This window comes from Pinus tabuliformis, chromosome 1_1 (genome assembly GCF_031772625.1).
Source record: "Pinus tabuliformis cultivar Carrire ecotype Pingquan chromosome 1_1, CPIR1, whole genome shotgun sequence".
Taxonomy (NCBI): Eukaryota; Viridiplantae; Streptophyta; class Pinopsida; order Pinales; family Pinaceae; genus Pinus; species Pinus tabuliformis.
Window position 1 is genome coordinate 690,786,579 of NC_142297.1, and position 144,179 is coordinate 690,930,757.

Here is a 144,179-nt window from a genome sequence, read left to right on the forward strand (position 1 = left end):
ATTGCATTGAGACCTTGACATTTTTCTCACCATGTAGTTATCATGCATTAAGCCTAATGTTATTTCATGGAGCGTTATTATTACAGGTTATGCCCAAAGCAGTGATTAGGACAAATTCCCAAGCACTTTTGTGAAATGGAGTTGGTAGGCATTGTTAATTTGGCAGCTCAAGGAAAAATTCCCTCCTTTAGATAGCCTTCCTCATCCAGAGAAGACCCTCTTTGCAGAAGAATTTTATTTGGTCAAGGAAGACCCACATGTGCATTAAAAGTATAGGTCGGCTTTAAAGATAAATTGGGTTTCCTAAAGCCCGTATAAATACACCTCAAGGCACATCACCTTGGATCATCATCAACACATTCATTTCTTCTCTTCTATGGTTCGTATAGCTTTGGAAATTGCAAGTTCTTTCCACACGTGTGAGGAAGAGGTCGTCTCTTTCTATTGACCAAAGTTTGACTTCTTTTTGGGATGGTTTGACCAACTTTGAGCATGGAAAGTTTGACTTGCTTTGACCACATTTGGACTTGTTCTAGAAGGCCGCGTTGACTGGCACAAAGATTGATATTTTTTTAGCAATTTGACCTCTGTTGATCGTTTACTTTGACCTCTATAATTTGAAGTTGATTACTTTTGTTTGGGATGGTTTGCCCAACTTTGAGCATGGAAAGTTTGACTTGCTTTGACCAGATTTGGACCTATTATAGAAGGCCAAGTTGACTGGCACAAAGATTGATATTTTTTTAGCAATTTGACCTCAATTGATCGTTGACTTTGACCTCTAAAATCTGAAGTTGATCACAGTTTTTTTCTCTCTCCTTTGTCTGCATTTGACCAAGTTGTTTGGGAATATTTTACCTGAAGTTTGACTAGCAAGGAAGGCCGAGTATTTTGACTGTTGACCGAGCTCCTTTGAGGCAGTTTGACCATTGACTTATAGACTGGTTAGGGCATTTTTTATTGTTGTTGATTGTGGCAAAATTGCAGACTTTGACATGCTGACCAAATTTGACTTTGAGGCTCATCTATTGGATATTGGTTGGTTGATCTCTTAGATAGTCAAAGAATTGACTTTGACTCTTTTGTTGATGAATTGAATCATTATATCTCTCTACTGAACATTTAATGACAATATAATAGCAGAAGAATTTGGAAGGTTTTTCCCCCTTGTGGGGTTTTTCCCTGGGCTTTGACCAAATCTTGTGTCTCTAGTCATTGATCTTGATTGTCTTACATTGCATCTTGGATATACAGTTTTGTCGACAATTGCCCATTGTTATTGGAAGATTAATTTTGTTTAAAAGTGATTGCTAATTGAACAAAGAATTGGGCTAAGTGATTGTAATAACATAGAACAGTGGAAAATTAATATGGTATCAGAGCCAAGTTGAAGACAAGCCCAAGGAGACGAGACTAAAGCAATCACCTTTGAAGCAATCATCACTGGAAGAAGTTGAAGGAGCCTATTTGACTTGGTCGAGATGTCCACCTCTTACTTTAAGGATTCTGAGAAGCTAGGTGACTCATCAAATTTTTTTGCTTGGAAAATTGGGTTGGAAGTGGTATTGGATGAAAATGACGTCTTGAAATATGTGGAAGGAAAAGTAATTGGGCCACCGGAAAATGCTCCCACTGTTGCCGAGTCCAAGTATAAGAACGTTGAGATCAAAGCCAAGAAAATTCTTATTGATTCCTTGAAAAATCCTTTGCTTACTTATGTTGGAAAATTGAAGAAATCTAAATCCAAGTATAAGAAAGGCGAGATCAAAGCCAAGAAAGTTATTATTGATTCCTTGAAAGATCATTTGCTTACTTATTTTGAAAAATTGAGGAAGTCTAAGGACATCTATGATAAGTTGGTTGAGATGTATGAGGTCAACAATTTGAATTGTATCCTCTCATTGAAGAATCAACTCAAGGATTTGAAGATGAACAAGGGGGAATATGTGCAATCCTATGTTATGAGAGTATTCCAAATAAGGGATCAATTGCAAATTGTTGGAGAGCCTATATCTAAAAAAGAGTTGGTGCTTGTTACTCTTCAAGGTCTTCCTCCTATTTGGGAAACCTTCATTACTACTATAAGAAACAATGACAAGTTCCCGTCATTTGATGAGCTTATTGGCAAGTGCACTCAAGAATAATCCACCATGATCTCGAGAGGGAGGATTCAAAAGCATGAAGAAGGAGAGCCTTTTGCATTTACTGTGCAAGACAAGAAGAGGAAGAACATCTAACTCTTGAAAGCTTGCTCTGAATTCCATGGATGCCAATAGAAGATTCATAAAGGAATTTTCAAAGTTGAATGCCACAACTACCACAAGTATGGTCACTATGCATGAGACTGCCCGGAAAAGAGAGATGCTCCAAGGTCCAACCGTGGCTTCAACAACAACAGGTCTAATGATAGCAGAAGAGGTGATGATAGAAGAAGGGGTAATGATAGAAGGAGAGATGATGATAGAAGAAGAGATGTTCTTGAAGATCGTGAAGAAAGCTATCGTCTACAAAAGAGATCAAGGAACTCAGGATAAGAAAATAATGCAACTGCTACTCAACTTGAATATATTCTTATTTTTGCTCTTTCTAGTTCTTCTCCTCCAGATTCATATGATAGTTGGTTGGCAGATAGTGGGGCTTCTAGACAATTCTCTGGGTACAAGGAATTTGGTGACAAATGTAAATATCATCCTTGGAGACAACTCTACTCATCCTATATGGGGATTTGGTTTTGTCAAATTTCATTTGGACTCTAGGGAATTTGTTCTTCTTCACGATGTTATGTATGTTCTGGGACTAAAGAAGAACCTAGTATATATATTTGCCTTGGAAGAAAAAGGGGTGAGAATAGCCTTCATAAGAGGAAAGGTCCTCACCTAGCCTATGGAATCTCCCCTGAGGGATGCTTTCACTTTGGGATTTAGAATTAAAGGACTCTATAGAGTCAATGGAAGACCACTGTGAGTTATGGTCCACAATATCAATCATCAAAGTGAGCTATCGCACCAAAGGTTGGCACATCTACATTATGAAGCCTTGCCTAAAGTAAGAGAGTTGGTTTCTAGGATGCCTGATGTTCAAGCTAGTTATGATGGAGTATGTTCGGGATGTGCCAATGGAAAGAAGTCAAGGGGACCATTCCACTCCAGCAAAAGCAGGACCAGTGATATTCTACAACTCATTCATTCCAACTTATCTGGACCCATGCCAGTGTACTCCCTTGGCAGCCATCTCTAATACATAATCTTTATTGATGACTTCTCTAGAAAGACATGGATATTCTATTTGAAGCACAAGGATGAAGCATTTGACATGTTCAAAGACTTAAAGGAACTAATAAAGAATCAATCACAGAAGAGAATCAAATTTTTCAGATCCAATAATGGTGGAGAATATACCACAAATGAGTTTGTTGACTTTTTGGAAGGAGGCTGGAACCAAGAAAGAGAATATTGTACCATATAATCTTGACTAGAATGGTGTGGCTAAAAAAAAGAACAATTCTATCATGGAAGCTGCCCAAGCCATGTTACAAGATCAAAAGCTGCCAAAGTTTCTTTCGAGAGAAGCCACAAATACAACGGTTTATGTTCAAAACAGGGTTCCTCATCAAGCCCTGGGTAACAAAACTCCCAAAGAAGTGTTTGCATGTGTGAAGCTTGCTATTGGTCATCTAAGAATATTTGGTTGCCCCGTGTACTTTCATGTGGTGAAGAACAAGAGGAACAAACTAGAAGGCACCAGAAAGAAAGGTACATTTGTTGGGTATTGTGATAATTCTAAAGGTTTTAGAATACATGCGCAACGTCAAAGGAAAATCAACTTTAGCAAGGATGTAAATTTTGATGAAGATGCTACCCTTAGAAAAGCAAGGGACCTTCCTCTGCCTCCCCCTGTTGAAAAGAAGGATGATAACATCAACCCACTAGAAGGTCCTTCTTGTTGATTTGTGTAGCATCGTTTGTGTTCTAGCCACGAAATTTGGTGGAGAGACTAGAATACACGTATTCTCCAAAACCCAAAAATCATTTCTGGAAATTCCACCTAGAGACGACTTAATTAAAATAATTAACCTTTTTTTAATGGTTCCTAAGTCTAAACTTAGGAAATTTGGTTAATTAAAGTATATTAATTAAGTCATGGTGAAATCTTCTAGAGGAAGACATGGATTGAGTTCTAGTTAATCTTAGCCATAAATTATGTTTTAATCTTGGTTGTTGAAGCCTCAACGAGAGATTATAAGAAGAACTTCGATGGGGGTTGTAGAACACACTTAGAGCCACCAGGAATTCGATATTGTTGGGAAATCGAATTCCAGAATAGTAGTTGTGAGTTGCTTGAGGTGATTCAGTAGTTTCGAAGCAGTGAGAGAGGGGCAGGGATATTAGGGTTAGAAGGAAGTTTTTCCAGTCCGGTGAGTGCATAGAAGGGAGACATCGTACTCCACATAAAGGCTGACGTAGTGCAAAGATGCATTACAGAGCTTCAGAGGGAGATTCATATTTGATGAGGAGAAGTCGAGTTTCAGAGGTAGGAGTCAGAGTGGGAGCCCGGAGAGCCAGAAGATCGAGTTTCCAAAGCAGCAATTGATCAGCAAAGTGAGAGAGATGCTGGTCTTCGCAAGCTGACGCAGAGGCAATGCAAAGGCAGTTAGGGGTAGCTCATCTTGAACTAAGGTAAGTGTCAGATAACCAGTGGAAGTAACAACGATGTATTTGTGTGTGTGTGTTTATTTCTCTCCAGTGCAGTATTTAGTTTCCGTAGTATTTTATTTTGTGTACGCTGTAGTGTATGTATTTCAATATTTGTCGTAGAAAACTGCAAGTAATTTGTTCAAAGTAATTTAACAAATAGGAGAAATATCATCAGTTCGCTGCAGTAGGAATCAGGTCAGTTAGGGGAAGCTCATCTTGAGCTAAGGTCAATGTCGGATCACCAATGGAAGTAAGATTTTTCTCACTAGATGTTTGTCAGTTATTTTCTCTGTATGGAAAGCTAGGTTTGAGCTTCCATAGATCTGTACTCATATTTACTATTGATAATAATCAAACACTCAGTTGTTGCACCGGTTTTCCCGAGTTGGTTTTTTCCGAGGACATTGGTCCAAAAACAACAGTGTAATTGTGTGTGTGTTTATTTCTCTTCAGTGCACTATTTAGTTTCCACAATATTTTATTTTGTGTAGGTTGCAATGTATGTATTTTGATATTTGCTGTAGAAAACTGCAAGTAATTTGTTCAAAGTAATTCAACAAATAGTTGAAATATCATCAGTTTGTTGCAGTAGGAATCAGGTCACTAATTTTTCACATCGTATCAGAGCACAGATCATAAGTCAGAGAGCTCTGCATAGCCAACAATTCGAAACCCAAGGGGCAACGTATTTCCTTGGCTAGAAGATTCATTTTTTGGTGGAAAGTTTACTTCTCTGAGTGAGTCGACAGAGAATAAAATTTTCTAGATTGAAGAGTACCAGAGGCAGAGGGAGTAGCAGTAGTTTCCTTGCAAAGCAGATCTCTAGCTGGGATGCAGATTTTGCAACAGTGTGTTAATGCAAATAGCGTCAGGAGGAAGGAAGAGCACACACTCAGGGAATTCCTTTCTCAGGGAACTTCTAGCCCATAAGGAGTGTGAAAATCCGGTCAGCCGCTATGCAGAGGAGAAGAGGAGGAAATTGACATTTTTGCAGAGATGGCTACAGATGGGTAGGATCCATGGAAGAGAAATAGATTAGATCCAGTTGTTGCAAATTTCTCACATGGATCAATATCCTTGCTACAGGAGCCCAACAAAATTAGTAGCAAGAGGATCACACTGTCAGCAGACGTAGCTAGTCATTCAAATGATAGTTGCATAGCTAGTTGCAGTCAGTTTCTGTAAGACAGTTGCAGAACTAGTTGCAATGACAGAGGCAGTGTGAATTGCCGAGTTGCGGTATGTAGGTGCAATTCTAGCCAAGGGATCCCCAACACTCAGCTTTTTAGTCCAGTTTCCAGTACAGGAGGATTGTGTGAGTTTGCAGGAGGGATTAGAGAGATTTCCCTTAGGGAGATCGAGACTCAAAGGGAGTCTAATTTCAAAGGGAGTAGCCCTATGGAAGCTAGTACTTTTGGATCTAGGGAGATCAAACTCATTATTGCAGTAGTTGCAGAAGCATCAACAGAGCAGTAGTAGCCGCAGTATGAGTAGATCATATTTCACCATGTTGGCAGCCATACCTCTAAGAGTGAGGTGGGGCGATTTGGTTTTGTAGCCCCAAAGAGCTACAGATCGACAGGATTCTTGAGGATATCCACCTCCTGAATCAATAACTTGCTACAGGAGCCCATAACATGCAGCAGCAGGATGGATCAGCGGCAGTTGGTGCAGTCAGGTGCCAAAGTGACAGATAAAGTAGCTAGTAGCAGGTCAGATTCTAAGCAACACACAACAAAGTTGGCAGCAGTGTAGTCGACATAGTGTAGAGTCAACAACAACGTAGAGGCTTCAATGACAGCGCAGAGTCTAGCAGCAGTCAAGACTCGGGTAACAGATGCATCATATTGACCACAGTTGGTTTAGTATTTTGGATGCTTTTCTGTTGTAGTTGTTGCAGTTGTAGCAAGAATAGTTGGAGAGGGTTGTAATGCAGATGCAGTGTTGGCAACAATTCAACAGGCCCAGCAATAGCATGGATGGAGAAATCAGAGTTGCGCAATAATTGGTGGGTTGTAGATCCAGACATCAGCAATGTAACAAGAGGTGTTATAGAGACAGGGTGTTGCTTCAGTGGGTTGCAACACTAGAATGCATTCCTCGCTAAGAGGGATCGCTAATTTGTGTAGCGTCGATTGTGTGCTAGCCACGAAATTTGGTGGAGAGGCTAGAATACATGTATTCTCCAAATCCCAGAAATCGTTTCTAGAAATTCCACCTAGAGACGACTTAATTAAAATAATTAACTCTTTTTTAATGGTTCCTAAGTCTAAACTTGGGAAATCTGGTTAATTAAAGGGTATTAATTAAGCCATGGTGAAATCTTCTAGAAGAAGTCATGGATCAAGTTCTAGTTAATCTTAGTCATCGATTATGTTTTAATCTTGGTCGCTGAAGCCTCAACGAGAGATTATAAGAAGAACTTCGATGGGGGTTGGAGAACACACTTGGAGCTACTAGGAATTCAATATTGTTGGGAAATCGAACTCCAGAGTGGCAATTGTGAGTTGTCGGAGGTGATTTAGTAGTTTCGAGCAGTGAGAGAGGGGCAGGGATACTAATGCTGGAAGGAAGTTTTTCCAATCCAGTGAGTGCATAGCAAAGAAATTGTGTACTCCACAGAGAGGCTGACGCAGTGCAGGGAGGCAGCGCAGAGCTTCAGAGGGAGATCTATATTTGCTGAGGAGAGGTTGAGTTTCAGAGGCAGGAGCTAGGAGTGGGAGCCCAGAGAGCCAGAAGGTCGCGTTTCCAGAGCAACATCTGATCTGTAGAGTGAGAGAGACGCTAGTTCGAGTAGGCTGATGCAGAGGTAGCTAGGGGCAACTCATATTGAGCTAAGGCCAATGTCAGATCACCAGTGGAAGTGAGATTTTTATCACTAGACGTTTGCTAGTTATTTTCTCTATATGGAAAGCTAGATTTGAGCTTCCATAGATTTGTACTCTGATTTACTACTGCATAATAATCAAACCCTCGACTGCTCCACCGATTTTCCCAAATTGGGTTTTGTTGATTTGGGGTAGCATTGGATGTGCTCTAGCCATGAAAATTGGTGGAGAGGCTAAAGCACATGAGATCTCCAAGACCCAGAAATGGTTTGGGCAAATTCTAACCGTTTGGGAGATATTAAAATAATTAATATTATTAATCTAATCTTAGCCATTGATTAGAGATGTAATCTCGGTCGTTGAAGGACCAACGGGAAAAGTATAAGAGGAGGCTTGAGGGTCAGTTGGAGAACACATCAGAGTGATCAGTCATTTGATTTACTAGAGCAAGGTTTGCTAAGTAAAGTTGAATCAGTAATCAATAGCAAGGGTAGTGAGTAATGGACAAAGAGGCAAAGATAGTGCCGAGAGACCAACGCAGAGGCAGAGAGTCAGACGTAGAAGCCAGAGCATGCCACGGAGAGCCTAGCAGAGACAATGCAGAGGCTAGAGGGCCTGTGTCATCCACGCAGAGGGCAACAAGAGTGATGTAGAGGGTCCTAGAGGCTGTGCAGTGCCTTAGAGGGCTGACGCAGAGGGTTCTGAGGTTGACGTAGAGAAGCAGAAGGTTGACATTGTGCTTCAGAGTTGCTGGAGAGGGTTTCGTGGGACAAGTTTTCTAAATACCTATTTCTGAATAGAGAGGTATTACTGCCGGTTGTTTTTCTCTGTCAGGTGAGCCAGTTTGGCACCCAGTTGTACTCAAGGATATACTACATAATAATAAACCCTCAGAATTGTTGCACCAGTTTTCCCGCATTGGTTTTTCCGGGGACGAGTTGTCCAAAAATAACGGTGTCATTTGTGTGTTTTTTTTCTTTCAGTTGTTGATCTATAGATGTTGAGACTGTATTGTGTTTATTTCGTTATTTATATGTTTTAAATAACTTGTTCGAAATTAACAAGTAGAAGAAATAAACCAGAAGAATATAGATTAAATTTCTAACGGATAGACTTATAAATTCAACAGCTTTTTCCAAGGATATTGGTCCAAAAACAACGGTGTAATTGTATGTGTGTTTATTTCTCTCCCGTGTGTTTATTTCCCTGGCTTCAAGATACTTTATAGGATTCCCTAATCTCATATAGGTCCACGAGAATACCCCTCTAGCTTCGTGAATGGTCTTGGAGAATACCCTAATCTCATGTAGGTATCAAGAAGAATGAAACCCTATCAAGGGTTCTCTTTAATGAGAACTTTGGGTTTTGTGAAGGAAATCAAAATTTTGAAGCAGATTGCATAGCTTAGGAGGCTCTTGATTCGATCAAGAAGAAGATACCAACCATGGTCATTAAACTAGACTTATCAAAATCCTATGATAAAGTAGACTTGGTTGCTGTAACTCCACATACAAGTTTCGAGCCTCTTAACTAACATCCTGATAGAGCAATGCTACTCTACAACCAATTGTGTAGCATTGATAAATGGCTCTCCCACACATTTCTCCAAACCTAGAAAAGGATTAAGACAAGGTTGCCCTTTGTCATGTCCCTTCCTAATAATTTTCCCAAGGTGAGGAGAAAATCAATTTTGGCAATTTTGATATGATTGGCTTTAGGAAAATATGTGGGGAAAACTTAGAAAAAGGGGGTCGATGTGCTTTTAGTGGATTGTGGGGGCCACTAAACCACCCAAAAATATGCACCCCATGAAGGCAATTCGAATTTCCTAAGTGGGGTTCGAAATATTTGATGGGGACCCACGTGGGGCCCAAGGGAGCAAGCATAAATAAGATGAAGTGAGCAACATTTGGGGTTTTTGATCATTTGAAGAATTTCATTGTTTCCTTGGTTGTTTAGCTAAGCTACGAAGTTTTGTTCAGCACAAGAGCTTCCCAAGGAGTGAAGCTCAACTCTCTCTTCAGTGGACTTCGAGTGCCACCCTAGGAGGGCTTCCATTGCCCATATCAAATTGTCATCTTCTAGAGGAGAATTTGTTGTAGTAGACCCAGCCATACACCCAATTCAAATTGTAGGTTGGAGGGACTGCGTCATCCCCACTCTAGAATGCGTAGTCACTAGAGAGGGACATTTTGGTTGGAGGTTTAGCAGGAGGATTTGGGAGCTGGGTTGCGGAGAGATTATTGGGAGTCTGATTTGGGATGGTTTGAAGCCTTACAACAGCAAGTTACAACAGTTCTAGCTACAGGCAGTGAGCACCAGCATTGGAGAAGGGCCAATCCCCAAGGGGTCGAAATTGGCAATTCAAAACCAGGCAAAACCCTTCTTGGGTTTTTATGGATTTTTGGAGAGGAGTACATCCCCAAAGTTACAGAAATTTCTGGGTTGTTTTGAGAGGGTAAATCAGAGCCAGAAGTCAGCCATAAGAGGAGTTTTGAGGGGACAACGCAGCATTTTGGAGACAACAAAGATTACAACATCTAGTCACTATTTTATCATCCACCTGAGCCTTGTAGCTTGCCTTGTGAAGGCCCAAGTGCACTCCTTCCATCTCATATTGTACTCCAGTAGTTATGATTAATAAAAATTGGACAATTTGGTGTTCCGGGCAAATTTTTTTTAACATGTGTGTTTACTCAGAAATTTCTATCACACCTGTCAGCCTCCACACACCCCACAACATGGGAAAGTTGACTGCCCCACGATGCCTCATTTCATGGAGGAGGCTGAGCCAGAGAGAGAGTCGAACACAGTTGCGGATTTGGTGCATTATGTCACATCAAGCATTGATGAGTACGAGGGGTTGGATGGCTGGATCAAGAGGATGATGTCTTTTGGAGAGTAAATTCACCTCAAGGAGAGGCGCGCTACTGGGGCTGGAGGCCACTATAGAGGAGAAGCAACAAATATGTGCAGAAGCTATCGGGGAAGATCACACTCCCAAATTTCGATGGGTCAGCAAAGAGCTCAGCTAGGGCATGGATCCAAAAAATCAATACATACGTTCACCTGAATCCCACGAGGGAAGCTAATGCCATATGCTTTTCCACCCTTCACTTGGAGGGTGATTCCCAAGAGTGGTGGTATCATGGGTTGATCACGTTGGGGCACCTTCACATCACCACTTATATGGAGTTCACCAGGAGATCATTGGAAAAGTTTGAAAGAAAGGACCCGAAGCTACACCTCCGGGAGCTCGCCCACTTGAGACAGACTGGCAGCACAAAGGTCTACATTACATAGTTCCAAAGACTTGCAGTGATGGTGACAGATATTTTGGAGGCACGACTGTTCATGTTGTTTGTGGCGGGGCTTGCTGAGCCTCTACGTTGCTAGGTGAGAGCTTACAAGACCACATCACTACAAGATGCCATTTCTAGGACCCAGCACATGATTGACGTAGTGCCCAAGAACCAGGCTTTTGCCCCCATAATACCCACAACTCCGTCGGGGAACAGAGATGCGAGGCCACCACAGAGAGATGGAGGACATAGCCATCTGGACAATGACACCTGGAGGGACCTCAAGAGGAGGAGGTTGTGCTTCACGTGCCAGGAGCCTTGTGCACCAGAGCACAAGTGTACCAAGGGAAAATCCCATTTCATCAAGGTGTTTTCGGATAGTGAGCCTGAGGAGGAGGAGGCCGAGGCAGGAGAGGAGCCGAGAAATGGGCGGGTGGGCCATCAGCAAGAGGGCCACCACCACCACCACCTAGAGGAGGGTCGTTTGCCCCAATGGGAGGAGTCCTCGTTTCACTTCAGGGTGTGTTGAAGTATTTGACACTCTGGATTAGGGGGACCATACAGGGGCAACATGTGTTAGTCCTAGTTGATAGTGGGGCCACCCACAATTTTATTGATGCCCAGATGGTGGAGCATAGGAGCATCCAGACAACTACATTTGAGGGGTTCTCAGTTCTGGTACCCGGAGACCAAACCATGCAGTCTAGCAAGTATGTGCTTGGGTTGACCTTGAAGATGGGGAACTACTCACTCACTGACCATTTCTTTATGGTTGATGTCCCAGACACCAATGTGGTGTTGGGTGTCCAGTGGTTGTATGCATTGGGGAAGGTCACGACTGATTGGTAGAAACTCGAGATGGAGTTCCAGGGTCCGAATGGGAAGCTGGTAATACTGAGGGGCACACACTCTTATCCCCCTCAGACAGTTTTAGCCCACAGGATGGAGGCAAATATGCACCATGGAGATGTGGAGTGGGTAGTTGAGCTATGGATTTCGAAGTTGGGGACAAAGACACAGGTCACACATCCAGATATACTAGCCCTGATAGAGAAGCACCAGGGGGTTTTTGGGGATGTCCCAAAAGGTAGACTTCTAGACCAAGGTTTTGAGCACACCATTGAGCTAGAGGAGGGGGTGAACACAGTCGTCACCACCCCTTATAAGCACCCAAAGGACTATAAGGATGAGATAGAGCGGGCCATTCAGGAGTTGTTGAGGTTGGGACACATCAGGGCTAGCTCGAGTCCATTTGCTTCTTCTGTGGTGCTGGTGAAGAAGAAATATGGGACGTTGCTCATGTGCATAGACTACCGGGCTCTCAATAAAAAGACCTTGAAGAACAGGTACCCCATTCTGTGGATAGATGAGCTGATGGACGAGCTTAGGTGAGCTAAATACTTCTCTAAGATAGATCTACGATCAGGGTACCACCAGATTCGCATGAGGGAGTAGAATATCCCAAAGACTGCCTTTCACTGCCATTATAGACACTTTGAGTTCTTGATGATGCCCTTTGGGCTAACCAATGCCCCGACCACATTCCAGTCCTGTATGAATCACGTGTTCCATAAACAGTTGAGATGTTTTGTTCTAGTCTTCTTCGACGACATACTCATTTATAGCAAAACATGGGAGGAGCATCTTCAACATTTGGAGGAGGTGCTCTGCATACTTGAGGAGCAGTAGTTGTATGTGAAGTTGTCCAAATGTGAGTTCGGGCTAACAAAGATGTTGCACTTGTACTTAGGGCATGTGATTGGGGAGGATGGAGTAAAGGTGAATCAGGAGAAGATTCGGGCAATTCTAGATTGGCCCATGCCCAGGAACGTGACGGAGATGAGGGGTTTCCTGGGCATTTGTACGTACTACCAGAGATTTGTGAGAGTGTTCTCACAACATGCGACACCTCTTACGGATTTGACAAAGAGGGGAGATTTTGGGTGGATGCAGGCAGTAGAGGAGGCATTCACACACCTCAAGAGGGTCATGAGAAGTTGTTCGATCTTAGCCTTGTTGGATTTCACACAGCCATTGTGTTGGAGTGCGATGCGTCTGATGAAGGGATTGTGGTCATTCTGACACATGGGGGCCATCCTATTGCGTTTGAGAGCAGGAATTTGTAGCCTCACGAGCGGTTGTACTCTGTGTACGACAAGGAGATGTTTGCAGTGATGTATGCGCTAGCCAAATTTAGACAATATTTGGTGGGCAGCTGATTCAAAGTGAAGATAGATCACAATAGTCTTTGCTTCCTTCTTGAGCAGCAGTCCTTAGAGGAGAGGCAGTAGAAATGGGTGAGTAAGATCCAGGCTTACGATTTTGAGATAGAGTACGTGAAGGGAAAGCACAACGTGGTAGTTGATGCCCTCTCCAAGCGACCCACAACTCTATCTTTGATGGATGTCACACATGATTGGAAGGCTCAACTATTGGTTGAGTACTCCAAGGATAGGCAGGCCAATGACATTTTGGATGGAATGCACTAAGATGACCGATTCTGGGTGATGGACGATGTGATCTATTACAGGGGCCGGATTTATTTAGTGTTAGGATCTTAGCTGAAGGAGAGGATCGTGCAGACAACCCATGATTCTCCACTAGCAGGGCACCCAGGTTTCCTCAAGACATATCGTACCATCAGGGAAAGGTTCTCCTAGTAGGGTCTTAAAGGGGATGTGCTGAAACATGTGAGACAGTGTGTGGATTGCTAGAGGAACAAAGTGGAACTGATTCACCCAGCTGGTTTGCTACAGTCGCTCCCATTCCAGAGAGGAACTGGGAGAGCATATCCATGGATTTTATCACGGGGCTTCCAACAACACAGGGGCGAGACTACATCTATGTTGTGGTCAACAGGCTAACCAAGTTCGCCCACTTCTTTTCTATTCCCACGAGATCTTCAGCTTCCCAAGTGGCCGAGTTGTTATTTTGAGAGGTTTTCCGGTTGCACGGTCTCTCCAAGACCATTGTGAATGACAGGGACAGGAAGTTTATGCGGGCCTTTTGGCCGGAGTTATTCCAGTTAGTGGGTTCGGAACTTACACCCAACACTAGCTATCATCCACAAATTGACGAGAAGACAGAGATCGTGAACAAGTGGCTGGAAGGGTACCTACGCAACTACGTGACTGGACAACAAAGAGCATGGGTCAAGTGGCTACACCTCGGGGAGTTCTGCTACAACACTACGTATCACATGTCCATTGGTATGACCCCTTTCCGAGCACTTTATGGGTATGATGCACTTTCTTTTTCTGACATGGTGTTTGGAGATAGCAGGGACCCAGGGGCAAAGGATTGGGTTCAAGAGAGCTAGGAGATTCTCCGAGCTCTCAAGAACAACCTGCAGGTGGCCCAAAATCAGCAAAAAGTCTATGCGGATAAACACAGGGTGGAAAGACACTTTGAGGTAGGGGACATGGTCTTCTTACGCCTACAGCCATATAGGCAATCTATGCTCAAGCAGAAAGGGGCAGAGAAGCTTTGCCCACGGTTTTATGGGCCGTATAAGGTGGTCCAGAAGGTGGGAGAGGTGGCCTACGAGTTAGAGTTACCTAAGGAGAGCTGGATTCACAACGTGTTCGACGTTTCATGCCTGAAAAAGGCATTGGGACAACATATCACAGCAGCAGTTGAGTTGCCTCCTTTGGATGATGAGGGGCACTTGGTTTCTACACCAGAGATCATCTTGGAGACCAGGGAGAAGAAGTTGAGGAACAGGGTGATCCGGGAGTACCTGGTCAAATGGAAGGACTTGCTAGAATAGGATGCCACGTGGGAAAATGAACAGACCTTGCAGCATCCAGTTTTGTAGTTGCTTGGGGACAAGCAACATCTGGGAGGGCAGGACTGTCATGTCCCTTCCTAATAATTTCCCAAGGTGAGAACAAAATCAATTTTGGCAATTTTGATATTTTTGGCTTTAGGAAAATATGTGGGGAAAACATAGGAAAAGGGTGACGATGTGTTTTTAGTGGATTGTGGGGGCCACTCACCCACCCAAAAATACGCACCGCATGAAGGAAATTCGAAATTCCTAAGTGGGGTTCGAAATATTTGATGGAGACCCACATGGGGCCCAAGGGAGCAAGCATAAATAAGATGAAGTGAGCAACATTTGGGTCTTTTTACCATTTGAATAATTTAATTGTTACTTTGGCTATTTAGCTAAGCTACAGAGTGTTGTTCATCACAAGAGCTTCCCTAGGAGTGAAGCTCACCCCTCTCTTCAATGGACTTCAAGTGTCACCCTAGGAGGGCTTCCATTGCCCATATCGAATTGTCATATTCTGGAGGAGAATTTGCAACAATAGAGTCTGCCATACACAAGTTCGAATTGCAGGTTGGAGGGACGGCGTCATCCCCACTCTGGACTGTGCAGTCACTAGAGAGAGACATCTTGGTTAGAGGTTTAGTAGGAGGATTTGGGAGCTGAGTTGCAGAGGGATTATTGGGCATTTGATTTGGGATGGTTTTCAGTCTTATAGTAGCCTTTCCTCTAGCCCTACTCCAAATTTGAAGGCATTCCAACAGTGGAGTTGGGAGAAAATCCAAACCCTAGCTCTGAGTCCAAAACATGCCCTGCACTTCCCCAGTTCAAACCAACATCTTGAGCAATTATATTTTCTTTGATCCTCTCCTGACCTTGTTTAGGGTAAGAATATCATTGGTTGCTACATTCCTTCCTCATACCCTAGACCGGGTCCACTTGGCCCTGTGTGGTTCCACTCCTCTGAAAGACCATCCTTCAAGAACCATCCGAGATACCAATTCTAACAAGGATTTTATGGATTGCAAAACTCCTTCACAAGTCCTATCCCATAAACCTAACCCTCAAATCCTCTCCTCCTTTCCCTAGATTACCTAATACCTTGCTTACAAACCAAGCAATCTTTATCTTTCAATTTCAAGGAAAGGGGTATCCAGGTCACTCATATCCATTGACTTATCCTTCATTAGTCACCCCACACATACCGAGTCCTCCCATAGGAGTAATTCCATAAATAGAAGGGAGTCTTAGCTCAAGTGAGAGTGTACTAGGACTCCATTTGTTGCCCTTGGACTAGCATTTGCCCTTTAGGGATTCCCTTTAGGTCCCCTGCTAGTTTGAGCGGTAACAATACACAATCCAACCATGATCCTACATGGGCTCAATGCCCCCTCCTCTAAGATGATGCACTCTCCAACACATTGCTAGACCAACACCACTCCCTCTCCCATGGTGTTTCACTCTCCAAGTGTCCTCATTTAAAGCATTCCTCCTCTAGTTATGTATTGCATGCCCTTTTCTGCCCAACACGCCTATACATGTGTGTCAAGGTGGTTATTATGTGCCAATGCTTCTCAACATATGTGTCTAGGTCCAAGCTCAACCTCTATGAAGTATTCTCCTCGACCCAAGAAAATGACCTCCCCATTGTGTGCACCCAATGGGCTAGTCATATTGTTGATTAGGATAACAACTTCCTAGGTAAATGCATCATGCTAGCACTCTAAACAAGGTCAATCATCCACCCAAACTAAGCCATCCATATATCCATCAAGCATCTCGTATGGACTAGGAGACCTAGCACTCTCCTAGCTTTGTGAAAACACTTTTGGAATAACCCCAAAAGCTAACAAAGCACCAATGAAAGAATTTAGAAGGTCAAGAGATAGGCAAGGATAAGAAATCTCCCATGAAATAAAGAGAAAAGAGGCAAGAAGGGGTTTTCCCAAGGAAGAGTAATTCCAATTCACTAACAATGGCTTCAACCCAAAAGGAGTCATTAAAAGGATGAACTAACTTGACACTCATCATAGAGAAATGACATAGTCACCAAAATTATAACAAAATAATGTGTGACCTAGTCTACATTCCACTCTTCAAGGGATATCTTGGCTAAAGAGATAACTTAAATCACTCAGGGTCCAATGAAATATGAAGAAAAGGAAAATTTTGGCCAAAAAGAGAGGTTGACAAGGTTGTATTTGTTCTTGTTTTAGAGGATCTAGCTCCATGCTTCACATTTTTGCATATGTGATTCAAAAAGAACATAAAATAGTTCACTTACTCAATTCCATTCATGTAAGCCTTATTACACTATTCTAGCGCTTAAAATAAAAATAGGGGAGAGATGTTACCCACCAAAATGGGTAACCCTAGCAAAAAAAATGTTCTCCTATTTTGGATATCCGACCAGCCAACATCCCTACACATTAGCTTGACGAAAATGATATGTCAGCTCCTCCACAATCTGCACCAATAACTATACTTGTCACTATCCAACACTCCTCTTGAATGATGGGATACCACTCAACAAGTAATTTGATCATTTTGCAATTTGGTGCTTTTACTTAGTGTTTTGGGCATTTAGTATGGAAAAAGCGGTGATCTAGATGATTGACCGATATCGGCTATAAATTTGTTTTCTCACTTTACCAAGGGGGTTAATTTTTATCCCTAGTCCAATGGGACTTCTCCTAAGGACTTAGGGTTCTAGGAGGGGCACTACTTGGAAGACCTAGATTTGAAATAGCGTGTCAATTCTCCCTTTACCATACATAACACCTTCCACAACACATTATAAGCCCTTGATACTATCTCTATTATTCGGGTTCAACTGCCACTGGTTCATTGGGATTTGGTTCTCTCTTATCTACATATTTGAGTAGGGCCAAAAAACATTGCCCTGGAGGTTGATGCAGCTAAAAATATGGAAATGCATAATATGGCCACAATGAAAGAAAATAAGATCAAAATGAAAAATATTGTCGAGACATAATTTAGCGCGTGGGCAAAAGCCAAGCATGATCTCTACCCTACTCATTAGCCATCACCTAGTTCCAAAGTACTTGATGCTCCATCTCATCAAAAGGAACCCTTGCATGTCCCAACCCTAATTAGTGACAAACCACCACATCTTAAGGGGTAACTTAAATGCTATATTAAAAAAATCAAGCTTTGACCCTTGAGCTATGCACCAAAACACAAATCAGTATAAAAAAAGTAAAAGGTGCATCAATGGGGTGGGAAAAGCAGGACAACAAGCTAACTCGCGCATCCATGATTGCTCCCTCCATTACATCTATAAACTCAAGATGTGGACTCTCATTAGTTGGTCTCGTGATCATGGCACTTGGCCATGAATGTTCTTCCTTTCCATTGTCACTTATTTACACCAATGCCTATTGATTGAATGGATAACCTTAGAAATGCCACCTCCCAGTTTGAATTACTAATATTCCCTAAACGCTTCATTATGGTCCACTTAGATACATTTATGATCTTAGTCTCTAATGAGTGGTTGCTTTCACTTGACTTTAAGTTGATTTTGACAAGTTATCCAAAGCATTAGAGGTCTTGAGGGCACCCCACCCCACATAATTCCCAGGCCGTATCCTACATTCTAGAGAGCATGCTGACATAACAGATGCAATGTTTCCCACTTTTGGTTGAGTGTTAGGCCTTTTGATGACCTGGGCAACTAATTTGCATCTCAAGGCAGCCCAAGGAGCTAGAACATTAGGTTTCTCTTGCCTAGCATGGAGGGTCTTTGATGATGTACCAATCGAAAAAACATGCCCCCAAGTTGGCCTTCACTCTACTTGATGGGCATGCCACGATCCAAGGCTCAAAGGAGGATGGTTATTCTTGATATGATTGAGGAGGTCTTGTTGCACCCAATGGAGCCCTAACGCTAGAGATACGAGGCACCACATTTCTCACTTGAAACCCATGGAGATGATGTCTAGCATGCACAGTTGGATTTTCAAACCTTATAGCTACTTTGATGTGTGATTTGGGGATTTCCCTTAGATGGAGGATGATCATGATGCTTGAAGACATTTTTGAACCTTCTCTTTGCCTTGATGGAGCATTTTGATCCCTAAAACAATATGAAGTCTCACCTTTTTAGGTCTACGTCACACACTTTTATGCTTATCTTGGAATATTATGTTATAAAGCTAGTGGGTTAGCTTGTAAGCCAATTTTACTTTTGTCCACTGAAAAATCAAACTTGTGTAGCGGCTTTTAATTAGAAATTAGAAGAAGTAGACCTCATATAAATAGAGAATCACCTTTCTCATTTTGTTTTTATTTGATTTCTAAGGATAAATAATTAAATTATTTAAGTGACTTAGAATATAATCTCAATTGAGGATTAGGATTTAATTCTAGCCATTGATCACTTAGAAGATTAGGGTTAGTGATTTTGTCTTAACGAAATTATAAAATAAGCCTAAGGGAAAGGTGAAGACGCAACAATTGTTGGGGAAACAATTTTATTAAGAGCAAGAGGCTAATTTAGACTGAAGAGAAGTAAGAAGAATTGCAACAGGGAATTTAAGAAGGAATTTCAGGGGAATCCAAGTTGAAGGTAGAGAGAGGCTAGGTCAGATGAATAAGAGGGCCAAAATATACAGAGGCCAAATTTCTTAAGTGCGCAAGGGTCATACGAGGGAAAAGAGGGGCCAAATTGTTGGTGAGGGAGGCTTAATTTTCTTGAGGTTGACTTCTTCAGTGGTGCAAATTTCCACTGCCCCATTTTTCACTTTTCCCAATAATTGTAATTTTTTATGTATTCTTTATGGGCCTAAGCCCAAATTTTGGGGATGAAATTAATATGAAGGAAGATTGTGTTGGGAACAAATTTATTGTTGTAGTGTGATTGATTTCCCTAGTTTACTTCCGTTGCATTTTATTTTCTAGGTTAGTATACCATCATGTTTATTTTATCAACAATTTCAAAAATATTTGACATAAATATTTTCTGGATTTTTAATAAATTTTTAAAGTAAAGTAAATCAGATCTGGGATAGAATAATTTAGCACCCTTCCCTTTATATAAAACAGGCAAGGGAGGAAAACATAAAACATGAACTAAGTCCATACAAGTAACCAACAAGGCAAACCCACATTGAGCACTATAGTATACACAATACAAGGGTAACAAATATCATACTTGGGTTCTACAAAAACCCAATGTGGTACATGTTACCCACCATTTTGTGGGTAATATCCCTATGAGAAATTTTTTCTCCAGGATGGTCCTCATCCGACAGCAAGCATCCCCTTGCAGAAATCAGCGAGCTCATTGCGCCATGTCTCCGCCACCTGAGTCAGCCATGTGGTCCCTTGACCATCTGCCATGATCGTATGTTTGAAGGTGGGCCTCCCGAATCTAAAGGTATGCCTTGTCATTTTGAAATAGAGTATTGTAGTTTGCTTGTCACGGACACTTCTAGGCATGGATTAATGGGGGGATTTGGCAAAATGTATGGGCTAGGTCTGTGCTTCTGTACCCTAAACCCCTTTTAGGAATTAACCTTGGATTCTAGTCCCGTGGGACCTCTTCTACTAACCATTTGGTTTCAGGGATGGTATTTCACGGGAAACCCAGATTTTGGTTGTGGGGTCCCGCTCCCTTATCCGCTTATATTACCCTCTTTCCATTCATTATCACCCCATCCGTCTTTTCTCCCACCTGGATTGACAGCCCTCCATCGAGTCCACATAGGGTTAGCTCACCCCTTCCCCTTGCCCACACGTTGGGTCATGGCTTGGAATGAGACCTAGAGGTTGATGCAACTGAAAAGAAAGTTAAAAGCATATATGGCCACATTCAACAGGAAAATTACCACAAAACGCAAAAGATGGTCGAGACAAAAGCATTTAGCATATGGGCAAGAGCCAATACATGAGCTCTACACCAATATCATGGTCATTAGCCTGGTTCCTACAGGTTCTATGAGCATCTCTCATCATATAGGAACCCATGATTGTCCCGACCCCCGGTGGGCAATGAACCACCCCACCTTAAAAGGGGGAATTCACTGCTATATCTTATACATCATGTTGTAACCCCTTTAGCCCCAAGCAGTTAATCAAAGAAAATCACAAAAAGGAAAAAAGCATTAAAGGAGGGTGGAAAAATCAAGGTCGGAGCACCTCATGTACCATGATTGCTCCCTCCTACACATTATAAACCCAAGTGTGGGCTTCCCTCTTATTAGCTACCCTTGTACCCCAACATGTGACCTAGGGCTGCCCCTTCTCATTCCCTAGTTCATTCACCTGTCTGTCACATGCCACCACCTCTTGAAGGATGTACCTTGACCATATTATCCCCTTTAGAAGTAGAAACCACCTAATAGGATTATTGGTTAACCCCATTTGGAATTAGGAGGCATTGACACATCTCAAAGACCATTATGGAAGGGCAGGCCATTATGAAGTCCCCACCTGTGGTCCATGATTAGTTAGGCTCATTTACTCGATTTATATAATGACTTGTACTGGAAGGCTAGGGGGCACATTGGATCTTATGCAGGATTACAGATGGTTTCCATCTTGGGTTTGGTCTCCCTATACAGGGTCCTAATCCTCCAGAGGGCTACATTGGCACATGTAGAGCGAACGTTGAGAGCCATGGGCCTCCATGATCCGGATTTAAATAGGAATGCAACAAATTATAGATATAACCATAAACACAAAGATGCAGTAGAAATAACACTTCATTTCATTAATATCAAATACTAAAATATGCTTACAAACAGAATGGAAATAAGACTAGCTCGAGCGATGGTAGCTTATCTTTGAGAAGAAATGTGGCGGCTACTGCCTCTAAATTGTGTTACAATGAGGCTCGAAGGCCTATTTATTGTTGAAAAACAATGGAAAAACCTAAACATCCAAAAACCTAACCCTAGGAGATGAAGCGCCAAACTATTGGCCCCGTTTGGGTAAATTGGTACATCAACTTCTCGAGTTCTTAACTTTGGCATACGATCTCCATTTGACGTGCACAATACCTCGTTTGAAAGATCTATCCAAAGAATAGAAATTTTAAGTGAGAAACTTCATTCTATTACCCATGTTGCTCCCGCTTTTCCCAAAAACCATCGTTTAGGGCCTCAAAACGGTCCGGAAGTTCAGGACCTAAAAAACTGCAAAAAATAGTAAATTATGCTACAAATAAGGAAACTGAAAAACTAAAAGAAACAATGGTGGGGTCCAAGTGGAATAGGTAGGTGGCCACCAATATCCACCTGGATCATTCTTCCCCCCTTAGGAAGCAATGGTCCCCATTGTGTTGAGTTCCACCATGACATGAGGAAAATTCTGTTGAACTTGGTCCTTGGTGAGCCACTTTCCCTAGTGAAGGAGTTGGCATTCTTTCACAACTCGATATAGTTGGATCCTTCGTGTTGGTTACTTTAATTGCTTATTAGTTCAAACAACGAAGTGCTACATAAATTGTCAACCCAGGGAAGTCTGTTTATTTCAAAGGCAACTACACACTGTATGTGCTCAATCTCAAAAGCAGTAAAAGTTGTAGTAATAAATATACTAATCACACCTTGCCCTAAGCAAACTGAAGTTCTACTCTGAGTTACAGCAAAAACGATCTATTGCAGACAATTATCAAAGAATTCTTGATTACATTAAAAAGAACAATCTAGTAAAAGAAATCAATCTGCAAAGGAAGGGACTAGCTATGTTGTAATAGAGAACAGGACCCTATTCCCCAAGCAGGAATCTTCAACACCTGTTTCTGATTACTATGCTCACCAACTCACTCTGTAAACTCAATTACCAATAAAGCACTCACTGATTAACTATGAATGAATTCAAGAAAGTGATGCAGCAATCAATTGGAAAACAGAGTTTCAGCAATAACGCATAAGCAATATTCAGTAAACATAACTTAACAAGGTATGGATAGAAAACACGCTTAACACACTACATGAATGTAATGGGTGAATCTTGTGATGAAGGTGGGCCCTGTCCTTTTCACAAGATTCCCCAAAAAAAGGAACTAGAAAGGAATGTTCAGAACAATATTTTATTCATCCGTCAATGTATCATATTACAAAAGATTCCAGTTCTTTTCCTTCAGCTAGACCTTCCCGTAATCTGTCCGTAGTCCCTCTAATGTAGATGTCTCCTCTTTTTAAAGAGGAGACATCTATTACAATTGATTACATTATAAATCCTATCTTTAACCCAATATGCCAAAATAGGGTAATCAATGCTTCCATTAACAAAATGTTGTTACAATGGTTATGGTAATGCTGGCTTTGGAATGTAGTTGTTACAGCCAGTGTAGCAGCTCCTTCGATGATCTCCTTTTGTTGTTGCCGAATCTAAAATGCAAATCATGGGCTGTCTCAGCAATGAGATTTGCGCACTGTTCTAACTGTTTCAACAACATAAACTGTAATGATAACCCTGCAGTCTGCACGATGTTTCAACAACATAGACTGCAATGATAAACTCTTTCAGCAACTATCTGATTCATTGATTAACTATGAAGATAATGTAATTATATGTAAAATAAATTAAATGTATAGTAATGAAAAAAAATATTGTATACCTTCAGAAAAATGGATTAAAGTAATAACATGGACTTTAAATATGGGTTGGAAAAGGATGACATAATAGCAAAATATATTGTCAAAAAGGGACAATGTAGGGTCCTAACACCCCCCCCCAACTGAAAGGGTTGTATGTCCTCATGCAACTTTACTCTGAATCGGAGTCTGGGTACTGGGCCTTGGAGTGTAAATTACTTAGGCAGTAAGTACAAAAGGTACCATCAGCCAGATCTCTGAAGCCGTGAACATTCTGTAACCTCTGCCATGCTGCTGCTTCCTCCTTTTTGGACAGCCTGTAATGAGCCCTATACTCTCATGCTGGCATCCACAGAAGAGGGAAATGAAAATGATATCCTACCCATTTTTCAGCACACCGCTGAACACATTTGACACAGTTAGGTACCCGTGAAATCGCTGCTTCAACATTAGAAGGACTGAAGGGATGATACTCCTGCCTCTCCTTAGAAGATTGTTGCCAAAATAAGTTGTTTGCTTTTAAGGCAAGAGCTCCCTTAGCTTTAACATAATGTTGGGAGTCTTCTAACACTGCTGCTTGTAGTTGTCTGATGTGTTCACCCATTCCTGGTTCCTTCAAAAACTGACGATATTCAGCAACAAAAATGGAAGAATTTTGTGGCTCAGATTGAATCCACATAAGATGATTTTCCTCATTATGCCTTGTTGAAAGAAAGGCATTCTGTCACGTGAGCTGATTAGCAAGGAAAGAGACAAAGGCCCTGATCTGAACATCACCAACCAAAGGGTTCAGATTGAGCTTCCTATCCTCAGGGATGGCTTCATTATGGAGGTATAATTCACAGAGTAAATTTTGTTCACTGGTAGATGCTTCTGTGAAAGTTTTCACAAACTGTTCAGGTCCAGATACCTCATGAGGTCTCCCATCTCTAATTTCCTTTATTTGAAAGAACGCTAAGCGTTCTGCAAGAAAAAGAGAGTAATTGAAGGATGGTTTCCAGGTGGCTAATAATATTTGAACCAAATCAAAGATGAGGAGCAATCTAGTTTTTAGCTGTTTATTCTCCTTCTTCTGGGCACGAGAGTGTTGGAGTACCTGTTCCAAAACTTCCCAGTTTGAATATATATGATTTTTCCATAATGATTTATGCTCCTGCAAGATCCTATCTTGCGACATAACAAATTCTTTCTTCCATTTATCCATTTGTGCTTGAGTGTTGCTGGTCTGAGTAAAATCAGTCTTTGTAGGCCGAGGTTCAGTCTGAGTAAACACAGTTTTTGTAGACTGAGGTACAGGACTTTCAGTTTTAACAGTCACAGTAGGCCGAGGTATTTGTGGTTTAACCTCTTTTTCAAAAAATTTTGAAGGCCCTGCTGGTTCTTGTGTGACAGCAGGGCGTTCCTCTTTAATTGCAGCAGAAGTGGATGTAGGGGTGGCTCCAGGCAGTGGAATTTCAACTATTTTATAACTGGCTTGATGATAAATGTTACAACATTGGCTGCACATATATTCGTTATACCGGTCTTTCTGTGTACTCTTCTCAGTTGTGGATGCTGCATGAGCTAAAGTGTACAAATTAAGTTCTTTGTCATAGGCTTCCCTTGCCATTATTACTTCTTTCTTATAAGCTTCGAGTTCTATTACCTAGAGCGGGGTTTGGTAAGAGAGATAGAATCAGTGATCAGAGTTGCAGCTGAGGGGCATTGATTACAGAGAGACAGAGAGGCAGAGATAGTGCCGAGAGATCAATGCAAGAACCAGAAAGAGTGACATAGTAGCATCCAGGGCTCATGCAGGGCCACGTGGAGGTAGCCAAGAGCTGCACAGTTCTTCAGAGAGGCCAGCATTGCTGACGTAGAGGGCCAGAAGGCTGATGCAAGGCCTCCTGAGGCTAACGTAGACCCATTCAGGGTGACGCAAGGCCAACGTTGGGCAGAGAGAGGGTGACGTTGGGGTTTCTGGGGTAGATTGGAGTTGAGGAATTGCCGGAGGGTTTATCCGGGGTTTAAGGCGATACATTTCTCTAAGGCTGAGAGGTACTACTGCCAAGGGAATTCTCTATTGGGTAAGACAGATTTGGCACCGATATTGTACTTTGAAATTGCTTAATAAGAAAACCCTCAGATAGCTGCACCGATTTTCTCGCATAGGGTTTTTCCGCGGACATTGGTCCAAAAATAACAATGTCATTTTGTGTGCTTGTTTCTGTATCCTTCAGTTGATGATCTGTAATATGTTGAGCATGCACTAGTGTTTATTTTCAGTATTTACATTGTAAATAACTTGTTAAGTAACGTAACAAGTAGGTAGGAATAAATCAGTAAAGTGCATGGAGGGTTTCTAATTGGTAGACTTAGAAACTTCAACATATAATACTCAAGACCTAAAGTAACATAACTTTAAACGAGCGTGATCAAGCGAGTATGACAAGTAAGAATGTCAAAGGAAAAATAGGTAAAGGTAGATTACATCTGCTAAATGTCTCTCAGAAATTAAATATTTGCAAGAGTGCAACCATGAAATAAAATTAAAGTAATTTAGTGGAAATTGCAACAAAATCCAAACCATAATTAAACAAATGGCTAACATGCTAGCAACTGTAGAAGATCTTGAAAGACAAATAGATTTGAAGGATCAATTGCTTGATTCTCTTCAAACTAAATGAAGCAAAAAACAAGATTAGATTGATGATATGATTAATGTAGCTTCTACAATGAAGGTGGATGCAATTTGTGATACAAAAGGTCTAATAGAAAAGGTCAATATATCTTGTGATACACATCAATACATCTAGACAACTGATGCAAGTTGTGACACAAAAGAGCTCATAAAAAAAGTGATGCAACTGTGATACATAGGACCTTATTCAAAAGCTTGATGCAACATGCGATATAGTTGAAATAATGGCAAAAGTTGATGTAACTTTTGATACCAGGTGATTGATGCACAAAGTGATACAAATGACTTAATTGAATCAATGAATCAGACAAAGGGTATTAACAATAGTAGCAATTGTAAAGAAGAAAAATAACAATAAAATGGTCTTTCCAGGATGGTTATCAAACGTTGGGAAGAAATCCCATTAAAAAAAATGATATGAATTGGGCTACACTAAAGATGGTAGCTTTTATATTCCAGATTACTCCAAACCAATTCAATTTATGAGTTCAGGATTTCTAGATGAAATTGAAAGTATTGATAGAAAGTGCCAACATTGTCAGTGTTAATTTGGTAGTCCAGGGACAAATTCCCTCCTTTGGAAAACCTTTCTCATCAAGAAAGACCCCTCCCATCCCTTGGAAGAATTTAATTTGGTTAAGGGAAAATACATTTTTAATGTGGAATCCCATATGTGCACAAAAGGACAGGTCAACCCTAAAGAGAAATTGGACACCCTTAGAATCTTATAAATACAAGTCACGTGACCCTCATTTGGACATTATCATCAAGCATATTCTTCTTCTCTCTTCTTTGGTTTGGCTTACACATATCTGAAGTGGTCAGCGGAAATTGGTTCGTATAGGTCTGAAATTGCAGGGTCTGAGATCACATGTGTGGTTCAGGGTTTTTGGTCTGTAGCCACAACGTTGGAACAAAAAAATTCAGCCATAGAAACATGCATACAAGGTGCTCCCCGTAGTTGGAGCATTTCAGTCGCACACATGTTTTCTCTCTCCATGCGGCTAGGACCTAGGGTTTCTTTTGAGAGTTGATTGTAGGATGGGAATGTTAACTCTAATTAGTATTGTTGCTAGGCTCATATCTTGGATATTGTTTGGTTGATTTTGTTGGATATATTTGTGATTGAAGAATTGAAATATTGTACTCTTTGTTGAACATTTTATGACAGTGTAATAAGAAGAAGAATTCAAAATGGTTTCCCCCTTACGGGTTTTTTCCTTGGTCTTTGATCAAACCTGGTGTCTCTTATTTGTCTCTTATTGTTCATTGCATTTGTTGTTCTATATACAATTGCTATTGATCATTGGAATATTAAATTGTTTTTGAAAGATTGCTAATTAAAGATAAGAAATGGGCTAAAGTGATTGTAACAACATAGAATGGTGGTAAAATTAACAGTAAGAGAAACTATCACATGAAGAGTCATTGTTTTTCTCTCCATCCTCGTCTTCATTGTGGGAAGACAAATCAACTATCAAAAAGATGTAAAAATCAAAAGAAGGCTAAAAAGACAACCAATTATGGATGGATAAATTCTTGGAGATGGAATAAAGAAGTGAAGAAATTGCATTAGTCTTATAGTATAGGCAAGATAAAGGTAAATAAAAAGCTTCATGAAGAAATGAACAAAGCAAAAGTTTTCAACCAATTATTCCAAAAAAAATTACGGTACTCTCCACATTTAAGGGGGGGCGATGATAAAATAAACTCTCTTGCACCTTTAAAGGGGGGAGTAAACTGATGAAGTAAAATTGGTTAGCAGTCATCCAAAAACCACCACATTATTGAAAGCAAGATTAGTAGTCATCCAAAAACCACCACTTTATTCAAAATATTTTAGTTAGTGGTAAACCATAAACCATCAATTTCCATGGAAGATGGTTAGTGTTGAACCAAAAAAACCACCACCGAAACAATCCAAAGCCCTAGCTTGGATCCTTTCAAGAATCAACTATTGGAAAACTTCTCTCATTGCACTTGATAAGGGGAAACATCAATTATCAGGCTTCAAGTTTTGAAGTCTGATTAGTAAAATAGATTAACACCCAATCAACAACGAGGAATTCTAGCATAAAAATTGGTTTGTTCAACAATCATTTCAACGTATATGTTCAGACATAATAGCTGGTCCCTTTTAGGTATTCAAATATTGGAATTTTTAAAGCATATCTTCATTAAAACTCAATCCAATAGTTTTGTATTGAAGATGACAAAATTTATTGGTGCATGCGTTTTTCAATTATTCAAACTTGTGATTGAGGGGGGAATCTTAGACTGTGAGCTCCTGGACAATCACAAAGTTCGATAACACACTTTTAATTCTTATCTTGATGAGGTGCCATGATGATCCATTGATGAGTTGTCAATGTCATCTAGATTTAGAATGGTTATTGATGTATTATAAATTTTCACATTGAGACCAATAAAGTATAACATAAGGACTCTACATTATTTTCACTAGTTCACTTGTTTTGTCTCGCCCATGTTAATTCTTAATAGAAAGATCTTAAAACTAATGTCCAAAATTTTGTTACCGAATGTTTGATTTTCCCACAAAATAAGGGAAAGACAATTGAAACCTCAAGTCATCTACAACCATTAGCTATACCAAGAGGTCTTAATGGATTTTATTACAAGTATACGAAACTTTGAAGGAAAGAATGTCATCATGGTAGTAGTGGATTAACTCAGAGACTATGCCCATTTTTTCTCCCTTTCTCATCCCTTTTAAAGAAATTACAATAGCTACAACATTCATGAAAACAATTCAGAAGCTACATGGAAATCCCAAGAAAGTATACATATCAAAATTTCACTATTGATATTTTTATTGAATTATTTTCTTGTTTTGCTACTCAATTGGCTTGTAGCTCCTCTTACCATCCTCAATCCAGTGGACAAACTAAGATTGTAAATAAATGTCTAAAAAGATATCTCCCTATCTTTGCATATGATAAAATAATGGGTGAAGTGGTTACCTTTGACATAATGGTGGTACAAGACATCGTTCCACACTTCATAAAAAAATGTCCCCATTTATGTCACGTTATGGCTATCATTCTCTATCCATCACATCACCCTTGAGAGAGAGAAATATAAGTTTCAAATAGTGGAAGATCACAAAGAGTATCAACAAGAGGTTCTCCAACTATTGAAGGTCAACTTGGATAAAACATAAAATATGATGAAGCAACATACAAAATGTCACAATGAAAGAGAATTTGAAGTGGGAAACTAGGTAGTTTTGTGGCTGTAACCATATAAATAGATGTCCCTCAAGCAACAAAAGACATTAAATTAACATCCAAGTATTATGGTCCCTACGATGTGTTGTAGAGGATTGGAAGTATGGCCTACAAATTGGAGTTGTCTCCATCTTCACATGTACATCTAGTCTTCCTTGTTTCTTTCTTAAAGGTAGTTGGTGACCAGATCCCAATTTATACTATTTTACTAAAGATTAACGAAGAGGAGCAAATCATAATAGACCTAGAAACAATACTTAAAACAAGAATAAAAGCATTTGCAAAATTGAGCAATCACTAGGCACCTTATCAAATAGAAGAACCTTCCAGTAGAAGAGACAACATGGGAAGATGAGTTCATGCAAAAATATCCACAACTAATCAAGTGTTGACGGAAACACTTGTTTAAAATAGATGAGCGTCTTAAGCCCTTGATATTGGATTACTACATTTCTATTGTTATATTAGTGTTGTCCTTATTCATCGGCTGGGCCCTTTAATAGTTGGCTAGACCCTTAATTGTAATTGTACCTTTTATCTCTTATATATACAAACAAAGTTAGCTTTAAAGATCATATCATCTTATGCATTGTTTGTATTATAAAAGAAGGTTGGCCTCTCAAAGAGGTATATCATTCATTATTATATCTCCTTCTCTAGGTGTAGAGTTAGTTATCTTTCTATTTATATGCTATTTAAGTGTTTGGGGCATGGCATAAACTCTCCACTCGTGTCAAGATATAAATCATACCTCTTGTTTCATATGATAAGTTTATTAGACCAATTTCGTTTGAGCCTCATAATTAAAGTTGACTACTATAATAACTTTCATATATTGATGATAAGGAAAAGCAAGGGCAGTTAAAGGCATTCTAAGGCCCCTATCTAACAAACAAATTCTAGCCTTCACGCCAAGAAATGCTTCAACAAGAGTAGTTAGTTATTTGGGACACATATTGAGTCATCCAAGGTGAAGGGCTAAATGTTAAAACACTTTCTAGTCTTGCAAGGGTGTAAATGTCTATCCTAGATGAAGTGACAAGGTTCCTCCCCCAATAGCAAGTTAGCTTTTCTGGCCTAGTATTATAGCCAATGGGCTAGCATGGTATGATTAAATATATTGGGATGGATTATGAAAGAGCCTACATATTGACATAAGCCCTTGTTATCTCATAGCTTGGTGCAGACAAACAAACACAATTGACATAGAAATATGTATTTATTAATAATGAATATAAATGGAAAGTTTACAGGATGAGAGGCCCCAACATGATCTCTTATCAAGCCTGGTTCCCTAATTAACTAAATCGTTTACAAAACACAAATTTTTTATATAACATTGACTTCCTCCCAAAAAAATGCTTTTTACTCAAAGCATACGTAACGACGGACGTTGTTGACGAAATGCTTCAGTTTCCCAAGAAGCTTTTTCTTCTGGTAAGTCCTTCCACTTGATCAAGTACTCTTTGATTACTTGTGATTAGAGTTTCTTTTCCCTGGTGGATATGATACCTTCTGGCTCTAAAATGACCCTTCCTTCATCATTGAAGGATGGAAGTGTTGTTTGTCTGATTGATGGTCACCAAGTGCCCTTTTAAGGCTGGATACATGGAAGACATTGTGAACACGACTTTTATCCAGAAGGCTTAAACTATATGCAACTTGGCTGATCTTTTTGTTGATCTGGCATGGTCCATAGAACTTTGGTGCCAATTTATTTTTTCCTTTTTGTTTCAAAGACAATTGTTTGTATGGTTGGAGCTTGACAAATACCCATTCTCCAACTTCAAATTCTCTCTTGATTCTGTTTCAGTCAGCTTGTTGCTTCATAAGATTTCTTGCATTATTTAAATTTTCTTTTAGGGTTTGGACGATTTTTTGGATTTCTTCTAGTTGGTTTTTAATAGCTGGTAGATTTGTTTGGATGGTAGCTAGATCCTTCCATTTCGGAGGTTCATACCCATACCAAGCTTGGAATGGAGTCATTTTTGCTGACGTATGGTAAGTAGAATTATACCACCATTCAACGAGATGCAACCACTAAACCCACTTATTTTGTTTTATTGTGGCGTAACAATGTAGATAGGCTTCCAAACATTTATTGAAAACCTTTGTTCGTCCATCTGTTTGAGGGTGGTAAGTGGAACTCATATTTAGGTAGGTTCCTATATGGTTGAACAATTCCTTCCAGAAATTGCCCTTAAATTTGGTATCTCTATCACTCAATGACTTTTGGAAAACCATGTAATTTATAAATATTCTTGCAAAATATCTCAGCGATTTGTTTAGCTGATTCTGATTTCTTCATTGCAATAAAGTGAGCATATTTGATGAGTTTGTCGATAACTATGAAAATCTTATCCTTGCCATTGGATACAGGTAATCCATCAATAAAGTCCATTGATATTTCTTCCCATTTCTGATTCAAAATGTTTAGGGGGTGAAGTAATCTAAGTGTCATAATATTTTCACTTTTATTTCTTTGACATTTGTCACATTCTGCTACATATTTCTGAATATCGTAATTCATCCCCTTCCAAAAGAATGATTAACGTGCATTGTAGTAAGTTTTAAAGAATCCTACATGTCCGATTGATAGCAAATCATGTGACTCCTTGAGTATATTGGATTTAAACTTGGAGTTTGAATTCAGATAGATTCTTCCTTTGTACCATAGAATATTGTTCTTCCATTCAAAATTTGAGTTGTCTGGAAGGTTATTAATTATCGTAGTTATTCTTGGATCCTTGGCATACTCACTTTGAATCTCATTAAGACATTCAAGAACAAAAACTAAGACTGCAAGTAATGTTGGTTCTTCGCCCTTCTTGGACAGGGCATCTGCTACTACATTGTCCTTTCCCTTTTAATGTAATATCTCCATGTCAAAGGAAACAAAATTTTCAATCCATTTTTGTTGTTCTTCGGAAAGTGTTTTTTATTGGAGGAGGTGTTGGAGACTGTTATGGTCTATTCAAATGGAGAACTTACTTCCCAAAAGATATTGTCTCCACTTTGCCAGTGCGTGCATAATAGCAGGCATTTCCTTGTTGTAGGTGGATTTAAGATGTTCTTGTTTATTGAGCTTCCTGCCTTGAAAAGCGATTGGATGCCCCTCTTGCATCAATATTGCACCTATACCGAACTCGGAAGCATCACACTCAATGATAAATGGTTTAGAGAAATCTAGAGTTGCCAATATCGAGGCATTAGACGTAACTTCCTTCAATTCTTCAAAAGACCTTCCCACTTCCTCATTCCATTGAAATGAATTCTTCTTTAAAAGGTTTATTAGAGGTACAGTGATATGTGCATAGTTTTTAATAAATCTTTGGTAATATCTTGTCAATCCTACAAACCCTCTTAGCTTGGATATAGTAACTGGTTTGGTCCATTCCTTTATAGCCTTAATTTTATTAAGGTCCACTTTTACTCCTTCATGGGATATTATGAGTCTGTGATATTCTACTTCTTCCTTCCCAAAGGTGCATTTGGATTTCTTGGAGTAAAATTGATGCTCTTCCAGTAGTGTAAGCACTTTATCCAGATGTTATAGGTGCTCCTTCCAAGTTTTACTGTAAATTAAGTATCATCAAAGAATACTAATACAAACTTCATAAGATATGGACAGAATAACTCATTCGTAGTGGCTTGGAAAGTTGTTGAAGCATTGGTTAATCCAAAGGGCATTACTTTAAATTCGTAGTGACCTTCGTGTGTTTGGAACGCAGTTTTTGGTATGTCTTCCAACTTGATTCTGATTTGGTAATAGCCTGACCTTAAATCCAATTTTGAGAAGTCTTTTGCCCCATGTAGTTCATCCAACATTTCATCTATAAAGGGAATTGGGAATTTGTTTTTAATCATTATTTTGTTTAATCCTCTATAACCAATGCATAGCCTGAATGATCCATCCTTCTTCCTTACCAATATAACTAGAGCAACATACAAACTCTTACTTTTTGAGATGATCCCACATTTTAAAAGGTTTTGGATTAATCTCTCAATTTCAGCCTTTTGGTGATGCAGATATCGATATGCTTTGATGTTGACGGGGTTTGATCCTGCTTTGACTTCTATTGTATGCTTAATTTCCCTGTTAGGAGTCATTTTCATGGGTAGGTCTTGGAATATTTTTTCATGCTTTTGTATTAGCTCTTGCACTTCTGGTGACTCTTTGATGAAAGGAGATTTTGGGGGTATACCAATTTCCTCTTTCTTTATAAATTTGTGATCGTGAGGCCTATGGGTTATCGCCCACAAACCTATCGGAAGAGTTTATTTGAGGCCTTAAGCCTTTAAACCCGGAACCGCACTTCATATCGGAACCACACGAATACACACAGAAACATGGAAACTCGACCCGAAACACATAAGACCAGACTTCAAATATTTTACACCTGCGTTCATAAATATCGGCGGGTTCGCTCTCGGTTCATCTCCTTTCCGCGGCACTGTCCTTCACATTCCTTGATCGCCGATCACCGATCAATCAGGACCGTTGATATTTCGCTTGATCCGACGGTTGTCGCTTAGCTTGATCAATCAATTTGCGTGACAATCTTCCACTGTCGATCAACTCCTTTCGATCCGATGACTGTTAGGGATTTCGAGTGGACAAGTAGCATGAGGATTAACTGCGTGAAAAGTGGTTTCCTTTCTCCACCTCGCTGCTATGTGTCACTTGATGAGTGGAATCAGGTGCTCACCTTTCAATACCACTTACCACTTTTCGCTTGCCTGAAATACCACTTCCACTGTTGCGAAACCACTTTCCTCGCGAATTAACTTCTGCGCTCTTCCACCATGCGATGACCGTTGATTTCTTCCATCAGACAGTTTTGATGGTTCCTTCAGGTTCCTCTGTATTTTGATCTGGACCGTTGATCTTTGAGATCCAACGGATCCTGTGCATTATCTCATTCGTTCGCCATTTGATGGATTCTCTGCTTAAATCCAGTTCCTCTGCCATATACCATTTCACACACGACATAACAATTAATTCGTTTATCTTTAGATCGCCATTGATCCTCGTAGTGATTGATGGTCGATCAATACTACAACACGCATACTCAAACTGTTCAAGAAATACAACACACATGCATACAACATCAACACTAAACACACTTTTCTATTATATACAAAGGATTACAAGCTAAGGCATTTCAGCCTTAGAACAAATTCCCTCTCGAATACTTTGTATCTATCTCTGTTACACAATTTCTACTATTCACTCTCTATCCCTCTCACACACAAAGACTCTCTTTTTATAAGAGATTACAACAGTCGTGGATCATTTAAGATGCACGATTTCTTCTCACAATCACTCAACAAACCCCTAAACTCTCTATACACATACATGCATATGGCAGATTACATTTAATTAAGTCTTCGAGAGACTTTATCCATTCCATCATTTACTCTGTTTTAAACAGAATTTGTCCCCTGTTTTGCTTCGATGGTCCATGTCCTCCTTGCTCCGCTTTGGATTCCTCTTTTAATTAAGAGTGCTCGGATGCTCCTGCATCAGACTCCCGAGGCACAAAAATTTATGACCTCCTGGTCATATGCTTCTCCTTATCCTTATCAATTCTACCCACTTCTCAGTGGAACTGCCTTCATGATCTTCTGTGAGCTGCAACCACCCTCTGCAGTAACAGTCTTCTCTGGTACATGATACCTCACCAAGCTTTCTCCTCTGAGCTTAGTCTTTTGGCATCCTTCTAGTTCTCTTCTCTAGAACCAATTGACCACTCCTTGCTGTAGGTTGTTGCAAGTCTTCTCACCTTCCGTTGCCGCTATCTGCACGACAGTAAAGACCATAAATTTACCATACTTCAACAACTGTACCTCTTCTCTTTCTACTTGCAAACTCTTCCTCCTCACAGGAAATCTTCTTCCCTTTCCCTGCTCTGATACTAAATGATGAAAGGAGATTTTGGGGGTATACCAATTTCCCCTTTCTTTATAAATTTTTGATCCTAAGGCTTATGGGTTATGGCCCACAAACCTATCGAAAGCGTTTATTTTAGGCCTTAAGCCTTTAAACTCGGAACCCCACTTCATATCAGAACCACAGTAGTACACACGGAAACATGAAACCCGACCCGAAACACATAAGGCCGGACTTCAAATGTTTTACACCCGCGTTCATAAATATCGGCGGGTCCGCTCTCGGTCCATTTTCTTTCCACTGCACCGTCCTTTGCATTCCCTGATCGCCGATCGCCGATCAAATCAGAACCATTGATCTATCGCTCGATCCAACGGTTGTCGCTTACCCTGATCAATCAACTTGCGCAACAATCTTCCACCGTCGATCAACTCCTTTCGATCCGACCACTGTTAGGGATTTCGGGTGGACAAGTAGCACGGGGATTAACCACCCGAAAAGCAGTTTCCTCTCTCCTCCTCGCTGCTACGTGTCGCTTGATGAGTGGAATTGGGTGCTCACCCTTCAATACCACTTACCACTTTTTCTTGCCCTAAATACCACTTCCACTGTTGCGAAACCACTTTCCTTGCAAATTAACTTCTGCGCTATTCCACCATGCGATGACTGTTGATTTCTTCCATCAGATAGTTCTTATGGTTCCTTTAGGTTCCTCTATATTTTGATCTGGGCTGTTGATCTCTGAGATCCAACAAATCCTGTGCATTATCTCATTCGTCCGCCATTTGATGGATTCTGTGCTTAAATCCAGTTCCTCTGCCATATACCATTTCACACACGACATAACAATTAATTCATTTATCTTTAGATCGGCATCGATCCTCGTAGTGATCGATGGTCGATCAATACTACAACATGCATACTCAGACTGTTCAAGAAATACAACACACAGGCATACAATATCAACACTGAACACACTTTTCTATTTTATACAGACGATTACAAGCTAGAATAAACTCCCTCTCGACTACATTGTATCTATCTCTGTTACACAATTTATATTATTTGCTCTCTATCCCTCTCACACACATAGACTCTCCTTTTATAAGAGATTACAACAGTCGTGGATCATTTAAGATGCACGATTTCTTCCCACAATCACTCAACAAACCCCTAAACTCTCTATACGCATACATGCATATGGCAGATTACATTTAATTAAGTCTTCGAGAGACTATCCATTCCATCATTTACTCTATTTTAAATAGAATTTGTCCCCTGTTTTGCTCCGATGGTCCACGTCCTCCTTGCTCTGCTTTGGTTTCCTCTTTTGATTAAGAGTGTTCGGATACTCCTGCATCACTCTTCGCTAATCACTTTTGTAGGTGACATTGTACTACATAGGCTGGTGCTTCTTTTTGAATCATTTTCATCATCTGGGATGATGACACAATTTGATTTTCTGGTGCTTGGAATCCGTATAACTTGTGCCTCTGCCCTTCCTATTTAAAGCTTATAAACTGCTTTTGATGGTTGGTAGAGTAAGTGCCTAGGGTTTGTAGCCATTGGATACCTGAGACCACATCTACTCCTCCTAATACAGTGTAGAACGAAGATTCTAAATTAAAGTCTTGAATCTGCAATTTGACCTTACGATGTTTCCCTACCTTTTCAATCTTCTTACCGTCGGTTACCATCACCTTCATGTTGGACATGGGAAATGTGAAGATGTTGAGTCTCTTTGCCATGGTTGAGTCTAAAAAATTGTGGGTGCCACTGGTGTTGATGAGAACCATTGCATTGTTTTTCTTGATATGCCCTTTTAATTTTAAAGTTTGGGGTTGTGATATACTTGTCATAGCCGATAATGACACTTGTGGAATGCTTTCGTCATCTAGATATGGAGATAATTATAGGGCATCTTCGATTCCTTCTATGTCTGATTCATCATTGTTCGAATCATTAGTTGCTTCACAGTTATATAGGTTCTTTGTCTCTTTCCCTTTAGCACACCTATGTTTAGGGTCCCACTTTTTGCCACAGTGTTTGCACTTACCCTCTTTCATCCTTTATATTTCCACGTTGGATTTTTCTCCTTCACGAAGATGTGGTGGAACATATTTTGTATTATCCGTATTTGCAAATTGGGGAAATCTTTGTCTCAAGTATACTTTTTCCGACTTTGACCATAGTATCTTTTAAAAAAAATCAACGGTTTTTGCTTTTTGTCTTGCTACTTCTATCGACGTAATATCATGAAGCTCAAGTTCTACTAGTAGATAGGTTTTAAGTCTAGAGATGTACGATTGGATTAGACAAGATCCTGATAACCCCAGTACTCATGTTGCTAAGGTCTCCCATTCTCGAGTGTATTCATCCACATCTCCTTTTTGTCGCAATTTGATGAGTGTTGAAAATAACTCTTCTTTCTTGACACCTTGGAACCTTTTAAAGAACGCATCTTTAAGTTTTCTCCAACTGATAGCGAGTGTCGTCTTCTTCCACCACATATACCAATTATATGCCTCGCCTTCCATTTTCATGGAAGTGTGCCTAATATTTTCGTCAACATTGTCAATATCATAAATCTCAAAATATTCTCTTGCTTTATTGAGCCACGCAATGCTGCATTTTTCGTTACCGTCGAACTTGGGTAGCTTGATTTTTGCTCTTCATTGATACATTGCTAACAGTGGAATGAAAAGAGGGTATTGATTGGTAAATGCATTCCACAGCTGCTTATTTTGAAAATTCACGTTACTGTTTTCTTGATGGTGCGTGGATGATTTTTTTGGACACTTAGTTTTTTCATGAGAATTTGCTGAATGTGATGAATTGTGCTGTTGATTACCTTCAACATCTTGGAATATTTGTTCAGGTGTAATCTTCGTCTTGTCACAAATAGCGGTTAGTATTGTCATTGTCTGATTATGATTTATTTTGGATTCGGTATCGTTCTGTCCGAGCTATTTTTCAATCTGATTTGTAGTATCCTGAAGCTTCTTGATATTGTTGAAATGTCTGGTAACCTTACTCTTGAGATTGATAAATTTTTGGTTAAAATTATCAGAATGGCTAGTAATCATATTCTCAAGATCAATCAATTTTTCGCTGAAATCGGTCATTGTCATTGACGACATCGAACGGGTTTGTGGGGGGTATATTTTTCCACTGGTTTAAGCTTTCTTCCTTAAGTTTTTTTTTTTTTTTTTTTTTTTTTTTTTTTTTTTTTTTTATAATAATAATATATTTTTTAAAATATTAATAAATTATATAGTTTTTTTTTTCTAAGTTATACTAAATCTATTAATGTAAAAAGAGTATCATACACTGAGGCCGAAGCCTGTACTTATCTATGCCAGAGAAAAGGCATCAACCAGCAAAAAATTTAGAATTGAACTGCCTAGAAGGGAAACTAGTTCGTTACCAAAGTGTTTCAAAAAAATAGCTTGCTGCCCACGCAGGGGAAACCAACAAATTATCCAGTTTTGTATCATTGTGTCTGAGGAGATTAAAAAAAGTAAACCCCACTAAAGAGCCTAAAATTTTAAGATTTTCCCCTAAAACCCATTGAAAACAGAAAACTAAGAAACAAAGTCCCAAAGAACTTGAGACACGGGGCATGCTAAGTGGCAGTCTACGAGGCAAGCGCGTGGCACGTTGAGTGGCAGCAAGGTGGCAGACTAGGCGGCTAACACACGGCATAGAGGTGGCGGGCTAGGTACGTGGTGGCGACGGAGGGTGCTCCTCCACGATGAAGCATCTGTACTCGTCCATGTCGCCACTTTCCAGCAACGAAGTCTCCGTGTTGCCAGCCTGTAACTCCGGTTGTTCTTCCTCGATGAGGCAGCAGTATTTGTCTATTACCCAGTTCATTTTCGAAGGCTCGTTCACCTCCTTTCCTGCGCGTCTGGTCTGCTGCTCCTGGCTCCACTCCTCTGCACCCTGAAGACTCGTCTAAGCCAGTTCTGGTTTGGCTGCTCCCTGCTGTGGTGCGCCTGCCACCAATAGTGTTCGAGGGCTCCATTGCTTTGGTTCGACCACCTCCCATTGTTCCTTGCTCCTCAGCTACCATGAGTCGTCCTCCAACCTCGGAGTCTTGTGCCTCAGAGCTTTGCTTTTCCTCTTGAAATCTAATGGTTATGATGGTCGTGATGAGGGGCTTGTTTAGGGCGGAGCGGAAGGTGAATTGGGCATTCTAGGAATGCAGTTGAGGAGTGGGCGGAGTGCTTCGGGGAGATGGGCCAGAAGTGGAGGGGAAGCTGTTAGGAGGCGTTGTAGAGGCCACTGAGTGGAAGCGACCTCTGCCACTGTGCGTATTTGGGTAGCGACCAGTGTTCTGCTCAGCCAGAGAGGAAGTGGTCTTCAAAGCAAAAGAGCGTTGGGAGCGACTCAGGCTCCCTCGGTTCCCACCCCTTCGGCTTCGCATCCTGTGTCGCACCATGCTATCTGCAATTGGAGGCGAGTTTTGTTCAGAATTGGGCACAATGGGAGGCAGCGTCACAGTGGAGCTAGCAGGCAATTCAGCAGAGGGATGAGCAACCAGGGCGGAAGGGATGATAAATTGATAATTCAGGTTGTGGGTGAAGTGAATGCCTGAACCAAAATCTATACAACAATAAATATTACAACGTCTCCCAGGGGTTGTGCGGGAGCTGGGTGCTATCACTGCATGAGGGCAGAGGCATTGCGGGGGAGGATTGGCAGGAGCAGAGGTGGTATTTTCCCGAGAGTTCATGTTTGCCGTGAGCCGAGGTTGATGGCAGTTAACTGAATGGTGGCAACGCTCACTTGAGGTGCATTTATGGTGATGGTTAATGCCATTTTTGGACCATTGTGCCGCCCTGCGGGAGGCCATGTGGTCTCGCCACACGCCAACCCAGTTGGCAGCCACCTCACCGTCCTCCATTGTCACCCGCATCTGGGATAATAAATTATATAGTTATAAACTATATAATAATTAATTAAAGTTAATTTATGTATAGTCATAAACTATATATTAATCAATTAAAATTTAATTAATTGAACTATAGATATAAACTATATATTTCGTACGGACATTAAGTGGAGAGGGACAGGGTTCTGGTCGGAAGGAAGTCGAAGAAACCTGGAAGGCTTGACAACGGAGGGAAAAAACGGGGAGGTAAAAACAACGAACAAGTATGTGAATGGGTTGGAAAATCGGAGGGGTCAACAGGGTCATGGTAGCACAACAACGAAGAATGTAGGAACAACGATCAACGTGAACCCATTGTTGACGGCAGAAGGCATGATGGATGCGCATGACAGGGGATGCTGTCAATGAAGCAGGAATGAATGCAGTTGAGCGGAGAAATAGCAAGCATAGGTGTTTGTGAAATCTAAAGAATCCGTGACTGCACAACAATGAGCCGAGGAGCTACTTGCTTTGATACCAGATGGTGTAGACATACCAGATGGTGTAGACAAACCAATGCAATTGACATAAAAATATGTATTTATTAATAATGAATATAAATTGACCGTTTACGTTTACAGGGTGAGAGGCCCGGGCGTGATCTCTGATCATGCTGTGTGACCTAATTAGCTAAATCGTTTACAAAATATTAAATTTTTATATAACATAGCCTCAACTCAACATGGCATTCAAACAAGACTATTTGTAGTTAAGTGGTGAATGCTCCATTGGCCAGTAATTACCAATATATAGATTTTGCTATGATGAGTATTTCATATTATATTTATGTTACTTTCATTTGATGAGATCATGTGTTTTAATTTTAATTTTTAAAATTTATCCACACGTGTTGAGGATTAGCATGTCAATTGTGCTTAGCATGAGTGGTTAAAAGAAATATTGTTATCCTCTCCACTTGAGTTCAATTCCTATATGAGACAAGTTGAGCTCATAATGAATATTACTTGTATTTCTCATATAGAATATAAAGATATTTCTCATGGAATCTATATATATATATATATATATATATGTTGGGTGGTTGGAATGAACAACTGTTATCTTCCCCATATAGGTTTTATTTCCACAAGTGACATGTTGAACCCATGTCTTTGAAACTTGTTGTACATTCACGAACCCTATGAAATATCCCACCCTTGCTTATCAGCTGGAGGGTGAGGTGTTTCGTTACACGAAAAAAAGTGTTAAGGAATAGTATACTATAGTTATGTGTGATGACATAAAAATTGCTTTGTAATGTTTTCAGCTCTAGAAATTCGGGGAAACCTTATACAACACAGAGGCCTAGTAGCAAAGAAAATAAAATCCTAAGCTCGTAAAAAGAACCCAATTATTAAAAAAAACAAGCCAAATACATCACAAAACATATATTGAAGCTTGATGTCTTAATCATGTTAGAAACTTATCATATCTACTAATAATTGGCCTACAACCAAGAACAATAGATAGCACGAATTCTTGATGCCCATGCTCTATTAGATCTCGATTAGAAAATGACATATGAATTAGCATTTTATCAAAGTTATTTTGTAACTTTTGAAGTACTTGTGAACAATCTTGTTATAAAGCAATCTTGTGAAAGCCTTTTTCTTCACATTATATCCTCAGAAGATGTGTTATGTTGATACATCTTGATTTCCAATGCAAATAATGTGAAATATTGTGCAGTTCACTAAAAGCATCCTTAACTTATTTTCCATTTACTGTGATAAAAAGCAATTTAATGTCACATCCATCCAAAACTAATGGTTATTGGCTGCCATTGTTTCCAGGATGGTCAATTATTCTTGGCAGTCTGCAGTTCACTAAAAACATCCTTAACTTCGCTTCCAGGATGATCAATTATTCTTGGTAGTGTGCAGTTCACTAAAAACATCCTTAACTTCTTTTCCATTTACTCTGATAGAAGCAATTTAATGTCACATCCATCCAAAACTAAAGGTTATTATTGGCTGTCATTGCTTCCAGGATGATCAATTATTCTTGGCAGTAAGAAAGTTTTCTGATTATGGGCCACAGAAATTTCAGATCTATTTTATCAAGGAGAAAAATCAGGTTTTAGGTAGAATATAAGACCTCCAGGTGGGGTTCCATGTTTGCTTCCTCCACTTGAGTTGAGGAACATTGGGTTGCAATGGTATTGGCCACCTTCCCAAGACAGAAAAAGTGTTTAAAAGGTGCAAAATGACATTCCTCTACAACAGTTCCTTGGGGCTAACTACGGTTTCCATTTGTATAAGTACCTTGGATAAGGAAAAGAAGCACCAGAGCATAAAATAGCCCCTTAGATAGCCGCAAAGTTTAGCTCCATCAACGCAACCATCCACCCAATGCATGTTGCAGATGGAAAGGCCATTAGTCACATAGTCAAATCCAATAAAGTCCCTCACAATACCACCTGTTATTGCAGCTAGCAGTTTGGTCGACCTCCATCCAGATATCTTTGAGGACACCTTATAATAGTAGACATGTGATCACTAAAGCATGCGCAGTACATGAGGCCATTTTTCTGCAAGTGAGCATTTTGCTGATTGCAAAGAAAACCATTTTAATAATTGTACACCGATAGTGTATATATAAAATTGTTTAGCCATGTAAATTTTCAAAACATTTTCCATTTAAAGAGCTAAGATTTTTGAAAAAGAATGATCTTGTACCAGAGACTTCCTCCCATTGTATTATCCTTGCCTCGTGAATATAAATCATCGTCATTCTGTTGGATTGTCTTCAGGTTGTAAGCAATCTGTAACTATACAGGATGGAACTCTCCATAGCCAAAGCTACAATAACTTACAATATCACTCTTGGAAGCAAAGATATCTTGTGGGCCTCAGTCATTAATTTCGAAAGCCATGATAGAAACCACAATCTTCTGTCACATAAGCTACCTTATCTACATTAGACTCACATAGTGAATCATGAATATGGGAATTAACGTCGACATTCTAACAGTAATACTCTCCTCTATAGAAACCTTGAGCTCCAAAAACCACCTTCTTTGATCTTCTTAATATAGCTGAACAAATTCTAAAATGCTTATATTTCAAAAGATTATTTATTATAAGATTCCAATAAGCTTGCACATTAATCAATGAGGGCTAACAGAGGCTCCACCGCTCCTTTGTAACTTTTCTGCATCTACAGAAGTCTGTCATGCCTGTCATCACTGGTGTTCCTCCCACGAGACCAAGAAAGTGGATTTGATACCACTGTCATGAGTCCAAATCGTCATAGATGGTAAGACTATAGGAGCAACTGATAAATAGCACTACAACAGAAGGCGTAGTTAGGCCAAGTTTAACAGTGATATACAAACAGCAGTAGATTAAACTGTGATGAAAGTAGATTCCACAACAACAGTAACTTCATTGATTACAACAGTAAATTAAACAAACAGATTAGAGAATACTTGTCAGCAATTAGTTCAGCACCCAAAACAACTAAATGCTAGTTATTCCGCATAGAGAACCTCCAAAATTGAACACGTATAGAAGAACATACATAAATATTGGCCAAAAAACAGTTTGTAGTCTGATATCATATAACTAAAATAATCAACGCAGGACAAAGACTTCCCAAAGAAGGCATAATGGCAACAGACACCCATAATATCCAAGGGCAGCTTAGACGTGCAGTCAACCACAGTTTAGTCTCCCACCAGCTACCTCCAATAACCAAAATCCCCGCATAACTCCTATAAAACAAGAGGTCCTATTTAGAACTCATTGACTCCTTATGGATTCATCTCTTGCATGTGAAATAAATGGTTTCCAGATTAAATTCACCTAGTGGCCTTATTTATAACCTTAAGATTTATGTTTAACCCATTGCTTCCTCCAGATGGGATATATATTATAACGGGGATTTTGGTTATTGGAGGTCCTATTTAGAACTCATTGATTCCTTATGAATTCATCTCTTGCATGTGAAATAAATGGTTTCCAGATTAAATTCACCTAGTCGCCTTATTTATAACCTTAAGATTTATGTTTAACCCATTGCTTCCACCAAATGGGATATATATTATAACTTATTCTATAACTGTGGTTTAATATCCTTAGAGATATTCTACTCTAAGGCTACCGTATAGCCCATTCAACACAAAATTGGGCCGTCATAATTTATTTTATTTATCACAACGCACGGGCATTTGCATTTTATTTCGACTAGAAAACATTACATGGTCTTTTGGTGTCATAAGAGATTAGATATTGTTGAAGATGCAAGTTACTTCGTTTTACTACTTATTAAGCATTCCTAATTACCAAAAACAAAACACAAAAGATTTCTTAAACAATTACATTTTACTAAACGCAAAAACATGAGACCTCCCATGGTGTTTCTGCGTCCAAAATAGACTAAACTAAAAGGAGGGAGTTGTTCAAAAATCAAACATACCTTGTGATAAAAAGAAACAGTATTCTTAATTGGTAGGCACAGTTTTATAATTCATGGTGGTTGTCATATGTAGGTTAAGGTCAAACGCTGGCAGGTGTATCATACATTGAACTTAAAAGTAATGCATGATAAATCATACACCTCTTTATCAGCTATTACAGGTCTGTAGTCTAAAATATCACCCTTGACCTCAAGTCAGAAAAAGTGCTGACAATAAGGTCGTTGCATTATTATTTACTACATTTTCGTAACTCTTATAATAAAAATGATAGTGCTACATCCTTCTCCAGAAAAGCCTGTTGCTGTGAAATTTTTGGAATAAGACAGAAATTATGTTAACCTCCACTAGAGAGAACCCAAGAGTATGTCAAGTATTCATAGTATTCCAGCAGAAATGGGAATTATGAAAATTTTGCATACCTTCAAATTTGACCCTAACATACACAGATTTGATAAACAACATGAAGAGAAGAGTTTCATTTTTTAAGGTGCCGTGGCTTCAATTTTCAGTGGGATTTTGACCTTCCAAAAAATAACTGCTTTCCTGGAAATAATTTTTTTTCCTAGTTACATTTATCCTATTCACAGAAGTGGTCACAATGGATGATGCTCTAACTCAAGTTATCCTACATGATCATGCTGATGCCAAATGCACAATTTCCTGGCAATATAGGCATTCTCCACAAATTATAAGCCCTTCAGTCACACAGCCAATGTGAAACCTATGGATGCATGGAAGGCATATAATTTGTTCCCCAGGCAAAAGCTGTTCCAAACAAACAGTGCAACCCTCCAGATCTGATTCTACATTTTCATTTCCAGAATCTTTGACTTTGGTTGACCTTGCAATAAAGCTTCTCTCTGCAAGCTGCAAATGGCCATCTTTGTAAGCGCTGGTGGCTCTGAGCCACTCCGCAATGAAAAGTCCTATTCCATGAATTCCTCAGACGCACTAATCCTGGAAGCCAGCAAGTTTCTTACATCAGCTGGCCGGCTTTCTGCATCAGTAAAATAGATCTGTTCATCAATTGCAGCATAGTTATCAACTCTTGTTTCAGCTGAGGGAATGCTTCTCATCCTGCTGACCTGCATAGTCATTATTTCCAATGTTAATAAAAAATTGTTACATTGATGAAATAGGCACTGCGCTGTATTGCCAGCACAAACAAGATAACTACATTCTATCAAACGGTTTAGCTGACCTGTTGCTCAAAAGTGATGATGCTCTAAATTTCAAATTAAGACGATCTCTGGCATGCATAATCTCTCCTGGTAAAATTTTGTATTTGATTGCTTACTCCGAAAATGTACTCAGAAGTCTGTGTGAGACACCATTTTTATGACTGGAAGCTTCTATGCTGGACTCATTATAAATCCTAGATTTGCTTGACCGTCCCTCACAAAGTGGCACTTAATGATCCTGCATATGAATTCAATTTAAATTCGAATCATCTATAAAAAATGGTCATGGTTAATGTCATGTTCAATTCTATTAGTTACGAATAGAATCATCAAGCTCCTCTGCTTGTTCATCAATTAAGAGATGGTTAAGTAAACAGGCACACTGTAATCATAAACACAAACATAGCATGTCATTAAACAGTACTGGATGGCTGTCTTCAGAAACATCATGGCAGGTGGAATTTGTGCTATGAATTAGCTGGATCACTTCTTTATTTGTTGGCAATAGAAAGCATCATAACAATTCAAGTTATATTTGTGTGTGCTTTTTCTTTACTTTTGAGGTACACTCACTGAATGCAGTTAGCTTACATATTGAGTTTTGGCCACTCTCTGAGGAGCAGGGAAAAATATAGCCAGGATGTAATCACAAGTTTTTAAGAATTAAAGCAGTAAAGCAAACTCAATCACGCATTTCAAACCATTAAGTATATACCATAATAACCATCTTCGCAAAGATAGAAAAATGATAGAACCAAAACAAGGTAACAAACCAACAGATAGAAATCTGGCCCAAGGGCTATGGCTGATAATCATTAAGAAAGAAGAAAAAAATGCCAAGGCACCAAATATCAACATCATAATGCTAAACGAAATGTAAATCGGTAATCCACTGAGCTAACTTGAAAAAGGAGAAACTGCGAGTCGACTAATTGAAGTCTGAAAGAGCCATCTCATTGCTACAGTTCTGCTGACTACGGCCAAAAAAATTGTTCAAACGGCATTTTCTGGGCCAGTTACTCTCATTGGCTACCATAATATATATGTTGTACCTTGCATCTGTTTATGACTCCATTGGAGGTACATTTTTAAATCTATCTTTGCAAAAGGATGCTATTCAATATCTGGATGTTGCACGTAAATGGAATCAAAATGGTATGAGCGAACCAAATCTCTACATATTGTCATGGATTGCATTAATCTCAATGAGCATCTTCCCTCATCTATGTATGTAGAACATAAATTTTGAAATACCCTTTTTCTTCTTGTGCTCAGAATAGACTACATATTTATAACCTGGAAGCATGGGGAGGCACCTAGCTTCCAATTAGTGACCAGGGTAAAATTCAATCCATCCCATCCCCACCTGCATATTCCTAGACATCTCATCAGATTCCACTAATTTTAATGAGCATCTTCTCTTAACTTTCATCTTGTGCTCAGAAAAGAGTACGTATCTAGAACCTGGAAGCATGCAGAAAACGTACCTTCGACTTAGTGACCAGATTGTAATTCAATCCTTCCCATTCTCGCCTGCATATTCCTATAAGTCTCATCTGGTTCCACTAATTTTAGAGACCATCTTCCCTTAAATTTCATGTTGTGCTTAGGAAAATGTACATATTTAAAACATGGAAGCATACTGAAGACCTAATGTCCACTCCGTGACCAAATTGTACTTTAATCCAACCCATTTTAGTTCTCAAGAATAAGTGCTATTGGCTTCATTTTATAAAAAAATGGCACCAGAAATGCTGTTGTTCAGGTCAATGTGAAATTTAAATGCAGCATCTCTATATATCGATCATAAATTTGTGAACCAAGTGTACCGCCTTCAAATGAGGAATATTCTGAAATATTGACAATTACAATAGTCCAGATTGTTCATTACAAGTAGAAAGTCCCTACGATAGTTGTACAGAAGATGTTTTAACTTTAGAGTTAATCCTCTGCATATTGAGACTGTCTTCAAGATTATTTTATGTCTGATAAGATTCAGATACATAGAGGCAATCACATACAACTGAGATCTAGTTCTTCAATCTGCACTGAGACTAGACTTACAGGACATGAAGAAAGATAACAATGAGAATACGATAGGAGTGAAGTTTAAATGACAAAACCAAAACAAAGAGATAGAGGCAAAGAGGTATTAGGATTGTAGTAAGTCTTGTGAAAAAATCGGTGACCTGATTCCTACTGCAGCAAACTGATGATATTTCTCCTATTTGTTGAATTCCTTAAACAAATTACTTGCAGTTTTCTACAGCAAATATCGAAATACATACTCTGCAGCCTACACAAAATAAATACTGTGGAAACTAAATACAACACTGGAGAGAAATAAACACATACACATTTACACAGTTGTTTTTGGACAATGTCCCTAGAAAAGCCCAATGTGGGAAAAATGGTGCAGCAGCTGAGGATTTTATTATTAAACAATAGTTTTTGAGTACAAATCGTTGGATGCCCAAACTGGCTATCCGATACAGAGAAAAAATGGCAAAGAGTTAGTGAGAAAAATATCACACTGATTCAGGAGATCTGACATTGATCAAGGGCTGGTAGTGGGCTCCACGCTCCCTCTGCATAGTGTTTGCATCAATCCTACGCAGATCTGTGTCACATTGGTTGGGCTTTGTGTCACCTTCTCTGCTGATCTCCTGCTATCTGAAAATTCGACCTTCTAGCCCTCCGGTGTCACACCCTAGCTTCTAGCACTGGATCTCGACTCTCCCAGTTGGATTTCGAACTCCCTCTAAAGCTCTGGTTTGCCTCTGCGTGGCACTACGCTGCCTCACTGAACTGGTCTATGCCCTCTCTTCTTTGCACTCTTCGGATGTGGAAAACTCTCCTCTGGACTACTATTCATGCCCCTCACTGCAAGAAGATCACTCGATCTCACTCCGGCAACTCAGCACTGCTACTCTTGAGAAATTCGATCTCTGATCTCTCATTCGATGTGTTCTAGAAATGCCCATCAAGCTCCTTCTTATAATCTTTCGTTGGAGCACCAATGGCCAAGATTAGAACATAATCAAAGTATAATATTAACTAGGAGTTGATCCTTCTCTTCTTCTAGAAGATACACACCAGATTTAATTAATACCCTTTAATTTACTAGATTTCCTAAGTTTACACTTAGGGAACCATTTAAAAAAAGTTAATTATTTTAATTAAACCATCTCTAGGTGGAATTTTCCCGAACGATTTCTTGGTATTAGAGAATGCACATGTCTTAGCATCTCTACAAAATCTCGAGGCAAGAGCACATTTGATGCTACAAAAATCAACACTCCCTCTTAGCAAGGAATGTGCTTTAGTGTTGCAACCTACTGAAGCATCACTCTATCTCTGCACCATCTCCTATTGCACTGCTGATGTATGACTCTACTGCCCACCAACTACTGCGCAACTCTAATATGAGTTACATTTGCGTTGTTGTTGGCCCTATTGAGCTGCTTCTGACACTGTATCTGCATTGCAACCCTCTCTAACTGCTGCTGCTGTAACTGCAACAATTGCAATGGAAAAGCAGCCAAAATACTAAGCCAACTGTGTTAAGTATGATGCATCCATCATCTGAGTTCTGACTGCTACTAGCCTCTACGCTGCTGTTGACTCTGCTCTGTGCCAACTGCATAACTTCCAACTCTGCGCCGTGCTCTTCAGAATCTGACCGCTACTAGCTACTATATTTGTCACTCTGGCACCTGACTATACCAACTGTCACTGTTCCATCCTGCTACTGCTGACTATGGGCTCCCATAGCAAGGTCTTGATCCAAGGGTGGACTCCTCAAGGATCTTGCCCATCCTGTAGCTCTTTGGGGCTACAACTCCAGATCGCCCCACCTCACCCATGGAGGCATCTTGACAATCATGGCAAACTCTTACTCCAATCTAGAGTACAACCTGTCGATCTCAATGGATGCAGCTTGCTGATCCTGCTTCTCCTCTTTTTCCTTCTTTCCGAGAGGACACTGAGTGTTGTAATGGCCCAACTCACCACACCTGAAGCACTTGATCTTCGAAATGTCCTTCTTTATTTAACACTTCTCTTGCTGCCCCTTTGACGCAAGGGCCACATCCTCCACTTCCTTCACTTCTTTTGTCCAACTGCTACTACTACCACTGACTGTGGCCTTCACTAGATCACGCCTCATCTCCTCCTGGTGTAGATCAGTCCACACACGTTCCCAATCTGGCAGTTGTTCTCTACCCAGTATGCTTTGGACGACAACTTGCCAATCTTTTGAAATGTTATTTAGTGCTAATCATACAAACTTTGAGAGCCGGGGCGTTGTCCCTACCGGTGCAAGTTGGTCCTGGACATCCTAAAGCCTCGTAAGGAAGGGATTGATCCTCATCTTCTTCTAAAAGATACACACCAAATTTAATTAATACCCTTTAATTAACCAGATTAGGTTTAGACTTAGGGAACCATTTAAAAAAAGTTAATTATTTTAATTAAATCATCTCTAGGTGGAATTTTCCCAAACAATTTCTTGGTATTGGAGAATGCACATGTCTTAGCATCTCTACAAAATCTCGAGGTAAGAGCACATCCGATGCTACAAAAATCAACACTCCCCCTTAGCGAGGAATGTGCTCTAGTGTTGCAACCCACAGAAGCATCACTCTGTCTCTGCACCATCTCTTGTTGTGCTCCCGATGTATGGATCTACTGCCTACCAACTACTGCGCAACTTTGATATTTTGCGTTGTTATTTGCCCTGCTGAACTGCTTCCAACACTGCATTTGCATTGCAACCCTCTCTAATTGCTGTTGCTGCAACTGCAACAACTGCAACGGAAAAGCATCCAAAATACTGAACCAACTGTGTTCAGTATGATGCATCCGTTGTCCGAGTTCTGGCCATTACTAGCCTTTGCGCTGTCATTGAAGCCTCTGCATTGCTGCTAACTCTTATTTGTGCCAACTGCACAGCTGCCAACTCTGCTATGCGCTGTTCAGAATCCGACCGCTACTAGCTACTGCATTTGTCACTCTGGCACCTCACTGCACCAACTATCACTGGTCCATCCTGCTACTGCTGACTATGGGCTCCTGTAGCAAGGTCTTGATCCAAGATTATTATATGTGAGAGTTGTTTATTTCAGTAGCATAGGATGTGCTCTTGCCTCGATATTTTGCTAGAACAACCATGGCAAACTCTTCCTCCAGTCTGGAGGATAACCTATCAATCTCAGCGAATGCATCTTGCTGATCCTGCTTCTCCTCTTTGTCCTTCTTTTTGAGAGGACACTGAGCGCTGTAGTGGCCCAGCTAGCCACACCTGAAGCACTTAATCTTCAAAATGTCCTTTATTCTGCGCTGCTCCTGCTGCCCCTTTGACGCAAGGGACACGTCTTCCTCTTCCTTCATTGCTTTCATCCCATTGTCACTGATTGTGGCCTTCAGCAGATCACGCCTCATCTCCTCCTGTTGCAGATCAACCTACACACATTCCCAATCTGGCAGTTTTTCTTTGCCTAAGATGCTCTAGATGAAAACTTGCCAATCCATTGAAATGCTATCCAGTGCTAATCGTACAAACTCTGAGGGCTGGGGCGTTGTACCTACTAAAGCAAGCTGGTCTCGGACATCCTGAAGCCTCGTAAGGAAGGGATCCACACACTCCCCTTTTTGCATCCTCGTGCAGCCTTCATCACTGTGGAAAATTTGGCAAAGACAACAATTCCCCTAGCGATAGTTGTCCTTCTTTGATCCAGAAACTGTTCTCACTGCTGTTGCCAACATTGTTGCAGTTGGTACTCCCAATTTTGCTCCTCCTGATGTTATTCTGCCAGCAACTGCTACAAAATAACTGTGTCCCAACTGAAGATATGCTCTGCAAGGAAAAATACGCTGCTCCCTTCTGCCTCTGGAAAGTTTCGATCTAGAGAATTGAATTTCTCTGTCGACTCACTTAGAGAAATCGATCTCACTCAAAGCTTTGACCTTCTTGGCCCAAGGACTGCGCTGCCTTTGGGATTTCGAATTTCTGCCTTTGTAGTAATTTCGAACTCCCTCTTTCTTTCTGCAACTGAGCTCTTCTACTCACGATCTATGCTCTGATACCATGTGAAAAATCTGTGACCCGATTCCTTCTGCAACAAACTGATGATATTTCTCCTATTTGTTAAATTCCTTAAGCAAATTACTTGTAGTTTTCTACAACAAATATCGAAATACATACATTGCAGCCTACACAAAATAAATACTGCAGAAACTAAATATAGCACTAGAGAGAAATAAACACACACATTTACACAGTTGTTTTTGGACAATGTCCCCGAAAATCCCAATTTGGGAAAATCGGTACAACTGCCGAGGGTTTTATTATTAAGCAATAGTTTCTGAGTACAAATCATTGGATGCCCAAACTGGCTATCCGATATAGATAAAAACTAGCAAAGAGTTAGTGATTAAAATTACACATTGATGTGACAGATCTGACCCTGATGATGGGTTGGTTGGCGGGCCCCACGTTGCCTCTGCGCAACTTCTATGTTAGTCCTATGCAAATCTGCGCCACACTAGCTAGGCTCTGCGTCACCTTCTCTGCTGATCTCTTGCTATCTGGAAATTCGACCTACTGGCACTCAGGTCTCACACCCAGGCTTCTGGCACAGGATCTCGACTCTCCCATCTGGATTTCAAACTCCCTCTGAAGCTCTGCGCGGCCTTTGTGTAGTACTGCATTGTCTCACTGAACTGCTCTATGCCCTCTCTGCTTTGCATTATCCGGATCTGGAAAAATCTCCTCCGGACTACTATCCCTGCCCCTCACTACAAGAAAATCATTGGATCTCACTCCGACAACTTAATGCTACTACTCTTGAGAAATTCGACTTTGTTCTCTCATTCGATGTGTTCTCCAAGTGCCCATCAAGCTCCTTCTTATAATATCCATGCTGATGTATGGCTGCTCTGCCCATCACAATTGCACAACTTTGATATGAGGTGCTCTGCCCAAACTAGCTATCCGATACAGAGAAAAAATGGCAAAGAGTTAGTGAGAAAAATATCACACTGATTTAGGAGATCTGACATTGATCAAGGGCTGGTAGTGGGCTCCACGTTGCCTCTGCACAGCATTTGCATCAATCCTACGCAGATCTGTGTCACATTGGTTGGGCTTTGTGTCACCTTCTCTGCTGATCTCCTGCTATCTGAAAATTCGACCTTCTAGCCCTCCGGTGTCACACCCTAGCTTCTAGCACTGGATCTCGACTCTCCCAGTTGGATTTCGAACTCCCTCTAAAGCTCTGGTTTGCCTCTGCGTGGCACTATGCTGCCTCACTGAACTAGTCTATGCCCTCTCTTCTTTGCACTCTTCGGATGTGGAAAACTCTCCTCTGGACTACTATTCATGCCCCTCACTGCAAGAAGATCACTCGATCTCACTCCGACAACTCAACACTGCTACTCTTGAGAAATTCGATCTCTGATCTCTCATTCGATGTGTTCTAGAAATGCCCATCAAGCTCCTTCTTATAATCTTTCGTTGGAGCACAGAACATAATCAAAGTATAATATTAACTAGGAGTTGATCCTTCTCTTCTTCTAGAAGATACACACCAGATTTAATTAATACCCTTTAATTAACTAGATTTCCTAAGTTTACGCTTAGGGAACCATTTAAAAAAAGTTAATTATTTTAATTAAACCATCTCTAGGTGGAATTTTCCCAAACGATTTCTTGGTATTGGAGAATGCACATGTCTTAGCATCTCTACAAAATCTCGAGGCAAGAGCACATCCGATGCTACAAAAATCAACACTCCCTCTTAGCAAGGAATGTGCTTTAGTGTTGCAACCTACTGAAGCATCACTCTGTCTCTACACCATCTCCTATTGCATTGCTGATGTATGATTCTACTACCCACCAACTACTGCGCAACTCTAATATGAGTTACATTTGCGTTGTTGTTGGTCCTGTTGAACTGCTTCCGACACCGTATCTGCATTGCAACCCTCTCTAACTGCTGCTGCTACAACTGCAACAATTGCAATGGAAAAGCAGCCAAAATACTAAACCAACTGTGTTCAGTATGATGCATCCGTCGTCTGAGTTCTGGCTGCTGCTAGCCTCTGCGCTGTTGTTGACTCTGCTCTGTGCCAACTGCATAACTTCCAACTCTGCGCCGTGCTCTTCATAATCTGACCGCTACTAGCTACTGTATTTGTCACTCTGGCACCTGACTGCACCAACTGTCATTGTTCCATCCTGCTACTGCTGACTATGGGCTCCCATAGCAAGGTCTTGATCCAAGGGTGGACTCCTCAAGGATCTTGCCCATCATGTAGCTCTTTGGGGCTACAACTCCAGATCGCCCCACCTCACCCATGGAGGCATCTTGACAATCATGGCAAACTCTTACTCCAATCTAGAGTACAACCTGTCGATCTCAATGGATGCAGCTTGTTGATCCTGCTTCTCCTCTTTTTCCTTCTTTCCGAGAGGACACTGAGTGTTGTAATGGCCCAACTCACCACACCTGAAGCACTTGATCTTCGAAATGTCCTTCTTTATTCTGCACTGCTCTTGCTGCCCCTTTGACGCAAGGACCACATCCTCCTCTTCCTTCACTTCTTTTATCCAACTGCTACTACTGCCACTGACTGTGGCCTTCACTAGATCACGCCTCATCTCCTCCTAGTGCAGATCAGTCCACACACATTCCCAATCTGGCAGTTGTTCTCTGCCCAGTATGCTTTGGACGAAAACTTGCCAATATTTTGAAATGTTATTTAGCGCTAATCATACAAACTCTGAGAGCTGGGGCGTTGTCCCTACCGATGCAAGTTGGTCCTGGACATCCTAAAGCCTCGTAAGGAAGGGATTGATCCTCGTCTTCTTCAAAAAGATACACACTAGATTTAATTAATACCCTTTAGTTAACCAGATTAGGTTTAGACTTAGGGAACCATTTAAAAAAAGTTAATTATTTTAATTAAATCATCTCTACGTGGAATTTTCCCAAACAATTTCTTGGTATTGGAGAATGCACATGTCTTAGCATCTCTACAAAATCTCGCGGCAAGAGCACATCCAATGCTACAAAAATCAACACTCCCCCTTAGCGAGGAATGTGCTCTAGTGTTGCAACCCACAGAAGCATCACTCTGTCTCTGCACCATCTCTTGTTGTGCTCCTGATGTATGGATCTACTGCCCACCAACTACTGCGCAACTTTGATATGAGTTACATTTGCGTTGTTGTTCGCCCTGCTGAACTACTTCCAACACTGCATCTGCATTACAACCCTCTCTAACTGCTGCTGCTGCAACTGCAACAACTGCAACGAAAAAGCATCCAAAATACTGAAGCAACTGTGTTCAGTATGATGCATCCGTTGTCCGAGTTCTGGCCATTACTAGCCTTTGCGCTGTCATTGAAGCCTCTGCATTGATGCTAACTCTGATTTGTGCCAACTGCACAGCTGCCAACTCTGCTCTGCGCTGTTCAGAATCCGACCACTACTAGCTATTGCATTAGTCACTCTGGCACCTCACTGCACCAACTATCACTGGTCCATCCTGCTACTGTTGACTATGGGCTCCTGTAGCAAGGTCTTGATCCAAGATTATTATATGTGAGAGTTGTTGATTTCAGTAGCATAGGATGTGCTCTTGCCTCGATATTTTGCTAGGACAACCATGGCAAACTCTTCCTCTAGTCTGGAGGATAACATTTCAATCTCAGCGAATGCATCTTGCTGATCCTACTTCTCCTCTTTGTCCTTCTTTCTGAGAGGACACTGAGCGCTGTAGTGGCCCAGCTAGCCACACCTGAATCACTTGATCTTCAAAATGTCCTTTATTCTGCGCTGCTCCTGCTGCCCCTTTAACGCAAGGGACACGTCTTCCTCTTCCTTCATTGCTTTCATCCCACTGCCACTGATTGTGGCCTTCAGCAGATCACGCCTCATCTCCTCCTGTTGCAGATCAACCTACACACATTCCCAATCTGGCAGTTTTTCTTTGCCTAAGATGCTCTAGATGAAAAATTGCCAATCCATTGAAATGTTATCCAATGCTAATCGTACAAACTCTGAGGGCTGGAGCGTTGTACCTACTAAAGCAAGCTGGTCTCGGACATCCTGAAGCCTCGTAAGGAAGGGATCCACACACTCCCCTTTTTGCATCCTCGTGCAGCCTTCATCACTGCGGAAAATTTGGCAAAGACAACAATTCCCCTAGCAATAGCTTTCCTTCTTTGATCCAGAAACTGTTGTCACTGCTGTTGCCGACATTGCTGCAGTTGTTGCTCCCAATTTTGCTCCTCCTGATGTTATTCTGCCAGCAATTGCTGCAAAATAACTGTGTCCCAACTGAAGATATGCTCTGCAAGGAAAAATATGTTGCTCCCTTCTGCCTCTGGAAAGCTTCGATCTAGAGAATCGAATTTCTATGTCGACTCACTCAGAGAAATCGATCTCACTCAAAGCTTTGACCTTCTTGGCCCAAGGACTGCGCCGCCTCTGGGATTTCGAATTTCTGCCTTTGTAGTAATTTCGAACTCCCTCTTTCTTTCTGCAACTGAGCTCTTCTACTCACGATCTATGCTCTGATACCATGTGAAAAATCGGTGACCCAATTCCTTCTGCAACAAACTGATGATATTTCTCCTATCTGTTAAATTCCTTAAGCAAATTACTTGTAGTTTTCTACAACAAATATCGAAATACATACACTGCAGCCTACACAAAATAAATACTGCAGAAACTAAATATAGCACTCGAGAGAAATAAACACACACATTTACACAGTTGTTTTTGGACAATGTCCCCGAAAAACCCAATGTGGGAAAATCGGTACAACTGCCGAGGGTTTTATTATTAAGCAGTAGTTTCTAAGTACAAATCATTGGATGCCCAAACTGGCTATCCGATATAGAGAAAAACTAGCAAAGAGTTAGTGATTAAAATTACACACTGATGCGACAGATCTGACCTTGATGAGGGGTTGGTTGGCGGGCCCCACGTTGCCTCTGCGCAACTTCTATGTTAGTCCTACGCAAATCTGCGCCACACTAGCTAGGCTCTGCGTCACCTTCTCTGCTGATCTCTTGCTATCTGGAAATTCGACCTTTTGGCACTCCGGTCTCACACCCAGGCTTCTGGCACTGGATCTCGACTCTCCCATATGGATTTCAAACTCCCTCTGAAGCTCTGCGCGGCCTTTGTGTAGTACTGCATTGTCTCACTGAACTGCTCTATGCCCTCTCTGCTTTGCATTATCCGGATCTGGAAAAATCTCCTCCGGACTACTATCCCTGCCCCTCACTACAAGAAAATCACTGGATCTCACTCCGGCAACTCAATGCTGCTACTCTTGAGAAATTCGATCTTTGATCTCTCATTTGATGTGTTCTCAAAGTGCCCTTCAAGCTCCTTCTTATAATATCTCGTTCGAGCACCAATGGCCAAGATTAAAACATAATCAAAGGCTAAGATTAACTGGGAGTTGATCCTTGTCTTATTCTAGAAGATACACACCAAATTTAATTAATACCCTTTAATTAACCATATTTCCTAATTTTAGACTTAGGGAACCATTTAAAAAAAGTTAATTATTTTAATTAAATCATCTCTAGGTGGAATTTTCCCAAACAATTTCTGGGTATTGGAGAATGCATGTGTCTTAGCCTCACTACAAAATATCGAGGCAAGAGCACATCCGATGCTACTGAAATCAACAACTCTCACATATAATAATCAAGAGTAAACCCATAACACTATAAATGTAGGTGCCATTGCACCCTAACATTCATCATTTCAAAGTAACCTAGGAAATTACATTAGGTGGACAAATGATTACATGACATGGTGACTTTATGATCAAAATGGTTTCCAGACACCTCATATACATCGATGTTAAGAGCGGGAAATAATCATACATGACATGATGACTTTATGATCAAAATTGTTTCTAGACACTTCATATACATCAATGTTACGAGTGGGAAATAATCATAGGTTGGCTTCGCCATAAATGCTAACCTACATAGGAAGAAGCTTGACCCTAACACTAAAGAAACACTAACATGTAGAATAAGTCACTACATTCGCCGAATTTAATCCATGATGTTCAAAATTAGAAAAAATTCAAGGGTAGCCGAATAAGTTCATTTAAATATAGTGATTAAATTCATTTGAGTTTGAAATTCAATGATCAAACTCATTTAAATTCAAATTTAGAATTATATTTCGTCAAACTTACAGCTGGACTTTGTCCCAAATTTTATCACATCATTTGGCATTAACAATTTTCTTCCTAACTTCATGGCCATCAAACATGAACACAATCATGAACTATGTGACTTAGTCAATGCAACCACATGTCAATGACTAGAGGATCATTAACATGGCACCAAGTCAAGATTACCATCATGACACTAGCGCATCCCCTTAAAGAAAGGGGGCATGATAAGACAACTTTTGATACCACAAGTCAACCACTAAAGGAATTAACAAATGACCACTTATATATTTGACCAAGTAAATATTACATCCTAAAATTCTTGTTATTAATATTCATATGGGAAATATGTTGTCAACATGGCCAAATAAATCAATGTTCCACCAAGTTTCCAAGATGGAGGGGTGTGGGAATGGGGAGACAAGTAAGGGGATGTTTCCCTAGACGCCCAAATTTTAGGGAAGTTTAGGTGAATGAACAAGATTCAAATTCAAATTCAATAATGAAATACATTGATTCATACATCATAAATGTTTAATGCAATAGAAATAGTAAAATATTGCATACATTGATTTAAATTCATCATTCATTATTCTAGAATCAGATTAGTACTAAGGAAATAACTAGATATGAAAGTCCAAAGACTTGAACAATAAATTGAAATTTTGTTGCAATACCCCACACCTGTACATGATGTTAATATAAGTACTTGTTATTAGGCTAGTGAATTGGATGTATACTACAGGGATGCGTGCCTATGTGTTTATGATATGCGGCCTGAGTGCCCATATGGATATGTTATATATTGTGGGGCCAATGTGCCAAGCATAGGTGTCAATCTTGGTTAAGTGGCCAGAGGGCCTGGATTGTAATAAAATGTATTTTTAACTATTTTAATAATAATAAAAGAATGTAATATTCCTAATTAGCCATGGCTAATTGGAATATTCAATTTTGTTCAATATTTTCCTTCTATAGTTATCTGTAAATAAAAAAGTGAGGATGGGGGACATAACTCACTTTTTGAATAAAAAGTCACTTCTTAGTAGCACAACGTTGTGACTTAAAGGGGAAGCCAAGGGGGCCAAAGGGGGACGCAGAAATGGAGCCCACACAGACACATGGAGAGACTGCGCAGGAGGGAAGGAACACATGGCAAGAGGGGAACCACGCAGGAAGAGGTGAGCCTTGGGATTGAGAGAGGCAAAGGCTATAAAAGAGAGAGGGGCCCCCTCATTTTGATCATTCAGTTATGTGCATATTGAGCTAGTTGTTTTGACTTCTGAGCACGCTGGATGTTTAGCTGGTCTGCAACACTGTTTAGTGCATTGAGTGTCTCCGTTCGGAGATCTCACCTTTAGCCCCGGGGGACTTCGAGTGCCTGCTCGGGCAAGGTATTTCCATTGGCATTTCAGCAGTAGTTTTATTAGCATTTAATCAACAATTTCATCAGCGTTTTGGAGGACTGCGCAGCACTGAGAGAGGGACGCAGTTCTTTCTGGCAGTAGTGTTGGATTAGGGTCTTTGCAGGAGGATTTATGCTCGGTGATTGAGCAGGGGACTAGCCCTTGCATATTGGAGGATTTTCGGCAGAGTTTCAGGTAGAGTTTTGGAGGGGTTTCTTCAGTGGCAGCACAGATCATTGAGGAACTGCGTAGATCCCCAAGGGGGTGATTTTCGGGGGTCGACTATTCCAGGAAAGCTTTCTGGGTTTCTTGAGTAGAGCCCAATTCCAGAGTTTAAACATTTTCCGAGGAGGGGAGCAGCCCCAAATCATCATTTGTTTTCTAGCAGCAGCAGCAGCACGGCAGTTCTCCAGCAGCGTCCACGTACAGAGGCCATTCTTTGTTATTCTGAGAGTATTTTTTCGCTTTCCTTGTGCAAGTCGAGGTGCCATCTTTCTGATCACCTCCTATACTCATTTTATTGCTCAGTATAATAAAATGGCTTAGCATTTCACGCTGCAGTTCTTGAGAATCTGCTTATATTTCCTGTTTACATTATTATATGTTGTACCACTATTATTCTGTCATTTTTGGGTTATTATACCATTTGCACGTATTTGGTTGGAGTTTCGCTGGGGTTTGAGGAATATTCCGGGTTAGGGATATTATAGTGGTATCAGAGCATAGATTTGGCTCAGCTTGTGGAGCTAGCAGTCTATGACACTGAGGGAGAAACCCTACATCTGTTACAGAGGTAGGAAATACATAGACAGTGAGAGTAGGTTGGAGAACACCTACAGAGAGGGAGACTGTGTTCCAGTGGTGGACGCAGAACAGGAGGAGCCCGTGGTGGACACAGAGCAGAGGGATCCGATGGCAGACGAGGATGGGAAGAGATTTATAGATATGCTCCTCAAATCAGTATAGGATCTGTCAAGGCAGATTGAGGTGATGGGGCAGAGATTCACGACAGTAGAGGCCAGACAACGTGAGAGCCCATGGGTTTTTCAGATTGGTGAGGGATCAGGTGCATCCCATCATTTGCCAAAGCAGCATGATACTGCACAACAGGTGGCCTCGCATGCCCCTACACGCTCTACCATGCCCACGTTCTTAGGAGCAGACACGGGATTCGGAGCCCAGCAGGAGGCAAAGCCCGGCCATATGGGAAATTATTTTGCAGAGTGCCATGCCTATGGGCAGGAGTTCAGGGATGCCCTTTCATGTAGAGACTTTGTTCAGCTCCAGCGAGGTAGTAGACCCCACAACCATCACAGAGGAAACCGGCATTACCATGATGGTGACACCCACCGTGCAACGAGTAGATTCCACTTTCCTATGTTTGATGGTTCATCAAACAGTTCGGCGAAGTTTGGGTGGAGAAGTTGGACATTTATTTCCAGCTTAACCAGATGCCGGAGGCAGAGGCCATCAAGGTGGCAATGTTGCATTTGGATGGTGAGGCCCAGGATTTGTGGTTTCATGGGATGGTTACACTCGGGCACTCCACAGTGACGACATATGTGGAGTTTACCAGGAGATTGATGGAGCATTTGATCAGAGGGATCCAGAGCAGCATTTTGTTGAGCTGACAAGGCTCAAACAGACAGGGAGCCCAGAGACCTACATTGCAGATTTCTTGAGGGTCTCTGTGATGGTGCCAGACCTATCCACGACACGGAGGGTCTATATGTATATTGAGGGGTTTGCAGAGCCACTTCGGGGTCTAGTCCGATCCACTAGACCAGCCACACTCGAGGACGCTATCAGCAGGACCCGAGACTTATAGGATGTCTTACCCAAGACCCGGACACCTTACCCCCAAAGACAACCCTTTCAGTCTAAGGGGAAGGATGTGAGGATTCCACCTCCAAAGGGGAATCGAGGATGAGTACAGATTGAGGATGATGTCAAGAGGGAGCTAAAGAAGAAGCGGTTATGCTTCACATGTCAGGAGCCATGGGCACCGGGACATAGATGTGCTGTTGGCAAAGCACATTTTATTGAGGTCTTCTCCGAGAGCAGTGGAGAAGAGGATGACGAGGATGATGTGAAGGCACGACATAGCCATGCCATACAGGGACCTTTGCCACCTCCACCGCCAGCAGCAGGTGGTGCATCTTTTGCACCTACAGGAGGGGGCCTTGCAGCATTGCGAGGAGTTCCCAAGTATCTGATGCTACGCGTACGAGGGATAGTACGTGGCCAGCGAGTATCAGTTTTGGTTTACAGTGGGGCGACCCACAACTTCATCGATGCACAGATGGTTGAGCGGAGAGGTATTCAGACAGAGAGCTTTGATGGGTTTTCAGTCTTGGTCCCAGGAGATCAAACCATGACGTGTGCTCGTTATGTTCCAAAGCTTTCAATGGCGATGGGAACTTACACATTGACTAACCACTTTTTCGTGGTCGATATCCTGGACACCAACATGATACTGGGTGTTCAGTGGCTTATCACTCTAAGGAAGGTCAGGACGGATTGGAAGACCCTAGAGATGGAGTGGGATGATGAGAAGATAGGGAGGCATGAGAAGATACAGGGACAGCACACATATCCGCCTCAGATTGTGTCCGCTCATCGGATGGAGGCAGTCTTCCGAAAGAGAGACATAGAGTGGGTAGTGGAGCTGCGTGCATCAGAGGCGAGGACTACAGGGCATACGGTACATCTAGAGATACAGTCCATTCTTGATTAGTATGCCATAGTGTTTGGGGATATTCCACCACGACAGCCATCGGATCGAGGGTTTGAGCACACCATCGAGCTTGAGCAGGGCATACAGGCAATGATCACCACCCTCTATAGGCACCCCAAGGCCTATTGGGATGAGATCGAGCGGGCTATTCAAAGGCATAAGACCTCCTCCGATCAAATAATTCTGATAAATAGGGCAATGATCCTTATCATGTCCCTTATCTTTACATTTTATGCACCAAACTTCAGCGCGCACCTCAATATGAGAATCCTTTCTGGTCTTCAAGCTCTACAATTCCATGTGTAGACTTGCCAGCTGCGACTGAATCTGTTGTAATCTGACGTTCATATCCTACACTAGAGAGGCTTCCAACCTCATCGCGATCTCCACAACCTTTGTTTGCGTTCCTATCTTTCGCTGTGATAATGGTAATCTCAGATTAGGCAACAAAGAAGCAATGTACCAGTCTCTGTTTTGATCATTCATGATCTTCATATTAGCCTGCTGGATCAGGAATTTTATCCTCCGATCAAAATCCCATGAGGACTCATTTACCCTCTGTTGTATTTCCTTAAACTTGGCTACGGACTATGCCTGAGACTTAGGATTTTTAAATTCATTGTTTAGAGCTTGTTGAGTCTCTGCCATCGTCGCTCCAGGTCTATCAATACAGAACTTAATGTACCAAGTCAATGCTCTATCCTACAACGTTGTACCAATTGCGCTTTCTTCATATTATCATTTGTAATATGTTGCGCTCTCCATACAACATCCCTGACAAACCAGAACTGTTCAGGGTCTTTGCTTCCTACCCCTTTAAAGATCGACATCTTCATTGTGTTCGCCATGTTGAATGGTTGATTCGGAGGTGGAGGTGGAGGTAGAGGTGTAGGTGTATGTGGCAGAGGTGGGGGTGGTGGTGGAGTGGATGGACGGGGTATTCCTAGGATACCCTAGCTTACTAACTGTAGCACACTTCATAGTGTACTCAAAATAGTTCCTTCGTTGTCACTGCAAGAGGATCCTAACAATAAACTATATTCATAGCCTGATTCTTCATTTCTTCTGAAGGGTTTTCTACTTCGCGTAGTACTAAACATCAAGGTAATGGCATAACCAATTTTTCACACAACAAAATCTTAATCCAAGTTTTTATGGATTTTAAATACTTACCTCGTGGTCCCTTGAAGAACCTGCGCTCTACTTCACTGTAGCTGATAGTTGTATCGATCGCGAGCTTAGTGACATATCCTCCTAAGATATGATCAATCCAGTGATCAACAACCCACATGATTTTATTTTCTGAATCTTCCAAGCTCTTCTCCTATTCTGGAGTCCACACAATAGGATCGTCAAGCCTCCACATACATTGACTATTCGATAATCTGGACAGCCACTCGTGCAATTCACAAGGAAATAAACAAAAAAAGGCTTTTGTCTCGTTTGTGTATAGGTATTTATTCAATCACTATTCCTTTGATGTTCTCCTAAGCTGCAACTAAGTGCAACTTTTGATCGATCCACTTCTTGATTTCCTTCTTAGTAGAAAACCACTTATTTGACATCACACATTCCTTAGATAGATCCTGGTCCCAACAACAAACATTTGTTGGCTTGATGGGGCCTAACCCATGGTCAGCGTTATCTGCACCAACCAACAAAAGCCTAACTATTGGCCCTTTCAGCAACAACCCGCGTAGTGCAGGCTACAGTCTCACCCAAAGCAGTATTGGGGGATGCTAGAACTAGGTTTCTGCATTCAGAGGCCTGTGTGATGTGTTCCTCCAGTCCTTATGGCTTAGATCTACCTTCGTGCACCTTTAACCCTTTCGAATAGATAACTACTGCAAATATATCTAAATAGCTTCCAGATCTTCACGAAGGTTCCTAATTATACTTATCATGCATAAAGATTACAGATCTAATACTTTCGCGTAGTAAACAAACATTAATTCATGTAAATCATAACATGAAGTGAAGATACATAAACTTTGCAAAAGTAAATAATAAGACACAGATGCATCCAAATCAGCTCAAAACAATCTTTATTAAGTATAATTGTTTAATATAGACTTCTCTTCCCTGCGTACTCAGCTGCAGGGGCCCACGCACTCAGCCTGCGGACTTACCAAAGTCTTTTCGCACTCAGTTGCAGGAGCCTTCCCCTTTCGCCTAAGTACAAGAAACATACCTTTCCTGTCTTAGCACCTTTCCCTTAAACAATTCTTCACAAAAAGTTACCTTCTAAGACTCGCTATGACTCATCTATATATAGCATTTGATTTACAATACCATGGTTCACGGACCATGGGCGAGTCTCAGAACCACTCTATCACCTACCCACCTAAGGGACTAAATTCCCTTTGAATCATACTAGCTTCGTGCTCTGCTTCCATATTTCGCAGAGACTTTACATTTGTTACAAAAAGATATTCCAAATTAACCCAAAACTTGACCAAAATGACCCCAGGGACCCCATCCCAACAATTATATCCCCCCCACTACAATTGAAAGGTGTGAACCTAGGAAGGAAAAACAAAGTAAATCTTGGTTAGTATAACTAGCCATAGGGACAGAAACAAAAGTAACAAAGATCAACAAAAAGTGTCTAGTAAATTTGACTGGAATGAACACACATCTGAACTTAAATATCTTACCTCTAGGATCATATGATGTACTAATTGGGATGGACTGGTTATAATCCTATTAAGTAATTCTGAATTTTCTAGAGAAATCTTTTACTTGTATTAAATATGAGGGAGAGAACAATATGGTTAAAGAAGTACCAAGAGTTATTTGAGTGAAGTATATTTCTATCTTGTAGCTGAAGAAATGTGCTTGTAAAGGTTGCCAAATTTTTGTCAAAGTCTTAGCTGAAAACAAGCAAAAACCATCCTTAGAGGACTACCCTATATTACAACAATTCAAAGATTTTTTTCTTGAGCACATACCAGGACTGCCCCCAAGAAGAGATATAGATTCTACTATTGATCTCATTCTTGGAGTTGTTTCGATGCCTAAATATCCTTACAATATGAGTGTTCCTGAGTTAATGGAATTGAAGATTCAGTTACAAGAGTTGTTGGATAAAAGGTACATGAGGCCTAGTGTGTCCCCATGGGGAGCACCAATGTTATTTGTCAAAAGGAAGGATGGGAAAATGAGGCTTTGTATTGATTATAGACAACTAAATAAAATGATAATTAAAAACAAATATTACCTACCTAGGATTGATGATTTGTTTGATAAAGTTCAAGGATCATCAATCCTTTCAAAAATTGATTTAAAGTCAGGATATCATCAAATAAGGATCAAGGATGAAGACATACACAAGACAACATTTATAACAAGATATGGATGCTATGAGTTTGTAGTACTACAATTTCGACTCACTAATGCATTATCAACTTTCATGTGCTTGATGAATAGTGTGTTGAGTCCTTATTTTGACAAATTTGTTATAGCATTTATAGATGATATTCTAGTTTACTCTAAGATTAAAGAAGAACATGATCAATGCTTGGAGATTGTTCTTCAAACACTTAGAGAGAATGAGTTGTACGCCAAGTTTAGAAAATACTCATTCTATCAAGAACAAATTCAGTATTTGGATCATGTGGTGTCAAAAGAAGGAATTGTTGAAGATCCAGAAAAAAATAAAGGAATTGTGGAGTTGTCAGTGCCTAAATATGTAGTTGATGTGAGATCATTTATGGGGATTACATGCTATTATAGAAGGTTTATAGAGGGTTTTCTAAGATGGTCTATCCTATTACTTCCCTACAGAAGAAGGGAATAAAATTTGAGTGGAATAAAAAAAGTCAGGAAAACTTTGAGAAGTTGAAGTAATTATTAACAACAACTCCTATCCTGAAACTAGTTGATCCAAATAAACAATTTGTTTTGTGCACAGATTCTTGCAAGGAAGGTTTGGGAGGTGTTTTGATGCAGGATGGACTTGTAATCAGTTATGAGTCTAGAAAGCTCAAGGACCATGAGAAGAATTATGCTACACGTGATTTAGAATTGGCATCCATAATACATGCTTTAAAAATGTGGAGACACTACTTGATTGGGAGAAAATTTCAGCTAAGCACAAACAAAGTAAGCCTTAAATACATTTATGATTAGCCTAATATAAATGCAAGACAAGCTAGTTTTTTATCCTTTATTAGTGAGTATGATTTTGAAATTGTGCACAATAAACACGAGGAAAATAAAATTGTTGATGCCTCAAGCATAAAAGTACATCAGATTTGCATACTTTCATAAACTAATTGGCCAATAGAACTAATTAAAATGATAAAAACATCCATAGAGTATATGAGGAGTATTTATAGATCAAAAGGAAATTGTAGAAAAGTGAAGAATTAGGTGAAAATGAGACTGAATTTTCACTAAATAATGTAGATCTATTGTTGTTTAAAGGTATAATTTACATACCAAATGAACCAAAATTGAAATTGTTTGTGTTAGATGAATTACATAAAACCCCACAACTGATCACCCTAGTTATCAAAGGCTAATAACAATGTTAAAAGGAAATGTTACTATTAGCCAAACATGAAGTTGAGACAACATAATACATGGCTAAATATTTAGAATTCTAACAAGTAAAGGCATCTCACCAACATCCAATAGGTTCACTGCAACCATTACCAATTTTAGAATGGAAATGGGAAACCATATCTATGGATTTCATTACTAGTTTACCGAAAGCCAAGAAATAACATTGTCATGCGGAAAGAGTCGATAATGCGGACAAAACTGACCTCCCTAGAAGCAAAGGCTTTCTAGTGACAAACAAGACAAATAAACACTACCTCTCTCTAAACATGCATTGAGAATACAAGTAATCAGGTGATTTTAACATACCTTTAGTCCAACGCTTTGTAGTAGTCCAGCCTCGCCGATCCGAATGAGCTCCTCCTTCTCTTCGAAACTTGCATTCACTAACAAGCCAAAAGATTAAATAGCATCTGATAAACTCATAAAACAATACATATCCATCATACAGACCAAGGAGTATATGAAACAAATCATGAATAACAATCTGTTGAGAAAAATGAGTTCATTTGTATTAAGTGGAAACAAAAGAAACCATTACAACCTGAGCCTTGGTGTTGTGCAGGTCCCTCCTAGGGTCCAGCAAAGTTTTCCTTTACTTTGATCAGCTCACCCACTCTCAAATAAGGCTAGGAAAGGATGGGAATCTCTCCTCTCAAGCTTTACAAGGGAGTCCTAATTCCAGCAGCATCTACCCTTAGGAATGTTCAGCTTTCAACCTCTCCTCCCTCTGGCCCAATGCCTGTATTTATAGTGCTCTAGAGGAAGTTATTCAGGTCCACCATTAATGGGATAAGCCCCTCTTTGGATGGGATAGCTCCCCTCTTGATGGGATAAGTTCCTCTTTGATAGGGATACATGAACCATCTGGAGGCGCTCCATACACGTCAAACAAGCTTCTAGAATGCTCTAGAAATGACCACAAGTAACTTTTTTGGAGTGAAACTTGCGCCTTTTGACCTTTACAGGAGTACGCACCCATTGCTTTACAGACAGAGCGTACAAGTACGCAGGTATTGTGAACTTGGGGTGCGTACACGCAGGTAAGGCTAAGAGAAACTGCGTACCCAGAGATATATAAATTTTTAATGACTTTCTCTCTTTCTTGGAGTTTGACATGGAGAGCAGAGGTATGAGGCTTGCCAAGGACGATAGTATGACAGTTGATGGAGCCATACTAATTGCAAATAGTCATGGTGACAAATTTTAGTGTAACAGATTGCCCCCTAAAGTGCGAAGCCTGTAGTAGATAAGGGTTTCATATCATCTAGGAAGGGTGAAGTACTTTATCATTTCAAGGATTATCTTGTGGAGAGCCCAGTCGGAACCTGCAAGTATTCAACACAAAATACATATATAAGATCATATCATCGCTGAGGTAGGAATTCCCATGCTCAGATTGAAAACTTTAACTAATTGACTATCTACTGCTCTGATACAGGAATGATTTTGCAGTACATCATAATCATAGACTTTTTGTAGACACAGTATGGACGCAGCCATCTGTTTATAGTTGGTCTACTATATAATGAATACAAAACTCCTCGCAGCCTGGATGGTGGAAACTAGATCCAGGGTCTTCATTTCTACTTCCCGAACAGGTACGATTCTATCCATGCGAATAAATGAGTTGATGTCGAACATGGTAGAAACCACTTGATTACCAGTCAGTGATGTAAACTGTTAACAAGCGTGAGAGAGACCACCAGTGATGTCAATGGTTCTCAAAGTACCCAGTACAATCCATGAGATGTGAATGAATGAGTTGATGTCGAACATTTCACGGAATCCTTCGATCGAAAGTCAATGATGTAAACCGTCGTCAAAGGCGAGAAACCTGCCATTTATGTATGCAGACTTCAAGGTACTGACGATTCCTAGGTCATCTTTCTAGATAATGTGCTGATGTCGATAGAAAGCGACCCGTTGCAGGCAAGCCCACAACATGAAATCATGGATCAAGTTGAAGAAATGTAGCTGTAAGGACTGACTCAGGGATGGTCGAGATGGATGACGGGTATTTTGCAGATGAATGGTTTATATGCAGAGACCTCTTGAACACATAACGACACAACAGATGACTTGGTGACACTTGACCCAAAGTTAATACCCAGCTAAAAACTTTCAATGTGGTTTGATCAACTGTGAGGCAAAGGATTTCCCAACCCAGGTGAATGCAAAGTGTCGTGTTCAAGAGTGGTAATAAGGCTTCTTCTGAGACAAAGGATAACAAATAGGCTCATTTTTCTCTCTTTTCCCCCACCATTTCTGGCAAGTACCTCTTTATTTTTTACAAGCTTGAGGAGGATAACATATGCTTGATTATAAGCTCATCCTTTGGATGAGTCCAACTTAGTTTTGATTCGAACCCTAAGAAGGAGTGGTCCGTTCCTGTTTGTAATCGAACAGGTCCTTTACTGTGAAATTTTAACGAGTCCAGTATAGGAGAAACTCGGCGTTTTTCATTTTTAGAGAGTCTGAAAAAACTTAAGAAGACTCCAGGTTGAACTTTTTCGTAAAGTTGTGTCTCCCAAGCCTGAAGAAGTATAAAATAATACTTGAGAGAACCGCTTGATCTTGCGACCAAGGAGTACTTTCATGATTAGTGCCTCTAACCTGAAAAGTAAAAAGCGATCAAGGACACGTCGTTTTATTTCCAGTATCGAGTTTGAAACGACAAAAACCCGGCAATCTTTTCCTGTTTTTACGGTCAGAAAAGGGCTATAAGGGGACCGTCTTTTAATTCCGTTTTAACGAGTGTAAAAGAAACGCTCGACAATCTTTTCATGTTTTAGGAGTCAGAAAAGGGCTTAAAAGATGACTCTGATGTTTTCGTTCGTGAAAAATGATAATTTTCCCTGAAAGTCCTTTTATCCTGCACAAAAACGAGACATTACTCATACCTGTTTAAGATAGGCAAAAATACATTGAAAAATATCCTTCCATGGTGAAAAATAAACAAACTTAGCATTCATTTATCCAAAAAACCTATAAAAAAACCTTTTACCATGTCATTTTTACCATTTTACTGTTGAGGGAGAGAAAAGGGCTTTTGGCAAGAAACTTCCCGTGGACTTTGCGGAGAATCCGACCGTCGGAATCGAGCGCCATCTCTTTCAGGTATTTCACAACATCCTCCTCTTTGTTTTCATCCGTTTAGAATTTCATTTTAGGCCCTAGTTTGATTTTTTGGGGGCTTTAGGGTTTCAAGATCCGCTTTTCGGGGTACGCAGGTCCCCCATGGGTGACTTGCGTACCCCAACATTTTCTCCATTGGGAAAATGGCGGGTGTACGCAACCTACCTTCAGAGCAGCTGCGTACCCACGCTCTGTTTCTGAACGCGGGGTGCGTACTCTGCGCAAAGCATTTTAAACCCCCAAATCTCAAATTTGGACCATTAATTTTTGATTTAGTGAATTCTAATGGATGTTTTCTGGTGTGTAGATTGCCCACCATGCTTGATTGGCGCGAAAGAGAACACGAAGATGTCGATTTGGCCGCAATAGATCATCAACCTTCCATTGATGCTTTGAAGGCATGCGGTCTCTACAGATACTGGGCCATACCTGGCATGAGGGCCCAGGTGCGATTCTTAGAGTGGCTGGTTGAAAGGTGGAACATTCAGGATCAATGTTTTTACATCGGAGGGCACCAGCTCGAGATAGATCCCTCAGACATATATTTTCTCACTGGTTTGCCTAATAGGGGCGAGCAACTATCTCTATTCGGGACTAGGCCGGGTCGCCAATCCCTTGCTAGTCTCCGGCTAGAGTGGTGCAATAATCAGCACCAGGAGAAAGGGATAGAAATCAAATACATATCCCTGCCTGAACTTATGGTAATTGCCTTTACAGTTACCAGACTCTGCGGCACAACCGCTTTGCACATTGCCACCGGGTCCCAAATGCGGATGGCAATTGATTGCTTCCGAGGCACCATTTTCAACTGGTGCGACGCTGTGTTGGCCAATATGAAAGGCCAACTGACTAGGGCAAAGAACGGGCAATTAAAGACCTTTGGGTATGGGCCTTTAGTTGTGAGCTTTGCCCTAGAGAGAGTTCCGATGCTGATCCCACAACATCTCACCGTTGCAGTTGGGCCTCCTCAGGAGCCAAAGTTGATGCGATGGGTTGCGGTGATGGCCCGGCATCCTGATGAGGGAGCGGGAGTTGTCCGATTTCCTGCGGGTTACTTTCACTGGTTGGAGGACCAGGTCTTTGCGATCCAGGATTTTCCTTATGCCGGAGTGGATTTTCGCGGTGATCCGGACATGGTTCTTCCACAGGGAGAACAATGGGACGACAGAGGTACTTCATGTTTCATAAGTTTTTTAAATTATATATATATATATATTTTGTTTTTTGATATCGTCTCAAAATTGACAGTGACAATTTTCAAAATGCAGATGTAGGTCCACAGCGTCCGGCCAATCTCCGGCCTTTCGAGAGAAGAGTACCAGTTGCACCAGCACCGGCCCCACAGGATGCGGCCGCAGAGACCTTAGCCGAGTTGGAACAGGACCTAGAGCGTCTTACGGCGGACATACTAGAGACGACTATAGATGATATTCCTATCTGACTTCAGCGCTATGTGATCGCAGTCCCAGGACCTTTTAGGAGGTTCTTGTGTAAGGTAGCGTGTGCAGTGGTGTCGCATAAAGAGCACCACCAGTGATTGACTAGTCATTTTTTGTAGACACATGTGACATTTTGGTTTTTTGTACTTATCATTTTTACCGATCATAAGGTGTTTTTCAACATATGATCGAAGACGATGTATATTTTGACACACTCCTATCTATATATATCATTATTACCGGCTTATCTTGTTAAACATGTGTGATGAAATGTTTTTAAATTTACATGCATGATTATCGCAAATGTCTGTCTAACATTCGAGAAGCAATTTCATCTGCTAATGTATTTAATGACCTTGGAATATGCTGATATTCATTGTAATCAAATTCACGTTCCAAGAGGCGCACTCTAAAAAATAACCTTAATAACACTGGATTTCTAATGGCATATACTCTATTAAGCTGTAATACAACGAGTTTAGAATCTAACCTCACTATCAAACTCCGAATCCCAAACGAAATAGATTTAGATAATAACTCAATCACTGCACTGTATTCTGCAATGTTGTTTGTTGTTTGACCGAGGCTCACCCCATGCATAGAAACTAACTCGTCAGAGGGCGAATAGATAACCCAAGCTGCAGAAGAGATATTCCGTGTACTACGACAAGCACCATCAGCGAATCCAATGTACGTTTGGAGAGGCGTCGACATCTGCAATATCAAGAGTAAAACCAAGATAAGCCAGAATAACGACGAAAAACACACTCTCTAAGCTAAGCACACTGTCTATATTAACAAACACACCAGCTAGAAAGAAAAACTAACCTAACTAAATCTCCACACCCATCATTTAAGCATAATACCTCTTTAGGTAAAGTCCATTTCTGGGCTTACCCAAAGAGTCCCCATCAAAATCTACCAGCTCATAGGCCCCTTTTGCTAGCTTTCGCTTGACAATGTAGGGCCCATGCCACATAGGAACGAATTTTCCAGCACCTAATTTATCGTTAGCTTGATCATATAATAGCACTAGGTCTCCTTCCGAAAAATTACGAGGGGTCACGTTGCGATCATACTGAGCTTTCATCCGTTTTGCGTGAGTCTCGATTGCCAATGCAGCGTCACGTCGAGTCTCATCTAATTGAGCTAAGTATAATAGACGCTTCTCCTCTTCGGAAGTAGCTGGAAGTAATTCGACAGCCATTTGAAGTGACGGGATTTCGCATTCAATGGGCAGCACAGCTTCCAAACCATAAACTAGTTGGAAAGGAGTGAACCCTGTTGATGTTTTCACTGAGGTTCGGTACGCCCAAAGCGCGGAAAATAACATGTTGTGCCAATTCGATCGATGAATACCAATGATTCGTTGGATCATGATAACTAAAACTTTGTTGATAGACTCAACCAGGCCATTGGCTTGTGGATAATAAGGAGTTGAGCTATCGTGACGCAAACCAAGCTGGCCTTTAAGTTCTGTCATCATAATGTTTCGAAAATGGCGCCCATGGTCAGTGATTATCGCTTGTGGGACACCAAACCTAGCAATAATGTGATTGAATACGAAAATCGTATCTGTCTTGCCGTCTGCCTCGAATGTAGGCATCGCCTCGACCCACTTAGTAAAATAATCAACCGCGAGGATGATATACACATGCCCCCCGGCCGAGTGAGGGTTACATGTAATAAAATCGATACCCCATTTAGCAAAAGGACCAATGGCAATTATAGGGTGGAGAGGAGCAGGTAGTGCGCGCATCTTGTGATCAAACACTTGACAGTTGTGGCATTTCCGGACCGCAATAATACAATCTTTAAACATGGACGGCCAGAAGTAGCCAGCACGCAACACCTTCTGAGCTGTGGCATACCCAGACATATGACCGCCACACGCTCCAAAGTGGCAGTCATTCAAAACTCTTTCAGCTTCCTCATGAGTTAAGCAACGACGAAAAACTAAGTCCACCCCACGACGGTAAAGAGTATCTCCAATAATTTTGTACTGTTGGGACTGGAATCGAATTTTCCGACGTTCCGACTTTGAAAGTTCGGGCCGAAAGGATTGGGTTTGGAGATAGAAAATTATATCCCCATACCACAGATCTAAAGTGCTGATGAGAAACAAAGATTCATCCGCAATGGGTTCCTCTGCCACAGTTTCTGTGTCAGCATGCGGGAAATCACACATCAATTCCGCAAAAACTAAAGATTTCTTAGACTTAGACTTTTCAAATTCCAAGTCGAACTCCTGCAGGATAACGATCCATTTAGAGTACTTGCCTCCTAGCAATTGTTTAGTCAAAATGTAGATCATAGGGTTGCAATCTGAAATGACTGTAGTTTTACGGAGAAGAATGTAGTGACGAAAACGTTAGACAGCTTGAACAGCTACCAAGGCCAATTTCTCCACATGTGAATATTTGAGCTCAGTGGGATTTAACGTCCGACTGAGATAATAGATCACATGTTCCGTCTTGAATTCATCTTCCTGGACTAAGACCATTCCAATGGTGGAATGAGCGGCAGCGAGGTACAAAAAGTAATCCTGGTTGTAGTTGGGAAGATGCAGCAACGGTGCATGTGTCAACGCGTGCTTTAGCGCATCAAAAGATTTCTGAGCTATCTCATCCCAAGAGAATTGAGCATTTTGTTTCAACAACCGGGTAAAACCCTTGGTAATCTCGGCGTAGTTAGGAATGAATCGGCGTAAAAAGTTTGCTTTCCCTTGCAAACTTTGGAGTTGGCGCAAACTCGAAGGAGGAGGCAATTTGATGATAGCTTCTACCTTCGAGGGATCGACGTGAATGCCGGCTTTTGAAACTGCAAACCCCAACAATCGTCCCACTTCTATGCAGAAGACACATTTGTGAGGGTTCAACCGTATACGATAATGCCTACACCTCATAAAAATTGCTCGTAAATGGACAAGGTGATCAGCTCGATGTAAGGAGTGAGCGGGCAAATCATCGAGATACGGTTGCACAATGTGCGTGATGTCATGAAATGCATAAGACATCGCCCTTTGAAAAGTGGCTCCGGCATTCTTAAGCCCAAAAGGTAATTTGCAATAAGCAAATGTCCCCCATGGACAAATGAAAGCCGTTTTTGGTTGATCGGCAGGTAGAATATTGATTTGGTTGTAACCGGAAAAACCATCCATAAAGGAACATATTTCACTGCCGGCACAATCATCAATTATTTGATCGATATAGGGTGTTGGATAGTTGTCCTTGGGACAAGCACGATTGATATCCCTATAGTCGATACATATTCTTATTGTTCCCTGTTTTTTGTTAACCGGAACAATATTCGATACCCAATCCGTTAACGGGATCGGATAAATGAAACCTGCTTTCAACAGCTTCTCAACTTCTGCTTTAATCGCAGCCGCTTTTCGTGGGTGAATCTGACGCAGACGTTGCCGGACGGGTTTAGCGTCTGGGTAAGTCTTGATTTCATGGACAACAATGGCGGGATCAATTCCTGGCATTTCCTCGTAAGACCAGGCAAACACGTCACGGAATTCTTGAAATAGGGCCTTGTATGTTTGAATTTCGTCATCTGAACACGAGGCACCTATATGAATGTGTTCAACAATTCCGGGCTTCACTAAAATGTCAATGGGAATAGTGCGAGAAATGTTTCCCAAATTCAGCTCTGAATCAGGATGTTTCATTGGACTCTGAGTGTCTTTGACATATTCAATTGTAAATATTGATGAGAAATCATTTTCAAAACGATCATCCTCAGGTAAAAACGAAGATCTATGATGGAGATCTTCCCATGGTAAATCGTCTACACACAGGACTTCACAAAGTTGTTCGTCAGATGACACAACTTCGGGAAACGTTATTAACTCCGAGGTTGACGCGAAAAGGGATTCCTCACGGACCACATTCATTTGGTCGATTTTGGTTGAACTTGGGTCGGAAAAAGACTGCACGGCTTCATAAGCAATTTCATATGGACTCAAAGGCATTGCATCGCCAAATGAGTCTATCTCAGATTCAGAAGGAACGATCCAAGGATCGTCATAAATAATAGTGTCTGAAGTAATCATATGAATAGATGCAAATGAAGACACGGCGTTGATTGGAGGAAAAGGAAAAGTTCCCAGTAAACCGACATCTTTAACTAATCCTACGCCAACATCCTTATAAGGGATAGTCGTTTTACCGACATGCTGGATACTCTCTGAAGAGGCTGGGTCAGATGAAAAGTAAGCCAGCTGGTCTATGGTTACGATCTTGCCATTATGTGGAAACTTTATTACTCTGAAGACCGATGAAACGACCGCTGTCATAGCGTAAGACCAACTTCGACCCAAAAGAAGGTTGTAGTCTAGAGGGGCATCAACCACCTCCACATCTAGACTAACGGTTTTTCCTTCAACCCCTATAGGCAAATCCTGTAGAATGCCAAACGGATGGAACCCACGGCCATCAAAGGCCTTAAGAATTGTCGGGGATTGGTTTAGTGAAGGAGAACCAAGCGATCTCCAACACTGTATCGACATAATACACGTGGAAGCTCCCTCATCAATTACAGTCTGATGAATAGGCCTGTTTTTTACTATCACTGGGATCTGGAAAGCCATCTGATGAGGTAAACGCGGTGTACTATTTTCTAGATCAAATATTATGAGGTTCGGGTCCTGAACGTCAACAGCTCCTATAGCCGACAAAAGTAATTTTCGTTGTGCTGAGCATGATTGCAGCACTTCTAAAGCCGACATTGCTGAGGGTGAAACAGCTAAATCCTCAACAATGTTGTAACTCTGGGCCGCTCTCGCATGTGGATTGAAAGCAGACCTTCGAAGTACACCCTTGGCGGGCGGTTTTATTACTAAGTCAGGGTTAGGTTTCTCGATCTATAGTGGATCAGAACCGGGAGCTGAGGTTGATGGATTTGAATGAGAAGATTCTGCTTCTTTCGATCCATCAACAGGACTTTTACTACCATAATCTTGCGATCGAGTCGCAATCCTTACATGAGACATCATCAATATGGGTTCTTCAGTGGCACCCGAGGAAGAACCTATCATCTTACTCTCCTGCTTTGGAAATGGATCTTTCAAAACAACAGGATTTGAGGAACCTTTGACGATTTTCACAACCTCGGCCCGATGAGGGCAATCTCTTGTAAAATGATCCTCTTCACAAATAAGACCAGGATATCGAGGTTTGCGCTTTTCGTCATTGGTTTCTGACTTTTCTGTTTTCTCCTTTGGAGTCTTGTCTGCTTTACTCTTCTTCTTACCTTTCTTCTTCCCACCGTTTTTTGATTTAGCCGTAGATGACTCTACAACGTGAATATCAGTGGAAATTTCAGGAGAAGATTCTCCTGTCGGGGAATCTGGTAAGGTTATAATGGGCGAAGAATTCTTTGAAGACTTCTTCTTGCTTTTAGTATTTACCGTACCAATCATGCCATCAGCAACATGAGATCCCGAAGGAGCAGCAGCGATTTGATTTGACTTTGGAAGATCTGGGATCTTTTCGTGTAACGTACCTGACTGAGTGTAAACTAAGTCAAGGTACTGTGCTTGAGCAATTACTTGCTCTTCAGTAACAACTCCGGCCTTAGCTACGTCTTCAGTAATCTTCGATAATAATGATTTAACAAACCATTCAGCTAAGATTTTGTCCGGGATAAAAACTTTCACTAATCGCCGTCGACGTCTCCATTCATGTATATGATCGGAAATATAAGTGGACGTTGACTGCTTTAGGGAAGTTAGTAGCTCCGTGCCATTATCATATCTGACCGGCAACTGAAAATGAGTTAGGAACGAGGTAGCTAACTGACTAAAATTGTAAAAAGAGGCCCGTGGTAACTCAATGTACCACTTGGCCGCGAGACCAATGAGCGTACACTGGAAAAGACGTAAGCGGATCGAATCATCCGAGATAGAATTTGAAGCACACCAGAGGTGGTAAGTCATCACATGATTTGACGGATCCTCTCCAGACTTACCTTTGAACTTGGGTATGTCACTGGGCAACTTATTTGGCATTGGCGGCCAGAACGGAAGATAATTTATTGGATCGTTCGTTAGGCGCGACAAGTCTGGTAAATCCAAAGTTGCGATAAACGGTAACTACCGATTAGGATCCCTAAAACTCTGGGTCACAAGACCAGTCCCAAGAGGAGGATATCCAGGATAACTTGGAATAGGAATCGCATTCGGGATATTATATCCTCCTGAAAAACCAGGATTAACCGGACCGTACTGGGGTTGCTGAGGTTGTTGATAAGTGTACCCAGGATATGGTTGATACTGGTAAACCGACTGTTGGACAGCAGGCCCGTATTGGTACTGTCCCTGGTACGGTTGATAAGTGAATTGTGGTTGACTAGTGACAACCGTACTTAAACCAGGTTGTCCTACAGGCATCTGAACCGTAGTTTGAATCATAGATCCAGACAATGGTAAAGATGTCTGAGGAATAGTTGCAGAGACAGTAGAAACCGGAGCTGTCGATACTCCAGAAGCAAGTGTGGTGGAAGGAACAGATGTTGCGGTAGTTGCAGCAGTCGTTTGAGATGGAGTACTAGGTGCAATTGGCGACTGAGTGACTACCGAAGGTACAGAAGTTTGAACATTAGACTGGACTGGTTGCTGGGATGGACCAGCAACTAAGGGTTGTCCAGCTTGAGATGATAACTGTACGCTTGGCTGCAATACCTGTTGAACTTGCGATGGATCCCACACTATGTTCATTCCAGGGTATTGACCCATGACAGGTTGAGGATATTGAGATCCATAACCAGATTGAGGGTAGGATTGATAACTGAAAGGCACAGTTCCCGTACCTTGAACATAAGATTGACCTTGAGGTGGTTGATAACCTTGACTTGAGTATTGACCTTGAGGTTGATACCCTTGAGGTAAATACTGATACTGGGGTTGACCTTGAGCTATAAATTGATACTGAGGTTGACCTTGGGGTACATATTGAGGCTGTCCCCCAGGCGGTAATTGGCCACCTTGAGGTTGAGAACCGGGAACTGAACCTGACATCATGTAAATGTCTCCTACACCCAACGGTTTATTACCATTGTTTCCAGCTAATAACCCATGTTCAATGGGTTGAGGAGATGCTCCCGCAAAAGTACCAGAAAGTGACTGATACCCAGAGGGAACAAAAGGACTGCCGTACAAGAAAGATTCAGGAGTTTGAGTGAACACGGACGACTGACCAGACATATTTACAGGAGTATAAATACCTCTAGGTGGAAAAGGAGTACGAGGTGGAGAAAAACTTATCCCTGAGTTGTCTAAATAATTGGTTAACGAAAGGTACCAAGTAGTACTTCTGGGAGGACTGTAAAAGATGGATTCACGCTCCCTTAGATCAATAGTAGGTTGATCTTCAAGGATAGATACGCCAAATTCTTCCTCTGGAGCAAGTTCTTCAATAGCTATCAAACCAGCAAGAAGATTTTCGGTGATGACTCTTTCTACCCTAGGTGAATCAAGAGCACTAGAAGTTGGAGTAACAGGTTCAGATATTTCAGGTTCTTCACCTATATCACTAGTAGATGAAAAACTACCAGCAAGCTCGGAAACTGCAACAGCTTCGGGATTATAACCTGTTTCTAGACCTTGGTAATCTGGATGGACTACCAACGACGATTCTCCTTCTTCAGGTGAACCTACTTTATTGCCACTAGGAGTTACAAGGACTTTCAAACCTTCGTAATGACCCGGAACCTCTTCAGGAGGTTCACCCCGAAGTCTACGGGACTTCCTCAACAAATCGGCCACGGTAACAATCTCAGGAGACTTGCCCCGAAGTCTACGGGACTGTCTCGGTAATTCAACCACAGCTAAAAACTTTTAACTACTACACACGCAAACAAAGTAAAATCTCAAAGCAAACCACCTAAAGTCTCTAAAGAACCAAACAAATTTGAATCACACGCCTAAAGAATCTAGGGCATCAAACCATACACAAACAGTAGCCTTCCGGACCGAAAACACTAGTTGGAGATGAAACCCAACATCGCCGAATTCAGTACAGAAGTGGTGGGTGGAACAGTTACCCCGGCAACCTGTTTAATGAATAGACCAGCACAAGTTCCTCCACTTTAACCGTCTCGAGTGAAGTGAACCCCCCGGAAAATCCAAGTGAGTTTAGCCGACGTCTGCTCCAGGTACAGTGGGATCTTCCCTCCACTGTCACCTCGGTAGAATCCTAAAGATAATGGTCACTAAGGTTACCAACAGCAACAAATATACTTGGGGGAACAGTCTACGACCCGATAGCACGCAAGGGCAGAGTAACAAGCTCAATCCCCTTGCCGGCTCCTTGACAATAATCCAAGGTTTACCGACAAGTGACCCCAGGCTCCTCGACAATAATCTGAGGTTTATCATTTGTAGTACGTGCGTATCTGGCATCTTTCCCAATGAAGGAGGATTGATCCCCTCACTGGTTCGGACACGGTCTCGTGCTTCTCCTTTAAGAGGAGCTTTCCCAGAGTACAAATGAAACAATTGGATTTATCCTACCACAAGATGAGCTACTTGTTTGGTTTTACTGTCTTGGAGAGTTAATTACTCTCCTACTCCAAGACACTAGCCTGATCTATATTGGTGTTTCAGAGCCCTAGTAAATAAAAAGTTACTAAGTTGATTTTACTTTAAGCGTTAATTTTATGGCTTTTCTTTAAGACAAAAGGTAGTGGAGATGAAACTGATGGTGTGTAGACTCGACCGAAATCCACTAAAAAGATGCACTTAGGATGATTTATACTAATTTTTTTCTTTTTCAATGAATTCCATAGCTAAGAGAGTTGGAGAATGCAAAATTGATATAAAGACAACTTTCTTGGCAATGAAAATCAAAGAAACAAACTCTTTATCTTTTCAAAACATACAACACATGACCACTAATCACTTCACGAAAATTCCTTTTTCTTTCAAAGACTCAAATGCTACCAAAGCAAACTTTCCTTCAAAAGATATTTTTTTGTATTTTTCCTAAGTAATAAAGCATTTAAAACTTAGTTTAACAGAAATCAAAGTTAAAAAAGCTATGGCAATCAAATCAACTCAATTTCACTCAAAAGAAAATCTAGAGAAATGCACCTAAAAACTAAATCAAACGAGGCAAAAGCCTACTAAAGATGATTCCTGGATGTTTTACTCAGTCAAAATGTAACTAAGGACTAGTTAATGCAGAACCAAAAACCAGTCAAAAACAAAAATCAAAATCTTTTGTTCTTTTTCTCAAGAATAAAATTCAAAGTTCAATCAACAAACTTTTTCGAGATTCGCAAAGAGAAGACACAAAGGTAGGTTTCTCACAAGGGTGGATTCTATGAAAGGCCCGACTCCTAAGAGGACTGAACAAAACCAGGGAGATCCAAAGTTTGACAACCTCTAACGCCAAAGTCACTACAGGACCAGTGCAAAAATCAAACCCTAGGGCAAAATCTCTATGAATTTCACTAAAACTCTCGACACTGATGAAACAAGCTTAGGTGAAGATTGATGGCAGATAACCAGTGGATTTGGGCAGGAAAAACAAATTAAAACCAAAATCTAAAAGGCAAAAAGAAGAAAATTGAAATTTTCTTAATTTTGACAGGGTACGCAGGCGACCTGTTTGCACAGGTGCGGGTACGCTCTGTGCACAAAGCTGCAGTGCATACAGGTACACACTATGCTCAACGCAGAGGCTGCGTACTTCTAGCAAAACAAAGAAAAACTAAAATCTAATTTAACACTAAGCTAGCCCACCCAAAAACACAGTCAGACAGCCAAAAACCAGAAAACAAACGACTTTTCTCAGATCAAAATTTCATACAAAGGAAAAAACATTCACATCAATGGAGTCCCCAGCGGAGTCGCCATTTTGTCATGCGGAAAGAGTCGATAATGCGGACAAAACCAACCTCCCTAGAAGCAAAGGCTTTCTAGTGACAAACAAGACAAATAAACACTACCTTTCTCTAAACATGCATTGAGAATACAAGTAATCAGGTGATTTTAACATACCTTTAGTCCAACGCTTTGTAGTAGTCCAGCCTCGCCGATCCGGATGAGCTCCTCCTTCTCTTCGAAACCTGAATTCACTAACAAGCCAAAAGATTAAATAGCATCTGATAAACTCATAAAACAATACATATCCATCATACAGACCAAGGAGTATATGAAACAAATCATGAATAACAATCTGTTGAGAAAAATGAGTTCATTTGTATTAAGTGGAAACAAAAGAAACCATTACAACCTGAGCCTTGGTGTTGTGCAGGTCCCTCCTAGGGTCCAGCAAGAGTTTTCCTTTACTTTGATCAGCTCACCCACTCTCAAATAAGGCTAGGAAAGGATGGGAATCTCTCCTCTCAAGCTTTACAAGGGAGTCCTAATTCCAACAGCATCTACCCTTAGGAATGTTCAGCTTTCAACCTCTCCTCCCTCTGGCCCAATGCCTGTATTTATAGTGCTCTAGAGGAAGTTATTCAGGTCCACCATTAATGGGATAAGCCCCTCTTTGGATGGGATAGCTCCCCTCTTGATGGGATAAGTTCCTCTTTGATAGGGATACATGAACCATCTGGAGGCGCTCCATACACGTCAAACAAGCTTCTATAATGCTCTAGAAATGACCACAAGTAACTTTTTTGGAGTGAAATTTGTGCCTTTTGACCTTTACAGGAGTACACACCCATTGCTTTACAGACAGAGCATACAAGTACGCAGGTATTGTGAACTTGGGGTGCGTACACGCAGGTAAGGCTAAGAGAAACTGCGTACCCAGAGATATATAAATTTTTAATGACTTTCTCTCTTTCTTGGAGTTTGACATGGAGAGCAGAGGTATGAGGCTTGCCAAGGAGGATAGTATGACAGTTGATGGAGCCATACTAACTGCAAATAGTCATGGTGACAAATTTTAGTGTAACAAACATGATTCGATAATGGTAGCGATAGATAAGCTTAATAAAGTTGCATACTTTATTCCTATTAAGTATACTTTCAAAATTATCAACATAGCATATATCTTTACGAAGGAAATATATAGGCTTCATGGTATGCCAAAAACAATAATTTCAAATCGTGATGCGAAATTTACTTCAAATTTTGGAAGGAATTGTTTGAAGGAATTAGAACAAAGCTAAATTTTAGTACAACTTATCATCCTTAAACTGTTGGGAAAATAGAAAGGACTAACTAGGTTTTATAGGACACGTTGAGAATGCATGCTATGGACAAACCAACAAAATGGGAAGATTAGCTTCAGTTGGTTGAGTTTTCTTATAACAACATGTACCAAACTTCATTAAATATGAGTCCCTTTGAGGTACGTTATGGCAGAAAATGCAAAGTACCTTTGAGTTGGGACCATCCTGAAGATCGATTAGTGTTATTGCCAGATATGTTTAAGGAGATGGAAGAAGTAGTTAAACAGGTCAGACAAAACTTGAAAACAACACAAGACCATCAAAAGAGCTATGCAAATTTCAAATACTAACAAAAAATTTCAATGTATAAGACAATGTATATTTGAAAATGAAACCCAAGAAGAGCACACTTAGACTTGAAAGTTGTGCTAAGTTATCAGGTAGGTTGTTTTCTCCAACCAAAACAATTGAAACAGAATAATAAAGTGTTTTTCAAGTCACACACTCCCATAATCCATCTTCTCCGTCTGAGAATCTACTCCAATTATTTGTTTGTATTGGATGAATAATACTCCAAAACCGAAAGGAGAAATCTATTGTTGACCTTTTGAAGTCCTAGCCAAAGTTGTACCTATTGCTTATCATCTTTCCCTTCCAGCAAACATAAAAGTTCACAATGTTTTTCATGTGTATTTACTAAAGAATTATGTGCATGATCCAACTCACATTATTTATTGGAATGTTGTACATGTGGAACCTGAGGGAGAGTTTTTAGCAAAAACATTGTGCATTATATATGGAAGGGAAGTCATGATCCAGAATAGAGATATAACACAACTAGAAATTCAATGGAAACATTTCAATCCAGAAGAGGAAACATGGCAGTTAGAGGATGCTTTCAAACAAGCATATCCATATTTGTTTTAATAAACTAGAATGTGTTCCAGAAAGACATTGATCAGACACTGGGGCAATGTCAAATTTAAGTGGGGGAGGATGTGATATCCCCTAGCTCGATGTTATGTAATTAGATGTGCATTTGTGTTTTTCTGGTTTAATGTATTGGTCTAAAAGACATTTGAAAATTTTAATTATCAGTAATTTACTACCCATAATAATTGATTGTAAATTTGTAATTATGATGCTTTAATTTTGTAAGTAAATAAAATATGGAAAATTAATTTTTGAGTACAAATGGATGAAAGGGTTGAGGCTGCAATGTAACATCCCTGAATAAAAACATGTAATTAATTAGATTAATCTAGCAATTTATAATCAACATGCAAGTTGTCAACTAATTAACATCAAAGTTCAAAACTATAAGTAGGGATACGTACCTGTATTTTTCAGGTTGAATGCTAGTTGAAGTCTTCTAATTGCAACAAGGTTTTGGGGACGACTCTCCACCCAACCATAGGCTCAATTGCGCAAGGACTTGCTACAACTGGCCACCCCCGAGATCTCAATCAACGTACTACTGCCAGTGAATCCTCTGTCTTAGAACACCATTCCCAAGAGAATGAATGATAGAATCTTGGAATGATGGATGCCTCTCATCTTCCTCACCATCTATTAAATAGAGCAAACATTAGAAGGGGAACCACATGCACACACTCATGATGGATGATTATATTTATTTGAGGAATTATGATATTGGCCAATTAATTGTTTCCCTAGAAGACAAAGAGTTGTCTTTAGGAGTGGGAAACAAAAGCTTATTATTGATTTGATAACTACCTACCACCTGTTGGTAAGATGGAGGCAACTATTAACCACTAAAAGAAGTTGAAAAATAACTAGGTTCGATCTTCATCATGACATGTGTAATTGTTATTTTATGTAATTGATGAAAAGAAGAAAAATAAAAATTATTATAGTGCTTGTCTCATGGGTTTCATGAGCAAGGAATTTTATTTTAGTGATGGCTCCCATTGTGAGCCTTTAGGATTTGTCATCTAGTCATAAAATTAAATTTGAGTCTATGTCATGTATGAAGGACCCTTCTTGTGCATATTACACTTGTGTATGCGTCAATAGAAATGTCAAGTAGCCCTCCAAGATCGAGCACAAGAATTAACCTCAAGTCGGCTTCTAAATGGAATTAATTGTCTCCTCTAACAGTCACGTCATCTCACCTACGTGATAGGTCGACTAATTACCTTGGGAAACAACTATATATAGTGCAGTGCATCTTCATTTTAGGGAAAAATATTTGGTGATCAAGTCTCAAGAAGAAAATTACAAAGTAGAGTAAGGAAGTAAAAAGGATCAGTTAAGGAAGAAGGAAGGAAGAAGGAGGATCAACGAAGGTCTAAACTCCAAGCCTTGGGTCTCTTTTAGGGTATTCCAGTTGTCACATATGCAAAGAGAAGGGTAACCATATACTGTAATAAGGTTGAGTTTCAAAAGCAATTAGATTGAAGTCATAGGGAAGGCTGAGTTACCAATGAAGTATCCTCCACCTCAATTGCAGTAAATAAGGCATTGTCATCTACAGTTGCAAGGGTTCTGATATAGGGCTGAAATGTTGCAAGCCTGAAACAGAAGAAAATAAGCCGAAATTTGAAATGGAAACGAAGCAGAAGTTGACCATAATTTATTGAAGAGGGAAAGAAAGGAAGCTTGGTATATTGGTCTTGTAGAGGTCTAATAGGTCAAGGGTCTTGGTCTTGGTATTCGTCAATTGGAATCTCTATAAGGAGAAGAATTTTGTTTGGGTTTTCCTCTCAAAGAGTGAGAGGTTTTGGCCCTGGTTGATAGCCTATATTTTGTGTCTCTTGTCTCTTTATGGTGTATGCATCAGTAGCTATTTGATGAAGAAGAACACTAATAACCTAAGTAAAAGAATATCCTAATCTAAAGAAGTAAAAATCACTCACACGAAGTTACTAATAGAAGAGAAATCACATAATTACTATGCCCTAGATTTCTCAACATGGTATCAATGCTAGGGTGACTAAGTCAAGGAAGGGAATTTTATCAAGGGACACTCAAGGATAAAATCTCAAGAAAGGCATCAAAGAGAAGATCATCTTCAAGTCAAAAAGTTTACAAAGAAGTATTAGGATCATCATCAAAGAAAAGAAGGCCAAAACCCTACGTCTATTGAAGTTGAAAGGATCTACAAATCAAGTTAAAGTGTTTTGAAGTCTATTCATCCAAAGGAAGCTAGAGGTGTTTTCATCAAGACTCTAAGGTGATCTCTCTCAAGCAAGATCCCTACCATTGAAGACATCATCATCATCAAAATATCCATGGGATCTCCCTCTCTGTAGGATCAAAGATCATTATTGAAGAAAACTATCTTCATCAAAAGGAAGTTTTTTATCCTCTATATCATCATCAACATCAAGGAAGAAACAAGAAGGATCATTCTATCAAGTAATTATATCTGTCAAAATGTCTCTTTCCAAGGAAAGCAACAAATTGGTTGGGGCTTCAAACTATCTTGCATGGAAGAAAAGGACAGATCCGAATCTCATTGAAAATGAGGTGATGGAACATGTCAAAGGATCTATCACAAAACCAAGAGAAGAATATGCTCAAGCTCTTGCCAAGTATATGAAAGGGGAAGTTAGGGATTAAAGGATTATCATAAAATCCATCAAGGATCCTCTCATCCCATAAGTTTCTAAACTCAAAACTTCAAAACAGATCTATGACAAACTCATAGAGTTGTATTTCGTAAGCACTGCTAGAGAAGTCATCTCATTAAGGAAATAAATCTACAAGTTGAAGATGTCTAGGGAATATGGAATAACCTTACACTTTATAAGGATATCTAAGATCTAGGATCAACTACAAGATCTGGGAGATTTAATTTCTGATAGTGGAATGGCTACAATGGTATTAAATGTACTATCAAAGGAGTGGGGTAACTTTACTTCAAGTATGTATGGTAAGAAAGAAGCTACTCCATTCCAGGATCTATGGTCACTATGTAAGATTGAATAATCTAGACTAAAGTCCAAATCTGATATGGGAGTAGGTGAGAAAATCAAGCTTATGCTGCAATGACAAGAAGAAAGGGACAATTTGGAAAGTTTGGTCCTCATAAAAAGAAGAAGAGCATGGCTAAAATTCAGTGTTATGGGTGTCAGGAATATGGACGCTACAAAAGAGGTTGTCCTCAGGTCAAGAAGGACAACGAGGGAGGAAGAGAAGAAGCCCATATTGCCAAATAAGTAGAGAAAGATGAAAATAAAAAGTCCAAGATAGAAGAAGTAAGATATCTCTACTATGACTAAGATAGTCTTCCTCACCTAAGTTCTTTTCAAGTTCCTAAGTCTTCTGTTGTAAGATATGGTTGTCATGGTTCACTAAATGGGATGCATCAAGGCATCATATAAGCATTGGAAGCAAGAACTCGAGACATCATCATAGAGAAGCATGAAATATGGTTAAAATCTATGGACATCAAGTATATAGCTCTTGGGAATCTCATTGGAAACAAAAATGGAAAGGTCATCTAATACAAGGTTAATCATACATCTGTCAAAAGGAAACATCTACTGATGGGGATACTCTAAATCCTCAAGATTCTCTGGTGGAATCTTCATCGAAAGATTCACCGATCGTGAGGAAAAGCAAGTGTTTCATCAAGAATTCCAAACTTGTGGAATTCATGATATGATGGTATGATGACATAAAAGTGAAGCAGATCAAGGGATTGAAGGTCTTTCAATCAAGGAAGCTGTTGTAGGGAGTCTGGATGACCCAAAGGAAAAATGAGGTATGTATGCTTACATTTGATATTGTGGAAGTCATTTCATATGGTTACATGTAACATGGATCAATGCTCTATATTGAGAAGCATAATCAAAAGAAAGGATATCCTCCCTCGAAGGAATGCAGGATTGCATGGGTCACACATTCCCTAGATGAAATCAACATAATATGTACTCATATAAAGTATGAGGTGGTTGAAAACAATTGAGGAACTCTGATTGAAAGCTCCTGGGAATGTTGCATCTGAAGAAAGGAAGGAAGAGATTGTGAAATATGTAACCATGGTAAATAAATCAACATATGAAAGACCAAGAATATTTGACTAGGATATCTCCATGAAAGATATGAAGACTTTGATGGAGTCTGAAAAAGAAAGAAACCCTTGAAAATATATATCTTTGGGAGATGTGTCGATATGTATGCAGGATGTTGATGCAAACTAGAAGATGTCATGATGAAAGACCATAACAAAGGCAATGTTGATTTTAATGTTCATTCCTTTATTTTTGAACAAATTATATAGAAAGAACAGTATCAGCATCAATGCAAAGGAACATAAAGGAACAATAGAAGAAAATCATTCACACATAGAGACACGAGGATTGGTTAGACACCAAGGTAAAACCCACAATGGGGAAAACCCTTTCAAATTCTTCTTCTTATTAGATTGTCATCGAATGTTTCAGTAAAGAGAGAGTACAATGATCCATATCTTCAACCACAAACATATCCAGAAAAATCAACTAAACAAAATCCTTGAGATGAACCCAAGAATTCTAATAATCAAAACCATGATTTAGAAGCCAGTGATCAAATTTCATTGTTTGCGGTCAACTGCTTAATTCTGCGGTCAACTGAAAAAATCAAACCCTAGTTTCGAACCACACACAGAGAGTGTATGTGTGTGCATTTGAAACCCTCCAATAGCACTCATGAGCCTGTGTGTCTGTGGTTGCAACTAAAATATGTCTTTTTCATCCCCGCAAATGGAAACCAAAACCCTAGATCCCACGTGTGAGTTTCAGACCCTGCAATTTCAGACCTGTATGAACCAATCTTTGTGAACTACCTTAGACCTGTGCAAGCCAAACCAAAGAAAGAATAATGATAATTTTGATGTCAAAATGAGGGTCTCTTGACTTGTATTTATAGCCATCTGAGGGTGTATAAATTCTCTTTTGGAATGACCTATCCTTTTGTGCATGTGTGGGTTTTTCTTTAAAAATATAGTTTCCCTTGTCCAAATTGAGCGCTTTAATAGTCAAAATTGGTCCTCTCGAAAAGAGGAATCTAGTCCCATCGTTGGAATTTGTCACTAAGCTGCCAAAAATTAACATTAGCATCCCATCAACAGTGGAGAGTATCAAATATTAGAGGAAATTTGATTTTAAAAAGCTAACATTGAATTTCCAAGTCATAATGTGTAAGCCAATCAAAATCCTTTAAAATTTAAAAGAGATATAGGTATGACTAGGCACCAACAAATTTTTAGTAATATAATTTACCTACTTTAAGCGTGAATGGTGCCCAAGTGACTCAAAACTATATTAAATATTTAAAATAAAAATAATATATTAATCTATAAAAGTCAGAATATCGAGAATATTTTTAATGAAGGGTAAATCATGGGTTTAGTGTGTTTTTATTGAAGGGTAAATCATGGGGTGTTAAATAAATAAATTTAAATGTAAAATATTAAATTTAAATTTTATTAAATCTTGTGTTAATAAATTAATTTAAATATAAAAAATATATAAACAATTATTTTAATAAAGGTGCATTTATTTGGTTAATTTAAATTTAAATTTAAGTGTTAGATCTACTTTTATTATTATTATTATTATTATATTAAATCTTGTGGCAGAATATATATATATATATATATATATATATATATATATATATATATATATATATATATATATATATATATATATATAAACATGACATTTATCTCAGTAATTTTGATAAAAGTAAAATAATAAAAATGATATATCAAAAAATTGTCTACATGGAGTTATTTTATTGATTTATTAATTTTTTTTTGGCTATTTTTGAGTTGAAATTTCCTCTAATGGTATTCACTAACTCTAATACTTCATCAAATTTGGCCATTGTGTTAGCAAAAATTAAAGGCCTCTTCCTGAGAAAAATCTTCCCACAACGGACTTAATATAGAAGCAAAGTAGGCACATAACATAAATGTGGTTCTTAAAATCGTTTGATAGCGAAAAAGAGGTGCAACAATGGAACTAAGACTTTCCAACTAGTATACAAAGGAATTGCTATTTTTTCAAATATCAAAATTGGAAAATTGAGGAATTTTATAGGATTACCCCTCTCTCAATAGTAGTCCTATGAACTTTGGCATACCTGACATAGAAATAAATATCCACCTTGACCTGTAACAAGCTCCAACAACAAGAATATATAAGACCTTGTACTTGAATAAGAAATTGAAAAATTATAATGGGACTAGCACCAAAGGGTAATCCTAATGAAACTATTGCTTCTCAATTGGAAAATGATGACCTTAATTCCATGGAGATGGAGACTGTAATGATGGTCGAATGATCTGATTTGTTGCAATATCCTTTTGATTTGATTGTTAAGGGAAAATTTAACCATGCCAGTTGCCACTATTTGTTCCAATCTATTCTTTACATCCTCAAAATGATATCCCTTCCTTGTTACTAGTTTGTAAATAAGGTGTTTCAATTTGTCATTATGGAAGATCAATGGAGAGGAAAACTCAATTTGTCAAACAATAAGGTTGTTGGGTGGCTAGCAACACGACGTACGAGATTAGCAGATTCCAGGAATTAATCAGCCAATGGATATTGCACACATATGAACTTCATGTTGGAATTTCTAAGTTTAACCTGTTAGAAATTCTTCTTGTACTATCTGATTTATTTCTTCCTACTTGTTCAATTACTTAACAAGTTATTTACCATGTAAATATTAAAAATAAATACAAGTATAGTATCAACACATATAGATCATCAACTGAAAGTAAACAAGCACACAAGTGACACTGTTGTTTTTGGACTAATGTCCCCAGAAAAACCCAATGTGGGAAAATTGGTGCAGCTGTTCAGAGGGTTTTATTATTATGCAGTTTCAGAATACAACCTGGGTGCCAAAAATGGCTCACCCAATAGAGAATGCCCTCAGCAGTAGTACCTCTCAGTTGGAGACAGATATTCCGACTAAATCACCAGATGAACAATCCCACAGCAACAATGCAGCTTCTGCTGCTTTGCGTTACTCTCTGGGCTCTGCGTCAGCTTCTGGAGCCTCTACGTCAATCCTTAGACCCTCTGTGCCTCACACACTGGCCCTCTCTAGCTCTTTGCAGCTCCTGGATACCTCTGCGTGGCCATTGGCTGCCTCTGTGTAGCCTCTAACTGGCTCTGCGTCAACCTCTCTCGACTCTGCGCTGATCCTCCTAGTACTAACTTTTCCTCTCTACTATGTATTCACTTCCCCTCAGCTGCAACTCAGATCACTCACTTGATTTCCTCAGCAAACCCTGCCCCAGAAAATCGAATTCTTGATCTCCCTTGGTGTGTTCTCCAACTGACCCTCAAGCCTCCTCTTATACTTTTCTCGTTGGTCCATCAATGGCCGAGATTAAATCTCTAATCAATGGCTAAGATTATTTTTGGCTTGATCCATGAATTTTGGACCATTCTAACCCAGTTTTATATTAATACCCATTACTATTTTATTTTTCGTAAGTTTATACTTAGGAACTCCATTAAAAATATTAATTATTTTAATATCTCCCAAACCGGTTAGAATCTGCCCAAACCCTTTCTGGGTCTTGGATATCTCATGTGCTTTAGCCTCTCCACCAATTTTCATGGCTAGAGCACATTCGATGCTACCCAAAATCAACACTTCATGATTCAACACATTTCTTGGGCTTCGACTTCACAAGTCAGCTTTCACAACTAGGAAACAACTATCAAGTCACTGCTTTCGGGTCTAGACCGAAGTTCATAAACAATGTAAGGAATAAATTCACAAACAAAACTTCAAATAAACTCACAGAGAATATATATCAACGCATAGAGAATTCAAAGCAATCTGACATTCAACACTGAGTAACGAGGACTAGCATATATATGTAAATAGAAAAAATCCAATTCATTGCTCAAAGCATTCATAGGATTATGAATCATCGTGGAGAATCTTCACACTTTGACTTTCAATAACACACATAGAATAGAAAACATGTTATCCTTGTTAATGAGAGTTTGTTGCGTAGAGGGAATTCGTACATAGAATACTGCTAGTCTCCCAGTCTTTGGTCGATGGCCATCGAGGTAAAACCATATATTATTTTATTTTATTTTTTGAAATTTTGTTCTTCTTTAACGTCCAACTCATTCAGTGAGAAATTGGGTGGGCGACATTCTCCTGAAATGCCTCTCTTTCTCTATGTTAGTGTCTCTCTCTAACGTTCCCACTAAACACACAAGATGTTAACTCTTATGATAGGGCATTGCTATGCATAGGAAAGATAGCAACAACTTTGATGAGGAAATTTTTTTAATACTATAACGCACACTGCAACAGTTTTGATGAGGGGACAACAAATGTTGCAGAGAAAGAGCATTGACAATGCAGGCACAAAATATTAATAATCCTAGGCATCATAGATTAATGGGAGCGAAGATTTATCACGTTTATTGCTGCAGGAAACAAAGGTGCAAAGAGCTAGGCAGAGGGATGATCATATTTAGTAGAGGAAAATAAGCAAAGAAAGACCAAAAACCCATTCTTAGGAAAGATATGGTTAAGAAACTAATTGGATTTTTCAACAAACCTTGCACTCTGATACCATGTTAAACACACACATAGATAAGAAAGATATGAAAGATAAAACATGCCATTGCATACTTAATCACAAAGGTACATTTATACATTATCGAATGACCCTTCGTTTCCATATTCTAAGCAATCTCTTGGACTCCAGCGACTATTCATATTCCACACCAAATTTTAGCAGATTAGGTTTCCAACACCTATCATTGATGAATTATTAGATAAGTTGTAAGGAACAATTTTTTTCACCAAGTTGTATCTTTAATTTGAATATTATCAAATCAAAATGAGGAAAGAAGACATCTCCAAAACAAACTTTAGAAGACATGAAGGTTAATATGAGTTTTCGGTGATGTTGTTTGACCTTACTAAAGCACCCTCTCATTTCAAAGCTTAATGGATTTTATTTTCAAACCCTTTCGCGGAAAATTTGAATTAGAATTTTCTAATGATATACTAATCTATAACAAGCCTTAGGAAGAGCATGTACAATAGGTTTAAATGGCCTTAGAAGTATAAGATAAACAATTATATGCAAAACCTTCCAATTGCGCCTTCAAGGTTCAAGAAGTGGAATATTTGGGTCATATTGTATCTCATGAAAGTATCAAAGTGGACCCTAACAAAATTAAAACTATGATGGATTTCCCTATTCCCAAATCCTTGACAAATATTATAAGGTTATTAAGATTGATGGGATATTACCACAAGTTTTCCAAGAATTATGGTAAAATATAAGCACCTCTAATTACGTTATTAAAAAATGAAGTATTTTCTTGAACTTAAAAAACAACCAAAAATTTAAAAAAACTCGAGGCTATGTGTACTATTGTTATCCTAGTGATGCCTAACTTCAAAAAAAACCTTTATTATGGAGTGCAATTCCTTAGGGCATGACATTGGTGTAGTTTTAATGTAAGAAGGAAGACCCCTTACCTTTGGAAGCCATCAATATTAAAGCTTACTCATACCAATTTATGAAAATGAAATGTAGTACTGCATGCAGTTAAGAAATGACACTTTTAACGAATAGAAATAGAGAGTCAAGGTAACAATATATCATGATAATTTGAATTATTTCTTGAAATAATGATTATCTTCAAAAGAGAAACAAAAATTGGTTACAAAGATGTCATGTTATGACTTTGAAATTATTTACAAAAAAAGAAAAAAATGTGGTGACAAACATACTTTCAAGGAAAGACAATGTAGAGGACATACTTTGAACTATTTCCATTCCACAATATGATTGAATGGAAGAAACAAGGTTAAAATGGAAATAGGATCAAAAGGCATGCAAGATCATTTAACAACTACAAAAGAACTCGTCTGCATTAAATAGGTTTGTGTAGAAGAATGATTCACTATCGTATCAGGATCACCTATAATATGTAAAAAAATCTCAACTAAAATAGGTTATTTGAATTGCACACTTCCCCCATAAGAGGGAATTCAAGATTCTTAAACACTTACCTTAGGATCAAGAAAGATTTTTTCTAGGAAGTGTTAAGACTATGAGTCCCTAGACAATCACAAAGTTCGAGCATACACTCGTAGTTATTATCTTGATGAGGCATGATGATCCACTGATGAGTTGTCAATATGATCTATATCTAGATCTAGAAGATCTATAATGGTCATTGATGTGTTATGAATTCAGACATTAAGATAAATACAAAATAAAGGCTTTAAGCCTTTTTTTTAGTTCACTTGTTTTGTCTCACACATATTAATTCTTAACACGGTATCAGAGCCATGGCAAGCAAAGATGTGATAGGATACAACTTAATATTTATCAAAGTGAGTTTCTAAGAGATAATGAAAATATTAGAATTAGATTTGTTAAAAATGGTTTGAGATATGATTTGCTTATTTGAGATCATGTTTGTTTCAAGATCTATGGATGTGCAATAAAAGTGAAGAATTGAGAATATGGACACCTTTATATTTTACAAGTTGCCTATATTTCTTGATCAAATGCCCCAGAGTCCTCGCATTCTATACATTTGGCTACTTGGCACCATTTTGTAATATATTAAGCTAGACTTCACATTTTTGGAATCAAATCCTAAACTACAAGATCAAGTCACAAGAGAGCCACATGAATTTTTTGGCAACAACATGTGCCCACAGATCTACACCAACAATCGTCTAGATATGCATAACTGGATCATTGAAAAATGTGGTGATAGTCATTCATAATCATGGCTTTTAATGAAATCACTTAGTGTTGGGCACAAATCAAAACTTAAGGTTTAAGATATGATATTTGAGGGCATGAGAACTGAGCATGAGATTTAACAACTGTGTTATTTCACTTGGTATGTGTGATAGTGGATCTGTGCATTACAAGGCCCCATGTTTTCCATTTGATAATTTCATGGATAGTACCATGCTCCATTTCTTAATCGGTATGTCAATGTTGTTACTTTACTTCTAGTTGCATAATTTACAAGAAGTGATGAGGTGTAATAGGTCAATTAAAAAACAAGTGAAAGACAAAGTCTATTAAATCTATTGTGTGCATTAATATGGTTGCAATTTGTGTATATTGAGCTCACCAATTAAATATTAGCCATCTCCTATTCAGAATTTATAATTCAATGGTTTAAAATATGTTGTTGTTATCATCAAGTTACATGAAGGACGGATTTAAGTTTCAATCAAACTAATTTCACTTCTTGATCCATTAATCAATCTACACAAGATGTCTACCCATATTTGCAAAATTGATTTATGGGAATCACATTGTTTCAAGATCTAAAGATATAGTCCCCCATTTTAGATCTATCTTGGTGTGTTGATGGGTCTATTCTCAATCAAGTCCATGAAAAATAGTTTTACATCTTGTAGGGCCGAGAAATTTAGAGCCATCTCTCCAAACCCCTTCTCATATATTTGTTTTTGGAGAGATATTAATATGTTGTGTGATTTTTTCATTGGGTGTTGGTCAATGCTAAGGTTGGGAAGAAGTTGTTTGACACTCTCAAGTGAAAAAGAGAGCCATCGAATGGATCATCCTTGGAGGAAATAAAATATTGTCAAAATAGGCCATGATATGGTACCCATAGCTAAGCCCACAAGATTGAGTAGGAGGAGTAATCGACACTCTATGAATTTCATGCAGTTTCTCTCCTCACAATTTATTCTCTTAATGCATCTATCAACTGATTCTCCCATGTTCTTAACCACTATTATTGTTTCTTTGAACAAGCTAGATGAATTTCTAGGTGGAAGTTGATCCAAGGCATCAAAAAAAGACAACAATCTACTTACCAATGCTGTCCACAAACTACAAGTCATCCACATAGATTTGATTAAGGCTTGGTAACAACCAAACACATGAGAGGAGCTGACAATCGCTATTGTTGGTGGAAACCTTCCGAATTCATTAAAATTCATAGTGTCTTAATGATATCAAATTCTATCGTGGTGGCTAGTCCAAATGTTGGAGGTGCTCCAAAAGAATTAGAACTTGATTGCCCAAATGGGTCGTTTGACTCGTGCACTAATCAGATTTGATGTTGTTTGCTAATTCACTATCCTGATATTTGATGAGTTGAGTTGAAGAATGGCAAAAGAACATGCCACAATGCAAGGTGTTCAATGAACTGTAATAAATTCATTGTAGTTTATAAATTTAGTTTGATCATGACATGTTCGGAATATTTCTTTCCAACCATAGAAATCCACTTGCAGAATTAAGCCAAACCAGGTATGTAAAATTCCCATGAGCAACATTTAGATTATTTTGAATTTCTCATACAGGTTCAAGTCTAGAGCTATGTAAGGGGGAGGTAGTTCAGATTTGTGATTAGCCTAATAATAATTAAAAAAAGAGAAAAAAAAAGGAGTGTAAACTTTTGATATTGACATATGTTAAAGGTTGAAAGTTAGTTCAAGCAAATCTTGGAATAAAGATAGTAGAGATAAGATATCCTTGTAGTCCTCTTATTATACATCATTGTAATATAATCATAATTTTATCTTTGCTTCTTGTCCTAGACCATCCAGAAACTGAATATGGGGTGTAAGGACATTTTTCATTGTGTACAAGTTTAGAGGAGTGATTGTGAATTTGGTTTAAGTAAGATTAAAATAAAATCAAAGTGATTGGAGCATTGTAGGGGAAAAGCATCAAACCCTTTCAAGTCAAATGGTGATGTAACAAAAACTACCTGAAATAGAATAAGGGGGTCAACTAAGTCAAGTAAGTCATCGAACTTTAGGGTGCATGATTGATAATGTTGATTTGGGGTAGCATCGGATGTGCTCTATCCACGAAATTTGGTGGAGAGGTTGGGGCACATGAGATCTCCAATACCAGGAAAGGGTTTGGCAAGATTCTAAACAGTTCAGGAGATATTAAAATAATTAATTTTTTAATGGAGTCCGTAAGTCTAAACTTAGGGAAATTAAAATATTAATGTGGATTAATATAAAACTGTGTTAGAATGGTCCAAAAGACATGGATCAAGCCAGATCTAATCTTAGCCATTGATTAGGGACTTAATCTCGGTCGTTGATATGTCAACGAGAAAATTATAAGAGGAGGCTTGAGGGTCACTTGGAGAACACACCAGATGATCAATCATTCTATTCCCTAGAGTGGGGTTTGGTAAGAGAGATAGAATCAGTGATCGGAGTTTCAACTGAGGGGCATTGAGTACAGAGAGACAGAGAGGCAGAGTTAGTGCCGAGAGATCAACGCAGGAACTAGAAAGAGTGACGTAGTAGCAGCCAGGGCTCATGCAGGGCCACGTGGAGGCAGCCAGGTGCAGTTCTTCAGAGAGGCCAGCATTGCTGAGGCAGAGGGCCAGAAGGCTGACGCAAGGCCTCTTGAGGCTAACGTAGACCCATTCAGGGTGACGCAAGGCCAACGTTGGGCAGAGAGAGGGTGACGTTGGGGTTTCTGGGGTAGTTTGGAGTTGAGGAGTTGCTGAGGGTTTATCTGGGGTTTAAGGTGGGACATTTCTCTAAAGCTGAGAGGTACTAATGCCAAGGGAATTCTCTATTGGGTAAGATGGATTTGGCACCGAGATTGTACTCTGAAATTGCTTAATAAGAAAACCCTCAGATAGCTGCACCGATTTTCTCACATTGGGTTTTTCCGCGGACATTGGTCCAAAAATAACGGTGTCATTTTGTGTGCTTGTTTCTGTTTCCTTCAGTTGATGATGCGTAATATGTTGAGCATGCACTAGTGTTTATTTTCAGTATTTACATTGTAAATAACTTGTTAAGTAACGTAACAAGTAGGTAGGAATAAATCAGTAAAGTGCATGGAGGGTTTCTAATTGGTAGACTTAGAAACTTCAACATATAATACTCAAGACCTAAAGTAACATAACACTAAACGAGTGTGATCAAGCGAGTATGACAAGCATGCATGTCAAAGGAAAAATAGGTAAAGGTAGATTACATCTGCTAAATGTCTCTCAGAAATTAAATATTTGCAAGAGTGCAACCATGAATTGCACAATAAAATTAAAGTAATTTAGTGGAAATTGCAGCAAAATCCAAACCATAATTAAACAAATGGCTAACACGCTAGCAACTGTAGAAGATCTTGAAAGACAAATAGATTTGAAGGATCAATTGCTTGATTCTCTTCAAACTAAATGAAGCAAAAAAAAAGATTATATTGATGATATGATTAATGTAGCTTCTACAATGAAGGTGGATGCAATTTGTGATACAAAAGATCTAATATAAAAGGTCAATATATCTTGTGATACACATCAATTCATCTAGACAACTGATGCAAGTTGTGACACAAAAGAGCTCATAAAAAAAGTGATGCAATTGTGATACATAGGACCTTATTCAAAAGCTTGATGCAACATGCGATATAGTTGAAATAATGGCAAAAGTTGATGTAACTTGTGATACCAGGTGATTGATGCACAAAGTGATACAAATGACTTAATTGACTCAATGAATCAGACAAAGGGTATTAACAATAGTAGCAATTGTAAAGAAGAAAAATAACAATAAAATGGTCTTTCTAGGATGGTTATCAAACGTTGGGAAGAAATCCCATTAAAAAAAAATTGATATGAATTGGGCTACACTAAAGATGATAGCTTTTATATTCCAGATTACTCCAAACCAATTCAATTTATGAGTTCAGGATTTCTAGATGAAATTGAAAGTATTGATAGAAAGTGCCAACATTTTCAGTGTTAATTTGGTAGTCCAGGGACAAATTCCCTCCTTTGGAAAACCTTTCTCATCAAGAAAGACCCCTCCTATCCCTTGGAAGAATTTAATTTGGTTAAGGGAAAATACATTTTTAATGTGGAATCCCATATGTGCACAAAAGGACAGGTCGACCCTAAAGAGAAATTGGACACCCTTAGAAGCTTATAAATACAAGTCACGTGACCCTCATTTGGACATTATCATCAAGCATATTCTTCTTCTTTGGTTTGGCTTGCACATATCTGAAGTGGTCAGCGGAAATTGGTTCGTATAGGTCTTAAATTGTAGGGTCTGAGATCACATGTGTGGTTTAGGGTTTTTGGTCTGTAGCCACAATGTTGGAACAAAAAATTTCAGCCATAGCAACATGCATACAGGGTGCTCCCCGCGGTTGGAGCATTTCAGCCGCACACATGTTTTCTCTCTCCATGCGGCTAGGACCTAGGGTTTCTTTTGAGAGTTGATTGTAGGATGGGAATGTTAACTCTAATTAGTATTGTTGCTAGGCTCATATCTTGGATATTGTTTTGTTGATTTTGTTGGATATATTTGTGATTGAAGAATTGAAATATTGTACTCTTTGTTGAACATTTTATGACAGTCTAATAAGAAGAAGAATTCAAAAGGGTTTTCCCCCTTATGGGTTTTTTCCTTGGTCTTTGATCAAATCTGGTGTCTCTTATTTGTCTCTTATTGTTCATTGCATTTGTTGTTCTATATACAATTGCTATTGATCATTGGAATATTAAATTGTTTTTTAAAGATTACTAATTAAAGATAAGAAATGGGCTAAAGTGATTGTAACAACATAGAATGGTGGTAAAATTAACAGTAAGAGAAACTATCACATGAAGAGTCATTGTTTTTCTCTCCATCCTCGTCTTCATTGTGGGAAGACAAATCATCTATCAAAAAGATGTAAAAATCAAAAGAAGGCTAAAAAGACAACCAATTATGGATGGATAAATTCCTGGAGATGGAATAAAGAAGTGAAGAAATTGCATTAGTCTTATAGTATAGGCAAGATAAAGGTAAATAAAAAGCTTCATGAAGAAATGAACAAAGCAAAAGTTTTCAACCAATTATTCCAAAAAAAATTACTGTACTCTCCACATTTAAGGGGAGGCGATGATAAAATAAACACCTTTAAAGCGGGGAGTAAACTGATGAAGTAAAATTGGTTAGCGGTCATCCAAAAACCACCACATTATTGAAAGCAAATTGGTTAGTAGTCATCCAAAAACCACCACTTTATTCAAAGTATTTTGGTTAGTGGTAAACCATAAACCATCAGTTTCCATGGAAGATGGTTAGTGTTGAACCAAAAAAACCACCACCGAAACAATCCAAAGCCCCAGCTTGGATCCTTTCAAGAATCAACAATTGGAAAACTTCTCTCATTGCACTTGATAAGGGGAAACATCAATTATCAGGCTTCAAGTTTTGAAGTCTGATTAGTCAAATAGATTAACACCCAATACACAACGAGGAATTCTAGTATAACAATTGGTTTGTTCAACAATCATTTCAACGTATATGTTCAGACATAATAGCTGGTCCCTTTTAGGTATTCAAATATTGGAATTTTTAAGGCATATCTTCATTAAAACTCAATTCAATAGTTTTGTATTGAAGATGACAAAATTTATTGGTGCATGTATTGTTCAATTATTCAAACTTGTGATTGAGGGGGGAATCTTAGACTGTGAGCTCCTGGACAATCACAAAGTTCGATAACACACTTTTAATTCTTATCTTGATGAGGTGCCATGATGATCCACTGATGAGTTGTCAATGTGATCTAGATCTAGAATGGTTATTGATGTATTATAAATTTTCACATTGAGACCAATAAAGTATAACATAAGGACTCTACACTATTTTCACTAGTTCACTTGTTTTGTCTCGCCCATGTTAATTCTTAACAGAAAGATCTTAAAACTAATGTCCAAAATTTTGTTACCGAATGTTTAATTTTCCCACAAAATAAGGGAAAGACAATTGAAACCTCAGGTCATTTACAACCATTAGCTATACCAAGAGGTCTTAATGGATTTTATTACAACTATACGAAACTTTGAAGGAAAGAATGTTATCATGGTAGTAGTGGATTAACTCAGAGACTATGCCCATTTTTTCCCCCTTTCTCATCCCTTTTAAAGAAATTACAATAGCTACAACATTCATGAAAACAATTCAGAAGCTACATGGAAATCCCAAGATTATTGTAAGTATACATATCAAAATTTCACTATTGATATTTTTATTGAATTATTTTCTCGTTTTGCTACTCAATTGGCTTGTAGCTCCTCTTAACATCCTCAATCCACTGGACAAACTAAGATTGTAAATAAATGTCTAAAAAGATATCTCCCTATCTTTGCATATGATAGAATAATGGGTGAAGTGGTTACCTTTGACATAATGGTGGTACAAGACATCGTTCCACACTTCATAAAAAATGTCCCCATTTATGTCACGTTATGGCTATCATTCTCTATCCATCACATCACCCTTGAGAGAGAGAAATAGAAGTTTCAAATAGTGGAAGATCACAAAGAGTATCAACAAGAGGTTCTCCAACTATTGAAGGTCAACTTGGATAAAACATAAAATATGATGAAGCATCATACAAAATGTCACAATGAAAGAGAATTTGAAGTGGGAAACTATGTAGTTTTATGGCTGTAACCATATAAATAGATGTTCCTCAAGCAACAAAAGACAATAAATTAACATCCAAGTATTATGGTCCCTACGATGTGTTGTAGAGGATTGGAAGTATAGCCTACAAATTGGAGTTGTCTCCATCTTCACATGTACATCTAGTCTTCCATGTTTCTTGCTTAAAGGTAGTTGGTGACCAGATCCCAATTTATACTATTTACTAAAGATTAACGAAGAGGAGCAAATCATAATAGAACTAGAAACAATCCTTAAAACATGAATAAAAGCATTTGCAAAATTGAGCAATGACTAGGCACCTTATCAAATAGAAGAACCTTAGCAAGTTAGCTTTTCTGGCCTAGTATTATAGCCAATGGGCTAGCATGGTATGATTAAATATATTGGGATGGATTATGAAAGAGCCTACATATTGACATAAGCCCTTGTTATCTCATAGCTTGGTGCAGACAAACCAACACAATTGACATAAAAATATGTATTTATTAATAATGAATATAAATTGACAGTTTACAGGATGAGAGGCCCTGACATGATCTCTTATCATGCCCCGTTCCCTAATTAACTAAATCGTTTACAAAACACAAATTTTTTATATAACATTGACTTCCTCCCAAAAAGATGCTTTTTCCACAAAGCATACGTAACGACAGATGTTGTTGACGAAATGCTTCAGTTTCCCAAGAAGCTTCTTCTTCTGGTAAGTCCTTCCACTTGATCAAGTACTCTTTGATTACTTGTGATCAGATCTTCTTTTCCCTGGTGGATATGATACCTTCTGGCTCTAAAATGACCCTTCCTTCGTCATTGAAGGATGGAAGTGTTGTTTGTCTGATTGATGGTCACCAAGTGCTCTTTTAAGGCTAGATACATGGAAGACGTTGTGAACACGACTTTTATCCAGAAGGCTTAAACTATATGCAACTTGGCTGATCTTTTTGTTGATCTGGCATGGTCCATAGAACTTTGGTGCCAATTTATTTTTTCCTTTTTGTTTCAAAGACAATTGTTTGTATGGTTGGAGCTTGACAAATACCCATTCTCCAACTTCAAATTCTCTCTTGATTCTGTTTTAGTCAGCTTGTTGCTTCATACGATTTCTTGCATCATTTAAATTTTCTTTTAGGGTTTGGATGATTTTTTGGATTTCTTCTAGTTGGTTTTTAATAGCTGGTAGATTTGTTTGGATGGTAGCTAGATCTTTCCATTTCGGAGTTTCGTACCCATACAAAGCTTGGAATGGAGTCATTTTTGCTGACGTATGGTAAGTAGAATTATACCACCATTCAACGAGATGCAACCACTAAACCCACTTATTTTGTTTTATTGTGGCATAACAATGTAGATAGGCTTCCAAACATTTATTGGCAACCTTTGTTCATCCATCTGTTTGAGGGTGGTAAGCGGAACTCATATTTAAGTAGGTTCCTATATGGTTGAACAATTCCTTCCAGAAACTACCCTTAAATTTGGCATCTCTATCACTCAATGACTTTTGGAAAACCATGTAATTTATAAATATTCTTGCAAAATATCTCAGCGATTTGTTTAGCTGAGTCTGATTTCTTCATTGCAATAAAGTGAGCATATTTGATGAGTTTTCCGATAAATATGGATCCTTGGCATACTCACTTCGAATCTCATTAAGACATTCAGGAACAAAAACTAAGACTGCAAGTAATGTTGGTTCTTTGCCCTTCCTAGACAGGGCATCTTCTACTACATTGTACTTTCCCTTTCTATGTAATATCTCCATGTCAAAGGAAACAAAATTTTCAATCCATTTTTGTTGTTCTTCGGAAAGTGTTTTTTATTGGAGGAGGTGTTGGAGACTGTTATGGTCTATTCGAATGGAGAACTTACTTCCCAAAAGATATTTTCTCCACTTCGCCAATGCGTGCATAATAGCGGGCATTTCCTTGTTGTAGGTGGATTTAAGACGTTCTCGTTTATTGAGCTTCTTGCCTTGAAAAGCTATTGGATGCCCCTCTTGCATTAATACTGCACCTATACCGAACTCGGAAGCATCACACTCAATGATAAATGGTTTAGAGAAATCTAGAGTTGCCAATATCGAGGCATTAGACATAACTTCCTTCAATTCTTCAAAAGACCTTCCTACTTCCTCATTCCATTGAAATGAATTCTTCTTTAAAAGGTTTATTAGAGGTACAGTGATATGTGTATAGTTTTTAATAAATCTTTGGTAATATCCTGTCAATCCTATGAACCCTCTTAGCTTGGATATAGTAACTGGTTTGGTCCATTCCTTTATAGCCTTAATTTTATTAAGGTCCACTTTTACTCCTTCATGGGATATTATGAGTCTGTGATATTCTACTTCTTCCTTCCCAAAGGTGCATTTGGATTTCTTGGAGTAAAATTGATGCTCTTCCAGTAGTGTAAGCACTTTATCTAGATGTTGTAGGTGCTCCTTCCAAGTTTTACTGTAAATTAAATATCATCAAATAATACTAATACAAACTTCATAAGATATGGACAGAATAACTCGTTCATAGTGGCTTGGAATGTTGTTGAAGCATCGGTTAATCCAAAGGGAATTACTTTAAATTCATAGTGACCTTCATGTGTTTGGAATGCAGTTTTTGGTATGTCTTCCAACCTGATTCTGATTTGGTAACAGCCTGACCTTAAATCCAATTTTGAGAAGTTTTTTGACCCATGTATTTCATCCAACATTTCATCTATAAAGGGAATTGGGAATTTGTTTTTAATCGTTATTTTGTTTAATCCTCTATAGCCAATGCATAGCCTGAATGATCCATCCTTCTTTCTTACCAATATAACTAGAGCAACATACAAACTCTTACTTTTTGAGATGATCCCACATTTTAAAAGGTCTTGGATTAATCTCTCAATTTCAACCTTTTGGTGATGCGGATATCGATATGGTTTGATGTTGACGGGGTTTGATCCTGCTTTGACTTCTATTGTATGCTTGATTTCCCTGTTAGGAGTCATTTTCATGGGTAGGTCTTGGAATATCTTTTCATGCTTTTGAATTAGCTCTTGCACTTCTGGTGACTCTTTGATGAAAGGAGATTTTGGGGGTATACCAATTTCCTATTTCTTTATAAATTTTCGATTGTGAGGCCTATGGGTTATTGCCCACAAACCTATCGGAAGAGTTTATTTGAGGCCTTAAGCCTTTAAACCCAGAACCGCACTTCATATCGGAACCACACGAATACACACGGAAACATGGAAACTCGACCCGAAAAACATAAGGCCAGACTTCAAATATTTTACACCTGCGTTCATAAATATCGGCGGGTTCGCTCTCGGTCCATCTCCTTTCCGCGGCACTGTCCTTCGCATTCCTTGATCGCCGATCACCAATCAATCAAGACCGTTGATCTTCGCTCGATTCGACGGTTGTCGCTTAGCTTGATCAATCAACTTGCGTGACAATCTTCCACTGTCGATCAACTCCTTTCGATCCGATGACTGTTAGGGATTTCGAGTGGACAAGTAGCATGAGGATTAACTGCCCGAAAAGCGGTTTCCTTTCTCCACCTGGCTGCTATGTGTCACTTGATGAGTGGAATCGGGTGCTCACCCTTCAATACCACTTACCACTTTTTGCTTGCCTGAAATACCACTTCCACTGTTGCGAAACCACTTTCCTCGCGAATTAACTTCTGCGCTCTTCCACCATGCGATGACCGTTGATTTCTTCCATTGAACGGTTCTGATGGTTCCTTCAGGTTCCTCTGTATTTTGATTTGGACCGTTGATCTTTGAGATCCAACAGATCCTGTGCATTCTCTCATTCGTCCGCCATTTGATGGATTCTGTGCTTAAATCTAGTTCCTCTGCCATATACCATTTCGCACACGACATAACAATTAATTCGTTTATCTTTAGATCGCCATCGATCCTCGTAGTGATTGATGGTCGATCAATACTACAACACACATACTCAAACTGTTCAAGAAATACAACACACAGGCATACAATATCAACACTGAACACACTTTTCTATTATATACAGACGATTACAAGCTAAGGCATTTCAGCCTTAGAACAAACTCCCTCTCGACTACATTGTATCTATCTCTGTTACACAATTTCTACTATTCGCTCTCTATCCCTCTCACACACAAAGACTCTCTTTTTATAAGAGATTACAACAGTCGTGGATCATTTAAGATGCACGATTTCTTCCCACAATCACTCAACAAACCCCTAAACTCTCTATATGCATACATGCATATGGTAGATTACATTTAATTAAGTCTTCGAGAGACTTTATCCATTCCATCATTTACTCTGTTTTAAACAGAATTTGTCCCCTGTTTTGCTCCGATGGTCCACGTCCTCCTTGCTCCGCTTTGGATTCCTCCTTTAATTAAGAGTGCTCAGATGCTCCTGCATCAGACTCCCGAGGCACAAAAATTTATGACCTCCTGGTCATATGCTTCTCCTTATCCTTAGCAATTCTACCCACTTCTCAGTGGAACTGCCTTCATGATCTTCTGTGAGCTGCAACCAACCTCTGCAGTAACAGTCTTCTCTGCTACATGATACCTCACCAAGCTTTCTCCTCTGAGCTTAGTCTTTTGGCATCCTTCTGGTTCTCTTCTCTGGAACCAATTGAGCACTCCTTGCTCTAGGTTGCTGCAAGTCTTCTCACCTTCCGCTGCTGCTATCTGCACGACAGTAAAGACCATAAACTCACCATACTTCAACAACTGTACCTCTTCTCCTTCTACTTGCAAACTCTTCCTCCTTCTCACAGGAAATCTTCTTCCCTTTCCCTGCTCTGATACCAAATGATGAAAGGAGATTTTGGGGGTATACCAATTTCCCCTTTCTTTATAAATTTTTGATCCTAAGGCTTATGGGTTATGGCCCACAAACCTATCGAAAGCGTTTATTTTAGGCCTTAAGCCTTTAAACTCGGAACCCCACTTCATATCGGAACCACAGTAGTACACACGGAAACATGAAACCCGACCCAAAACACATAAGGCCAGACTTCAAATATTTTACACCCGCGTTCATAAATATCGGCAGGTCCGCTCTCGATCCATCTTCTTTCCACTGCACCGTCCTTCGCATTCCCTGATCGCCGATCGCCGATCAAATCAGAACCATTGATCTGTCGCTCGATCCAATGGTTGTCACTTACCCTGATCAATCAACTTGTGCAACAATCTTCCACCGTCGATCAACTCCTTTCGATCCGACTACTGTTAGGGATTTCGGGTGGACATGTAGCACGGGGATTAACCACTCGAAAAGTGGTTTCCTCTCTCCTCCTCGCTGCTACGTGTCGCTTGATGAGTGGAATTGGGTGCTCACCCTTCAATACCACTTACCACTTTTTGCTTGCCCGAAATACCACTTCCACTGTTGCGAAACCACTTTCCTTGCGAATTAACTTCTGCGCTCTTCCACTATGCGATGACTGTTGATTTCTTCCATAAGATAGTTCTTATGGTTCCTTTAGGTTCCTCTGTATTTTGATCTGGGCTGTTGATCTCTGAGATCCAACAAATCCTGTGCATTATCTCATTCGTCCGCCATTTGATGGATTCTGTGCTTAAATCCAGTTCCTCTGCCATATACCATTTCACACACGAAATAACAATTAATTCATTTATCTTTAGATCACCATCGATCCTCGTAGTGATCGATGGTCGATCAATACTACAACACGCATACTGAGACTGTTCAAGAAATACAACACACAGGCATACAATATCAACACTGAACACACTTTTCTATTTTATACAGATGATTACAAGCTAAGGCATTTTAGCCTTAGAATAAACTCCCTCTCGACTACATTGTATCTATCTCTGTTACACAATTTCTATTATTCGCTCTCTATCCCTCTCACACACATAGACTCTCCTTTTATAAGAGATTACAACAGTCGTGGATCATTTAAGATGCACGATTTCTTCCCACAATCACTCAACAAACCCCTAAACTCTCTATACGCATACATGCATATGGCAGATTACATTTAATTAAGTCTTCAAGAGACTTTATCCATTCCATCATTTACTCTATTTTAAATAGAATTTGTCCCCTGTTTTGCTCTGATGGTCCATGTCCTCTTTGCTCTGCTTTGGTTTCCTATTTTGATTAAGAGTGTTTGGATGCTCCTACATCACTCTTCGCTAATCACTTTTATAGGTGACATTGTACTACATAGGTTGGTGCTTCTTTTTGAATCATTTGCATCATCTGGGATGATGACACAATTTGATTTTCTGGTGCTTGGAATCCGTATAACTTGTGCCTCTACCCTTCCTATTTAAAGCTTATAAACTGCTTTTGATGGTTGGTAGAGTAAGTGCCTAGGGTTTTTAGCCATTGGATACCTAAGACCACATCTACTCCTCCTAATGGTACAGTGTAGAATGAAGATTCTAAATTAAAGTCTTGAATCTGCAATTTGACCTTACGATGTTTCCCTACCTTTTCAATCTTCTTACCGTCGGTTACCATCACCTTCATGTTGGACATGGGAAATGTGAAGATGTTGAGTCTCTTTGCCATGGTTGAGTCTAAAAAATTGTGGGTGCCACTGGTGTTGATGAGAACCATTGCATTGTTTTTCTTGATATGCCCTTTTAATTTTAAAGTTTGGGGTTGTGATATACTTGTCATAGCCGATAATGACACTTGCGGAATGCTTTCGTCATCTACTTCTGGAGAGAATTACGGGGCATATTCCATTCCTTCTATGTTTGATTCATCATTGTTCGAATCATTAGTTGCTTCACAGTTATATAGGTTCTTTGTCTCTTTCCCTTTAGCACACCTATGTTTAGGGTCCCACTTTTTGCCACAGTGTTTGCACTTGCCCTCTTTCATCCTTTGTGGATTTTTCTCCTTCACGAAGATGTGGTGGAACATATTTTGTATTATCCGTATTTGCAGATTGGGGAAATCTTTGTCTCAAGTATACTTTTTCCGACTTTGACCACAGTATCTTTTCAAAAAAAATCAACGGTTTTTGCTTTTTGTCTTGCTACTTCTATCGACGTAATATCATGAAGCTCAAGTTCTACTTGTAGATAGGTTTTAAGTCTAGAGATGTACGATTGGATTAGACGAGATTCTGATAACCCCAGTACTCGTGTTGCTAAGGTCTCCCATTCTCGAGTGTATTCATCCACATCTCCTTTTTGTCGCAATTTGATGAGTGTTGAAAATAACTCTTCTTTCTTGACACCTTGGAACCTTTTAAAGAATGCATCTTTAAGTTTTCTCCAACTGATAGTGAGTGTCGTCTTCTTCCACCACATATACCAATTATATGCTTCGCCTTCCATTTTCATGGAAGTGTGCCTAATATTTTCGTCAACATTGTCAATATCATAAATCTCAAAATATTCTCTTGCTTTATTGAGCCACACAATGCTGCATTTTTCGTTACCGTCGAACTTGGGTAGCTTGATTTTTGCTCTTCGTTGATACATTTCTAATAGTGGAATAAAAAGAGGGTATTGATTGGTAAATGAATTCCAGAGCTGCTTATTTTGAAAATTCACGTTACTATTTTCTTGATGGTGCGTGGATGATTTTTTTGGACACTTAGTTTTTTCATGAGAATTTGCTGAATGTGATGAATTGTGCTGTTGATTACCTTCAACATCTTGGAATATTTGTTCAGGTGTAATCTTCGTCTTGTCACAAATAGCGGTTAGTATTGTCATTGTCTGATTATGATTTATTTTGGATTCGGTATGGTTTTGTCCGAACTATTTTTCAATCTGATTTGTAGTATCTTGAAGCTTCTTGATATTGTTGGAATGTCTGGTAACCTTACTCTTGAGATTGATAAATTTTTGGTTAAAATTATCAGAATGGCTAGTAATCGTACTCTCAAGATCAATCAATTTTTCGCTGAAATCGGTCATTGTCATTGACGACATCGAACGGGTTTGTGGGGGTGTATATTTGTCCGCTAGTTTAAGCTTTCTTCCTTAATTTTTTTTTTTTAATAATAATATATTTTTTAAAATATTAATAAATTATATAGATTTTTTTTTCTAAATTATACTAAATCTATTAATGTAAAAAGAGTATCATACACTGAGGCCGAAGCCTGTACTTATCTATGCCAGAGAAAAGGCATCAACCAGAAAAAAATTTAGAATTGAACTGCCCAGAAGGGAAACTAGTTCGTTACCAAAGTGTTTCAAAAAAATAGCTTGCTGCCCACGTAGGGGAAACCAACAAACTATCCAGTTTTGTATCATTGTGTTTGAGGAGATTAAAAAAAGTAAACCCAACTGAAGAGCCTAAAATTTTAAGATTTTCCCCTAAAACCCATTGAAAACAGAAAACTAAGAAACAAAGTCCCAAAGAACTTGAGACACGTGGCATGCTAAGTGGCAGTCTACAAGGCAAGCACGTGGCACGTTGAGTGGCAGCAAGGTGGCAGACCAGGCGGCTAACACACAGCATCGAGGTGGCGGGCTAGGTACGTGGTGGTGACGGAGGGTGCTCCTCCACGATGAAGCATCTGTACTCGTCCATGTCGCCACTTGCTAGCACGAAGTCTCCGTGTTTCCAGCCTGCAACTTCGATTGTTCTTCCTCGATGAGGCAGCAGTATTTGTCTATTACCCAGTTCATTTTCGGAGCCTCGTTCACCTCCTTTCCTGCGCGTCTGGTCTGCTGCTCCTGGCTCCACTCCTCTGCGCCCTGAAGACTCGTCTGAGCCAGTTCCGGTTTGGCTCTGGTTTGGCTGCTCCCTGCTGTGGTGCGCCCGCCACCAACAGTGTTCGAGAGCTCCATTGCTTTGGTTCGACCACCTCCCATTGTTCCTTGCTCCTCAGCTGCCATGAATCGTCCTCCAACCTCGGAGTCTTGTGCCTCAGAGCTTTGCTTTTCCTCTTGAAAGCTAATGGTTATGGTGGCCGTGATGAGGGGCTTGTTCAGGGCAGAGCGGAAGGTGAATTGGGCATACTGGGAATGCAGTTGAGGAGTGCGCGGAGTGCTTCGGGGAGATGGGCCAGAAGTGGAGGGGAAGCTGCTGGGAGGCTTTGCAGAGGCCACTGAGTGGAAGCGACCTCTGCCACTGTGCGTATTTGGGTAGCGACCAGTGTTCTGCTCAGTGAGAGAGGAAGTGGTCTCCGAAGCAGAAGAGCATTGGGAGCGACTCAGGCTCCCTCGGTTCCCACCCCTACGGCTGTGCATCCTATGTCACACCATGCTATCTGCAATTGGAGGCGAGTTTCGTTCAGAATTGGGCACAATGGGATGCAGCGTCACAGTGGAGCTAGCAGGCAATTCAGCAGAGGGATGAGCAACCAGGGCCGAAGGGATGATAAATTGATAATTCAGGCTGTGGGTGAAGTGGATGCCTGAGCCAAAATCAATACAACAATAAATATTACAGCGTCTCCCAGTGGTTGTGCGGGAGCTGGGTGCTATCACTACATGAGGGCAGAGGCATTGCAGGGGCCGAGGTTGCAGGGGAGGATTGGCAGGAGCAGAGGTGGTATTTTCCCGAGAGTTCATGTTTGCCTTGAGCCGAGGTTGATGGCGGTTAACAGAATGGTGGCAACGCTCACTTGAGGTGCATTTATGGCGATGGTTAATGCCATTTTTGGACCATTGTGCCGCCCTGCGGGAGGCCATGTGGTCTCGCCACACGCCAACCCAGTTGGCAGCCACCTCACTGTCCTCCATTGTCACCCGCATCTAGGATAATAAATTATATAGTTATAAACTATATAATAATTAATTAAAGTTAATTTATGTATAGTCATAAACTATATATTAATCAATTAAAATTTAATTAATTGAACTATAGATATAAACTATATATTTCGTATTGACATTAAGTGGAGAGGGACAGGGTTCTGGGTGGAAGGAAGTCGAAGAAACCTGGAAGGCTTGACAACGGAGGAAAAAAATGGGGAGGTAAAAACAACGAACAAGTATGTGAATGGATTGGAAAATTGGAGGGGTCAACAGGGTCACGGTAGCACAACAACGAAGAATGTAGGAACAACAATCAACGTGAACCCATTGTTGACGGCGGAAGGCATGATGGATGCGCACGACAGGGGATGCTGTCAACGAAGCAGGAATGAATGCAGTTGAGCGGAGAAATAGCAAGCAGAGGTGTTTGTGAAAGCTAAAAATTCGTGACTGCACAACAATGAGCCGAGGAGCTACTTGCTCTGATACCAGATGGTGTAGACATACCAGATGGTGTAGACAAACCAATGCAATTGACATAAAAATATGTATTTATTAATAATGAATATAAATTGACCGTTTACGTTTACAAGGTGAGAGGCCCGGGCGTGATCTCTGATCATGCTGTGTGACCTAATTAGCTAAATCGTTTACAAAATACTAAATTTTTATATAACATAGCCTCAACTCAACATGGCATTCAAACAAGACTATTTGTAGTTAAGTGGTGAATGCTCTATTGGCCAGTAATTACCAATATATAGATTTTGCTATGATGAGTATTTCATATTATATTTATGTTACTTTTATTTGATGAGATCATGTGTTTTAATTTTAATTTTTAAAATTTATCCACACATGTTGAGGATTAGCATGTCAATTGTGCTTAGCATGAGTGGTTAAAAGAAATATTGTTATCCTCTCCACTTGAGTTCAATTCCTATATGAGACAAGTTGAGCTCATAATGAATATTACTTGTATTTCTCATATAGAATATAAAGATATTTCTCATGGAATATATATATATATATATTGGGTGGTTGGAAGTAACAATTGTTATCTTCCCCATATAGGTTTTATTTCCACAAGTGACATGTTGAACCCATGTCTTTGAAACTTGTTGTACATTCACGAATCCTATGAAATATCCTACCCTTGCTTATCAGCTGGAGGGTGAGGTGTTTTGTTACATGGAAAAAAATGTTAAGGAATAGTATACTATAGTTATGTGTGATGACATAAAAATTGCTTTGTAATGTTTTCAGCTCTGGAAATTCGGGGAAACCTTATACAACACAGAGGCCTAGTAGCAAAGAAAATAAAATCCTAAGCTCGTAAAAAGAACCCAATTATTAAAAAAAACAAGCCAAATACATCACAAAACATATATTGAAGCTTGATGTCTTAATCATGTTAGAAACTTATCATATCTACTAATAATTGGCCTACAACCAAGAACAATAGATAGCACGAATTCTTGATGCCCATGCTCTATTAGATCTCGATTAGAAAATGACATATGAATTAGCATTTTATCAAAGTTATTTTGTAATTTTTGAAGTACTTGTGAACAATCTTGTTATAAAGCAATCTTGTGAAAGCCTTTTTCTTCACATTATATCCTCAGAAGATGTGTTATGTTGATACATCTTGATTTCCAATGCAAATAATGTGAAATATTGTGCAGTTCACTAAAAGCATCCTTAACTTATTTTCCATTTACTGTGATAAAAAGCAATTTAATGTCACATCCATCCAAAACTAATGGTTATTGGCTGCAATTGTTTCCAGGATGGTCAATTATTCTTGGCAGTCTGCAGTTCACTAAAAACATCCTTAACTTTGCTCCAGGATGATCAATTATTCTTGGTAGTGTGCAGTTCACTAAAAACATCCACATCCTTAACTTCTTTTGCATTTACTCTGATAGAAGCAATTTAATGTCACATCCATCTTAACTTCTTTTGCATTTACTCTGATAGAAGCAATTTAATGTCACATCCATCCAAAACTAAAGGTTATTATTGGCTATCATTGCTTCCAGGATGATCAATTATTCTTGGCAATAAGAAAGTTTTCTGATTATGGGCCACAGAAATTTCAGATCTCTTTTATCAAGGAGAAAAATCAGGTTTTAGGTAGAATATAAGACCTCCAGGTGGGGTTCCATGTCTGCTTCCTCCACTTGAGTTGAGGAACATTGGGTTGCAATTGTATTGGCCACCTTCCCAAGACAGAAAAAGTATTTAAAAAGTGCAAAATGACATTCCTCTACAACAGTTCCTTGGGGCTAACTACGGTTTCCATTTGTATAAGTACCTTGGATAAGGCAAAGAAGCACCAGAGCATATAATAGCCCCTTAGATAGCCGCAAAGTTTAGCTCCATCAACGCAACCATCCACCCAATGCATGTTGCAGATGGAAAGGCCATTAGTCACATAGTCAAATCCAATAAAGTCCCTCACAATACCACCTGTTATTGCAGCTAGCAGTTCGGTCGACCTCCATCCAGATATCTTCGAGGACACCTTATAATAGTAGACATGTGATCACTAAAGCATGCGCAGTACATGAGGCCATTTTTCTGCAAGTGAGCATTTTGCTGATTGCAAAGAAAACCATTTTAATAATTGTACACCGATAGTGTATATATAAAATTGTTTAGCCATGTAAATTTTCAAAACATTTTCCATTTAAAGAGCTAAGATTTTTGAAAAAGAATGATCTTGTACCAGAGACTTCCTCCCATTGTATTATCCTTGCCTCGTGAATATAAATCATCGTCATTCTGTTGGATTGTCTTCAGGTTGTAAGCAATCTGTAACTGTACAGGATGGAACTCTCCATAGCCAAAGCTACAATAACTTACAATATCACTCTTGGAAGCAAAGATATCTTGTGGGCCTCAGTCATTAATTTCGAAAGCCATGATAGAAACCACAATCTTCTGTCACATAAGCTACCTTATCTACATTAGACTCACATAGTGAATCATGAATATGGGAATTAACATCGACATTCTAACAGTAATACTCTCCTCTATAGAAACCTTGAGCTCCAAAAACCACCTTCTTTGATCTTCTTAATATAGCCGAACAAATTCTAAAATGCTTATATTTCAAAAGATTATTTATTATAAGATTCCAATAAGCTTGCACATTAATCAATGAGGGCTAACAGAGGCTCCACCGCTCCTTTGTAACTTTTCTGCATCTACAGAAGTCTGTCATGCCTGTCATCACTGGTGTTCCTCCCACGAGACCAAGAAAGTGGATTTGATACCACTGTCATGAGTCCAAATCGTCATAGATGGTAAGACTATAGGAGCAACTGATAAATAGCACCACAACAGAAAGCGTAGTTAGGCCAAGTTTAACAGTGATATACAAACAGCAGTAGATTAAACTGTGATGAAAGTAGATTCCACAACAGCAGTAACTTCATTGATTACAACAGTAAATTAAACAAACAGATTAGAGAATACTTATCAGCAATTAGTTCAGCACCCAAAACAACTAAATGCTAGTTATTCCGCATAGAGAACCTCCAAAATTGAACACGTATAGAAGAACATACATAAATATTGGCCAAAAAAAAGTTTGTAGTCTGATATCATATAACTAAAACAATCAACGCAGGACAAAGACTTCCCAAAGAAGGCATAATGGCAACAGACACCCATAATATCCAAGGGCAGCTTAGACGTGCAGTCAACCACAGTTTAGTCTCCCACCAGCTACCTCCAATAACCAAAATCCCCGCATAACTCCTATAAAACAAGAGGTCCTATTTAGAACTCATTGACTCCTTATGGATTCATCTCTTGCATGCTTCCAGATTAAATTCACCTAGTGGCCTTATTTATAACCTTAAGATTTATGTTTAACCCATTGCTTCCTCCAGATGGGATATATATTATAACGGGGATTTTGGTTATTGGAGGTCCTATTTAGAACTCATTGATTCCTTATGAATTCATCTCTTGCATGTGAAATAAATGGTTTCCAGATTAAATTCACCTAGTCGCCTTATTTATAACCTTAAGATTTATGTTTAACCCATTGCTTCCACCAAATGGGATATATATTATAACTTATTCTATAACTGTGGTTTAATATCCATAGAGATATTCTACTCTAAGGCTACCGTATAGCCCATTCAACACAAAATTGGGCCGTCATAATTTATTTTATTTATCACAGCGCACGGGCATTTGCATTTTATTTCGACTAGAAAACATTACATGGTCTTTTGGTATCATAAGAGATTAGATATTGTTGAAGATGCAAGTTACTTCGTTTTACTACTTATTGAGCATTCCTAATTACCAAAAACAAAACACAAAAGATTTCTTAAACAATTACATTTTACTAAACGCAAAAACATGAGACCTCCCATGGTGTTTCTGCGTCCAAAATAGACTAAACTAAAAGGAGGGAGTTGTTCAACAATCAAACATACCTTGTGATAAAAAGAAACAGTATTCTTAATTGGTAGGCACAGTTTTATAATTCATGGTGGTTGTCATATGTAGGTTAAGGTCAAACGCTGGCAGGTGTATCATACATTGAACTTAAAAGTAATGCATGATAAATCATACACCTCTTTATCAGCTAGTACAGGTCTGTAGTCTAAAATATCACCCTTGACCTCAAGTCAGAAAAAGTGCTGACAATAAGGTCGTTGCATTATTATTTACTACATTTTCGTAACTCTTATAATAAAAATGATAGTGCTACATCCTTCTCCAGAAAAGCCTGTTGCTGTGAAATTTTTGGAATAAGACAGAAATTATGTTAACCTCCACTAGAGAGAACCCAAGAGTATGTCAAGTATTCATAGTATTCCAGCAGAAATGGGAATTACGAAAATTTTGCATACCTTCAAATTTGACCCTAACATACACAGATTTGATAAACAACATGAAGAGAAGAGTTTCATTTTTTAAGGTGCCGTGGCTTCAATTTTCAGTGGGATTTTGACCTTCCAAAAAATAACTGCTTTCCTGGAAATAATTTTTTTTCCTAGTTACATTTATCCTATTCACAGAAGTGGTCACAATGGATGATGCTCTAACTCAAGTTATCCTACATGATCATGCTGATGCCAAATGCACAATTTCCTGGCAATATAGGCATTCTCCACAAATTATAAGCCCTTCAGTCAGACAGCCAATGTGAAACCTATGGATGCATGGAAGGCATATAATTTGTTCCCCAGGCAAAAGCTGTTCCAAACAAACAGTGCAACCCTCCAGATCTGATTCTACATTTTCATTTCCAGAATCTTTGACTTTGGTTGACCTTGGAATAAAAGCTTCTCTCTGCAAGCTGCAAATGGCCATCTTTGTAAGCGCTGGTGGCTCTGAGCCACTCCGCAATGAAAAGTCCTATTCCATGAATTCCTCAGACGCACTAATCCTGGAAGCCAGCAAGTTTCTTACATCAGCTGGCTGGCTTTCTGCATCAGTAAAATAGATCTGTTCATCAATTGCAGCATAGTTATCAACTCTTGTTTCAGCTGAGGGAATGCTTCTCATCCTGCTGACCTGCATAGTCATTATTTCCCATGTTAATAAAAAATTGTTACATTGATGAAATAGGCACTGCGCTGTATTGCCAGCACAAACAAGATAACTACATTCTATCAAACGGTTTAGCTGACCTGTTGCTCAAAAGTGATGATGCTCTAAATTTCAAATTAAGACGATCTCTGGCATGCATAATCTCTCCTGGTAAAATTTTGTATTTGATTGCTTACTCCGAAAATGTACTCAGAAGTCTGTGTGAGACACCATTTTTATGACTGGAAGCTTCTATGCTGGACTCATTATAAATCCTAGATTTGCTTGACCGTCCCTCACAAAGTGGCACTTAATGATCCCGCATATGAATTCAATTTAAATTCGAATCATCTATAAAAAATGGTCATGGTAAATGTCATGTTCAATTCTATTAGTTACGAATAGAATCATCAAGCTCCTCTGCTTGTTCATCAATTAAGAGATGGTTAAGTAAACAGGCACACTGTAATCATAAACACAAACATAGCATGTCATTAAACAGTACTGGATGGCTGTCTTCAGAAACATCATGGCAGGTGGAATTTGTGCTATGAATTAGCTGGATCACTTCTTTATTTGTTGGCAATAGAAAGCATCATAATAATTCAAGTTATATTTGTGTGTGCTTTTTCTTTACTTTTGAGGTACACTCACTGAATGCAGTTAGCTTACATATTGAGTTTTGGCCACTCTCTGAGGAGCAGGGAAAAATATAGCCAGGATGTAGTCACAAGTTTTTAAGAATTTCACAGTAAAGCAAACTCAATCACGCATTTCAAACCATTAAGTATATACCATAATAACCATCTTCGCAAAGATAGAAAAATGATAGAACCAAAACAAGGTAACAAACCAACAGATAGAAATCTGGCCCAAGGGCTATGGCTGATAATCATTAAGAAAGAAGAAAAAAATGCCAAGGCACCAAATATCAACATCATAATGCTAAACGAAATGTAAATCGGTAATCCACTGAGCTAACTTGAAAAAGGAGAAACTGCGAGTCGACTAATTGAAGTCTGAAAGAGCCATCTCATTGCTACAGTTCTGCTGACTATGGCCAAAAAAATTGTTCAAACGGCATTTTCTGGGCCAGTTACTCTCATTGGCTACCATAATATATATGTTGTACCTTGCATCTGTTTATGACTCCATTGGAGGTACATTTTTAAATCCATCTTTGCAAAAGGATGCTATTCAATATCTGGATGTTGCACATAAATGGAATCAAAATGGTATGAGCGAACCAAATCTCTACATATTGTCATGGATTGCATTAATCTCAATGAGCATCTTCCCTCATCTATGTATGTATGTAGAACATAAATTTTGAAATACCCTTTTTCTTCTTGTGCTCAGAATAGACTACATATTTATAACCTGGAAGCATGGGGAGGCACCTAGCTTCCAATTAGTGACCAGGGTATAGTTCAATCCATCCCATCCCGACCTGCATATTCCTAGACATCTCATCAGATTCCACTAATTTTAATGAGAATCTTCTCTTAACTTTCATCTTGTGCTCAGAAAAGAGTACGTATCTAGAACCTGGAAGCATGCAGAAAACCTACCTTCGACTTAGTGACCAGATTGTAATTCAATCCTTCCCATTCTCGCCTGCATATTCCTATAAGTCTCATCTGGTTCCACTAATTTTAGAGACCATCTTCCCTTAAATTTCATGTTGTGCTTAGGAAAATGTACATATTTAAAACATGGAAGCATGCTGAAGACCTAATGTCCACTCCGTGACCAAATTGTACTTTAATCCAACCCATTTTAGTTCTCATGAATAAGTGCTATTGGCTTCATTTTATAAAAAAATGGCACCAGAAATGCTGTTGTTCAGGTCAATGTGAAATTTAAATGCAGCATCTCTATATATCGATCATAAATTTGTGAACCAAGTGTACCGCCTTCAAATGAGGAATATTCTGAAATATTGACAATTACAATAGTCCAGATTGTTCATTACAAGTAGAAAGTCCCTACGATAGTTGTACAGAAGATGTTTTAACTTTAGAGTTAATCCTCTGCATATTGAGACTGTCTTCAAGATTATTTTATGTCTGATAAGATTCAGATACATAGAGGCAATCACATACAACTGAGATCTAGTTCTTCAATCTGCACTGAGACTAGACTTACAGGACATGAAGAAAGATAACAATGAAAATACGATAGGAGTGAAGTTTAAATGACAAAACCAAAACGAAGAGACAGAGGCAAAGAGGTATTAGGATTGTAGTAAGTCCTGTGAAAAATCGATGACCCGATTCCTACTGCAGCAAACTGATGATATTTCTCCTATTTGTTGAATTCCTTAAACAAATTACTTGCAGTTTTCTACAGAAAATATCGAAATACATACTCTGCAGCCTACACAAAATAAATACTGCGGAAACTAAATACAACACTGGAGAGAAATAAACACATACACATTTACACAGTTGTTTTTGGACAATGTCCCTGGAAAAGCCCAATGTGGGAAAACTGGTGCAGCAGCTGAGGGTTTTATTATTAAACAGTAGTTTTTGAGTACAAATCATTGGATGCCCAAACTGGCTATCCGATATAGAGAAAAAATGGCAAAGAGTTAGTGAGAAAAATATCACACTGATTCAGGAGATCTGACACTGATCAAGGGCTGGTAGCGGGCTCCACGCTGCCTCTGCACAACATTTGCATCAATCCTATGCAGATCTGTGTCACATTGGTTGGCTTTGTGTCACCTTCTCTACTGATCTCCAGCTATCTGAAAATTCGACCTTCTAGCCCTCCGGTGTCACACCCTAGCTTCTAGCACTGGATCTCGACTCTCCCAGTTGGATTTCGAACTCCCTCTAAAGCTCTGGTTTGCCTCTACGTGGCACTACGCTGCCTCACTAAACTGGTCTATGCCCTCTCTTCTTTGCACTCTTCGGATGTGGAAAACTCTCCTCTGGACACTATTCATGCCCCTCACTGCAAGAAGATCACTCGATCTCACTCCGGCAACTCAACACTCCTACTCTTGAGAAATTCGATCTCTGATCTCTCATTCGATGTGTTCTAGAAATGCCCATCAAGCTCCTTCTTATAATCTTTCGTTGGAGCACAGAACATAATCAAAGTATAATATTAACTAGGAGTTGATCCTTCTCTTCTTCTAGAAGATACACACCAGATTTAATTAATACCCTTTAATTAACTAGATTTCCTAAGTTTACACTTAGGGAACCATTTAAAAAAAGTTAATTATTTTAATTAAACCATCTCTAGGTGGAATTTTCTCAAACGATTTCTTGGTATTGGAGAATGCACATGTCTTAGCATCTCTACAAAATCTCGAGGCAAGAGCACATCCGATGCTACAAAAATCAACACTCCCTCTTAGCAAGGAATGTGCTTTAGTGTTGCAACCTACTGAAGCATCACTCTGTCTCTGCACCATCTCTTATTGCACTGCTGATGTATGACTCTACTGCCCACCAACTACTGCGCAACTCTAATATGAGTTACATTTGCGTTGTTGTTGGCCCTATTGAACTGTTTCCGACACTATATCTGCATTGCAACCCTCTCTAACTGCTGCTGCTGCAACTGCAACAATTGCAATGGAAAAGCAGCCAAAATACTAAACCAACTGTGTTCAGTATGATGCATTCGTCGTCTGAGTTCTGACTGCTACTAGCCTCTGCGCTGTTGTTGACTCTGCTCTGTGCCAACTGCATAACTTCCAACTCTGCGTCGTGCTCTTCAGAATCTGACCGCTACTAGCTACTGTATTTGTCACTCTGGCACCTGACTGTACCAACTGTCATTGTTCCATCCTGCTACTGCTGACTATGGGCTCCCATAGCAAGGTCTTGATCCAAGGGTGGACTCCTCAAGGATCTTGCCCATCCTGTAGCTCTTTGGGGCTACAACTCCAGATCACGCCACCTCACCCATGGAGGCATCTTGACAATCATGGCAAACTCTTACTCCAATCTAGAGTACAACCTGTTGATCTCAATGGATGCAGCTTGCTGATCCTGCTTCTCCTCTTTTTCCTTCTTTCCGAGAGGACACTGAGTGTTGTAATGGCCCAACTCACCACACCTGAAGCACTTGATCTTCGAAATGTCCTTCTTTATTCTGCACTGCTCTTGCTGCACCTTTGATGCAAGGGCCACATCCTCCACTTCCTTCACTTCTTTTGTCCAACTGCTACTACTGCCACTGACTGTGGCCTGCACTAGATCACGCCTCATCTCCTCTTGGTGCAGATCAGTCCACACACGTTCCCAATCTGGCAATTGTTCTCTACCCAGTATGCTTTGGACGACAACTTGCCAATCTTTTGAAATGTTATTTAGTGCTAATCATACAAACTTTGAGAGCTGGGGCGTTGTCCCTACCGATGCAAGTTGGTCCTGGACATCCTAAAGCCTCGTAAGGAAGGGATTGATCCTCATCTTCTTCTAAAAGATACACACCAAATTTAATTAATACCCTTTAATTAACCAGATTAGGTTTAGACTTAGGGAACCATTTAATAAAAGTTAATTATTTTAATTAAATCATCTCTAGGTGGAATTTTCCCAAACAATTTCTTGGTATTGGAGAATGCACATGTCTTAGCATCTCTACAAAATCTCGAGGTAAGAGCACATCCGATGCTACAAAAATCAACACTCCCCCTTAGCGAGGAATGTGCTCTAGTGTTGCAACCCACAGAAGCATCACTCTGTCTCTGCACCATCTCTTGTTGTGCTCCCGATGTATGGATCTATTGCCTACCAACTACTGCGCAACTCTGATATGAGTTACATTTGCGTTGTTGTTCGCCCTACTGAACTGCTTCCAACACTGCATTTGCATTGCAACCCTCTCTAATTGCTGTTGCTGCAACTGCAACAACTGCAACGGAAAAGCATCCAAAATACTGAACCAACTGTGTTCAGTATGATGCATCCGTTGTCCGAGTTCTGGCCATTACTAGCCTTTGCGCTGTCATTGAAGCCTCTGCATTGCTGCTAACTCTGATTTGTGCCAATTGCACAGCTGCCAACTCTGCTCTGCGCTGTTCAGAATCCGACCGCTACTAGCTACTGCATTTGTCACTCTGGCACCTCACTGCACCAACTATCACTGGTCCATCCTGCTACTGCTGACTATGGGCTCCTGTAGCAAGGTCTTGATCCAAGATTATTATATGTGAGAGTTGTTGATTTCAGTAGCATAGGATGTGCTCTTGCCTCGATATTTTGCTAGAACAACCATGGCAAACTCTTCCTCCAGTCTGGAGGATAACCTATCAATCTCAGCGAATGCATCTTGCTGATCCTGCTTCTCCTCTTTGTCCTTCTTTCTGAGAGGACACTGAGCGCTGTAGTGGCCCAGCTAGCCACACCTGAAGCACTTGATCTTCAAAATGTCCTTTATTCTACGCTGCTCCTGCTGCCCCTTTGATGCAAGGGACACGTCTTCCTCTTCCTTCATTGCTTTCATCCCATTGCCACTGATTGTGGCCTTCAGCAGATCACGCCTCATCTCCTCCTGTTGCAGATCAACCTACACACATTCCCAATCTAGCAATTGTTCTTTGCCTAAGATGCTCTAGATGAAAACTTGCCAATCCATTGAAATGCTATCCAGTGCTAATCGTACAAACTCTGAGGGCTGGGGCGTTGTACCTACTAAAGCACGCTGGTCTCGGACATCCTGAAGCCTCGTAAGGAAGGGATCCACACACTCCCCTTTTTGCATCCTCGTGTAGCCTTCATCACTGTGGAAAATTTGGCAAAGACAACAATTCCCCTAGCGATAGCTGTCCTTTGATCCAGAAATTGTTGTCACTGCTGTTGCCAACATTGCTGCAGTTGCTGCTCCCAATTTTGCTCCTCCTGATGTTATTCTGCCAGCAACTGCTACAAAATAACTGTGTCCCAACTGAAGATATGCTCTGCAAGGAAAAATACGTTGCTCCCTTCTGACTCTGGAAAGTTTCGATCTAGAGAATCGAATTTCTCTGTCGACTCACTCAGAGAAATCGATCTCACTCAAAGCTTTGACCTTCTTGGCCCAAGGACTGCGCCGCCTCTGGGATTTCGAATTTCTGCCTTTGTAGTAATTTCGAACTCCCTCTTTCTTTCTGCAACTGAGCTCTTCTACTCACGATCTATGCTCTGATACCATGTGAAAAATCTGTGACCCGATTCCTTCTGCAACAAACTGATGATATTTCTCCTATTTGTTAAATTCCTTAAGCAAATTACTTATAGTTTTCTACAACAAATATCAAAATACATACATTGCAGCCTACACAAAATAAATACTGCACAAACTAAATATAGCATTGGAGAGAAATAAACACACACATTTACACAGTTGTTTTTGGACAATGTCCCCGAAAAACCCAATGTGGGAAAATCGGTACAACTGCCGAGGGTTTTATTATTAAGCAGTAGTTTCTGAGTACAAATCATTGGATGCCCAAACTGGCTATCCGATATAGAGAAAAACTAGCAAAGAGTTAGTTATTAAAATTACACACTGATGCGACAAATCTAACCCTGATGAGGGGTTGGTTGGCGGGCCCCACGTTGCCTCTGCGCAACTTCTATGTTAGTCCTACGCAAATCTGCGCCACACTAGCTAGGCTCTGCGTCACCTTCTCTGTTGATCTCTTGCTATCTGGAAATTCGACCTTTTGGCACTCCGGTCTCACACCCAGGCTTCTGGCACTGGATCTCGACTCTCCCATCTGGATTTCAAACTCCCTTTGAAGCTCTGCGCGGCCTTTGTGTAGTACTGCATTGTCTCACTGAACTGCTCTATGCCCTCTCTGCTTTGCATTATCCGGATCTGGAAAAATCTCCTCCGGACTACTATCCCTGCCCCTCACTACAAGAAAATCACTGGATCTCACTCCGGCAACTTAATGCTGCTACTCTTGAGAAATTCGATCTTTGATCTCTCATTCGATGTGTTATCCAAGTGCCCATCAAGCTCCTTCTTATAATATCCATGCTGATGTATGGCTGCTCTGCCCATCACAACTGCACAACTTTGATATGAGCTGCTCTGCCCAAACTGGCTATCCGATACAGAGAAAAAATGGCAAAGAGTTAGTGAGAAAAATATCACACTGATTCAGGAGATTTGACATTGATCAAGGGCTGGTAGTGGGCTCAACGTTGCCTCTGCACAACGTTTGCATCAATCCTACACAGATCAGTGTCACATTGGTTGGGCTTTGTGTCACCTTCTCTGCTGATCTCCTGCTACCTGAAAATTCGACCTTCTAGCCCTCCGGTGTCACACCCTAGCTTCTAGCACTGGATCTCGACTCTCCCAGTTGGATTTCGAACTCCCTCTAAAGCTCTGGTTTGCCTCTGCGTGGCACTACGCTGCCTCATTGAACTGGTCTATGCCCTCTCTTCTTTGCACTCTTCGGATGTGGAAAACTCTCCTCTGGACTACTATTCATGCCCCTCACTGCAAGAAGATCACTCGATCTCACTCCGGCAACTCAACACTGCTACTCTTGAGAAATTCGTTCTCTGATCTCTCATTCGATGTGTTCTAGAAATGCCCATCAAGCTCCTTCTTATAATCTTTCGTTGGAGCACAGAACATAATCAAAGTATAATATTAACTAGGAGTTGATCCTTCTCTTCTTCTAGAAGATACACACCAGATTTAATTAATACCCTTTAATTAACTAGATTTCCTAAGTTTACACTTAGGGAACCATTTAAAAAAAGTTAATTATTTTAATTAAACCATCTCTAGGTGGAATTTTCTCAAACGATTTCTTGGTATTGGAGAATGCACATGTCTTAGCATCTCTACAAAATCTCGAGGCAAGAGCACATCCGATGCTACAAAAATCAACACTCCCTCTTAGCAAGGAATGTGCTTTAGTGTTGCAACCTACTGAAGCATCACTCTGTCTCTGCACCATCTCCTATTGCACTGCTGATGTATGATTCTACTGCCCACCAACTACTGCGCAACTCTAATATGAGTTACATTTGCGTTGTTGTTGGTCCTGTTGAACTGCTTCCGACACTGTATCTGCATTGCAACCCTCTCTAACTGCTGCTGCTGCAACTGCAACAATTGCAATGGAAAAGCAACCAAAATACTAAACCAACGTGTTTAGTATGATGCATCCTTCGTCTGAGTTCTGACTGCTGCTAGCCTCTGTGTTGTTGTTGACTCTGCTCTGTGCCAACTGCATAACTTCCAACTTTGCGCCGTGCTCTTCAGAATCTGACCGCTACTAGCTACTTTATTTGTCACTCTGGCACCTGACTGCACCAACTGTCATTGTTCCATCCTGCTACTGCTGACTATGGGCTCCCATAGCAAGGTCTTGATCCAAGGGTGGACTCCTCAAGGATCTTGCCCGTCCTGTAGCTCTTTGGGGCTACAACTCCAAATCACCCCACCTCACCCGTGGAGGCATCTTGACAATCATGGCAAACTCTTACTCCAATCTAGAGTACAACCTGTCGATCTCAATGGATGCAGCTTGTTGATCCTGCTTCTCCTCTTTTTCCTTCTTTCCGAGAGGACACTGAGTGTTTTAATGGCCCAACTCACCACACCTGAAGCACTTGATCTTCGAAATGTCCTTCTTTATTCTGCACTGCTCTTGCTACCCCTTTGACGCAAGGGCCACATCCTCTTATTCCTTCACTTCTTTTGTCCAACTGCTACTACTGCCACTGACTGTGGCCTTCACTAGATCACGCCTCATCTCCTCCTGGTGCAGATCAGTCCACACACGTTCCAATCTGGCAGTTGTTCTCTACCCAGTATGCTTTGGACGAAAACTTGCCAATCTTTTGAAATGTTATTTAGCGCTAATCATACAAACTCTGAGAGTTGGGGCGTTGTCCCTACCGATGCAAGTTGGTCCTGGACATCCTAAAGCCTCGTAAGGAAGGGATTGATCCTCGCCTTCTTCTAAAAGATACACACCAAATTTAATTAATACCCTTTAATTAACCAGATTAGGTTTAGACTTAGGGAACCATTTAAAAAAAGTTAATTATTTTAATTAAGTCATCTCTAGGTGGAATTTTCCCAAACAATTTCTTGGTATTGGAGAATGCACATGTCTTAGCATCTCTACAAAATCTCGCGGCAAGAGCACATCCAATGCTACAAAAATCAACACTCCCCCTTAGCGAGGAATGTGCTCTAGTGTTGCAACCCACAGAAGCATCACTCTGTCTCTGCACCATCTCTTGTTGTGCTCCTGATGTATGGATCTACTGCCCACCAACTACTGCGCAACTCTGATATGAGTTACATTTGTGTTGTTGTTCGCCAAGCTGAACTGATTCCAACACTGCATCTGCATTGCAACCCTCTGTAACTGCTGTTGCTGCTGCTGCAACTGCAACAACTGCAACGGAAAAGCATCCAAAATACTGAACCAACTGTGTTCAGTATGATGCATCCGTTGTCCGAGTTCTAGCCATTACTAGCCTTTGCGCTGTCATTGAAGCCTCTACATTGCTGCTAACTCTGATTTGTGCCAACTGCACATCTGCCAACTCTGCTCTGCGCTGTTCAGAATCCGACCGCTACTAGCTACTGCATTTGTCACTCGGGCACCTCACTGCACCAACTATCACTGGTCCATCCTGCTACTGCTGACTATGGGCTCCTGTAGCAAGGTCTTGATCCAAGATTATTATATGTGAGAGTTGTTGATTTCAGTAGCATAGGATGTGCTCTTGCCTCGATATTTTGCTAGGACAATCATGGCAAACTCTTCCTCCAGTCTGGAGGATAACCTGTCAATCTCAGCGAATGCATCTTGCTGATCCTGCATCTCCTCTTTGTCCTTCTTTCTGAGAGGACACTGAGCGCTGTAGTGGCCTAGCTAGCCACACCTGAAGCACTTGATCTTCAAAATGTCCTTTATTCTGCGCTTCTCCTGCTGCCCCTTTGACGCAAGGGACACGTCTTCCTCTTCCTTCATTACTTTCATCCCACTGCCACTGATTGTGGCCTTCAGCAAATCACGCCTCATCTCCTCCTGTTGCAGATCAACCTACACACATTCCCAATCTGGCAGTTTTTCTTTGCCTAAGATGCTCTAGATGAAAACTTGCCAATCCATTGAAATGCTATCCAGCGCTAATCGTACAAACTCTAAGGGATGGGGCGCTGTACCTACTCAAGCAAGCTGGTCTCGGACATCCTGAAGCCTCGTAAGGAAGGGATCCACACACTCCCCTTTTTGCATCCTCGTGCAGCCTTCATCACTGCGGAAAATTTGGCAAAGACAACAATTCCCCTAGCAATAGCTGTCCTTCTTTGATCCAGAAACTGTTGTCACTGCTGTTGCCGACATTGCTGCAGTTGTTGCTCCCAATTTTTCTCCTCCTGATGTTATTCTGCCAGCAACTGCCGCAAAATAACTGTGTCCCAACTGAAGATGTGCTCTGCAAGGAAAAATACGCTGCTCCCTTCTGCCTCTGGAAAGCTTCGATCTAGAGAATCGAATTTCTCTGTTGACTCACTCAGAGAAATCGATCTCACTCAAAGCTTTGACCTTCTTGGCCCAAGGACTGCGCCGCCTCTGGGATTTCGAATATCTGCCTTTGTAGTAATTTCGAACTCCCTCTTTCTTTCTGCAACTGAGCTCTTCTACTCACGATCTATGCTCTAATACCATGTGAAAAATCAGTGACCCGATTCCTTCTGCAACAAACTGATGATATTTCTCCTATTTGTTAAATTCCTTAAGCAAATTACTTGTAGTTTTCTACAACAAATATCGAAATACATACACTGCAACCTACACAAAATAAATACTGTAGAAACTAAATATAGCACTGGAGAGAAATAAACACACACATTTACACAGTTGTTTTTGGACAATGTCCCCGAAAAACCCAATGTGGGAAAATCGATACAACTGCCGAGGGTTTTATTATTAAGCAGTAGTTTCTGAGTACAAATCGTTGGATGCCCAAATTGGCTATCCGATATAGAGAAAAACTAGCAAAGAGTTAGTGATTAAAATTACACACTGATGCGACAAATCTGACCCTGATGAGGGGTTGGTTGGCGGGCCCCACGTTGCCTCTACGCAGCGTCTATGTTAGTCCTACGCAAATCTGCACCACACTAGCTAGGCTCTGCGTCACCTTCTCTGCCGATCTCTTGCTATCTGGAAATTCGACCTTCTGGCACTCCGGTCTCACACCCAGGCTTCTGGCACTGGATCTCGACTCTCCCATTTGGATTTCAAACTCCCTCTGAAGCTCTGCGCGGCCTTTGTGTAGTACTGCATTGTCTCACTGAACTGCTCTATGTCCTCTCTGCTTTGCATTATCCGGATCTAGAAAAATCTCCTCCAGACTACTATCCCTGCCCCTCACTACAAGAAAATCACTGGATCTCACTCCGGCAACTCAATGCTGCTAGTCTTGAGAAATTCGATCTTTGATCTCTCATTCGATGTGTTCTCCAAGTGCCCATCAAGCTCCTTCTTATAATATCTCGTTCGAGCACCAATGGACAAGATTAAAACATAATCAAAGGCTAAGATTAACTGGGAGTTGATCCTTGTCTTATTCTAGAAGATACACACCAAATTTAATTAATACCCTTTAATTAACCATATTTCCTAAGTTTAGACTTAGGGAACCATTTAAAAAAAGAATTATTTGAATTAAATCATCTCTAGGTGGAATTTTCCCAAACGATTTTTGGGTATTGGAGAATGCATGTGTCTTAGCCTCACTACAAAATATCGAGGCAACAACACATCCGATGCTACTGAAATCAACAACTCTCACATATAATAATCAAGACTAAACCCATAACACTATAAATGTAGGTGTCATTGCACCCTAACATTCATCATTTCAAAGTAACCTAGGAAATTACATTAGGTGGACAAATGATTACATGACATGGTGACTTTATGATCAAAATGGTTTCCAAACACCTCATATACATCGATGTTAAGAGCGGGAAATAATCATACATGACATGATGACTTTATGATCAAAATTGTTTCTAGACACCTCATATACATCAATGTTACGAGTGGGAAATAATCATAGGTTGGCTCCGCCATAAATGCTAACCTACATAGGAAGAAGCTTGACCCTAACACTAAAGAAACACTAACACGCAGAATAAGTCACTGCATTCGCCGAATTTAATCCATGATGTTCAAAATTAGAAAAAATTCAAGGGTAGCCAAATAAGTTCATTTAAATATAGTGATTAAATTCATTTGAGTTTGAAATTCAATGATCAAACTCATTTAAATTCAAATGTAGAATTATATTTCCTCAAACTTACAGCTGGACTTTGTCCCAAATTTTATCACATCATTTGGCATTAACAATTTTCTTCCTAACTTCATGGCCATCAAACATGAACACAATCATGAACTATGTGACTTAGTCAATGCAACCACATGTCAATGACTAGAGGATCATTAACATGGCACCAAGTCAAGATTACCATCATGACACTAGCGCATCCCCTTAAAGAAAGGGGGCATGATAAGACAACTTTTGATACCACAAGTCAACCACTAAAGGAATTAACAAATGACCACTTATACATTTGACCAAGTAAATATTACATCCTAAAATTCTTGTTATTAATATTCATATGGGAAATATGTTGTCAACATGGCCAAATAAATCAATGTTCCACCAAGTTTCCAAGATGGAGGGGTGTGGGAATGGGGAGACAAGTAAGGGGATGTTTCCCTGGACGCCAAATTTTAGGGAAGTTTAGGTGAATGGGTGGACATCAGAGTGTGAGTGTGTCTATATATATATATATATATATATATATATATATTATGAACAAGATTCAAATTCAAATTCAATAATGAAATACATTGATTCATACATCATAAATGTTTAATGCAATAGAAATAGTAAAATATTGTATACATTGATTTAAATTCATCATTCATTATTCTAGAATCAGATTAGAACTAAGGAAATAACTAGATATGAAAGTCCAAAGACTTGAACAATAAATTGAAATTTTGTTGCAATACCCCACACCTGTACATGATGTTAATATAAGTACTTGTTATTAGGCCGGTGAATTGGATGTATACTACAGGGATGCGTGCCTATGTGTCTATGATATGCGGCCTGAGTGCCCATATGGATATGTTATATATTGTGGGGCCAATGTGCCTAGGCATAGGTGTCAATCTTGGTTAAGTGGCCAGAGGGCCTGGATTGTAATACAATGTATTTTTAACTATTTTAATAATAATAAAAGAATGTAATATTCCTAATTAGCCATGGCTAATTGGAATATTCAATTTTGTTCAATTTTTTCCTTCTAGAGTTATCTGTAAATAAAAAAGTGAGGACGGGGGACATAACTCACTTTTTGAATAAAAAGTCACTTCTTAGTAGCACAATGTTGTGACTTAAAGGGGAAACCAAGGGGGCCAAAGGGGGACACAGAAATGGAGCCCACGCAGACACATGGAGAGACTGTGCAGGAGGGAAGGAACACATGGCAAGAGGGGAACAACGCAGGAAGAGGTGAGCCTTGGGATTGAGAGAGGCAAAGGCTATAAAAGAGAGAGGAGCCCCCTCATTTTGATCATTCAGTTATGTGCATATTGAGCTAGTTGTTTTGACTTCTGAGCACGCTGGCTGTTTAGCTGGTCTGCAACACTGTTTAGTGCATTGGGTGTCTTCGTTTGGAGATCTCACCTTTAGCCCCGGGGGACTTCGAGTGCCTACTCGGGCAAGTTATTTCCATTGGCATTTCAGCAATAGTTTTATCAGCATTTCAGCAGCAGTTTCATCAGCGTTTTGGAGGACTGCGCAGCACTGAGAGAGGGACGCAGTTCTTTCTGGCAATAGTGTTGGATTGGGGTTTTTGCAGGAGGATTTATGTTGGGTGATTGAGCAGGGGACCAGCCCTTGCATATTGGAGGATTTTAGGCAGAGTTTCAGGTAGAGTTTTGGAGGGGTTTCTTCAGTGGCAGCGCAGAGCATTGAGGAACTGCGCAGATCCCCAAGGGGGTGATTTTCGGGGTTCGACTATTCCAAGAAAGCTTTCTGGGTTTTTCTGGGTTTCTTGAGTAGAGCCCGATTCCAGAGTTTCAGCATTTTCCGAGTGGGGGAGCAGCCCCAAATCATCATTTGTTTTCTAGAAGCAGCAGTAGCACGACAGTTCTCCGGTAGCGTCCACGCAGAGAGGTCATTCTTTGTTATTCTGAGAGTATTTCTTCGCTTGCCTTGTGCAAGTCGAGGTGCCATCTTTCTGATCACCTCCTATACTCATTTTATTGCTCAGTATAATAAAATGGCTTAGCATTTCATGGTGCAGTTCTTGAGAATCTGCTTATATTTCCTGTTTACATTATTATATGTTGTACCACTGTTATTCTGTCATTTTTCGGTTATTATATCATTTGCATGTATTTGGTTGGAGTTTTGCTGGGGTTTGAGGAATATTCCGGGTTAGGGATATTATAGTGGTATCAGAGCATAGATCTGGCTCGGCCTGTGGAGCTAGCAGTCTATGACACTGAGGGAGAAACCCTACATATGTTACAGAGGTAGGAAATACAGGTACAGTGAGTGTAGGTTGGAGGACACCTACAGAGAGGGAGAATGTGTTCCAGTTGTGGACGCAGAACAGGAGGAGCCTGTGGTGGACGCAGAGCAGAGGGATCCGATGGCAGACGAGGATGGGAAGAGATTTGCGGATATGCTCCTCAAATCAGTACAGGATCTGTCGAGGTAGATTGAGGTGATGGGGCAAAGATTCACGGCAGTAGAGGCCAGACAACGTGACAGCCCATGGGTTTTTCAGATTGGTGAGGGATCAGGTGCATCCCATCATTTGCCAAAGCAGCGTGATACTGCACAGCAGGTGGCCTCGCATGCCCCTGCACGCTCTACCATGCCCACGTTCTTAGGAGCAGACATGGGGGTCGGAGCCTAGCAGGAGGCAGAGCCTGGCCATATGGGCAATTATTTTGTAGAGTGCCAGGCCTATGGGCAGGAGTTCAAGGATGCCCTTTCATTCAGAGACCTTGTTCAGCTCCAGCGAGATAGTAGACCCCACGACAATCACAGAGGAAACCGGCATTACCATGATGGTGACACCCACCGTGCAGCGAGTAGATTCCACTTGCCTACGTTTGATGGTTCATCAAACCAGTGTTGATAATATCGGTATCGGGAAAATATCGGCGAGGGTCCGGAAAATATCTTATCGGAAATATCGGCGAAAATATCGGCAAATTATCGGCAAGCATAAAAAATGCATAATATATTCATTTTTTTCAGATTTCTAAACATATAAAGCAATAACAACATGAACTAAACACATTGGCACATAAATATGAAGAAGGCATTGATATATATGATGTCAAATAGAAATGATACATCAAACTTCAAAGGCGATACCAAATCCTGCTGATCCCTGATAATTGTCCAATCAAGGACTCAAACAAAATAACATCACATATCCTGCTGATCCCTGATAGTGATAATTGTCCAATCAAGGACTCAAACAAAACAACATCACATATATAAAACTTTAAAAGTATTTCATCATCATGAGTTATAAACTTATATGTAGCAAAAGTTGCAAAACAAATAAAACTAGCAGCTATCTATCTGAGACCATTGGCCTCTCCCTAGCAGCTTTCTTTCTGTCTTGTTCAGCAATTGCTTCACGAGCTTTTTGTGTAACCTCTGCACTAGAAACCATACAAGGCATTACATCTGCATCATATGCAGAGAGTCTAGCCAGATGGTATTTCAATCGTGTAACCCCTCCTGACATCTTGGTCCTACACAAGTTGCATGATATATATCCCTGATTTGCCCCACCAACAGCCTCCCCATACTCCCAAAATGGGTCCAAGGCTTTTGGCATATTTGACATTTGTAGTGAACTAATTCAAACCTAGGGCACAAAAAAAACAAAAAATTGGCATTAAATGAGTATAACTATACAGTGCCCAGCAAACACTCAAGAAACTATTTTAATTTTTAAAGCAACATCTTCATGTTCAGAATTTAAACAACAAAAGCAAGCATAAAAAATGCATAATATATTCATTTTTTTCAGATTTTTAAACATATAAAGCAATAACAACATGAAATAAACACATTGGCACATAAATATGAAGAAAACACTGATATATATGATGTCAAATAGAAATGATATATCAAAGGCGATACCAAATCGTGCTAATCCCTGATAATTGTCCATTCAAGGACTCAAATGTGGAGAACCAATACAAAATAACATCACATATAATAATAAAAGTATCTCATCATCATGAGTTACATGTAGCATAACAAATAAAACTAGCAGCTATCTATCCACTGCCCTCTCCCCCTTTTACGGGAAAACATGATGGGCTGTTTGCCAGGCCTGCCCCTAGTAGTAGAAGGCCCTGACACTGCCTCTGCACCTAATGTCAAATAATGAGTGATAGGCATGGAGCTATGCTCTCCTATATCTATAGCAGATGGTGTTGATGCTGATGCTCCCGCAGTGTCCTCCTCCTCCTGCTCCTCCTCTAAGTGCTGCTGCTCCTCTGACTCCGAGTCCTCCTCTTGCTACCCCTGCTCTAATGGATCATCTGCCACTGGCTCTAACCATGAAGGTGACTCCTCCAATATGGGCTCCTGAGACTCCACCCTCCACGGAGACAATACATCAATATTGTCTAAGGAAATGGCATCTGGATCCACTGGTGATTCTATTTGCCTCACTCGAAGTCGGATGTTGTAATGCACATACACCAAATCGTTGAGGCGTGCGAACTCCAACCTGTAAGAGTGTCAAAAAAAGTAATGAGTCTTGACTCTTGACTCTTGACACTTGAAGGTCATAAATTAAAAATTAAAAATTACAATAAGTGTAATTGCTCAACTGAAGGCTTGAGTTCAAAGTTATACCTATTGCGCTTTTTGGCGTGTATTTTCTCAAATACACTCCAATTGCGCTCACACCCTGAAGAGCTACATGTTTGACTCAAGATTCGTATAGCCAAATTTTGCAAATTTGGTACCCTTGCACCATAGCTTCGCCACCAAAGATCTACAACAAAATAATGAAATAAAAAATTCAAAAACTTAAAAGTTAAAAGTTAAAAGTTAAAACATAATTAAATTCAAATTTCTAATTTCTAATGAGTGATGACTTGTCACTTACGTGGCATGAAGAGGTCCCTTTCCTTAATGGCATCATCAAAGCCAAATAGGCCAACACAATCCTGATAACTCTGTACCTCGCACTTGATTTTGCTACGAAGCTCAGAATCAGGTACCATCCTCTGAATACAGGAATGGAGCCCTTCCATCACCTCGCCATCAAAACGAAATTTGCATTTGTATGCAAATGCAGGGTTGAGGAAGAGTGCTGCTGCATGAATGGGTCAATGAAGCATCCTTGTCCACCGACTATCGATCACATCCCATAACATCATCTGCCTATTAAGGCCAGCAGAACCCTTGTCTGCATAATAGGAACGAATGGCCTCCTTGGCCCTATCCATGCCCTCATACAAATAAGGCATTGCAGGCTTCTCTCCATCCACCAATCTAAGAACCTTTACTATAGGTTCGCTAACTGCACATGCTTCTTGTACTCCACGCCAAAATGTCTCAGAGTACACCATTTTTTCAATGGCTATCCCATCAGGTCTCCTGCTGTATCTACAAGCACGCCAATCATCAGACACAAACATTTGCTTCAACTCGAACTGACATCGAAGCAAAGACTGAAGAGTAATAAAGGTTGTGGCAAAACGTGTGATGGCAGGACGCCGCAACTCCTTGTTTCTAGTGAACCTCCTCATAAGGCTAAGAACAAAAGCATGGTTATAAATAAACTTGGGGATGCTCCTAGCCATATCAACTGCCTCCTTGATGAAGGAGAGTTTCCCCTAACTTATTTAGCTCAGTTTTTATCTGATTTTCTAAATTGGGGTGGATTTTTCTGAGTTTCTGTTGGACAGGTTTTTCATTGTCAATCATAGGGATAGTATGTTGAATGATAGAAGTGTCGTATGTCTTCAGCTCATCGTAATTCCAGGCAAAAACATTTTTGTATTGTCTCAAAAGACGGATATACGCTAGTTTTTCTTCAGGGGCTAGGTCGTGGCCTAGATTAACGTTTTGTGGTTTATCATTGGTTCCTAGGTTTACTAATTCATAGTTCAGAGTTGAACTGTAGAGCTTAGAATTGGTAGACCTTTTAAACCGAATTTTCAAATCATATAAGTCTTCTAACTTAACCACCGATTTAGGTATAGCATTATCAGTGCTATTTTGTTGTATTTGTCGATCATGATGGTCTTCGTCAATTATTTTATTGGAGTAGGATCCTTCAGAAGTGAGGAAATTTACAATGTCAGGATCATCATTGAATACTCTCCAGTTTGTAATGTTGTTAAAGATGGACAGTCTAAAGATTAATTCTATTGAGAATCTATCTGGACTAAAATCTTCGGAGGGAATAAGTCTAGAGGCTACGTTAGCTAACAGGTCTGCGCTCGCATTTTGGAGTCTTGGGATTGACGAAATATTTAATGCTATGAAATGTGCAGTCAGATCTTGTACTAAAGATTGATACTGTTTCAAATGACCTGATAGGCAATGTATGGTGTTACGTACCTGTTTGATGACAATCTCAGAGTCTTCGAAGACTTGAAGGTACTTAACGTTCAACCCGATTGCTTTGTATAGGCCTTGCACCAAGGCCTCGTATTCCGCTGTATTGTTTGTGCAATCGAATTCAAGTCTGCACGTAAGCATGGTCTTATTTCCTTCTGGGCTAATCAGAACGCATCCTGCTCCTGCTCCCTCGTTAGATTTAGAGCCATCAAAATATAATTTCCAAAACAAAGATGTATTTACAGGTTTATCTAAAAAATTAACACACTTTGAATTATCAGTTTGGGAAAAATTTTCGACTTGGGACAAAACTGAATTTTCTAAGTAAGGTGAGGTATGAGCATTGAAATTGCCGAGGAAAGAATCTACCGAGTAATTGCCTATGATACTACTGTTGTATGCTATTGCTTCATTTTCTCCCTCCAATTCCGTTACTATGTACTTCTGGTGTAACTCTCATTCAACCTTTATTTTATTCGGTTTACCATTGTAGGGTAACCACATGTGCGACCAATCGGTTGAGAAGTATCCATGGAGTTTTTCGGATCAATCCCTGCTAAGAATCAAGCCATAGAATTCTGGGATATTAGCTACTAGAATGTCAATAACCTGACATACCTTCGAGTTAGACGACAACCTTATGGTCACTTGATTAAGTTCACCAATCACTTCGACTTGAGATCGATCAAGCTGAACTATGCGTACTGCGGATTTTTGTGGTTGAACATTCAACTTGGCACATATTGATCTGGGTAAAATATTCGTTGAAGCACCAGAATCTACCAAACAATTGTGCACATTTTTATTGAAAATTTCATAAGTGAGAAGAAAAGGGGGAGTGTGAGACCTTGATCTTCCTCCAATCAAGGCGATGTCATTTGGATCAACCTTATTGATCGTGTTGGTTGGAGGTCTTCCCATGTTGTGGGAAGCTACAACTGTAGGCAAAGATGTAGTAGGCACGGCATGTAATTCTTTCATCATTATCTTCTGTTGATGTTTCAATTTTCTCAATTCATAAAGAGTGATATTAGCCCTAGTCTTTTTCATGTCATCAATAATATTGTACTCCATTTCATCTGACACAATCAGTGTTATTGATGGAGGTGTTTGATCTAATTGGACTGGGCTAGATTGAGTCGCTTTAGCGGTCGTTTTCTTTGTTGCGACTTTATCTTTTGCTGCAGGGCTTGCGCCCTTCTGCTTAGGGGTAGTTTGGGGAGGATCAAGTTGATTTTTGCTTCGTGTGCTAATCGGAAATGCTTCTTGATCTTCTTCTTGCGGGAGGATGAAATCCCACATTCCTTGTAGTTCCACAACTTCTTCTCATCGGTTTGCCCTTCAGTGGTATTCTCTTCTTCTTGCTCTTCTTCGGATTCGACGTTTGAGATAGCGTTGGGTGGTTTCACATCCATTGAAGGACTTCTTTTAAAAGCTCTGTAGGGCTTTCTTGAAGAAGTTTCTGCTACTTGTTTTTTTATGTCGATCATCTCATTGGACATGGTTTTTAACACTTTTTGTAATCCTTCCAAATCGAAAGCGTCTTTCGTTTGTTTCTTCTTGGGGTCTTCCTTGAAGGAGACTTTCTTAGATTTGCGTTCCTCTATCGCAGATCTTTTTTCCAGGGCTACTACGCGTTTCTCTACTGCTATCGCCTCTGTCAAGTTTTCAACTAAGGTTGTCTTATTTGCCCTATCCACGAAGATTGCCAAGTTTGATGGTAAGGCCATAATATACCATTCACATCTTACTTCTTCGCTGGGTTGGGAAGCAGCGGGAATTTTGTTGAGGATTTTATTGAACCGTAAATTGAAATCTTTGATGGGTTCTCTAGCCTCGGCTTTAAGATTGGATAGGTCATTGATTAATGTCGCCGTTGATCTGTCATCACCAAACTTGGTAAGGAATTGACTTTGAAAAATGTCCCAACTTGTGATAGACCCGGAAGGTAATGAAAAGTACCACGACCCGGCTGTTCCTTGCATTGTATAGGGAAAAATCCGGACAACAACATCCTCGTTGGTAACTCCGTTGAGATTGACAAAAAGCATGAAATTATTAATATGCTCTTCAGCTAGCATGCCTGCTTCTGGATTGAATTTGGGTAGCCATTTCTCAGGATGGGCCGGTATTTGGCTCAGGGGTGGAGGCATTAAAACTGCCCCAGGATTATTCCATGGAGACTGGGCCATCGTTGAGCTGCTAGTTTATGAAAGTGCAGAGGATGATCCCTGAGGCTGGGAAGATGAAGATATTATGATCTTTGATGATTGAAGAGGAGGGGTTGTGGAAGATGGATGAGTGGTTTGGAATGAAGATGTGGGTGGCTGACTTCGCGGTGAGGGAGTTGAAATGGACGATGTAGATGAAAGAGTCTCACTGTCAGACTTTGGAGGTGTTTTCCTTGCTCTTTTCCTGGTGGGGAGAGGGAATTCAGTTGGCTGGATGCCAAATTTTTCACTCTTTAATCTGGTCAGGGGATGAGCAGGATTGTACTGCGAAGTCACGCTGCTTTGAGATTTATCAGACCTCTGTGTAAAAATAGAAAATCCCTGGAGTTTGTGAATCAGAGTTTGAACTTCAGGGGGTTCAATGGTAAATTGGTCTGAAATATTAGGGTATGTAGCAGCGGTTGATACTCGAGCGACTTCTGACTCTGGATTTAAACGTACTGGGGAAGTCGGGGGAGTTGATGAGGGCGATTTACTCTCAGAATGGTATTTATATTTTGATTTAGGTGCCATTCATAGTTCGGGCCCTCCTTCTAGCGCCAAATATGTTGAAGCCCCGAAAATCGGGTCGACAACAAGGGGGATACCCACCCGGTCCGGACCTTGGTTGGCAGCTCCTTATCCGTTTGGTATAGCGGGTCCGACTCGGGATAATGGGACCAGTTTCCCAATCTAAGGGTGTGTGTGTGTGTGTAGAGTTGGATGATGCTGATCTAGGAGTACTTAAGGCTAATTTAATTCAAACTTCTAAACTAACTCTATGGTATTGTAATCTAATGAGAAACAACACATCTAATCTACGCTAACCCGGGGTGTATTTCTTCTATTATGCGATCTAAAGAGATTTCGAACAATAACTGGTAATAAAGATCATTCAGCTATCACAAGAATAGAAATCAATTAAGATAAACCACTTTGCATAAAATGTTAAGCAAAACAGTTGTGAACAGCATATCGCATAATAAGTTATTCATATATCAAACACAAATAAATGACTCCACCGTACAGAAGCGCCAAATGGTAACCCACACATTCATGCATTAACATATAAACAACTGAAAACTGTATATCACTTTAAGAATATAAGCAGAAATGGTCAAGAGATAAAAGTACCATTTATGACTGGTTCCACTCATAAGCTTCAAGCAACAACGATTTATCTCTACTTGTTCTAACATCTACTAAGAGTACAAAAGTGCAACATCAGTAGCAGATATCAAATGCAAACATTGATAAATCTCGATCCAACCATTCATCAAAAACCCCCTCCGAGGGTGCAAAAGTGCATGTTCTGAGGACAAGTTTTTTGACAAATTTATGGACCCTTCTCCAAATGCCTGAGAAGGGTTTAAATACTGCTGACTAATTAATCTTAATTACATGAATTTAGGACACGGTTTTAAATGACTGCCCTTCTACTAAAGCAAAATTATTTCTAAAAATTGAATCTAATTCCTAACCGTTTCTGTATTTGCTCCTTAGTGCTGTAAGCATGCAACATTCGCCTGGGAAGAGTCGGCTGGTCGTCTTCTCCTTTCGTTTGAGCTACGAAAATAGAAATAACAAGCGTTGGCACCACTTTCTGGTAAACTAGAAGATATTTTCGAAAATCTTCCTCTGGCTTGGTGTATTCACTGTGTGTATACTTGGTAATAACCCAAATTTCTCTCAAACTAATTCTGCTTTTGCTATTTCGGTTTCCGGCCTTGCGAATGACTGAATAAGTTAGGGACTTTGCTCTCTGAACAATTTTCTGTATTGAAAACTGCCTCCGTTCTTTGTTCTGGGCTTTTCTGGTGCGTTTTCCCTCTTTAGCGCCTTCTTTCTTTTTGCTTTACCGGGCATAAGCTTCAGGATCTTTTGCAAACATGCTGCTTTTGTGCGCCTTTGATTCTGAGTTTTGGATGGCCTATTGACATCAGTATCTGTTGAGTGATACTCTGGAATCTGTGGTCCTGTTGCATGCGGCATCCGTTTGTGAAGGCATCTCTTCTCTGTTCTCCGAGCATTGATGCTTTCCCCTTTTCCTTAGATGTTTCCTGCACATTGCTTTATGTTATTTGCTGTCTTACAGTTTACGCAAAGGAAAAGAGTAATGATGAAAAGATTGACATGAAAGCTTTAAGCTCTAATGAATGCATAATCATGACACCCATAATGAACTGACTCTTCGAAAAACACAACACAATCCTTCTTGGATACTTTGGCGTACAATCATTAATTTCTTTTAAGGCGCGCGCTCAATTTTGGTCTACAGACAGCTTTCCTTGAATACTGTGCCGAGGAAATTTTGCGATGGGTGATTTCTGCGACTCGCATCGCAGTATCGAGGATCGCGTCATCAAGATGTGTCATCGCAGGAATTGATGATCGCATTCATCGCAGATCGCAACATCGCAGATCGCAACATCGCAGATCACAATATCGCAGATCGCACTTAGTCATCCAATCATTGTGTGCTGCTTATGCGATGTTGCGATATGCGACGTCGCATATCGGCCGTCGGAGATTCCTTAAGTTTTTCTTTTAAGAGTGCTTCATAATATAAGCGATGAATTTCGCGTCGCTTCTTCGCAGCTTATTATGCGCGTAGGAAAACGTTTCACTCTCTTCTCGCGATGCGATACAGCTTTAGGGAGTTAAAATACAAAAAAAAAAAAAATCTGATAAATTGTTTTTTGGATTTTTATTAAGGGTCCCCATTTGCTTGGAGTTATCGCTAATACCAAACAAAGAGGGGGGTTGTTGGTGGCCACAACAAGTTTATAAAACTTTTCCTAGAGTATATAAACAACAAAAACCGGCTCTGATACCATCTGCCACAAAAAAATTTGCGTTCTATGGGCCACATGGCCTGCTCGGAGGTCGCCACGTGGCCCCTAGAATGCAAATTTTTTTGTGGCAAATGGTATCGGAGCAGGGTTTTGCTATTTATATGCTCTAGGAAAAGTTTTATAAACTATAGATAGAGTCTGAAGCAAGCGAGGAAGCCTTTGAACCGCTTTTGTTATACAATTGCGTAGTAGATAAATGCTACTTCAGTCAATCTCTGGTTTAGTTTATATTTTGAGCATTTGTGCAATCAACCTTGACTGTTTTATTGTGTGCATGAGTTTTCTTGAGCTCATTTTTGGATAGCTGGTGTTAACCCTCTCCAAGAGTTGAAGGCATTTGGTCAACAGCTTTTCATTGTTGAAAGCTTTGAGAACTTTGTTTTATGTTCCTTTTGTTTTTTGACCATTTACATGATGTCAATTTCTTCTGCAAGTGAAGTTTCCTCCTTCACGAAACTCTTCAGTGATGACATGAAAGAAGAGTTCATTAAGGTGAAGGACATGGTGCAGATTCTCCTTGAGGATCAAAGGGAAAGTGTTCAGCTTCATGCACAATTGTTGGCTATGCAGGAAGAGAAGGAAATAATTCTCCAAAGACTGCATGACATGGAGAAACAACTCCTGCAAGCTCAAGAAGCTTTGTCCAAGAAAATACATCTTCTTCAGGACGGAAATCATGAGGTGAATCATTCATATTTTTCTTCAGTTTCCTCTATTGAAAAGTGTGTTGGTTCTTTTGAAAGGCATACAAGAGGTATAGGGTCCAAATTGATATTGAAAATGGGCTATCAAGAAGGCAAAGGTTTGGGCAAGCATGCACAAGTTATTGTTAAGCCTATTTGTGTTGTGGAGTGACCCAAGAATGTTGGTCTTGGGTATGATCAATCTAATGGCGAAGCATTGATCACGTGCATTCAAGAATGTGATGAAAATTTGAAGAGAACATTTCTCCAAAGTTCTCAATTGTATCAATGTCATCATGGCAATCTTCCTTACCATTGTTTTCAGCCTTTGTTGCAGCAAGAAGATGGTAGACATGTAGCTTATGGCAAGCATGCAATTTTAGGTAGTTTTCAAGACAAGAGCGATGATGTTAGTTTGCAATTGAAAGCTGGAGCCTCTACTAGTTCATCTCCTCGTGGAGGAAAAAAGGATGAACATGCAAATCAGCACAAGAGGTATAAATCTTCTCATGATCAATTTGAATGTGTTTATGCAAGGCATGATATTCTTACATGCTTTAATGGAAGAAAGATTTGTTGTATATATTGTGGTCGATTTAACCATCATGTTTCGAGATGCTGGATGAGAAAGAAAACACACAGGAAGCAGGTGAAGCAAAGACTACCTTCAAAAAAGGTGCATAAGATTTGCACTTTTTGCCAAAAGGGGGGACATGTTGTCTCTCATTGTTGGAATTTACATCCAACTCGTCATCCCACACACATGCAACAAGAGGACAAAAATATTGGTGAAGGTGAAACCACAGATGCCATTATTGATGTGAAAATGGAAGTTTCACATGAGGAAGAATTTCAGCAGCAAAAATCGCCATGGAAGTGGCTTGGTGAGAAGTGTACAGACTTATTGACATAGTAAGACATACTCTTTTTGTACATATACAAACTTTGAATGTATGCATGTTTTTTTATGTTGTTGCAAAATTTCACCATGGAGGTAAAAAATGAGCATGTTACTCACTATTATTGCAGCAATGTCTTTCATTTCAGCTCTTTGTCACCCACATATTGTTTTTTCGGTTGATGTACTTGTTGATCTTTGAAAAAAGAGTTGAAGTTGCATCTGTACATAGAGGTTGTAGGTGTATTTGTCAAACTGTATATAGTTCATTGTACAGGATATGTGCATATGTGTTTGTAAATGTATCTTTTTGTTGGTTGACTAGTGTCGCTTGTGAGCACACTTTTTACTTTGTCGATTGTGTCACACAATGCTTATTGACTTGTGTCGATTGTGTCGCACCTTGATTATCAACTTGTGTCGATTATGTTGCATATGTTTTGTCGACTTGTGTCAGTTGTGTACACACTTGCTACATTTATCGTTGAGTCCATTGTTCAGCACATTTCAGGTCAACTTGGCGTTGATGATTGTCTTGTTGCGCAAGGTACCTTTGGTGTTATTTGGTGTAGGGAATGAAATTGGTGCAAAGCAGTGCACAATTCCATGAGCTGGAAAAGCATGCAAACAAAGAGGCCTCAAATTTCAGCATGGGTCTCTACTTGGTTCATTATGGTTTGCTTACTTTTATTGTTTGTGAACAGAACCATTGTACTTCTTTTTGAGAAGTTTTTGCAGCACGTATCCCAAGATTTTGGGATGAGCATTTGCATTACTTTCAGTATCCTACAGCCGGTACAACCATTCTTCTACAACTAATTTATTTTTGGAAGTGTTTTGTGGGTATTGGCCTAAATCACCTTCAATTTTCCTTCTGGAGAAGGAGGTTCCATTGATGGGCATAATGACAGTTGGAAAGCCCGCATGTTTAGTGGAATATTTCAACTCATACATCAGCAAGTGTCATTGTTGATTTCTGCAATTTTCAGGTTTGTCTAGTGAGAAAACTTGGTCAAGATTCGACAAGTACTTGGCTTATTTAGCAAAAATTCGCCATGACAATAGTTGGAAAGGCAGGAGATTTTGGTTATCTTTCTGCTCATTTGGCTGAATGGAAGAGGATGTTTTTGTTCTCTCATTTGTTGTACAATTAAGTTCAGAGTTTTCAGTAAGCTTTTGGGGTCCGAAAGCCTCTCATTTGGGAGGTGTGATCAAGAGCTCAAGACCAAGTGTCGAAAAATGCTCAAAAATGAAAGTGCTTAGAACTAGTTCAAATCTGAACAAATGGATTGGTCAACAGTTCGAAAAACAGACTCTGTATCCAGAAGTTATTCCAATTTTAAATTAACCAATAATTTGCAAAATTTGAATTTTGAAAACAATTTTAAAAAAAATATTCCTTGGAATATTCCCCAAGATATTCACTGGAATATTCCATGAAAGTTTTTTTGGTAAAACGATGATGAGGTCCGCGAGGATTGAAACCGTGACCTCTAGTGAGCTAGCCCAGCATGCTACCGTCTCCGCTATAGGTGGTCCTTAACAATCTTATGGCAGTGTTTCAATTTAAAGTTTAAATTACATTTGGTTGGGCAGTAAAGGGGTTCAGCCCCTAAGGGCCAGCCCCCTATTCATGAAACCAAGGGTGCGGAACCAAGACCCAAACCCGACGGTCAACACGAAATTCGAGGCAGTTAAACCGCCGATTTAACATGTGGTCACATGCCACTAATCCCGCTGGCGGTTAAGTTAACTGCCAATTTAATTGGCTGACCTTTTGGCGGTGGCGCCATTTTCGGTAGCCCCGCCATATTTGTCAGGCGTAACTGTAGTCAACTAAACTTAACTGGAGTTCCTCCACATTTAGTGGTGTTTTCCTAGGCCAAATTGGACAAATCTTCAGTTGGTCATAACTTTGGCTAGGAGAGGCCCTTTGATGCTATTTTTTTTTTTAATTTTGGGTCTCTTCAACATTCTGAATCCATTCGAACAAGTTTCATAACCAACAAAGTTTGTTTGAAGGTGATTTTTCTTCGGGGAAGTTCCAAGAGCCATGAGGGCCATATCAGTTTGGGAGCTGCATTCGGATGTGTGCAACCATTGAATGTGAAACGAATATTATGTGCTCTAAGTAAATTTCTACAGCTTTTTTTGCCTATTGAGGCATTCTTCACCTTGAAATTCTTTAGGGAAGTTTTCAGGTCCACTAGGGCCATTCCAGTGCTTGAGCTGTTGGGGGCTGTATTCATATGTTTTTGGTGATTCAAAAGCCTACTTCTACTGTCTTCAACCTTCTAAGTCCATTGGCAGAGGTTTCAGAACCATTGGAGGTTATCTTCACCTCGAATTTCTTCATAGAAGTTTAAAGGGCCACTAGGGCCATTTGGAGAAAGTACTGTTTAAGGTACAATTTCACTGTTTAGTGCTTGAGGAAGAGCATTCTTAGCTGTTTCCTATCTTCTGATTCTGTTTTTACAGTCAGATTTTCCTTTAGAGGCACTTATTTACTTTTATTAGCCTTTGCAGTTTTCTTAATACAAGAGGACAAGCCCATTTTGGGAGGCTTGGTCCAGCAGATGTAGCCCAGGAGGGGTGAACTGTTTTATCATCTTCGTGTCATTATTTGTTGAAAATATCATGCTAAAAAAATATGATATAATGTGTTAAGCAACAAATTTAAATAACTTTCCTTCACACATAAACAGCTAAACAACTGCTCAAAATTATTTGTTTTATTCCACAAGACATCAAGCTTCAAGCATGAGTATTTTATTGACATCTGAGTGTTTACTTCTATTATTTCTTTAGGCAGAGCCTGTATAGGGCTAGGTAGCCTCTAGAACTCATCCTCTCTTTAGAGGTGACATATCCGGTAAATGCCCCTACAATCTATCTCTGTATTCGAAATAAGAAGTTCTCACATTTTTAGAGTTAACCTTGGAGTTGTTTGCACAACTAAAATTATTGGAAATGGATACCTTGCACCCTTTATTCAAGTAAATTCCATTTTC

General features: G+C 39.9%; 1 protein-coding gene, 1 long non-coding RNA gene and 1 pseudogene across 2 annotated transcripts; 1 reads left to right on the plus strand and 2 right to left on the minus strand.

The window, feature by feature from the left end:
• The first annotated feature begins 14,245 nt into the window (after positions 1-14,245).
• LOC149215295 (uncharacterized) lies at positions 14,246-14,593 on the plus strand. The gene has a single exon (XM_089389687.1). The coding sequence runs from the start codon at positions 14,246-14,248 to the stop codon at positions 14,591-14,593; it is 348 nt and encodes a 115-aa protein (XP_089245813.1).
• A 30,202-nt stretch (positions 14,594-44,795) lies between these two features.
• LOC149215296 (uncharacterized) lies at positions 44,796-108,312 on the minus strand (annotated as a pseudogene).
• Positions 108,313-114,841: 6,529 nt separating this feature from the next.
• On the minus strand, positions 114,842-116,164 carry LOC149215297 (uncharacterized). The gene is made up of 2 exons (XR_016250470.1): positions 115,977-116,164; positions 114,842-115,860 (listed from the first exon to the last, which is right to left on the minus strand). It is a non-coding gene; the product is annotated as an uncharacterized LOC149215297 (long non-coding RNA).
• Between the last annotated feature and the right edge of the window lie 28,015 nt (positions 116,165-144,179).

Bases quoted from the DNA above. Each gene is read 5' to 3' on its own strand.
- LOC149215295 (XM_089389687.1), top strand. From the start codon at position 14,246: ATGGTCTTCTTACGCCTACAGCCATATAGGCAATCTATGCTCAAGCAG.